The sequence below is a fragment of the Rattus norvegicus genome, chromosome 2 (assembly GCF_021556685.1).
Source record: "Rattus norvegicus strain SHRSP/BbbUtx chromosome 2, alternate assembly SHRSP_T2T, whole genome shotgun sequence".
Taxonomy (NCBI): Eukaryota; Metazoa; Chordata; class Mammalia; order Rodentia; family Muridae; genus Rattus; species Rattus norvegicus.
In genome coordinates, this window is record NC_141535.1 from 84,006,535 (window position 1) to 84,150,713 (window position 144,179).

At 46.9% G+C, this 144,179-nt stretch overlaps 1 protein-coding gene across 1 annotated transcript; it reads right to left on the bottom strand.

Annotated features, from left to right (window-relative positions):
- Window positions 1-9,287: 9,287 nt before the first annotated feature.
- On the bottom strand, window positions 9,288-84,997 carry Ankrd33b (ankyrin repeat domain 33B). Its single transcript, NM_001191565.1, is given in 4 exon segments — window positions 9,288-10,454; window positions 21,176-21,316; window positions 41,998-42,127; window positions 84,644-84,997. Coding segments are annotated over 4 exon segments (1,446 nt in total). The 3' UTR covers window positions 9,288-9,633.
- Window positions 84,998-144,179: the final 59,182 nt, after the last annotated feature.

The following is a 144,179-nucleotide window of genomic DNA, read 5'->3' on the forward strand; positions in this document are numbered from 1 at the left end:
ATGCCTCCACACCACGAGATGCCATGAACAGTAAAACCCAAAACAATTTAAAATCAAACATCAGTAAGAACACTAAAACTGCTGCTTCATAAATGGGTGGAAACCACAAAGGCTTACAACACCATCAAGAAAGGTGCAGACGATGAGACCCAGTGTGTTAGTCACGGGATCTGCAGGCCTTGGGAAGTCTGATGGCAGAGCAAGGCCTCTCCCGCCCTCTCTTGGTGGCTGAGAGTGAGGCAGAGGAAAGGGTCACAGGGCAGGCAAAGGGGACAAAGAGGGCAATGAGAGAGGAGAACGGGGGACAGAAAAGACCGAAGTTCATTACACACTTGTATGAAACTGTCAAGAAATTTTCAAGAATGGAGAAGACCATTACGGCTACATAATTTAAAAAGAGAGAAAGTGGGTTTCCAACTACTAGAAGCCTCCTCGAATACACACATCCATGAGAGGAATTTAAATGGCCTCAGCACATGATTAGAGACACGTGCAACAAACAAAACCCCCGGGCCAGGAATAGGGTGCTTGTTGTCGAATTGCTGGCCGAAAGGGTCCCGTGGAAACTCTCCCAAACATCACAGGCACTGCCAAGCCTAGTGGTTACTCTCCATAACCTGGAGGTCGGGCCCTGTTACTGAAGACACAACTTCCTTTTGTCGTTGACTATAGAGAACTCGAGCAGGTATCCAACGAAAGCTTCCCCCTACTGACTAGCACTCGTGGTGCTGGAATGTGGTGCTGGCCAGAGGAGAAAAATAATCATCAACATCATCCAGCTATAAACCCTGACGACAGAGACCAGCCTGCAAGATACACTGGTGGAACAGTGGCACAGGAGTTATAGAAGCAACCAACCATTTTTTAAAAACTGGATTAACATCCACTCCATGAGATGAACCCTTACCTGACATTGCTAAAGAAGCCAAGAATCTTGAGACTACATAGGTGTGACCCAGGGAGTGACATTATTAGAAGATGTGGCCTTGTTGGAGGAAGTGTGTCACTGTGAGGGTGGGCTTGGAGACCCTCTTCCTAGCTGCCTGAGGATGCTCAGTCTGTTCCTGGTCCTTCAAGTGAAGATGTAGAACTCAGCTCCCCCTGCACCATGCCTGCCTGGATGCTGCCAGGCTCCCACCTTGATGATAATGGACTGAAGCTCTGAACCTGTAAGCCAGCCCCAATTAAATGATGTCCTTTATAAAACTTGCATTGGTCATGGTGTCCGCTCACAGCAGTAAAGCCCTAAGACAATAGGGAATAGGCCCTAAAGGAAAATCTTTGACTGTTACTCTGCTAAAGAAACATAGCAACAAGAAGAATCCCAGTGACTCACTGCTATGCCTGTAGAGCAGGGCACCACTCAACCCTCATCACAGAAGCTTCTTATAGAAGTAGATGAGGGTTAGCAAAAAGATCAATGTGCAAAGAATGAGAAACATTGGAGCATTTGGCCCCAAATGGGATGTCTTCACCAAACTCCTCCCCTCAAGGCTTGGCAAGGATTTATATGCAAGAGGAAGCAGATGGAGTTTAAGTCAGAGGTGATGGATGACTTCAAGGAAACAGCGCCTTGCAGACACAACAGGGGCTGATACACATGACACGTATGAACCCACAGAGACTGTGATAGCACGCAGAGCAATGCACAGGTCCAAACCAGATGAAATCCCAGCACCAAGAAGGGAAAGTGGACACAAAGTCCCACTCCTAGGCAGGAAGCTATTTGCAGTTGATACCTGCTGGGAAAACTGAAATTAGTTCCCTCTAATGGCGGAATGTTATTGAGTAGATCAACCACACTGCAGTGTGTTTTTACTTTGTATTCATTTGGCTTGGGGTTTATCTTCCTTTTTTTATTTGTATTTTGTAAGCTTGCTCTGATTCTCAGGTTTTGGGTTTTGTTGCTTTCTTTAGTTTTTTGAGCGGGAGTAAGAACATGAAGTAGGGAGGGAGGGAGGTGGAAGGAGCTGGGGGAGGGGAGGAATATGATCAAAATACACTGTATGAAAAATTTTAATGAAAAAAGTGAAAGGCAAAGTAAAATGGCTTATTTTCTTCCACCAAATGCCATTTCATTACTCATATATCATCTATAAATGGTAACATCCAAGAGCATTTGACAGCCCCGTCAATGGGGAGATGGTTGACCAATCCATGGTCACTACACTCGGGAATATTACACAGTAAAGAAAATGGAGGGATCTGAATTGTTCCCTGTAAACAGTTTGTTCACAAAATGAGAAGGAGCTTGTTTGTACAACAAAGGAAACCACATTAAAGGCACAGCTCAGGGGCAGGAGAGCTGCTCAGTGGCTAAGAGCGCTGGCTCTTCTTACAGAGGACCAGCATTCACAACCACCTGTAATTCCAGTTCCAAGGGATACCCTGCCATATTCTGACCTTGGAGGGCACCATGCACAAATATACACATAAAGTAAGTAAATCTTCAGGAAATTAAAAGCACAGCTCTATACCAGCCAGTGTCCACATATAAAGAGCACTTGCTTATAATGCATCCATGTACACGCATGCATGCGTGAGTGTGAGGAACAGTGAGTGAAGGAGGGAGTGGGTGCTGAAGGGCGGAGTCCCAGCAAAAGGACGTGCAGATGTGAACGAGGGCAGAAAGCTAAATATTTTCTGGTTTCATGATGGATGGGTGAACTTAACTTTCTGTGCATTGAAGGACCAAGAACCGTTTGCACTTCAAAAGAATCCAACGTGTACTACACCTCTGAGGCAATGAGTGTGGAAACTGGGCTTTAATCCCACAGACCATTCGTGAAATAGGAATTAGACATGATTAGTCACACTGATCCAACTTAGGAAAGTTATTTTTCAAAATTTGTTCTAGGGGAAGGGTTTGATAACCTGAGTTTTTTCTTTTTCTTCTATTTAAAACCATGTCAGATTCTATTATGTTATTTGACATTGTATATTACATTACAATATTATATTATTATGTTATTGTTATTGTATTGCTATACGTAAAATCCAGGTTTTAAAAACAAAGACGTGTGTCTGGAGAGATGGCTCAACCGTCAAGAGTACTGGTGGCTCTTCTAATGGCCTAGGTTTAAGTCCCAGCACCCACTTGGTAGCTGACAGCCATCTATTCTGGAGAATCTGAGGGCCACAGGTACACATGCATACAAAACACTCATACACATAAAGCAAAATAAAATTTTAAGTAAAAGGTATAGCTCTAGACTTTTCCCTCATTATTGTTTTTTTGCCATTAAAACTGATTTTTAAAATATTTTAAACCAATTGTGGTGGCGCATGCACACCTTAGAGGAGGATCACAGCTTTGAGGTCAACCTGAACTACACCTTCAGACTGGCGGGGTGACTCTGCCGGTCAAGGCGCTTGCTGCCAAGTCTGAGGACGTGAGTTTGATCCCTAGTGTGTACATGGCGGAAGGAGAGGACCAATTTCTACAGCTGTCCTCTAATCCACCACACTAACACACCAGCATGTCACACACACACACACACACACACACACACACACACACACACACACACACACAATATAAAAATATACTTCCAAATTATTTTTAAATCTCAAGGACATTGGGGGGGCTGAATGATAACACATACGACGTGTCGCTCAGGTAAAGAGATACACAGGAAAACAGAGGTGCATTTTGTCTGAGGGGTGCTCCCCTCCTGGAAGGGGTGGATCATTGTGAGGTGTAAGGAAGCACTCATAATAAACACATTAAAAACCCTTAGCTTTGAAAAACAAAGTGCAAGTAAAAATGTATAAAACCACTTCCACCCCAACAAATGACAGGACAATGCCGTCTGTTTCATAGCACTTTTAAAATAATTTTATGCACACACGTTTATTCGGATATCACAATTGTATACCATGAGAATGTTTATTTTACAGTTGATCTTTAATTCTTTTACCTCTGTTTTCTTCTAGTGTCTTTTTCTAGACCTTTAAAACAAAAATTGCCAGAAGTTAAAAGAGAGAAACACATTCTTCCTGCTGAGTAATATCACATTTAAAGGTTATGTAACTTGTCTACCCAGAATTGAAGCTGCTGGGAGGGTCACACTTAGTAGTGGGTCCCAAGATAGCCCTGAGGTCTAAATAGGAAAATAGCCTATATAAACTGTAGCAAAACTCTCATCTCAAAATAAAACACTCTGGAATTTATGGTTACATCCATATTCAACAGCATTTGGACATCCAGAAACTGACAGGAGGTTTTAGAAATGACAAAGAACATCGCTTCACATTAGAAAACAGAGCTTGAGCCAGGAGGAGGAACCCCAACCCTGGCGGTGCAGGTCTCCTTCTGTCCCCACTTGCTGGAGACCCTCACACCCTGCAAATGCTGGGCATGGCTCGCCTGCCGTTTACCTTCCAGAACTATATTGGAACCAAGAAGGTTCCAATCATAGTAGACTTAGCTGTCGCTGAATGGAGCTCTGGGTTCTAACTCCACAGCAGGCTCCAGGATCGGGGCAGTGGGATGGGAGGATGGGAACTCTCTGGACATGTAGTGTCCACTCACACTTTCCATCCGGTACACTCAGAGTTGGGCCATTCTGAACCAGTTTCTAGAACTTCCTAACCGGTGTTGATAGGTGCTTGACTACTCAAAGTCCACTGCTCTATATGAGATGGCCAGCTTGATTTTTCCTCCTGTCTTCGTTTCCCTCTAAAACAACAGGAGCCACATCCCTGGCAAGAGAATACTTTCAAAGCCAGCACTGGTCAGCAGCAGAACTAATACTGAGGCAGACTAGAGATTCCAATGACCCCTTAGAGTAAGATGCTGTCCTAGGGTGAGCCTGTGCCAGGTCCCATCCCCAAGCCGTAGGCTGGAGGCTTTCCAGAGGGAATACTCTCAAGTCTGGGCCTCCTGCCATGTCACATATCAAAGCCAGAGCTGACACTGGTGCAGCCATGCTATTTGCTCTCAGCCACCTGGGTCAGCACCGTCTTCTAGTAGAACAGCCTAGGTTATGAAAACTCCAGCCATACCAGGTTTCACATTGTTTGGGGAATCTGAGTAGACCCTCTGACCCTGCAATCTGTCTAAATCGACACCATTCAAACAGGTTATAGAGATGTTCCCTGGGGTCCCTGTGAGCCACCACAGTTAGTACATCTACAAGTACAGTTCTGGTCCTTCAGTTTGCATATTTAAGTGGATGGCACGCAAGGTCCCCATTAATATAACCTAATGCTGAGAGCTGCCAACGTTATGACAGAGGCTTCACCATTCATCACAGTCAGCTTCAGGCTGGGGCAGAGTGTGAGAACTGTAGGAGTTGCACCTGGCATTCGACAGCAACACCTGAAAAACAGCCGAATCCAGGTAGCATTCCTGATAGCATCATTGCTTCAATAATAATAATAATAATAATAATAATAATAATAATAATAATAATAATAATTTCTTCCACAGTCATTTCCAGCCACTTATCTAAAATGTTCAGAAATAAACTTATGAGTCCAAGGGTGAAGAAAAGAGTCTCTGGTTCCAGTTACACCAATGTGCAGAACTGGCAGTGAGTAACTAAGGAGTGACTTTTTCATTCTTTGTGGTTAACTCTACCTTTGCTCTGATGGTCCCAGTTCTTCTCCTTTTGTTATCTATGTGACATTGTTGGTTTTTAAGGATTCATCATGGCCAGGTTCCTTCCTTCATTTTCCACACAGTGACCCAGTTTGAAGGGGCCAAGGGCTGGCAGTGCAAACCACAATCTAGGCAGTGGCCAACAGGAGAACAGTTGGGGAACTGCTGGAATTTCCCAGAGAGTAGAAAGAGGAGGGAGTGTACGGTAATATGCTGCCACTTGAGCAGCATGCGGGATAACTGATGATGCTTCCAGACTCCCAGGGATGGCAGGCTTTCCCTCATTTGGGGACTGAAGCCAGCCCCCTCCCCACAAGCCTCTCTCTCACCTATAACTGCCTTATCTCTGCTCCAGAGACCTGATCCCAGTTGCCAACGGGGAAGGAATGGACAGAGACCACTTGGCACACTTTCTCTGAGTCTATAAAGCCATTTTCTAGCCAAATCATGAGTCCTCTTTTCCTGATGTGCAGGATGAGCCCCCAGAGTCAGGGAAACCCAAAATTGAAAAGAGACCACCTTGCTGCCCTTGAGGCATCAAGTGTGGCCAGGAGCCTGGTAGGAGCTGGAAAAGAGTCACAAAGTCCCTCCTGTCACCTGCTGTCTTCCTCTAGTTCAGCAAACACACTGCCCATCAAGGACATGATGAACCAAGTGTGTAGAACTTTCCCCGATCCTTCCTGATGAGCTTTGTGAGTTTCTGCAGAAATGAGTGTGAACATTTTATTCTTGAAAGCAAGGAGAAAAGACCAGGGGAGCAGGGAACAGCTCTGGGGGTGGGGGGCAGTTATGGAGGGTTCATCTGGGGACCCAGCTGTCTCTGCTTACCTGGAGGCAATTGTTTACACAAGAGTCACAGCCAGAAAGAAGCAAGTGCCATGGAACTCTGGCTTCATATGCACAGCCATTCCCATAGCCATGGTCCCCATAAATCTCCACGAGGAGACAAGTCCCAAGATCTCACTTAGAAACAGAAGCACGGACACTACCCTCGGAAATATTTCTTCTGTTCAGTTTAATCCTAATTGACTCAAACATCAAAAAGATTTAAAACATACTTCAACTTTAAAGATTTAAAATACACTTTAACTTTTCCCTAACTATATTTATGTATAAATCCCTGAGAAGACACCTGTCAGCTTGGAGTTCACTATTTACAGTTAATAAACACAGTGCAAACCTAGCCCCGAGCCTGCTCCTCTGCCCTTCCAGGTCGGGAGAACGGACTGGACCTTCCTTCCGAGAGCAGAGGGCAGAAGCCACAGCCCTGCCCTCCATCCACTTCTGGAGATTTAGAGGTCCCAGCCTGGTAATGCAGAGAGACTACCTCAAGAGCCTTTGTACTTCTGCCTTATTAGACCCCAAGGCATCTGGTGCAAGGATGATCAAACTGGGAAAGGAAGCAAGTGGAAGAAAACGTGGAGGCAGGGAGCGGGTGTGCCAACCAAGTCATGGGGAACTTGCTGGAGACAGCAGAGAAAGGGGCTAGCCATCACATATATATCTCTGGGGTTTTCATGTAGTCAGACACCAGGACCAACATCATCCTAGTGCCTGGATAGGGGTGGCACACTTCCAAATACTCGGGAAACAAGGAAACCCTGTGAGTCCTTTGCTGCAACATCACGGATAGTCACTCATGCTTAACTGGAAATTCTGAGAATGGATCATGAAAAGGTAAGGATTTGGAGGAATCGAAACTGTACATCTCTAATTGGCCTGCAGCAGGGACCCGGGCTTGGTGGGGTAATATGTCATTTCTAATGTGGCATTAACACAGTGAAAACGGGTTGTATGATTGGCGGTGCACGGATGCCAGACACCAAGTCATCCTCTGCAGGAGCTGCCTCAAACTGCCTATTCGTGTGACAACCAGGCAACATACAGACATGGAGCCTTTTATGGAGTTCAAGCTGGGTGTCCAGAAGAGCGCCCTGAAAGGAAATGAGGGTTACCCACAGCCCCCGCTGAGAAGCCTCAGTTTCAATACCAAGGCAGCGGTCGCCTTGGTGCTTGGTCCAGTACTGGGGTGCAGCTCCCCTCTGCAGCAGGGAAATGGATGAAATCTGTGGACAGCCAGCATGCGAAATGTGGCTTGGAAGCACTGTGGCACTGCCTTGGTTCCTAGTGGTGGGGCTTGTGACAAGCTAGGTGGTGCCAGGAGAGACAGGAAAGATGAGCCCAAAAGACAACAGCCCCCAAGGAGATGTAGCTAAACCAAAGTCCTAGGTCCCAAGGGCGAACCCAGATATCAGTAGTTTTAGAGGAGGGTCTGAGGCCCCAGCCTCCCCTTGGTATTTTTCTAGGGTTAAAGAGAAACTTACTAAATTGAGATTTTTTTTTCTTTTTTAAACACTGAATGGTGGCACCAGTTTCAAATCCACCTGGGAGCAGCCTAAGGTCCCGTTTTAGGGCATTTGGGGGAAGGCTGGTGTAAGATAATGTTATTCACTACCTAGTGGTACCAACTAGAAGAATAAGCTTAAGCCAGTTCGCTTACCCCCTCCCCACCCCAGTGTAAGACAGACCTCAGCAAAGGGCTTCCAAATCAGTCTGTAATATTCTGACTCTATCGCTTCCAAGCCATTTACATTAAATATTCAAATAAAGTGCATGTGTGACAGATACTCTATGGCCCAGTTGGGATTTCCCAGTGCTTTGGAGACAGAAGGGAACTTTCACAGACGTGTTGGCACCCAGGATAAATCCCATCTCTGCCCTGCCAAAGTCCCCACATGTTGGAAGTTCTACAGAGTTGGCGTGGGGATGAGCCTAACACCAGGGTCAGTCATCAAGGGGAACTCTCAGTAGAAAAACACACAAGGGGTTCTCTGGACTTGAATCTGGAGGAGACTATCAGAGTGTAGCCTACTCCAGGAAAACCTTCCCCAAACTACTCCGTCTAGTATCCAGCATGTAGCACCTGTTCCAAAAGTTACCTGTCTGCCCTCAGCAGTTGACAGCATTCTGAATTCCCTACTCTGTGCACCTTTGACAGTTTTTTTTTTCCTTTTTTTTTTTTTTGGAGCTGGGGACCAAACCCAGGGCCTTGCACTTGCTAGGCAAGTGCTCTACCACTGAGCTAAATCCCCAACCCCACCTTTGACAGTTTTAAGGATCCACATGGGCTGTTTGTAAGCACATATTACTTTGTTCCTACCACTCATTCATTAAAACCTGCCTTCATTAAATCACCTGAAGATGGTCTATTCAAGCCCCTTGCTTGAAATGAGTTTGGCCCTAGCAGCATCGTATTTCTGCAATGTCCCACAACCCACTTTCATGAAATGACTGATTGACAGGGGCTGGGGATAGTAGGAAGGAAAGAGTGTTAAAGAATGAAAGGAAGTTAAGACTTCATCTCACTTGATCGCTTTGGATAGAAGTCGGTGCCTTTCTCAAGTAAAAACAGGCATTTGGCATCACTCAAGTTAACAAGAAAAGCCAGTGCACGGGTGTGTCCATAGGACACGAGAAGGCAGAGGCCAGAACCAAGTGGCGAGAGGAGAATCCCTTCTGTGTAACTCACACACTCATTACAAGTATTTATTGCTAGAGACAGGATTTTAAACAGAGGGTCTGCAAATACAAGTATTAAAATGGACTTAATTATAAAGAGCCTGTCACTGGTAAAATGCTGCAATCTTTCATAAGTAACAAAATACAAAACTATGCGAAAATGCCCTGTGATATGTTGGGTTGTTTTTTTTTTTTTTTTAATTCTTAATTGGGGTTCTTTAAGGGCGACTTCTAGGTAAACTGACCTCTTAGTGTACAGAATGCTCAAGGAACTGGTTTTAAACAAAATCACTTGTACTTTTCCCAGTTCTGTCTTGGGAGCAATGTGGACCGTCCTTTGTGGATCTAGAAGATGTGAATGGCCCGGAGGCTGTGTGACGCAGCACGCACCCCGTAGCAGACAGGAGCATCCCTCTCCACGGTGCTGTCTCCAGCACTTGCAGCCTCCCAGCAGGATTCCTGCGCTGCTTCCCCACACCAGGCACAGGCCTATGAGAGTCGTAGCCCCTTCACGTCCTTTTCCTCCAGCGTGGCGCCCGCCTTTCTTTCTGTGCCTCTGCCTGGCGCTTCTTCTCTGCCTCCTCCGCCTTCCTCTTCTCCTCCTTGGCCTCTTTGTACCGCCACTTGGGGATCTGCAGATAGATGCTGTCCTTGGTGTTGCCCTTGGACGCTGCGCGCTCTGGCTGGAAGGTGGGGGCAGGGGCCTTGCTGATGCGCACTCGAGGGACCACCACGCCCGGCCGCACACTGCTCCTCCGTAGCAACTGCAAAGGCAGGAGGCTGGCCTTCCGAGTAACAGGAGCAGGAGTGGAACCCGAGCCGAGCGACTGGGGAGACCGGGAGCTAGCTCTGGGAGTCTCCAAAATCTGGGATTGCAGCTCTACGTTGTTGCTGTCCTGCGCTTGGGCGTCCAGGTTGCCCCTAGCTGCTAGGATTTCCTGTACCGCCAAGCGTCGTTTCCCCACACAGGGTGGGTTCTCCGGGCACACGGTCTGACAGACTACAGCAACAGCGGGGCTGTAGAGACTTGTGGTCATCCTGACCATGTGATCAAGGACGCCTCCATCCTCCAGGCTCTGGCCGGAGCGGGAGGTCAAAGTAGATCGCAGGAATGCGGTGAATCTCTGCAAGCAGTTTTTGGAACCTGCCTTCTTTAAGATCGTCTCAGCGGGAAGTGGCAATTCCAGCTTATACTTGTCCCCAAACTGTTCTGGGCAGGGTCGCTCCATCAGCCTCTGCATGACTCGAACAGCCTCCGCTCGGCCTGTGTATGCAGCCCACTCCTGAGGTGACAGCCCACGTCGGGGATCCCTTGCTTGAACGTCTGCCCCTGAAAAACAAAAGCACACAATGCAGCAGCCGGATGGGCAGCTAGGATGGTCTTTCAGCGGCAAAGAACAGTGGCAGAATTCAGGACGGTACAGAGAACCTGGCCCAGTCCAGTCACAGTTCCTATGCTCACAAGGCGCTACCCACACAGCCTTGCAAATGCCTCTTAGGTGATTTGTTCTTCCTAGATAAAAACCCGCAAGGAAACCAGGCGAGGTGTCACATGCCTGTAACCCCAGACACTTGGGAGAGAGGGGTGAGAAAATCTCAAGTGGGAAGCTAAGCTGGGCTAAACACTGAGCTCTACACAGCTGAGGCTGCACATAGCAACACTTGGTCTCAAAAAGCCAAAATCGAGCAAACCGGCTTGCTTGCTTGTTTTGTTTTTTTTTTTGGTTTTTTTTTTTTTTAAGTCTCCATGAAGCTGGTGAAATGGCTTAGTACCTGACACCACGCATGACAACCTGGATTTTGATACCAGGAACCCAACATGATCATGACTCCTACATATATGCCACAGTATTTGTGCTACCATCACACACACACACACACACACACACACACACACACACACACACACACACACATGCGTACACATACTGGCATGCACCCAATACACACAAATACACATACATAAATGAATGGATGCAATTTTAAAAAGAATTTTTAACAGGCCCCACCATTCCCTGAACAATAAGAGAAGAACGTTCTAGCAAAGAGGGCTGTCCTAATGCCCTCTCATCTCTGTGCATAGCTACGGTAGAGGTCTCATTCTACTGACGTGCGAATGCCCTGCTTCTCCTGTGGAGCAGACGGCTGCCTCCACAAGCCAGTGGGCACTCCAGGATGGAGGCACAGCATACTGCCTAATGTTTGCTCAGAACATCTTACCTTCTGTGTGAGAAGCATGCACTTAACAAAGACTCCTGATGAAATAGTGTCCCAGCAGCTGAGGCAGCCACCTGAAGCTTCAAAGCCACTGATGGAAGCCAAGTAGTCCCTGCCATGAGTCTCCTATACTGAAATTCGTACACTTCCAACCCAAGCAACACCGTTATGCTGGCTAATTTTGTATTTGCTTGGCTAGGCCATAGCACTCTGGTTTGATCAAGCACAAAGCTAAGCACAAGCCTGAAGAAATTTGACTCTAAGTCAAAAGGATTACTTTCCAAATGTGGTGAGGCCACCCAATCAGGGGTAGACTCTAAGAGAAAGGATGGGTTTCCTGGAGCACACATGCCTACACATGGTCTATGAATTTCAGACTCCTGAATCCCCACAGTTTGCCTAAGACAACCAAGATGAATTGCTTTACTAACTTGCCTTGTGGGCTGTTTTCTCTCTCTCTCTCTCTCTCTCTCTCTCTCTCTCTCTCTCTATCTCTATCTCTATCTCTATCTCTATCTCTATCTCTATCTCTCTCTTTTTTAAAACCTCATTAAAGTTTGGGAAGGAAACACACAAGGAGAGGTTTTCCCTTCTCTTGTACTTTATTGGGATGTCACTAGAAGATGATCTGGTTTTCTGATTCTGCCTTTTTTTTTTTTTTATTAAATTGAGTATTTCTTATTTACATTTCAAATGTTATTCCCTTTACTGGTTTCCTGTCCATCGGCCCCCTAACCCCTCCCACTCCCCTTCTATATGGGTGTTCCCCTCCCCATCCACTCCCCATTACTGCTCCCCAGATGTCCCTATCTTCCTTAGACAGTCACTTCCTCAAAATCGCTCTACCATGGCCCCTTCTGCAAAACACACTGCAGACTTAAACCCCACTTCAGCTCAGATGGGCAACGCATTTCAACTTCTGTCTTTAGAAATGGCTTCCAAATTGCTGTTCAGTTCATCTTGGTCCAATCTCACCACAACATAGTTAAAAATCATTCAGGAGTTCAAGTCCCATTAGCTCTACTGGCGAAGCTTGCAAGAGAACTGGGGCAATTAGCCTGTGAGCTCCTCAGGGACCCAGCCAGCAGCCGCATCTGCATTCATGTCTCACACAGACCCATGTGTCTTGACACATGCTGGCTGCTCGGTTGCTCTGGGCCTAGAGTGTAGGGCTCAGTCACATCCCTGTCATGCAGGCCCATAGCAACCTCAGGGCTGGGAAGATCACCTCACTTAAGCTTACCTGCTAACGGCCTTAGTTCTATGACACATTAAAAAATTGTTGTCTTAGAAAAGTGGCAATTATTTGGAACTGGAATTCAGGAGGAACTCATTAGCCAGAGCACAATTTATAAACTAGCAAAAATGAAAAAGGGGGCAGTAAAAATGCCACTGCAAAAATAGATGACACATTAAACCTTAATTAATTGCATGTCACGTTAAAAGGGAACAAACTGCGAAATTAAAACCGTAATGAACACTTGCATGAAAGAGACATTTTTCAAATGCTAATGAAAAATGAAAGGAATGGCTGTCCAGAGCTTAGCAGTCTGTCTACAACCTTTGAACATGACCAGAAACACACATGCTATAAATCAAGAAGATAGGCCAATCCTACCACAGCAGCCCTGGACTCCAGTCACATGCTCCAAGGTAGTGACCCACTTTTTCAAGAAACCGCTCACTGCTAAGGGTAACAGGAACTGAACTGTAAGAAATGAGTACAACCGCCCCTGGCCTCCACAATGAATCGGACCCAGGATCCTCATTAGACATCAAATTCTGAGGTGGTTCAGGTCCCACATATAAAATGGTACGTTTGCATAGCACCCATGAAGACCATCAGTGGTTCTCAACCTGTGGGTCACAACCCCAACACATATAAAATATTCTGCATATCAGATATTTACATTACGATTCATAAGAGTAGCAAAAGTTACAGTTATGAAGTAGCATTGAAATACTTATATGGTTGGGGGAAGGGCATCACCAAAACATAAGGAGCTATATAAAAAGAGTCGCAGCATTAGGAAGGTTGAGAACCACCGCCATTTACTGATACACTGAAACATGTCCTGATTACCCATTATCCTAAGTCAATTACAATCATTGTGACGCTGTTTAGGGAAAGGCAACAAAAAAGGTCCGTCCACACGGTGTGTATGTGTGTGTTCTGTCAGAGTTAGCTGTACCCATAGACATAGAATCTGAGACACGGGACTGGAAGAACTTGTTGCAGTGCTGGGGATTGAACCCAGGACCCTGCACATGCCCAGCAAGTGCTCTCCCATCCTGGAAGATGATTCGCACTTACATAAATACCTTTCAAGGAGAAACTACAAGAACTTCGGAAGTGCTGCTTACCGTGGCTCACCAGCATCCTTAGTCCCAGCCAGTACTACCGCACCCACAAAACCAGAGACATGTGACTTGGGCTCTCACTGTTGCTGAATTGTGTGCTGTAAGCAGCCTATGCAAAATGTTCTAGTACCCTCAAAACAACTTTATACCCAGCTCTACACAATACATGCGATTGGTTTAACCTAGGGCTTCGAGTCTTTGGCCAGTTAATCCTGTGGGAATTTTAAGAACACCCCCAATCTATAAAAGATGCCAGTCATAACCCATTTGTTGGGACAGTCAAACTCTTGGCCATGTCAAATACCATCTAGGAGAAAACAAACTCCACCTTAGAATCACTGGTCTAACCTAAGGACTACAGCCTTGTTCCCCAGCCAGCCAGCCAACCAGCCTCCTGTGGCCAAGGAGCCAGCCCCTGCTTAGTGAACCCTAATGAGTTGTTTGCCTCCTGTTGCTGCTGCTGCTGCTTCCTACTTGAAACACACATCGCAGGCCCAGATGTCTAGTGATTGCCACAGAATCCACAGGTGTCAGTGTGGGCCTCATGATCATTAGGACCTGAGTTTGGACTCCCGGGCCATGTAGAAAGCCAGGCACTGGGCACAATAGAGTTCCCCTGCAATCCCAGTGCTGAGGAGGCAGAGACAGGAGGGCCTGGAGCTCACTGGTCATACATTGTAGCTGAGTCAGAAAGCTCTGGGTTCAGCATGAAGCCCTGTCTCAGAACACAATACGGAAAGCAAGAGAAGACATCCAACATCAACCTCTGGCCTCCACACATATGCATGTTCACATGCATGCACATGCACACACACACACACACACACACGTACACATACACAAGTCTATGAACATACACACAGACATACACACAGAGAGAGAAAAAGAGAGGGAAGGGGGAGGAAGGAATGGAGAGAGGGATAGAGGGAGGGGGAAAGAGGAGGGAATGAACTGGTAAAAAGGAAGCAGGGTCTATGATGTCATGGAACCAAGGTCAGATCTGGGTGGTATCTGTGGACTTCATGACATCTAATGACACACGAGAAATAGATGTCTGTCTTTTATCTATTTATTTATTTACTTTATATATGAGTACACTGTCGCTGTTTTTAGACACACCAGAAGAGGGCATCAGATCCCATTACAGATAGTTGCGAGCCACCATGTGGTGGTTGCTGGGAGTTGAACTCAAGACCTCCGAAAGAGCAGTCAGTGCTCCTAACTGCTGAGCCATCTCTCCAGCCCAGATGTCTACCTTCTTTAAATCATCCCCAGGATGGGATTTTTGTTACTTGAAACAGAAAGCATCACAAACAAGTGCTGGGGAGAACACTCAGTCTCAGGACTGCTCTCCTCTAGACGGCATAAAGACCCAGGCTCGGCATTCCTGGGATATCATAGCTTACCTAGGTCGTCAGCCGGCATTCCTGGGGTGTCTAAGTCTCATAGAGGTTGGGCTGCAGTGGCCCACAACACAGTCCCTGTCACCTCCCTCCGTCTGCGCCTCTCGCTAAGGTCACATTCTACAGAGACTACAGAGTCCTTTCAGTGCAGAGACCCTGCAGGCATCCTCTGGCTCCTAACTAGGACAGGAAACTCCTGTCCTGCATATAAACTGAAAGCAGCTATGTGCTGACACAAGTCACCTGGCTTTTGAGAAGCATGCCATGCAGCCTCGTCTGAGATGACAGCAAACATACAAGGGATAGTGTCTGCAGTGTGCGCCTCGCTTCCCTCCCAGGCCATTTTCTTCCCAAGAACTACAGGAGAATGGAAGCTAAACTTCAGCTTCGTGCTCTTCCTCCCGGAGGCTGCAACAATTACATCACACTTCAGGAATAAAGCAGGCTCTGTTGAGCAAGTCTGGAACCTGGCAAACTCCATGAAAAATAAAAAAATAAAAAATAAAAAAATAAAAAATCACATCGTTGACACAACTCCTCAGAGCCACTTACGGAAATAGACCTGTCACTTTGGTGCATTAATATTCCACTGGGCTGACAAGGTGCTGCATGTCCCTTTCGATTCTTATCAGAATGGCTGACATTATCAGGAAACCTAATCCAAACAGCCACCAGGTTGGCTCGCAGCGTCGGCTGCATTTGTCATTACATTTGGGTTTCCGATAATTCTAACGTTATTTTATTCTATCTGACAATGCAGATAAGGGCTGACGTGTGCCTGTGTGTTAGACTCTGGGAAAATCTAAAGGGTTTAGATGGTCAGCCAATTCAATCATTCATCATTTCTAGGTGAAGTGGTTCCAATGGAATGTAATAAAATTGCAAGTCAGAAACAAATGTCTGGTGTCAAAAGCACCCAGGAACTGAAGCATACTGAATTCTAACAACAAAACAATATCGGAATGAGACGCATGTGCCCTATTGGCACTATGCAGTATTGTGGGTGCCCTTTGCTTTTAGAACAATTACAGGAAGATCATTCTGCAGTCTGCTACTGAATCACTGCCCTCCACCATACATAAACACACTTTGTGCTGAGGGGCCAACTTAAAGAAAGGCACAGGCAACTGGTACCTATGAATACCTCCAGTTGCTCAATACTGGTATGTGTAAATGGAAATTAGAATCAAAGCAGGGATGCAAACTTTTAAGATGTGTCAACAGGCATCCTTGCTGATGGCTGACAAACCTGGGGAGGCTATTCACTTGCACACTGGTTTCTCTTCAAATATACACAGTTACACCAAAAGGAAAGTAAACTTCAGATTCCTGAAAAGAATTGTAAGCTAACGAGACAGATGTGTGCGACAATGTTCCTGAGGTTAAGTCAAGAACAGTCAAGGTGTGATGGTCTGCATATGCTTGGCCCAGGGAGTGGCACTATTAGAAGGTGTAGCTTGTTGGAGGAAGTGTGTCACTGTGGGGGTGGGCTTGGAGACCCTCCTCCCAGCTGCCTGTGGATGCTCAGTCTGTTCCTGGCTTCCTTTGGGTGAAGATGTAGAACTCAGCTTCTCCTGCACCATGCCTGCCTGGATGCTACCAAGCTCCAGCCTTGATGATAATGGATTAAACCTCTGAACCTATAAGCCAGCCCCAATTAAATGTTGTCCTTTATAAAACTTGCATTGGTCATGGTGTCTGTTCACAGCAATAAGACCCTAATTAAGACACAAGACTTCTGGGGGAGCTCAAATGCACCCTAAAGGAGCTACCATGCCAGTGTGGTCTGGAACAGAACAGGCTGGGAAGGAGGATTGTGTCTGAGGATACAGATCTCTTTTTACTTTTTAAAATCCTATCCCACTTTAATTAGTTGCATCTGTGACCCTTGATGGGAAACAACAACATATATAGAGGTCATCAGGTAATATCTGCAGGCATTTTGGGGTGTCCCGACTGGAGAGTGCTCCAGTTATCTGCTAAGTGGAAGCCACAGATGCTACTAACATCCCACATTGGCAGAAAGGCTCTGTAAGGATTGAGCAAACCCCACATGCCAGGGTGGCAAGAAATTATGTGCTTATTAACACAAATATCTCACCACAAGGGTAACTTTTAAAAAGAAAAATGCACTCTATTTTTCATTCATTCGCAAATAACCCCTGATGGTGTAAACGGATCAACAGTGAAAGCTGAGAGTAACCAGCTTTTACCGACAGCTCCCTCCAAGGTGGGTACCTTGGCCTTACATGAACAAAATCCAATCTGTGACTTCCTGTGATGACATTGTCATCAGCCCAGAGAGGCATGTGACACACAGGAAGCTGCCCTCCTGACTTGGGGGCATTTCTGCTGTATTCTAAAGAACACAGCAGACAGGAACCTGAATGCCTGAGGATTATTCTAGACTTCAGCAGAGGGGAGACACTCACACAGTGTTGTAGGGGGTCAACAGAGAAGAGTGAGTTCAGAGACTGCATGTCAAATCTGTAAGCAGGGGCAGAAGGAGCAGCAGCAAAGTCACCACCATGCCCAAGCTGCCGCAGCCTTCCCTGGGCTGTGGAAGGCATTTCTGAGAAACTTTAGATGCTATAGATGATGCCTGAAACCCCAGGAGACCTAAGAAAAAAAATGACAGGAGGACTCATTTCCCCCTGCCGAAAAAGAGTTGAGAGTTCAAATTAATTAACTGTGGAAAACTCACTTGATATGATTGACACGTTCACTTTTGGGTTAAAGAACAGAAATCATTAAAAGATCTATATTCAGTTAGAACTAGATCTTGACACAGTGAAAACGGACGAAGATTTTACCCAACACCAAGCTTCAGGTAATCACCATTTAATTATTTCTCATCGAAATGGGACAGGAGGGCCTTACCTCTGCTGAAACTGATTAACTTCTAAAAGTTAAATTCAGTTGAATTGAACGTACAATCGGTGGAACTAATTCCAAAATACACTTTACACACATGTACTGATTGAATGTGTGTATACACACATAGGCACACATGCCATCGCTTGTGTGTGAAGGTCAGAGGACAAATTGCAGGAATCAGTTCTCTTCCTAAGGTCTAGGCAGACCCAGGAGTCTATTTTAATTATTTACACACACACACACACACACACACACACACACACACACACACACACACACACATACACACACACTCTCTCTCTCACTTATACCATCCTCTAAGCTGTGTAGATTAAAGCAGGAGGAAAGCCAATCCAAGGCTGTAATCCCCTAAATCCAGACTAATCACAAGGACAAGGTTAAAAGATGCTGTACAATGTACAGCGCCAAGTCACAGACAATCAGTAAAGACAGAGCGACTGTCAGGAGTCAGAGGGGATGGGGCACACGTGGGAACTGCACGTGGGGCCAGCTGGGATGATAGAACACAGATAAGCCACTCATGGAAAGACCAACGTCTAGAACAACGTTGCCACCCCTGGGTAACTAGGATGGGAGGGGGCCCTGTGCTCTGACTTTGGTGTCCTCAAAACCTCATCTGCCGGAGTTTTGTACCCACTGTGAGGACATGTTCTGTCCCGAGAGCGAGGCCCCACAAAGGGCCCCTTGTGTCCTATATGAAGACACAAGGAAGCTTGACTCCTCATCAGACATCAACTCTGCTGATGCATTGATGAGGGGCTTCCCGTGCCCTAGAACTGAGGACAGCACGCAGATACTGATTATAAGCACCAGCTCCTCAGGATTGGCCGCGCCCCGTGCCAAGAACAAAGATAACTTAAAAGAACCACATTTAGCAACAGCAACACCCTCTGAGGTGTCGGACGCGAACTGTGAACCCGGTGTTGTGTGCAGGTTACATTTGTTTTCTCAATTAATTCCTGAAGACACTGCTCAGGTTACCCTAGCAATGATCCTTTCAGTTTTGTGTCAGGAAAAGAACAAGAGATCAGTCACAGGGACCTTTACGTGCTGTGGAACCGTGAAAGGTAGCCCAATTCCCAGCTGAGCTAAGTCCTGAAACCCCGGATACCCTGAAGGGACAGTAGATGCTTCTCTCACCTGTTCCCAAGCAGTCACTAGCATAAGTCTACCATAGGTTTGTGGCCATCAGTCACATAAGGGCTACGCCCCAAGCCCCACTACACCCCCATGCAAAGGATGTGACCTGTAGTCACATAGGCTCGAGACCAATCTCCATTTTGATGAGGCCTGAAGAGCTTAACCACTAGGCTTTTCTTCCCAGACACTCCTCCCTGCAAAAGGTATTTAATTGGGCTGGAGAGATGGCTCAATGGTTAAGAGCAACAGCTGCTCTTCCAGAGGTCCTGAGTTCAAATCCCAACAACCACATGGTGGCTCACAACCATCTGTAATGAGATCTGATGCCTTCTTCTGAAGACAGCTATGGTGTACTTCTTACATCTTTAAAAGAGAAAAATAAAGTATTTAATCTCGGGCCCACACTGAGAAGGGAGGTATGGTTTTACTCATCTCCTTTCTGCCATGACAATAAATGCCTTAAAACCATGGACTGCCTCTTTCTCCTGGGGATCCACCATGAGGAGCCATGGAGAAGGCCTTCACCTACAGAGCTGCTGTCTAATCTCCCATAGAAAGCCTCTCTGTGCTCCCAGCCACACTATGACCAAGCCAAGCTCAAGCCCATTGCAGTCAAGCCAAGAACTCTCCTCACAGGACCAGCTGGACGCCCCCAGCCCTGACCCAGGCTAGATCCAGTCTGCGAGCCCCCACTCTGTTCTCAGCTCTCCCGCAGCATCCGGTGGCACCTGGGTGTCCGAGAGCCTGAGAACCAGAGTCCTGGTCTCATCCTCACTGGAGGCCTGAGGACCCCTGAGCCAGCTCCAGCTGTCTCCTCCAGACTGCACTTCCCCACCCCCAGAGCTGTGTCCTGCAGCTCAACACCTGCCCCAGTGCCTGGTGACAGCATGGGGTAAGTGGAGTCAACTCCCTCATCCTGCCTGCAGTGGGTCCCTGCCCTGTGGCAGAGCAGATCCAGGAACCCCACAGTCCTACAACATGGGGTTCATCAAACTTTGTAGCAAAGTCATAGCATATTCATCCTCAGGGGGGAGGGAGAGAAAGAAGAACAGGGAAGGATTTCTCCAGATGGAGAACCTATGGAGTAAGTGCATAGTCCTGTTGATCCAGCTTCAACCTAGGGATATCCCCCATGGAGACCCTGCTGGAACAGCCCAGCTCAGCCTCATCCATGTCAACTTCAACACTTCTGTCCTCAGGACAGAGGCAAGGCCAGGAAGCACACTTCCTTTGTTGCATATTATGTGTTCAGGTGCATATGCATATTCACCCAGTGGCCAGGCACATGAATGCCCAAAGCCAATCTGGAATCTTCCTTGATCCCCTTAGTTCATTCAGTGAGCCTACCTAGCCAGCTTGTTCTTGAAAACCCCTTACTGTCCTCATCTTCCAAGTGCAGAATACCCACTGAGCATTTATGTGGCTTCTAGAAATTCCCATCTCAGGCATGTGGGGTAAAGCTCTACCCAGTGAGCAATATGCCCAGCCCCCAGAATACACACTCTTGATGAAGCCAGCTAGAGAGCCAACAGACAGAGAGGTAAAGGGAGATGCCAGCAGGGAGCAATGGGGCTTTCAGGGAATGATCCAGTGCTGTGATCAATCCTTAGCCAGTCCCAGAGTCACTTACTTTGGGCTCCCCCTTCCCTCAAACATAGACAAGAATACTGGAGTCTCCTGTATTCCAGGCTGGCCTTAGACTTGCTATGTGACTCAGGATGCCTTTGAACTCCTTATCCTCATGTATCTGCATGTTAAGTGCTGGGATTACAGATGTGCATCACTACACCCAGTTTATGTTGTGCTAGGATTGAGCTTTGGGGCTCTGTATACTAGGAAAGCATTCTGCTGTCCGAGCCATATATACCCTTGCTTGCTTTTAAATAAAACTCAAATGATGACACTGTACAGCTCAACAACAACCACAACAACAACAACAACAACAACAACAACAATCTATTCCTTACTGCCACTGTGTCTGTGAGAGGCCTGGGTCTAAGGCCTAAAGAGTATGCAGCACAGGAGGGCTTACCTGCTAGCATCAGGGCTCGCACACATTCTGTTCTACCCTGCATGGCTGCCTTCATGAGAGCTGTGAAGCCGAATATGTTCCTCCTTTCTAGGTCCAGACCGGGGAAATAATTCAGCAAGTAGTTGGTGATGGTGGCATGCCCTGAAAGAGAATTATACATTTATGAAGGTCCATGTACCCACAGAGGAGGTCACTTCTATGTGGCAGAAAAAGAGACAGACACTGATCATCATCAGTCACCTGTGTGTGGCTCTGGGAGCAGTGGGATGTGGGAGACACTGCTCCAGCCACACAGGGCAGCTCACTGTGGCCCATCAGTCTCCCTCCCAGGAGGCAGAGGCAGAGGCAGGCTGTGCTGTCACATGAAGTGACTTCACTTCCCCATAGGCAGGATACAGTCAACTCCCAGCAGGAGTCACCAGGGCAAACAGATGCCAGGCTGCAAAGGAGCCTGGGAAACACTTCGTGGAGAAATTCATTAGAGCAAGGGTATACCTTAATTCACATGGGGCACCTCTGGTTACCATTCAAAATATGTTGTATTTCTCCCTCCCTTCCTTTCTCCCTGCTCCCACTCCACATCAACACACACACACACACACACACACACACACACACACACACACACACACACACACAGGGCTATAAAATCTAAGCAGGTGAAGACCTGCATTTCAGAACACAGTTCTTCCTTTTCTCACCTTGTTCCTCCCAAACAGAATCTGGTTTACACTCATTCCTGGGGCTTTGAAATGTCAGGCGCTCACCCTGGGGGCCTCTCTGGCAAGGATCATGAAAAAGGCAGGAAAACAGCTACCTGCAGAGCAGAAATGGCTGCTGGATCTACTGCCCCAGCCACCTGAGGCCAACAGTTTGCCTTTCTAGCCCTGAGATTTATTCCTCCCCAGCCACCCTCAGTGGTCAAAATCAGAACCCTGGATAACCATTCTAAGACTGACTACAATCTGCCTAGCAGGACTCTTGACCTGTAGCCCTAAAACAAGAGCGACAAACACTGGTCCTCCCTAGCCCTAGACAACCAAGAGAGTATCTAAACATGGCCTCATGCTCCCTGAAGGGCTACGGTTCTATTTCATGACCATCCACATCAGACAAGAAGACAGCTTCCTTTGCTCACTGCCCTGTGCTCATGTGCACCCCTCCCCTTAGCTTCCGGGTGCCTAGGTCAGGAGACCAGAATCTCCCTGCACAACCTAACTCTACCCATGCTCCTTTCAACTCCACTATCAGACCCACAGGAACAGGGCCTCAGGCGCATTCCCACGCGCTCTGTACTTGATCCGGTCCCTTTTCGTGTGGGGAAGTCAGGCCCTGTGTTTAAGTCCTGTTCTGAGCAGGATTCCAGGGCATGTTACATGAAACCTAGAACCAGGAGGCACTTTGGGGGCTCTCCTGTTTGCCTGCAGACGGAGAAGCCCGAAGCTGGTGGCAGCTCTGAGAATCTGTTTCTCTGCTGTGACTGAGCTTCCAGTAGAGTGGGTTCCAGGATGAAGTAGAAGCTGGGGAGGGGGAGTAAGAGGGGGTGCACATGTCTCTGGCCTTCAGCCCCTTCCACAGTCTTTCCACTGTGTGAGAACAATATTAAATCTGCCTAATACACTGAACGGCTTCAGTCAACCAAGCCACACCCAAGTGACACAGATATCCAGGTTGGAGCCCTGGTGATCCCTTCTGAAGGACACTGTATACTTTAGCCTTCTGCCCACACCCTCCAAATTCAATACTGGGGATTGGCCTCTCACCAATTTATAGGTTAGGAATAAACAAGTCACATAAACTGGAGATCGGATTCTGAAGAAGCTGGGTTACAGTTTACCACTGAGCTCAGCCACATGAAAAGGTGGGTCAGTACCTTACTGATGTCAGCTCCTTGCTGAGGGTTCCAACGCTAACAAAACCAAGCTGGAGCTGGCAAAGTAACACACAGATTCCAGTTTGTGAGGGTGCTGCTTGGTCTTGCTGACCTCTTGACCTCCTCTGTGTGATGGGCTAGGATGAAGCTGGGGGTCAGAAGCCCATGATAGCTCAGTAGCTCTAAAGTCAGTGGGGTAGAAGAAGACCTTTGATCTGAAGTTAGCTAGTATCTGCTTGAACAGTTGCCACACCAGTCAGATGTAGACTGGGTCTCTGTGAAATCAACTGCTGTTTGTTTCCATCTTTTTCTTTAAAAATGTGACACTGCGTGTCAGTCACAATTTGCAGCAGGTATTTGCTGTCACACACACACACACACACACACACACACACACACACACACACACACACAGTAGCTACCCTAGTCTCCACTTGCCCTGACTTTTAAGGAGAACAGTTAATGTTTACACAGTGTTAGAAGCGTCGGGTTCATCTTTAATTTCTATTGAAAATAGTCTGCATGGTAAAGCTGCTGTTCTCCCTTCTGGAAAAAGTCTGGGGCTAGGGAAGGACTTTTAGGTCACCAGATCTCCAGCCTACAATCGGGACACAGGCTCCCCCTATGCTGGATTTTCTGACTTCAACATCATTTATATAAAATATATGTATAATGGGCAGTTTGCTTTATAGATTTCTCTGTTTTCTTCTCTCTGCCCATTCAACTGGCCAAGTGTGTGTGTGCATTTATACTAAATACATAATCTTTTTAGTGCAAAAGTACCCAGATACTCAAGTGAGTCTAACCCAACTTACACATTGCAGGAGTTGGTTCTATCTTAAGGGCAGTTTCACCACAGAGACTCCCTACCTTCCCACTGTGAGCCTTATCCTGCCCAAGGAAAGGGCAAAAGTGGTGCCCAACGTATCCAAGAGGTCACCCACTATACTTTAGAGAGCTTACTCTAAAAATATACAGTCCAGGGCTGGAGAGATGGCTCAGTGGTTAAGAGCACCAACTGCTCTTCCAGAGGTCCTGAGTTCAATCCCCAGCAACCACATGGTGGCTCACAACCATCTGTAATGGGATTCGATGCCCTCTTCTGGTGTACCTGAAGACAACTACAATGTACTCATATAAATAAAATAAATATATCAAAAAATATATATACAGTCCAATTCCCAGACCTGCCCCTCAAAAATCTGAGGTACTCTTGAGAAAGGGACCAAGTTTTCTATGTCTGTAAAATGGAGAGATAATATCAATACACAGTTTCAGAAGGCACAGCAGAGAAAGTATGCAGAAAGTTCCCAGCAAAAAAGACATATAGAAAAGTCCTGGCCGGGGTTGGGGATTTAGCTCAGTGGTAGAGCACTTGCCTAGGAAGTGCAAGGCCCTGGGTTCGGTCCCCAGCTCCGGGGGGGGGGGGGGGGGGGAGAAAAGAAAAGTCCTGGCCACACCTCTACCCCCAGCGTGTGGGAGGCGGAGGCAGGATGATCAAGCTCATCTGAGCTTCGTAACAGGTCTGGAGCTAGTCTGGAATGCGAAGGATTCTGCCTCAAAAAAGCAAACTACACATAGAAACTGAAGAGCTTGAACAGGGGACAACCCCACCGTCCCCAGGGGAAAGTGACTCCTTACTCCTGACTGGAAGGCTGAGCCTGGAGACCTCTCTCCAAAGCATATATAACACAGGAGAGGGGTTGGAGCTCAACTTCACAGTGGAGAAACTGGCCACCACCACGGAGCCAGGGGACCAAAGCTGTGTTTGCAGCACGTGCCCTCTGAAGCAATGATAAGGGGCTGTGTTGTGTGGCTCCAAAGAATTCCTACCTCCAATTCCAAGGCACAGCTCAAATAAGGGACATCCTACAATACACCACATCCTGTATGCAAACCTTAAGACCATCAAACACAAAGGCCATCTGAGAGAGTCGCATAGCCACCAGGAGCCTAGAGACACAGACATGCAACATAGAATCATGAATGGGAATCTAATATGAAAAAGGACATGAGAGGCCAAATGTGGTAGCACCTGCATGTTATCCCAGCACTGAAGTGGCAGAGGCAGGAGGATTGCTGCAAGTTCTAGTCTAACCTAGTCTATATAGCGAGCACCAGGACAGCCAGATTTACATAGCAAAACACTGCCTTGGAAAGAGGGGAAGGAAAATGATACTGGGGAACACGCAAGGAAATCTAAATAAAGAAAGGTTTTATGTTAATCTGACACAGACTGAGTCACTTGGGAAGAGGGACTCGTAATTGAAAAAATGGCTCCGTAAGATTGTCCTGTAGACAAGTCTTGGTTGGTGATCTCTGTGTGAGGGCCCTTCTCACTGTGGGTGGTGCCGTCCCTGAACAAGTGATCCTGGGTGCATAAGCAAGAAGCTGCGTGAGGCATGTGGAGCAAGCGCACAGCTTTTCTCCACAGCTTCTGGGTCAGTCCCTGCTGTCAGGTTCCTGCCCTGAGTTGCGTCCTGGCTTCCCTCTGTAGACTGTGGCCCGCATATGTAAGCTGACTAAATTCTTTAACACGTTTCTTTTGGTCATACTGTGTCTTTTCCCAGCGATAGAAACCTAACCAAGACATTAACAGTGTGTGGATATTCTCTCACTCACTGCGTCTGCCACATTAATGCAAGATCTTCACCGGAAACTGGGTGAGCCATATGCAGGAATTCTGTGAGAGGTCTGATGAGCTTCTATTAAATCCAAACTATTCTGAAATTGAAAGTTTATCTTAAATAAAACAGGAAAACAATCGAGGCAGGAACAGAAATTTGTAGCTGCCGAGTGTGGATCCTCCTCCACTACAGGGGGAGCTGTGCTGTTTATGCGACACCGAGGGGGCAGGAGAGGAGCAGAGATCAGAGGATGGCAGAGAGCAAGCCTGAGAATCAAGTGGGAAGGTCTCTGTGAAACACAAGGATACATGTCACCCCCACCCCCTTCACCATCCCACCAGTAGGCTCAGGGTCCACGAGTTGGGGATCGGTTCTAACGTTTTGATTTAATCAGGAATCTGCATGTCCTTGTCCCCAATTGGTTTTTGATTGTACAATAAAGATGCCAGGGAGGCCTGGGCAAAGGGAGATGGGGCAGGACCTTTAGTTTGCATGGGCTAGGAAGTGGGAAAAAGGAGACAGAGAATCACCATGACTCAAGGGAAAAGAATGGGACAGGAGCTACAGGAGTGATAGCCAACCAGACATGTGAGAATTCCAGTGGATGAGTGACCACTGGTCACTTCCCTGATTAGGCCTGGGGTAGCAGGGGAAGGTTTAGGAGTGCCCAGTCTTCAAGCTAGCCAAGGCATTTTAAAATTAATTGGGGTGCGTGTGCGTGTGTGTGTGTAGTATGTCTGCCTGTGTGTGTCTGTCTATCTGTCTTCTATTCGAGGATCCAGAGTTCCTTGGCAGGTGGCTGGAAGAGCACAAAGCAGTATAGCCACACTCACCAGTACACACATGCACAGTAATGCCATCTCCACATGAGCAGGTAGATTAATGGTTCTCAGCCTGGCTGAAGTCTGTATGTCCTGACCAACTACTCCCTCAAGCTACATTTGGGGAAAAATTTCTACCTTGTGGTTTGTTTTGGTTTTGGCGTGTGGATGTGCGTGCATGTACAGGCGCAGGTGCACAGAATTTTCACTTGAGAAGGCAAGAAGGCAACACCGAGTCTCTTCCCCAATCATCTACACCGTAGTCTTTGAGACAGGGTCTCTTCAGAACCTGGCAACTGTCAGTTTAGCTAGACAAATTGGCCAACCTCCTGTCTCCAAGTCCCCAGAACTAGGGTTGCAGACATGCACTGCCACACCTGAATTTTTTTTAACATGAGTTCTGGGGTCTAAATGCAGGTCTTCACGATTGTGTGGAGCACTTTGCAGACTGAGTATCTCTGGAGTTCAAAACCATTAACTGTTAAAGCACCTGCCTTGAGCAAATTGCTGTCAGAAGACGATTCACCTCCCACCTCACAGGGGACAAGAACCACAGAAAGGGAACTCCTCCATCCTCCCACATCATCCCCACAACATCACCACATTCACAAGGAGTCCCTGCTCCCTCTCTCCCATTGAAAACCTAGGAGACCCTGCACCCATTAAAGTTACTAGTCCGCCAACACTTCAATAATAGTAACAATAATATTTTCTCTTGTATGTATTTGTGCATGGTGCATGTGTATATGCAGATGTGCATATGGTGGTGTGGCGGTGTGGAAATGCAGATGTGCGCATGTGTGGGCATACATGTAGACAGCCAAGGTTGACACTGGAAGTCCCCCCTCCATCATCACTCTTTACCTTATTTCTGGAGACAGGATTTCTCAGTTGATCTAAAGCTCACTGGTCCTGTTAGCTGATTGCTCTAGGGACTCCATCCTCTGCCTTCTGAGTGGGATTTACAGGTGAATCCCCACATCTACTCACCATTTACATGCACTTTGGGAATTCGAACTCTTACTCAAGGATGCCAACTCCCGGCTCTATAGTAGTTAATGGCTGCAGCAACACCCATAACATCATAAGCAAAGCTACCAGTCCGCCACCTTACACCTCCTGGCTTTCCTGGAATAGCCACCGTTTGCCTCTGCTCACCAGTCTCGGCATCCTTGCAGACACACTCCCACTAGATCACATGAAAGGCCCATAGCTCCTCAGCCTGCCCCTTGCTATGTGACATCATGGTTCTGTCACAGGGAACCCTTTCCCAAGGAATATCTGCAGGTAGGAAACCAGCAGAGGTTCAAATGTACTAACGCAGACTCTCCCCATCCTGGGGCCCCAGCAGGCTCATTACTCCCAAAAGGAGCATGACAAGAAGTGCTAGCAAAACAGCTGCCCTAGATAAAGTGTCTAAGAACAGGGTCCACAGTTTAATCCTGAATGAAAGCAATAAAATTACAACCTCAGCCTGTCTACAGAAGCATGGGCATTAGTAATGTCGGAAAGTCTGCAGAGGCAGGGAGTCACCCAGCAGTAGCTAGCCAGCATGCACGTCTAAGCCTCTCATCTTTCTCAATCAGGGGGGTTTGTGTGTGTGGGGGGGGGGTGGGGGGTGTGTGGCTGAGCTGTAAAGAGTGAGTACTGTTCTTACAGAAGACCTGATTTCAGTTCCGGGTACCTAAGTCAAGTGGCTCACAACCTCTTGTAACTCCTGTTGTACAGGATCTAGTGCCCTCTCCTGGCCTCCTCAGGTACCCACACTCATGTACACAAATAAAAAACATAATTATAAACAGAAAGCTTGTATTTCCAACACTAACCCTGTGGGTCTGCCTTCACACACACAGCCACCTGGCTACCACTAGTCATCCCACTCCTTTTAGTCCTGTGCTCACTGGCTACTGCCTCTTGTCCAGCTGTGACAGAACAGCCTCCCCACAGCACTGACCACTTTCTCCTCCCTCATTCACAGAACTGTCTTCCCATGAGTACTCCAGAAACTCACTCTTCTGACCCTCCACCTCTCTGCTTTTCTTGTTCCTGGGAAGCTGCTACTCCTCGGTTGATGGAAAAGCCCCCTCCTCATCCCACATATCTCCCTTCCATAACCCCACGTGCTCCATGTATTCAATTATTACCTCTAAGTCTCCAACTAACTCACATCTACTTCTGTCTTTTCGTTTCTCATCTACATGTCTACTGTGTGCTTATCCTGGGAGTCCCACAACTAAGCTAAACCCATTGCATCAAACCTCAGACTTCTACCCCTCAGGCCTGTTCCTCTCCCTCAGTACTTTTTTAGTGATGGATACCACCAGACATCTGTGCTCCATCCCAAACCCTCTCCCCATCTCCTGCATGTCACGAGACAGCAAATTCTGCCAATCTCAAATGCCAGGAGCCGTCTAGGAGAAGCTACAAACTAGCAGGTTCTCTTCTTAGAGGATTCCGCCACGACTGTCAAGGTTAATGACAGGATGGCTTCTCTAGGCAAGGCCAAGAAGAATCTCATTTTAGGAAAGATTCTTGCTATTGAATGATTTTCCTGGTGTGTGTGTGTGTGTGTGTGTGTGTGTGTGTGTGTGTGTGTGTGTGTTAGCCCTCTCTCTTGAGCAGATGTCTGCAGAACAACGAAGACATATAGACAAATAGGTGATTTGCTATATAGACAAATAGGTGATTCCTTAATTCTTACTGCTGATTCTATAAGAATTTCTAAAATTATATTCGTAATTATTAAACTCTTTTATAATATGACTGCTATTAAGTCCTTTCTGGCGTCAAAACTGCAAGGCTGACAGTCTTCAAGTGTCACCAGCTAATTGCATCTGAAATAGTAAGCAAGCATCTGCAACCTAGAGCACATTCCAAGAGGTTGTAAAACCATTAACCAAAGGTGATTAAAAAGGGAACTAATTGGGGTTGGGGATTTAGCTCAGTGGTAGAGCGCTTGCCTAGCAAGCCCTGGGTTCAGTCCTCAGCTCCCAAGGGGAAAAAAAAGGGAACTAATGATTTACTCTAGGTGCAAAGACAGAAGATAAAATATTGACTGGGTTTATGTATATAAAACTTCACTAATAACTTAGTCACAAAAGCTATGGTCTTTAACTCTCCATGAACCTATAGAGCTAGTGACAGATGATGAATGTTTAGTCAGATAATTATTCTTAATGGATATGCATGTAAGCATTATCTGTTGTAAACTTCTTCGATTTATGATTGAACTTATGTTTAAACTTCTAGTGAACTTTTAAAAAAAAAGGGAATGCTTGGGAAAACCATGTGATCTATTCTCCTAGAAAAGGTTCAAAAGACTAGGAAAGATGCATTGGCAGGCATAACATTAGAGAGAGAGCATTATGAACATAGCGTTGGGAGTAAGGCATTGTTACATCAGAACAGGAAGAGAGAGCAAGATTAGAAGGAGAACGCAGAGTGAAATAACTTAGAAATTATAAGGCAACATAAAAAAATTAAGAGAGCAATATGCAAAATGCTCTGTCCCCCAACCAGAACCTTTCTCCTTCACCTGGTGAGCTCACAGCTCTCCTTTGTATTATGGTTTGCTTTGGGGGGTTTCTTCAACCTTTTACACACACACACACACACACACACACACACACACTCATACACATATACACACACTCACACATATACACATTCATACAAACATACACACTCACACAAACACTCACACAAACACTCTCACATACACATGTATTCATACACTCATACACTCACACACATTCACACACTTGCACTCATACACACACACTCACACAGTCTCACATTCACACACATTCACACATACACACTCTCACACACTCACACTCACTCACTCACTCACACACAGCACACTGAGCACACTCTCCCTCATGCCTGCACTCTTCTTCACCTACCCATCCCCATTTGTCCCTGTTGTTCCCTAGACCAGAGCTTCTCAACCTTCCCGATGCTACAATCCTTTCATGCACTTCCTCATGTTGTGGTGACCCAGACCATACGTTTATTTCATTGCTACTTCATAACTATAATTTTGCTTATGAATCATAATATAAACATATAATAGACAGGATATCTGATATGCTACCCCTATGAAAGGCTCATGTGATCCCTGTGGGGTCACCACGCATGGGTTAAGGCGGCAGTTGCCTTAGGCAGTTTTACTTCTGATTGGGGTTGTATTTGTGTGATCATGTAGTTGTATACAATAAGGAACCATGAAAAAAAGACCTAGTCTTTCAGAAAACTGTGGTCTCCAGTCATACCCACTTTCCTGTAAATAATGTAACCTACTTCCTTTTTTATGGCTGAACAAAAATCCCTTATGCACATGCACCACATGTTCTCATACATTCTAGCTGCTGGGCACCTAGGTTTGTTCTATAACTTACGTGTTGTGGGTAATGCCACCATCGACACTGATATGTAAGTAACTCTGTGGTGTGTACAGCTCCTCTGTTAACCTGTGGCCCCTGTCCACACCCTACCCAGAACATGTAGCCTCCCTCCGTACTTATCTTCTGGTTTTTACAACAATATTCGAACCCTGACCCACAACACAGTGTGCCAAGGTGAGCCCCAGCCCTCTGACTGGCCGAAGACTCCAGGCTCAGTGAATACCTATCTAATAAAAAGATCAAAAGACGCTGCCTCCAGAGAAGCTCCCCTTATCAGATACTTAATAATCATAAAGCATGACCCCATCATTTAAACTTAAATAGCCACCACAGTAATCAATCACTGACTCGTTCCACATTGCCACAAGCACAGATTAAGGCCAAGAGTCCTCCTGTCACTAAAAACAGGGACAGATGAAAAATGTCCTCCTTCACTTGTGCAAATTTAGAAATAGAAATTGTTGGAGCAGTATTCTCAACCTCTGGGTCTCAACCCTTTCACAAGGATCCCATATCCGACATCCTGCATACCAGATACTTACATTATGATTCATAACAGTAGCAAAATCACAGTTATGAAGTAGCAACAAAAATAATTGCATGGTTGTGGGTCACTGCAACATGAGGAACTATGTAAAAGGGTTTCAGCATTAAGAAGGTTGAGAAGCCCTGTGTTAGAGAATTTGGTTTTCCACAGTCTGGTCTGTTTGACTCAGTGTAGTTCTCCAAATCAGGCCAGCAGAGGGAACTGTTGGCTTTGGAACTGCAGAGCCCCAGGAGGTGTGCTGGGATGTCCAGGGAATCCTACTAGAAGAGGGGGAAAAGCCAGAGTTGGAGCAGCAGAGCTGAAGGAGGGGAGGGGAGGGCAGGGCAGGGAAGGGCAGGGCAGGGGAGGGGAGGGGAGGGGAGGGGAGGGGAGGGGAGGGGAGGGGAGGGGAGGGGAGGGGAGGGGAAGGCAGAGCAGTGGCTGGGGCTACTCTGCCTGACTGCTCTGCTCTGAAGCTCTGAAAGCTGGGATTACTGGAAGAGCAGGCAGAGTTAGGAAATCAAAGGCTTGCCAAATTCTAATCTTTGCTTTAAAACAATAGAAGAGGAAGGAGGAGGGAGAAGGAGGGAGGGTGGGGAGAAAAACAAACCCCTCAGAGGACTCAAAGTCAAACAAGATCCTGATGACTGGAGGTGATAAGAAGATTGGTTTAAAAATGAAGGGCTTGGGTTGTACTCACAAGTGCGTGAACACACACACACACACACACACACACACACACACACACACACACACACAGAGCATTTTAAAATAACAAAAGGAGTCTTTTTTAAATAGGGCTGGAGAGGTGACTGGATGGCTAAGACTGTGTACTGCTCTCATAGAGGACCAAGGTTTAGTTCCAAGCGCCTATATAAAGTGGCTCTCAACCCCCATAACTCTAGAGCCAGGGTAATCTGATGTCTCTGGCCTCCATGGGCACCACATACCCCACCACCCCAATATCCCTATGCACATACACAAAAAACATAGTGAAAATAATTTTGTGTTACAAATGAAGGACTGGGCACAGTGGAAGAAGCTGGTAGTCGTGGTTGCCCAGGAAGCCTTCACAGGAGAGTGTTAGGGCCCTGCCTCAAAAGAAGAGCCAAAGGGCTGTGGAATAGCTTGGTGACCTGGCCACTCCTCAGTCTCCACCTCTTAAGGGGCTGAGAGCGGGAAGGGGAAAGGGGTACAGGGGATGGGGATGAGGGGCTGCAGGGGAGGGGAAGGGAAGGGGAAGGGGATGGGAGGGGAAAGGGAGGGAGCGATGGCTCACTGTTAAGAGCATTCTCCTCTCTTCCAGGGAACCTAAGTTTGGTTCCCAGCATCTGCTGCCCTCACAGTGGGTCCCCACATCAGGGAGTTCACAGCAGACATGGCCCTAACCTGTTTTAGTTCCATTTCTTTTGCTGTAATAAAATGCCCTGGGAAAAGTTAATTTAGGGGAGAAAGGGTTTATTCAGCTTAGAATTCTGGGCCACAGTCCCTCACTGAGTGTTAAGACTGCCCATGAGGCAGGAGTTCAACCAGCTAGTCACACCACATTCACGGTCAAGAAGAGAGAGAATGGATACACACTGGTTACTCAACTCACCTTCTCTACCCCAGGAAGCTGGATTCAGGGCTGGGGGTTGGGGAGTAACGGTGCCACCCACAGTGGACAGGGTCTTCCTGTATCAATGTAATCAAAACACCCCCACCCCCCGCCCCAGACATGCTCAAAGTCAGGCTAATCTAGATATCCTTCATTGAGACTCTCATCTCAGGTGATTGGAGACTGTGTAAAGTTGACAATTAAAACTAGCCACTGCACCAGCTCCACACTGGACATCTAGGTGGGATACGGAAGAGAGCCCAGAGGCCATGAGGGCCAGGCAGAGTCGCAAGAGTCTCACAATAAGAGCTTCTAGCCAGGTGAAGGGGACAAAAAGATTAAAACCACAACCCCAACAGCATTATCCTAGCCATTTATGATAGTTCGAATGAGAACAGCCGCTTCCATTGGCTCATGTATTTGAATGCCAGACTCCAGTTAGTAGAACTGTTTGGGAAGGATTGGGAGGCATAGCCTTGTTGGAGGAGGTGTGGCCTTGCTAGAGGAGGTGTGGCCTTGCTGGAGGAGGTGTGGCCTTGCTGGAGGAGGTGTGGCCTTGCTGGAAGAGGTGTGGCCTTGCTGGAGAAGACCTGTCACTGGGAACAGGCTTTGAGATTGCAAAGGACAGAGAATAAAGAATGGTGGTGTAAAGCCTGACATTGGGTGGCATGGTTACCATGGTTACTTGGAGACCTGCTGAGTGCAGATTAGTAAAACAGCCTTAAAGGAGGGAAGACTTTCACACACAAACTATAGTGACTTTACTGCAAGCAGCAATTTCTAGACAATGGTCGAAATTAAGAAATCAAGCTGAGAAGAGGGCTGTGACCTCCCTGGAAAACCAACAACCTCCCTTTCCTGTTTAACACGTGAACTTACAGTGCCTTTGTGCCCCTCTAAAGGCACCTCATGCAGGTCAGCGGTGCTACTGCCGAAGTGGCTCCTGAGAGGCTCTCCCATGACATCTGCGTGGAGAACCTGAGACCCAGGTCCTCACAGTGGGTCTCCTAATCAGCACACTAGCTTCCGACACTTGGTGACAGGCCCAGACTGTTAGAACACAAACTCCTAGCATAAGGACGGGCGCTCAGTGCTTTAAGCAGCTCTGTGGGTGGATTACACAGGACAGGTTCTACAGATGCAGGAGCCAGGCTGTGAATGCAACTCGTCATGGGGCTAAGGTTGCCTCTGGCATTTCCAAACAAACTAGGAAAAGACCTTAATCAGACTGAGACCATTAAGACAAAAAGGGGGGGGGGGGTGCTGGGCGTGCCAGAGGTAGAGGGCTTGTGTGGTAAGTACATAAGAGAGGCCCTAGGATTGCTCCCAAGCACCAAGGAAAAGCTTCTCAATTTACATTTTAACAGCTGTGCACACCTCCTCCCTACTGCATCCTAAGCAATCTGCAGAACCAGAAGCCTGGGCAGGCAGAATCAGGTTGAAGCCTGGGCTGCTGGCTGTGGGCAGGGGTGAGGCGGGCACAAACAACCCAGCCAAACACAGGGTGGCTGAGCAAAGTGGCAAACAGGGGGCATTAACAGAAGCCAGGGAACGAGGAAAAACAACGTTAGAACAAAAGGTTAAGAACAGAAAAATAGGTTTTCTCTTTTAATCCAAGAAACCCTTACGCAGACATCAGGCACTAATTATGGTTGCCTCTGCAGGGCTGTGTAACAAACCACCAACCACCGGCCATATGTGGCCAAGAACAGCTGCCAATGCAGCCCAACCCAAAACTGTAGCTGTACTGAAAACCTTATGAGGGTTTCCTCGTTGCTTTGTGTGGTTTTGTTTGTTTTCTTGGTGTTTGGTTAGTTTGTTTCTGGTTTTTCTTGGGTGTTTTTGTTGGTAACTGAATCAATTAGTGCCAGGTCCCAGCCCTCCAGTGACAATGTAGACTCAGCTGAGGCTGCCCTCCCACCAGGTAAACACTCAGCGCTCCTCAGAAGCTATGTAGAGTGGGTTTGTTTGCCAGGAGAAGCCTCAGGAGAGGGCACCTAGTTCTCTATTAACTCCAACAGATCAGAGCCCCATGCTAATGCTAGCTCCCAGGCTGTTCCAGCTGACCTGCCCTCCTCCCTCCGCAGCACGCCCCCTTATACCTGGTAGGACTCTCTCCCTCACTTTTGCTGTCCTCTCTGCTCCCATTGCCCTGGCTATTGCCAGTCTGCTCTCTCCCAGCTCCCTTCTCTCTGATCCTCTTAGTCCCTGAAATTAAGCTGCCCCCCACCCCCACCCTGTGCCTTATTCTCTATTTTACCTATAATAAAAAAAAACCTTCCCCTTTAATTATGGAGTGGCCATTTCCATGCAGTATTTTGGTCTGTTTGTTTTTAGCTACCTGCCTTGCACACATCCAGTCTCAAGCTTGAATGCGAACCCTGTAGACAATAGCTTCCTGTAGCAATGTCAGAAGGTTGGACACTCCTTCTGGGAAGGAGAAGCTGGGAGAGGAGAGTCTTTGCTCCTATTCACCCCTTGTTTGCTTGCAGTTCTTTCCAAACACTGGGTACCACATTTAACACAAGCAGCACACAAGACGAGCAACCAGGCCTTGTGTTAGGGGGCCTTGTACAGTCAAGTTGACCACCCTCCAACTGCTCGACCCAGGGCAGGGTCAGTGGATGTGACCATGCCACCCCACAACCCTTTAGTGCAAGGCAGCCACTCTAGCTCACTGACAAATAAACCCAGGGCTGTCTGAAGCGAGCCCCCCAGTTCCCCGGGCCAGCGGATACCAACCACCCCAGGCAAAGTGTCGGCTCAACTTTAGCCCTCACAAACCCCATACCATAGAGTTGTGGCATTGGGAGAGCAAAAGAAGAAAGAGTACAGCCCCAGGCCACTGAGAAAGTCCCATTACATCCACTGACCCTGGACCCAGAGCACAGCTCCAGAGTCTCCGGCTCAGGATCCAGGTCACCAGGAAATTAAACCAGTATATCCCTATATAAAGATATCCCTATATAAAGAGGAGAAGCAGGAAGAAAGTGGAACTCAAAACACAGAGGACTGTGTGACAGAACCTCAGCAATGTCCCCAGGACCTAAGGGTGTGCACAGCTGCAGCAGAAGAATCTGGACATTCCTCTGGCCACCATAGGTCTCCTTCAGGACATCAAGCAGATGGGGTGTGACACCTCACTGATGTCACGTGGTTTAAAGAGCAGCCAAACTATTAGGGATATAGCTCTTGCAGAGCCCTCACCTATAAGGACGTGGTGGGAACAGTGAGGACTTTTCATCTCAGTTTGAGGGTAACGTAATCTGTGTCTATGACATATTTCCTGTGTACAGCACTGACAGGTTGTTATGCACCCATCTTGGAGATGTAGCTGTAGTGTGCAGGGGCCGAGGGGTGTGTGATTGACCTTCAGATGGTATGACAGCTAATCTCTGCTGTCACCTTTATGGAACTTAGATTAACAGGAGACACACCTGACGTGGAAATTTCTGGTTTCTTTGGAGACTCAGTTGTGCCATGTCTTTTTTGGAAACTGTCTTATGAGAGGATGTTATTTTGCTGAGAACAGACACATGGTGTTTTTCTGGAAGCTGCCTACAGAAAGGGCATGTGATATTTTGCTGGAGTGGATGCTTGCGATGACACCTGACGTTTGGAAAGGGTATAAGTATAACCCAGCAGACAGTGGACGATGCTGTGGTATTGGCTCGCCTTGCTGCTTTTTGCTGGTCTTCCTTGGGTTTTGCTAATGTTGTTCTTCGCTGATGATGCTGTGGCATGGGTTTGCCTTGCCTTCTTCAATGATCATCGTATGTTGTGACGTCATAGAGAGAAATGCACCAAAGAACTTCTCATGGTATTCTGAGGACTTGGGCTGATTGGCAGAGCCTTGTGGTTTCTTCTGGATCAAACTGCTATTGCTGATTTGGGAATGGTGTTTGCAAGTGGATCAAGCTACTGCTGCCAATTTGTGTGAACTGAACTGCTGATATCCTGGACAAGGAAAAATCAGAATTTCCCAAAAGAACTATTTCTAAACAGGTCCACTCCCCCGTTGTTCTATTAACCTTTCCTTTCTGTCACCTCTGGTAGGTGATGGGCTAGAAGGTAGGTTAAAGCATCGAAGAACTCTTATTAAAGTCAGTTTTGAAAAATCTAAAACTATACACACCCCCGGCTATGTTGTATGGTTGCTTCCAGAGAATTTAACTGGAAAGAAAAGACCCACCAGAATGTGGGCAGCCTCATACCATTCAGACCCTGACTGAATAAAGAGTGAACTGAACATCAGTATTCATGAATCTGTGCTTCCTGACTGGGGTGCTTCAAGTCTCTGCCCTCACCTCCAGGATGGACTGTACCCCCAGACCACACAGACCAAATAAACCCTCTCTTCCTTAAATTGTTTTAGTCAAGTACTCTGTGACACTGATAAGAAGAATAATTAATCTGGGCAGCCAGCAAAGCGAACAGGTGAAGTCACCAGTTGCCACCTGGTCCTCGCTACTTTTCTTTGAACTCTTGTGGATTTCTCACAATAAAGCTTTGGGGAGAACTCATTGCCCAGCACAGAGCTCTACTCAAAGCTGTGGGGGAGGGCTTAATAGTGAAGGATTCGGGTACGTGAGGCATTTTCCAGCTCGGAAGACAGGGCTGCTCCACCCTAAGAGTGAGAATCGATGCTGGGAGGCTGAGAACAAAACAGGCAGATGGAAATTCTAGGAGCAACTGAAAATTGTTTCCCGAAGGAAACGCACACTGGAGAGGAGCCCAAACAAGCACAGAGAAGTTGAGATGTGACAGCTAGCTTCTGTGGGTTTTTAAAGAAGACTGATTTATCACTTTCATTTTGTGTGTATGTTTTGACTCTGTGTGTGTGTGTGTGTGTGTGTGTGTGTGTGTGTGTGTGTGTGTGTGTGTGTGTGTGTTGCCTACAAAGGCCAGAAGAGGGCGCCAGATGAACTATTATTAAGGACAGTTACAAATGGCACATAGGTGCTGGGAACGGTCTTTGTTTCCACTGTCAAGCATGAAATATAGATGACATTTTCAGGTACCAACAAAATGCAAGGGCTGGAGAGATGGCTCAGTGCTTAAGAGCACTGACTGATTTTCCAGAGGTTCTGAGTTCAATTCCCAGCAACCACATGGTGGCTCACAACCATCTGTAATGGGATCTGATGCCTTCTTCTGGTGTGTCTGAAGACAGCTACAGTGTGTTCTTATAAATAAAAATAAATAAATCTTTGAAAATATTTTAAAAATGCAAAAAGCAGGTGGGACTCCAATAACTCCCAATACCAGAGAGGGAAGTAAGCAGAAAGAAGGGAGAGGGGGAAGGAGGGGCAGTGAGGGAGGGGAAAGCAAGGGGGAGGAGGATGGGCGGGTAAGGCACCCAGTTATTATTTATTATACTCAGTCAAGTTGTTGTTCAGAAGCATTTCAAATAAGCAAGCATTCAGAAAGCACCCTACAGCATCAAACGCTAATGAGCAAATCAATCAGAAAAGAGATCTCTCCTCTGCATTCTCCCACTGTTCATGATCTTGCCTGTGTTCATGGCCCTCACTTTTGCTAATTCCATGTTTCTGGTTCTGTGCCTTTCATTAGCCACTGGGACCTCCTTGCTGACATCTCCCATCATTTCGAATAGAAGCAATGCTTCTGCAACTCCCTGCTTCTTAATTTTCAACTTTTCACAGTCGGTACTGTTCCCTGACCAAACACCCAACAGCCTAGACTCCTACGTCAGCACGACAGCAGCACCACTGACAGCTGTCTTCCTGACACACAGCTCTCAGCCCTTCCTCTGTCCACCCTCCCTACATCATGTCACTTGGAACCACCCTGCAGGACACTGGCCCAGCCCCTATCTCCATCATCGAACTCTCCTCTCGTCTAGATATTGACTAATACCACACAGCATACACCATCCCTACAGCTCCATCCAAAGCCCAGGCTTTGAGACACGTTAGCTAAGAAACCTGGCTCTGAGTTCTCTGTCCTTGGTGTTCTGAGCCCTAGGCAGATGAAATGTTCCTATTGCATACAACAGGGCACCCTCCCCCAATGCCTGAGCCAGGAGCACTGGGTCCTGTGTCTGTTTCTGTGTCCTGTGAGCTGGAGAAAGACTCAAGACAGGATGGGCCATCACTTCTTGGGCCCTTGATCCCTGACAGTGCTGGGACCACAGGATATCCTATATAATGGTTGTGGTCACCAAACACCTACCACTGTTGTGATGGATAGGTGTAGGAAAGTTTAATCATCACCTTGACACAACTATAACTTTCCCGGGGAAGAAGTTGCAATGAGGGATTGTCTTGATTAGGCTGACCTGGGGGCAAATCTGTGGGGGATGTTTTTGATTTTGTTAATTGACATAGGAAGACCCAGTCCACTGCAACTGGTGCTATTCCCTGAATGAGGGTCCCAGGTTGAATAGGGGAAGAAAACAGAACTGAGCAGCATAGAAGCAGGCATCGTTCTATCTGCTCTTGACTGTGGCCATTATGGACTATTTAAGTTCTTGTGTCCTTGACTTCCTCAATATGATGGACGTAACCTGGAACTATGAATTAAAGCAAAGTCTTTCTCATCTAAGCTGCCCCTTTTAGGGGGCATTTTATCACAGCAACAGAAATTAAACTATGGCAGAGATGCTGTCATATACCCACTGCTGGTGGCTGAGATCTGGGCTTCCAAAATCTGGGATCCTACAACAGAGATAAATTCCCCACTCTAGAACTGGAGGAGGGAAGGGGCATGTGCTGACACAGTGACTTAGGGAAACTCTCCAGCAAGAACATCTGGACTGGCCTGTGGGGTGCAAAGACTACCTCTTGCTAAGGAAGATGACATAGATGCTGGTGTTTCTCCTCCCTTATGTCACCTAATGATATCTACCCAGACTGCCCTTGACATGGAGCCTAGTAAGCCAGAGGGAGAGTAGAGGTCTCTTCCCCTTGGGGCAGCTGCAGACACTTCTACCAGTATCACCCACCACACTCGTGCACTTTCTACAGCTTCAGAGCCTTGCGCCCAGTTCCCACCTATGTGGGAGAGTCTTAAATCAACTACACAGCTAAAGTCATCTGAGAGGAGGGCGTCCCAGTTAAGAAAATGTTCCCATGAGATCAGTGGCAGGCAAGTCCGGGGGCATTTTCTTAATTATTGATTGATGTGGGGAGAGCCCAGCCCATTGTGGGTAGTACCATCCCTGGGCTGGTGGTCCTGGGTTCTATAAGAAAGCAGCTGAGCAAGCCATAAGGAGCAAGCCAGTAAGCAGCATCCTTCCATGGCCTCTGCATCAGATCCTACCTTCAGGTTCCTGCCCTGTTTGAGTTCCTGTCCTGACTTACTTCAATGATGTGGAAATGTAAGCCAAATAAACCTTTTCCTCCCCCCAATTTGTTTTGGTCATGGTGTTTCATTGCAGCAATAGAAACCCTAAGCAAGACACCACACAAGCTGCCCACAGTCCTTCAGGACACAAAGGCCTCTTCTCCCTGACACAGCCATGGGCAGCCGTACAAGTTACGTACAAGAACCTGACTGGTGAACTACACTGTCATCCTTGGTATCTTTGGGTACAGGTTCCCTTGTAGGTACCAGAACCCTGAGGTTCTCAAGTATCTTATATAAAATGATACAGTGGGGCTAGAGAGATGTTTCAGAGATTAAGGGCACTTACTGCTCTTACTAAGAACCAGGGATTGTTAATAGCATCACATGGTGGCTCACCACCATCAGGTCACTGCAGGTCCAAGGGATCCAACGTCCTCTTCTAGCCTCCCTGGGAATGGCGTGTGTGTGGTGCACAGACATAGAAGCAGGCAAAACATCCATAAAGTAAAATGATTTTTAATTTTTTAAAATGGTGTAGTATTGGCATATAACCTACACACATTGTATTGTGTGCTTAGACCAGCTCTAGAGTATGTACAGTAACTAATGCAGGGTAGATATAATATGTATTATGCTGTATTTTAAGCAAATACTGATGAGGGAAAATGTATGTGCTTTAGTGCTGACACACTCGTCGTTTGAGTGAGTGCTGTTGATATTTGTTTCACTCAAGATCAAATCTGGGGCCTCACCACTGAGCTGTCTACAACTCCTCTTCCAGATCCGATTACAACGGTGTATTTTTTTTTAATCCATGTTGAATCTGCAGATGGGGAGTCTCAAGATACAAAGGGCTGACTGATGTATAAGGGAAGGATCAGTTATTTAAAACTGTTTGAAAAAAGTGTCAGCATTTATGTTAAACAGACTCAATACAATGTTTCTTTGTTTGCTGGCCTCTAACTCCGGTTGGGTGGTCTTATGATCTGAGCTTCTGGCCCTGCTGCATGCAATCTACCTCCTGAGTGCTGACGTCATGGGTAAGCAGAGACCACGCCTCTTGCACAGTGAACCCAGGGCATTAAGCATCCTAGGTGAGCACTCTGTGGACTGCGCTACATCCCAGCACTCTGAATGGACTGCCAACCCCTGGGCACCCATATGCACTTGGTAATGGCGGAGTATATATTCTCCTCCAGAGGTGACCTGACATGTACTTGGATCCACTTTTGCAGGGTTCTTACTAATTTAGTCTCACTCGGTTACATGAATTCTCTGAAGCTCACAGAGAGCTGTCCCCAGCATTTCTTTATAGGTAAAAAGCAAGGTCACCTTCTCAGTGGATCTAATTACATAACTGTCAGTAAGGCTTGTGACTGTGGCTCCGGCCCACCAGTACCGTGCCGCCCAGTCTTGGGGGATGTCAGTGCTCTGAGAGGCAGGCAAGCCTGCCTTCCGAAGGCAGCTCTACACAAAGACACTAGCTGGTGGCAGTGATTCCTGACCGAATGGGTAAACGTGCTGCTCCAAGAGCACAGAGAGAAATGTGCACTCTCTCCTGCATGCCAGTCAGCCCCTTCCTGGCCCATCTCTGTGGGATGCATTCAGAAGTCGCTGTCCAGCAGCATCGCCCCAGAGGGAGAATGAATGCCAGCTCTTACCTGCTTGGGCAGCAGTGATCAGGGCTGTGTTCCCTTCGCTGTCCTGCCAGTTGACGTCGATGTGGGGACACTCTGCTAAGGCCACCACGGTATCCACAAAGCCATGGTAGCACGCAATAATAAGGCCAGTCTGGAAATGAAGAGGGGAAATGGGTCAGAGGCACACAGCCAAAGCGTCATCAGTGAGCTCTGGGGACCCTGAGGGGACAGCTGTCTTCCAGGAGGCTAAACCAGAGGCAACAGGGACTGTGATGGTTTGTAAATGCAAACAAGGGACTGGCACTATTAGAAGGTGTGGCCCTGTTGGAGTAGGTTTGTCACTGTGGGTGTGGGCATTAAGAACTCCATCGTACCCTGGAAGCCAGTCTTCCACTAGCAGCCTTCAGATGAAGATGTAGAACTCTCAGTTCCTCCTGCACCATGCCTGCCTGGATGCTGCCATGTTCTCACCTTGGTGATAATGGACTGAATCTCTGAACCTGTAAGCCAGCCCCAATTAAATGTTGTCCTTATAAGAGTTGCCTTGGTCATGGTGTCTGTTCTTAGCAGTAAAACCCTAACTAAGACAGGGACTCCAGGTCCCCAGCTTCAACCTTTTCAATTCTTAAGCCAATCAAGTATTTATCTGCTGATAATCAGAGTCCATCCCATGAGGTACAATGTGTAAAGACATCAATGAATGGTTAGATGTCTGCCCTCAGGGCTGTTTCCTCCTGATGGGAGAGAAAGCAAGTGTGCACACACATACATGTATACACACACACACACACACACACACACACACACACACACACACACACAGCCAGTATCATGTCTAGTATTCAGCAGTGTGGGGCGAGTCAGGATGTGAGTGAATGGCAGCAGACAGAGTTAGAAGCCAACTCACAAGGAATGTTTGGACCCTGATTCTAAGGAGGCAAGAAAACACAAGCCAGGGGAGCAAGGACGGGAAACAGCTCAGGCAGAAAAAAAAAAAACAGCAGAAGCAAAGCCAGACCTGGGCTTGTCTGTCAGGGGATTCCCAGAATTCTCAAACTGGGGCAGAGTGAACTGAGAGAGCGGAGCGGTACCCAAGCCCACAGAAGCTGCGAAGAACCCCAGAGCACTTTGAACAGTTGGTGATCAATATTCTGCATTAATTTGGTCTGCGGGGCAGAAATTGGCTCCAGGAGACCAAAGGGGCATGTGCTATGGAAGCTGATCGGGTGACAGTGGCCCAAGGTGGAGCCTTGGGTAGCAGATGTGTGTGGATTCTGGTATCATCTCAGGAAGATGCTTTTCTGTTAGGATGGACCTGGGGTACGTGAGAACAGAAAAACCGAGAAGACCCCAAAGTCGCACCCTAAGAAACTGAGTGGGTTTGTCCACCATCATAGAAGGGGGATGCTCTGGGAAGAGCAGGTATTTTAGAACGTAGCTATGCAGACCAGAGCACACTGCACCTCAGAGGAGGGTGCTCTGTGACAGCAGGGAGAGGTCCACGCAGGGGGATGGCCGATTTTGGAGATTACTAACTAATCAAATATCTGCCCAATTATCACATGCATACAAGGTGGATGGTCATAGCGCATATGTGTAATCCCAGCCCTCCAGAGGCAGCCGGAGGTGGATCTCTGACATTGTAGACAAGCCTGGTCTACACAGCAAGTTCCAGGACAGCCAGGGTTACACAAAGAAATCATGTCGAAAAACAAACAGAAAAACAGCAACAAAAGAATACACAATAGTAACAACCTTCTCCATTGCCAGTGGGGATGTAAACTAGTACAGCCATTATGAAAGTGGGGCGGAAGTTCCTCACAAAAACTAAAAGCTGAAATAGCATCTGACCCAGCTGTACTGAGACATGCCCAAAGGATTTAAAGACAGTACATGACAAAAGTATCTGCATGTCCTGCCATTCAGTGTTAGTCACAGTAACTAAGACAAGTACCTAGTTCACGTACGCATCAACCCACGAATGGATGAGAGAATGTGGTCCAGGGGCCAGAGAGATGGCTGAGTAGTTTTGTTTTTTTAGCACACTTATCGGAGCCGGAGGAGGAGGGGAAAGAGGAGGAGAAAATGTTAAAACCCAACAATGAGTTCCTCATAATGTGCCAGAGAGGCAGACAAGGCCTTTGTAGATGTGACTAGTCAGGATGAAGTCAAATCCACTGTGGTGGATGGCCTTATAGGCAGAGGAAGGAGACAGCAGGGAGAGGATCATATGAAAACACAGGCAAACTGGAGTGATGGGTCTTCCAACCAAGAACACCATGGACTCCCAGGAGCCACAAGGACTGGAAGAGACAGGAAGGACTCAAAGAGTAGAGCTTCAACCTACAGAGTATCAGAGTACTCGGTCATCCAGCATGCTCTCCCTCCCAGCATGCTCTTCCTCTCAGAATGCTCTCCCTCCCAAAGTGTGCTATTGCCCAGAGTGCTGTGCCCCCAGACTGCAGGACAATATCTCCCTGTTGCTTGAAGCTAATATAAGGCCAAAATTAAACTGGGAAAGATGAGGTGTACCTCAGTAATTGCTCTCTTCTAGGGCTGTGGTAGTGACCACCATGATGTAGGAGAATGTCCACCTCTGAGTGGCTTTGATCACTTCGTCACAGGAAAAATTTGGACAAGAGTTTTAGTAGGGATGCTTGCAGCCTCCAGAACTTGTCCTTTCAAGTCTACTTAGCACAGTTATTCTCCAGGGAATTTATGTACCTGGCCACCCCAGTGCGTTTCCATAAGAGTAAGCTGTTCCCGATCTCTAGCTTCTAGGCTAATCACCTCGCCCAGATGCAGTGATTAGTTCCAGAAAAGTCATGTGACCTAACAGGCCCAGTGAGAAACAAGAGAGGTTGAGAAGATGCTGCATGAAGACTGCTTTTGGCTTGGGCTAATGGTGGCATTAGGAGAGCCAGGGTCTAACCAGCCATTGTGAGCTGTGGAGGGGAAAGGCTGTTGCTGAAGCCTGAGGAGGCAGCTTCCACCAAGAAAGGTGAAGACACAGAGCCCAAGCTGTGCATCCAGCCCCACTTACCAGTTGTGGTGGTTCTAGACTTTCCACTTTAGTTGTTTCTAGGATTCGTTGTTGCTGCTGCTTATGGAAGCAATGGCTAATGTGAATTCAATGTGGGCTTTGTGGCAGTTACAAAGAAAGGTCTTTAACTTGTTCATATACTTGTTCCATCCACTGGACCACCAGGATTCTACTCACCATCAAGTCTATGCTAAGCCCTGCAGACCTGTGAGTCCCAAGAAGACTCCTTTTTGGGACTTAGTGATACTCTCTCGTGTGTCTGAGGAATTACAAAACCGAGGCCTGATAGATTAGGTCAGAAATAGAAGAGAGTGGGAATTCTATGCTGTTCACTGGAAATGCACAAGTGAAACATCCAGGCATGACATCCTAATACATACATACATACATACACACACACACACACACACACACACACACACACAAAACCAGTTTTTAGAAATGTATTAATTAAGTAGATGACACTAAACACAAATATGAGATCCAAGGCAAGAAGTTACCTTTTTGTCCCCAGAGGCTTTACTGGGAGGACCTGCTGCTATAGACAGATTTCTGTGTACTCCTGCAAGTCACCCTTGAACTCCTGACCCACAGAGTGCTGGCATTAGAAGGTGGAACCTTTGAGAGGTGACATATCATGAGGCTGAAACTACCATGAATGAGATTGGTGCCTACAGAATAGAGACCTCAGATAACTTTCCAGATCCCTTCCCAGCATTCAAAGACAGAGAGAGACACAGTGGCCATCTGAAACCTGAAGAGGACCTCAATAGGACCAAGCACCACTAGAACCCTGACCTCTGACTTCCATAGGTTACAAAACTGCAAGAAAGAAACTCCCCTAGTTCATAAGCCACACAGTCCACAGGGTTTAGTAACCCAGCAACTTCAGCTGGCCAAAGCACTTAATATATAGCCAAGGGTATGTCAGGGTTACCTTCTCTGACACACACATCAAGGAGATGTTAATGGTCTGCTAACACGGGCTCTTTCAGCACAGCCAGTGCATGCTCTGCTACACGGAGGGTGCCAAGTTTAAATTCAGAGTACTCCCACAGTGGCCCCACCAGATTTTCAATGAAAGTGTCACTTATGAGTTGGGCATGGTGGCATACGGCTATAATCTCAGCACTCAGGGGGCAGAGGCAGCAGGATCTCAAACACAAAGCCATCTTGAACTACAGGACAAAACTGACTCAAAGGTACAGAAAAAGAATGATTTTTTCCATATGGCACCTTTCCTGTTACCATAATTAATGGCCCTGCCAAAAGAATACGTGTTGAGGCTTCGTCTTTTGCTGTGTATAATTCTAATGCTGGCCCCCAAGATCTGGTTGTCACAGGGACAAGTGAATCCTTGTGTACACCAAATGATGCTTTGTGACTTTGCTCCTTAATTTGAAACTAAATAAAGATGCTGACAGCCTATAGCTGGGCAGAAGAGAGGTTGGTGGGGTTTCAATTCTCAGGCTTGGGGTTGAAGGACCACGTGGGAGAGAAGAGTGGGGGCGGAGAGAGGAGAAGACACCATGGGGTAACCGATCCTGAGAACTGGCCACGAGGACTGGCCAGCCGGAGCAAGAGCATCCCAGACGGAACATGGCAGACAGAACATGGCAAGTCGTAGCTCGGGGTTATTGGTAGGGAAAGAGATATGCTAGCCTAGATGGTAGATATCTGCCCAGGTCTAAGGCTTTATTATAAATAAAAATAGTTCTGTGTCGGGGCTGGGGATTTAGCTCAGTGGTAGAGTGCTTACCTAGGAAGCGCAAGGCCCTGGGTTCAGTCCCCAGCTCCGAAAAAAAGAACCAAAAAAAAAAAAAAAAAAAAAGTTCTGTGTCTTTTATCTGAGAACTGAATGATCTAAGGTAGGGTAGAACCCCCTGACTGAGATTAATCATTACCACAACAAATACTAGATCATGTGCTCACGTGATCACTAAGGAATGATATCGGTGTCTTAAACTAACATCTACAAGACAGCACAATCAGCTCCATAAAGGCTGCCTTGTACTCTCCAGCTGATGGGGTTTTTTGAAAAAGGTCATCCATATATAAGGTAAAGCTTTTTTCAGTTCTTGAATTTTAAGGGGAAAGAGCACAGAGCAGTTGCTGGAAGGATAGATCAGCAAGCTGCTGGAATTGGCAGTTTTTCTGCTGACCCGGTCACTGCACCAACTTCTCCATCCTCCCGGCTCAACTGTCAGCTCACGGTTGCACAAACAAGACAGAATGCTCTCAGCTCACTGCGAGAGCACCCAAAGTCCTCCTGAACATCACTGGGTGGAAGCCTTGCTCTAACATTTGACTGAACACATTGTAACATCCCCTTGTGCGATTACAGGCATTAACGCTCGGGCATACACATGCATGCACACGGTGTTTTTTACATCAGCAAAAGTACCTCTGAAAGCGACTCTTAGATCTAGAGGAGTCCCTCACAGTCACCAAACAAAGCCCTTCTGTTCCTCTCTTAACAGTGTATAAAGCCTAGGCGCCTAAGGCTTTCTGCACTTGGGTCCTGATGATCTTGGGTCCTGCACTTGGGGAGATACAGCGTGTCTGGATTTAAGAACAAATAGAGACTGAAAACGTACACACAGTCCTTGGCAGAAGTCCTAGGCAGTAGCTACCGTTGCCACTCGACAGGACCCTCCTCCTATAAATATTCCAGTTCCACAGGCGGTTATATGACTCTTGGGGTCCCTGGGACTTGACCAGCCCTTCTCTTGGGACCACCGGCACTGCGATCCTGCTCCCTACTACTAAGGAGTCTGTCCCGCCCACCACCTGACAAAGAGTTCCCAGAACAGGAATCAGGCTTCAGATGACGGCACCCTGTTGGCGTGAGCAAGACATCTGGTCAGAAATGAAGACTGCAAGAGAGAAAAAGATGACTAAACCTGGGGACTCTGGATGAGACAGCAGGAGACAGGAAGCGGTGATGCTCGCTCATTGGTGGTCCCCCTCCCCCACCCTCCACCCCCAGGGGCCTTGGTGACTTTGCAAAATCAAGTCCCCCTATCTTCCTGAGGACTAGTCCAAATGAGCAGCAGGTCCACATTTAAGTTCTAGTCCACGTTTCCAGAATGGAGAGTTGCTCACGAGTTTCCTCGTCAGCTGAGGAGCTACTTACAGTTGAAGGCTGGGGGAGGTTCGGGTTTCTCCACGGGCTGCCTATGCCCTATAGATGGCCCCACATCCAAGCACATGAGGCAGCTCAGTGGGTTACATGAAAGAAGAGGACAGGAAGTTAGGATGGGCGTAGAGCAGGGAAGGTGGGAGGTACTACAGGGGTGGGTACAATAATATACATTGTAAACATGTCTGAAATTCTCAAAGAATAAAAAGTAATTTAAAAAAGAATCATCTTTAACTGATTTAGATCCTGTCTTGGCTGAAGGGACTCGGGGCTCCCACGTTACTGTGACTTTAGTTGCAATGCCAGTGTATTTATATCCTCTGTCCATTTCCTTCTGGCGTCTTGGCTTTTTCCTCATCGATCAGACTAAGTTCTTTGTGTATTCAAAGTCAGCACTGTCCAAGAGATATAGAATGGGTGTCATGAATGGACATCATATAAAATGTTCTAATGGCCCTGTTAACAAAAGCAACTCTCCTAACAGTGTCTTTTATTATTTAACCCAAAATACCCAAAATATTTCCATTTCAACAGCAATTAGTGTGACAGGAGGGAGATACCCTACCTTCCTTCCTTCCTTCCTTCCTTCCTGCCTTCCTTCCTACTTTCTATTTTGCCATCAAATTTTTGATTTTGATATAATAAAATAATTAATGCTTTCTGTTATGGTAATGCTTTCTTGTGAAATCCTGCCTGGGTTGGAGAAATGGATCAGGGAGTAAAAGCACTTGCCATGAAAGCCCGCCGACCTGAGTTTGATCCTCAGAACCCACACACAGGTGGAAGGAGAGAACTGACTCCACAATGTTGTCCCGACTGCCACATATGTGCCATGTCACTTATGCACCACACACACACACACACACACACACACACACACACACACACACACATGTATGCATGCGCAAGAATAATAACTTTTTTCAACACAAAAATGAGAAATCCCTTCCGGGTAAGCATGGTGTTATTTTCCTCGAATTCTAGTACTCAGAAGGGAGAAGTAGGAGAATCAGAGGTTCAAGGTCAGCCTCAGTTCTATGAGAACCTAACAGAAAATAAAATTAAAACACATCAGGTCAGGGCTAGAGAGATGGCTCAACAGTTAAAAGCATTGGCTGCTCTTCCAGAGGTCCTGAGTTCAATTCCCAGAAGCCACATGCTGGCTCACAGCCATCTGATGCCCTCTTCTGGCTTGCAGACATACAGAGCACTCATACATTTAAGAAAAGACATAAACAAACAAACAAACAAACGAATCACCTCTTTCTTTTAAAGCATCACGAAGATACTCATATTTTATTTGGGAAGTTTCCCGATTTCCTTTTCCATTGTTAGGTCTTTAATTCACTATTGCCTTAATTTCTATAGCTGGCAGATACTTTGTAGAGGTCTAGTTTTTCCATTTTCCACATGGTAAGCCAACTTTGTTACCACAACTTGTAGACAAATTCTATCTCCACTGGTCAGAAACACTGCGCTCAGACATTTCAGAGCGCCCTTTGGAGCTTGGTCCCATCAACCACTGAGCTCTCCTGGTTCCTGGATGATCCTGACTTCACACTGTAGCGTTCAATCTCCTTGCTCTTACACTACTACAGAATTGCTACTGCAAGTGTGCTAAGGTTCGGCCATGTTGCAAAGTTAATGTCCAAAGTGGTGGCGTGCAGTGAGTCACCCTCATGTGTGGATTAACGCTAGTATATAAAGAGCCTTAGACAGCAAGTTCAATTCTTGCCTGCTCAAGCATGTAGGCTCTTTAGCACTTCTTCATTCTGCCACAGAATCACAGCAAGAAAGGTTCTGCTGGACATAGCTCCTTGATCTAGACCTTCTGGTTTCCCAAAGCCAACCACACCTCCATTGTTTACATGTTACTCAATGTACACTAAATTTATTACAATTAAAGACTAAGACAGTAACCAGGTTTTGGGTTTTGTTTTTTAAATCAAATCACATTAGGAGTGAAAAGAGTAAACTTTACAAAACACCAAGCCATAGGCCCTGACAGGACAGCCCAGAATGATGCTCAGGCCGCCAGCAATGGGAATTTCTGTATCTCCTAGGGAAGGACAAAAGAAGCCGTTGTTCAGAGTCACTGACTTAATACTGTCACACTATAAACAAGAGGAATTCACTGAATCTGCAGCAAAAGAAGCAGCTAGAAGTAAAACATTGTCCAGTGTTTCTCTCTGACCCAAGTAACACTCAATACAGTAGTCTCAGGAGTGTCTAGAAGTTACAGTGGATACCCCAATATATCGAAGATATCTAGGATACCAGATAACATGGGACATTCATGAGGCAAGACAGACAAAGACTAGAGTGCCTAAAGAGAGAGAGGCTCCATGTGATACAAGCAACAGAGTTGGAGAGATAGGGCTACCCAAGCCCACTGGAACCCACATGATGCCACCATGACAATGGTGTTTGACATTGTCAAACATGGAGCTGCACACTCAGTGGTCTTGCCTTTCTGGAACGGGAATGCTTACCCTGTACCTTTGCATCCTGGACGTATGTGAATGAGTCACTTCTCTTTTCACTGTAACTAAATACCTGACAATAATCAACTTCAGAGGAAAGCTTTATTTCCCCTTACAGTTGAATAAGGGGTACAATCAGCTCTGCCGGGGGAATTCCTGATGTCAGCAAGAGACATCTGGTCACTCTGTACCTTCAGTAAGAAAGCAGAAAGAAGACAGGAAGTAGAACAAAGCTCTAAAACCTCAAAACCTGCCCCCAGAAACCCATTTCTTCCAGCAAGGCCATACCTTAAGGTACCATAGAGTGACCCTGAGCTAAAACAAGAGCCTACAAACCAAACACACATTTCACCCCAACACTCAGGAGACAGAGGCAGGCAGATGAGTTCCAGGTTAGCCTGGTCTACGTAGTGAGTCCCAGGCCAGCCAGAACTACAGAGTAAGACTCCATCTCAAACAAAGAGCCTATAGCAGCAATTCTTAACCTGTGGGTCATGACCCCTTTGTGTGGGACAGGGAGATGTTGGGGGGAAGTGGGGGAGTGGGGAAAGGGTGAAATGACTCTTTTACAGGGATTGCCTAGGACCACAGAAAACCAGATATTTACAATGCGATTCATAACAGTAGGAAAATTACAGTTATGAAATATCAATAAAAATAATTTTTTGGTTGGGGGATCAGGAAAACATGAGGAACTGTATTAAAGGGTCGCAGTGTTAGGAAGGTTGGGAACCAGTGGCCTATGGAGACATTTCCCATTGTAAACATAGCAGTATCTAACTCATTCTTGATGTTTACTTGAGATGACAGCTAAGAGACTACTTTGAGTCTTTGGGATGACTTTGAACTTTGAGTTTTGGACAAGTTAGGACACTAGGATTGTGGGGACTCTAGAGATAGACTAATGCACACTTCACTGGGATCAACAGAAGAGTCTGGAGCTCTAGGGTTGATGGTTATGACTTGAGGTGACTGATACACTTGGGTATCAAGTTGACCAAAGGTAGAGTTGTGATGATTAACGTTATTGTCAACCTGACTGGATTAAGAAATGTCTAGGGCGGTGGTTCTCAACCTTCCAATGCTGCTATCCTTTAACACAATTCCTCATGTTGTGGTGATTCCCAACCATAAAATTCTTTCCATTGGTTCTTCATAACTGTAATTTGCTACTGTTACTGTCATAATGTAAATATCTGTGTTTTTCCAATGGATTTAGGAGACCCCTGTGAAAGAGTCCTTCAATCCCCCAAAAGAAATACTGACCCCAGGTTGAGAACCACTGGCCTAAGGCATTAATAGCATCTACTTTGGGGTTCTGTATGTGAGGATGTTTCCAGGGAGGTTTAACTGAGAGTGAAGGTCTACCCTAAGTGGTACCCTCCCATGAACTAGGGTTCTAGGATGAATAAGAAAGGTAAAATCCAGCTGAACTCCAGCAATCCCTTCTCTGATTCTTCATCTGCCCAGATGTGAACGAGCAGCCCCCAATACTAGGCATGACTCGGTCAGCCCATCCCTGACTAGATGGGTGGTGTCTCCCAAACTATGAACCAAAAGTCTTTCACCTTAAGTTGCTTCTTGTTGGGTACTTGGTAGCACTAATAAGAAAAGGTAATCAACATAATGAAATACAGGATGATTGTTATCATGTAATGATTGTAATCATGAAAAGTTACTGCATGTAATATTAATTGTGGCTAAATACATATACTTAATGCCACTTATCAGCTCAGAAACTTCTCTCTAGGCTTCAACCAGGATTTGTTATATGCTTAGAAGACATGAGATCAATGCTGGTCCCCAACCCTTCTCAAACAAACTTCTTTTGAAATTGGAACAAAGCGTTAAAGAACAATTTTTCTATTGTATGATCTCATTAAATATTTAAAATTATATATATATAGGAAGAAATTTAATCATGAGGGAAGTAGTAAATAGTAAAATAAAGTAAAAACAAGTAAATTTTTCAGATGTTTTTCTAAAAAGTTAACTATTAACAATACAAGGGGAAAAAAAACAGCAGGATTTTAACATGGCTGGTCTAAATGATGGCTTTTTTTCTTCAATAGTAGTAACCCTCATTCTTATGTAATGAATGGTTTGTCCAATTTAATAATCAAAATTTTAATTTTTTTAAGAAAATAAAAACTTCAGCAAAGCCTCTCATCTCATGCCTTTAACAAGTTCACAGACAAGTTCATGGGTTGTGAAGACACACTACAGAGTCTGAGAAAAGGCTGCCTTTTGATCCACAGAAAGCAGAGGGAGGGTACCCATGAGCTTACTACACCAGCCATCAACCAAAAAAGGAACAACAAACTGAACCTTTCAAGGGCTACAGCTTATCATCAACTTTACAGATTTCTTAAGAAAAAAATCTCCATAAAACTCAATATAGGAACCTAAATTGCCCACTAGTGTCAGACTCAAAAGAATTAAACCCCTTTGAACATATAGAACACATTAGGTTATCTGCAAACATTTCCCATTTCTTTATCTTCAGGCTCTCAGACCTCAACCCGGTCTCCTTAGTGTGTCGGTGTATGGTTGTCTCCATGTGTACAGTCGTTCATGAGTCTATGTGTGTACACAAGATGTGCACGCACACACGTATGTACATGTGGAGACTAGAGACTGATGTCACATGTCTAATTCGGCCTCTCTCCAACTGTTTTAAGTACCGTGCCTTTCCACTGCAACAAACACTCACTGATTAGCTAAACCATCTCATCGGCAAACCCCTGGGCCGATTTGTTACTTGCCCCATACTCCTGAGCTTCTGACATTTTGAGGCGAGTGCTGGAGAGCCTACCTCAGGTCCTCATGCTTGCCCGGCAAACGCGTTATACCTTAAGCCATCTCCCAGTCTCCCTACTCCCCACAGCTTTTTAAAGACAATAGTTTCACAAATACTGAACTGGCTGTACCAAGGCTAGTTTATAGCATGTTAAGGGTGGCAGGATTCAACACCACCAATGCAAAGGGTGGAGAATGAACAAGATGGCTGATGATTCCCTCAAACAGACCTGGTTGGATTCACCGTCTACCCCAGCCACTCCAGGGAGGTCTCTGGACCGATAGTGTTGCCAGGAGCTGGAGAGAAATGCACACCTCAGGCCCCAGCCCCGGCCCCCCGAGTCAGAGCCTACATTTTTTAATAAGCTCCCAAGTGGCCTGTGAGACATGCGGCAGGAGGATGTGGGGCACGGCTGTGGAGTGAAGGAGACTCTCAGCGGAGCGGTGAAGATGCTCGCACCGCTTGGAACCCGAGTCCATACACCTCTTCTCCTTCAGCAGGGCCAGGCAAGGTCTTGCCCAGTCCCATCTTTTTCATGGTATATCCTAATAAACTCTTACCTATCCCCAGCCTACATACCCAGAGTCACTCCCACATGGTACTACCAGCAGGCTGCCTCACTGAGAACAACTGATAGCCTTGTGACCAGCCTGGCTGCAAAGATCATGAAGAAAGGCAGGAAATGGCGACTTGTATTTTGTCTTCTAGATTTAAGATATATAGGCATAGTTATATCTGCTAGGAATGGGTAAGTAGACAAATATCCACAGAAAGTCAGATCCCAAGAGGGGAGTCATGTTGCCTCTAGATCCGTCTCCACCCACTGCCGGCAGCACTGGTAGCCGGCCAGGGCCTGACAGGGTGTAGAAATAGGAAGAGGAACCAAGAAGATGAGTTCATAAGGTCCTTCCTCTGGGGAAACTGGGTCTAGGGAAAGAGCCCAGGAAGTAAACAATGCAATGTGAGCTGACCCAGGGGACAGCGGGCAGCACACAGCAGGTGGAAACTGGCCCAAGCTATAGAGGGGTTGGCACAGTGCAGGCAGAGACTTCTTAGTCAGCCGCCAAAGGAGCCTGGGAAGACAGGACCATGACACAAATTCGGAGAAGCCTCCAGATCAAGGTGGTTCACAATCAGGGCTGAGGCTAAGTTAGAACCACAGCAGGGGCTTCCCAACACGGAGTACAATCAGACCCCCCCCCCAAAGCGTGGCTTTCCAGTAGGAGGTGAGGAGGAAAGACGGCCTTCCATTTTCTTTCCTTTTTAAGATAGTCTTTGAATGCATGCCCCTCTCTGCTTTTCTGCTTTTTTAAAACCAGGCTGCAGCCTCATTTGTGATTTCAGACGTAACTGAAACTGACATCTGTCTGTCTGACTCATAGCTGTTAAGGCAGATGACTTCAACAGGACATTCTGGGCTTTGGAATGTCTGTGCTTACAGGTGTTCGTTAATGTCTCCTAATGCGATCTCTTTATGTAAAAGGATTTAAATTATAACCTTTCCCAAATGTGAAGGTGCTCGATATCATTAGTCACCAGGGAAATGCAAATCGAACCCACAAAGAGACAGCACCGCACACCCACTGGAGCGGCTAAAATTAAAAAGACTGACAATACCAAATGTTGGCGAGGGTGTGGAGCGCTCGTGTTCCCAGCAGATGGGGGCTGAGAACACCACTGGGGAGCCAGTCTCTGTTAAAGCTTAGCATGTGTCTGCCTCATGATACAGCAGTGCCACTCACAGACACGCTCCCAAATTAAGACCAATACAAGAACATCGGGAGCCTGATTCATAACACACAGCCCCAAATGGCAAACACTGTAGCTGTTCATCATCAAGGAACCTAATGAAACTGAGGGTGGCAGCTCGAGTTCTCTCCCCTATTTCTAAGGCTGGGGGAGGGGGAGGAAGAAAAGTGAAAGGGGATTGAGTGGGTAAACCTGGAAATACACAAATGCAGGAAACACCCTTAACAATAAAAAAAGAAAGTCTTGCTTCATGCAACAACACAGAGGGATCTCAAATATTCCACCGAACCAAACAGTCAGACCCCCCAGAGTGCTTGCTGCCACCAAACTTAGTAATTCCAGTGCAAGGCACTCATCTGAGGAGGTCCAAAGCAAGGATTCCAGGAGAGACCTGTGCACCCATGCTCACAGCTGCATTGCTCAAATAACTAAAACACCCAAGGCAACGTGGATAAGCCACATGAGGTGTACACACACAAGACTATTTCTCTGCTCTATGGGGAAATGGAATTCCAATACATGCCACAGCATACATGAACCTGGAGGATAACCCAAGTAACGTAATGGTGCAAGTCACGGAAGCCAGACACAAAGGGGCTCATATATCCCCACATGTAGTCATTATTTTTCACTGCTGGGATAAAATAACTGGGGATCAAAAAACAAAGCAAGACAAAAACCCAAGCCAAGAAACAAAACAGCAGCAACAAAAAACTCACAAAGTTAGGGTTTCTGTTGGTTTATGGTTCCAAAGAGGAAGTCCATAATGGCCGGACAAACATGGCACTGGGCACCAGGTGCAAGATGGCTGGTCACGTTTTGTCACACAGGAAGCTTGGGAGAGCTAACTGCAAACTGGGTGAGCAATAAACCCTCAAAGCTCACCCTCCAGCAAAACTGCACGTCCTAACAGTCAGGTGACCTCCTCAAACAGCATTATGAACTAGTGACAAGTGTTCAAACTCCTGACCCGAGGCACGTGGTCGGGTTGCTCATTCAAACCACTACAGTCTGCCTATGTGAAACACGGAGTAGGCTAGAGAGCATGGACATCAGGAAGACAGACCTGGCGAAGACTTCACAGTTATGGGTGTGTGTGTGTGTGTGTGTGTTTGTGTGTGTGTCTGTGTGTGTGTAGCGCGCATTGCTAAAGCTTTGGAAACACCAGTAATAGTTACGTAGCATTGTGAAAGTCATCAATGTCACTAAACTGCACTCTTGCAACAGAGGTTAAAGGAGACAGTTTTGTTACATACATTTACCACAATGTTTAAAAACAATGAGATATGAAGCACACACACATACAGAGAGCTATTTCTTTCAAACAGGGGAACCAACAGGTAAACCACTTCTTCCTGCAGCTGTTAAAAAAGAAAAGGGCTGGCGAAGTGACCAGTAGACTGGAACTATTGCTCTTGCAAGAACAGAAGCTGAGTTCCCAGTACCCATGTCAGGTACAGCACAGCTGCCTCCAACAGATTCCCTCCTCTGGACTTGGTGGGCTCCTGCACTCAGACAAGTACAGATACACATACATACATACATACATACATACACACACACACACACACACACACACACACACACACACACACACACACACCTTAAAAAGTAATAAAATAAATGCAAAGAAAAGACAACCTAAGAGGTACGAGGTACACAGAAAACAGATAAATCTCAAAACCCTTTACAATGAATGAAGAAAACCAGGCCTGGGGCGAGGCTGTGTGAGTCCACTGAGGCTCTGCCTTGGTTCTACTGATTCATGGATTTAAAGCAACCTGCATAGTGGCCATCTCAGATGGATGAGGGCTTACTAGAAAGGGGGCACACTGGAGATGGAGACCTGAATCTTGGAGTGGGAGATGACCACACAGGTGCAGATAGAGCCACATGCCATGCATGGCATCTGGTTGATACTGTGCCACACGTGTCAGATGACCATGGAACTCCCTGCTGCCCACAGACCTCACAGCCATCATGATGTCCTATGGAGGATGACTTGCTTGGGAGTGATTTACTATGCTGACAGTCATGTGAGAGCACAGCACATACGTGATGTTCAGCCCAGTGAATCTGATAATAACATGTGAGTATGTATGCTCCTAGGTTATGCACTTCCTATCTTACACCCTTCATAATTTTTATTTTTGTATACAGGTACATATGAGTACACATGTGCGCATGTTCATGTATGTGAAACTGCATAGGTGTCCAGCCACATATTGTGCAGGCTTATAGTGGACCGGTAGCAACCTCAGGGTTATTCCTCAGACACCAACGACCCTGTCTTTTGAGACAGGGTCTCTCATCGGCCTGTAATTCGCTGAGTAGACGATGTTGAGTGAGTGATGTTTGAGAACCAGAGAACTATCCATCTCTACCCCACAATGCCAGGATTACAAGTGCCCTCTACCACCCCTGGCTTTTCCTAATGTGGGTTCTGGAGATCGAACTCAGAGACACGGCTACCTCTAAAGCTCTATCCACTGTTTTTCATATATTGTTTTACTAGCAAAAAGAATCTTAAAGTACAACAGGATGTTCTGTTATGGTCAGAACAACATCATGTGGGCCCCCATCGAGCTTGTGTTTACTACACCACAAGGCCACCGAGGGCCTGGCCCAGCTCGGCTTTCCGGAGCACAATCTATGACTTCAGTACCCCTCCTGACAACTCATTTTCAGAGGGTGTACTCGGAGTGGACTGCTGAACCTGTTGAAAAGCATCCAGCTGCTAGAACACACATGCTCTGTAGTATGTAAGTAACACCTCCTCAGTAAGGCACTGTTAATATAACACAGGGTAAGAAAGGCCAAGCACTGTGTGCTAGAGGGCAGGGCCACAAGCAGGAGCTAACAGCACTGTAGCCACTGCATGAGAAAGCAGCATCTCCTTAGGGTGGAGAGAAAGCCAACTACAGGAAGAGAAGCATGGGAGAGTGAGCAAGGCAGAGCAAGGCAGAGGAGAGGCAGAGAGATCTACCTCTGACTGGGCGCCTGAAGAAGGAAACATTGGAGGGAGGAGCAGTCTAGGACTCTCTGTAAATATAGCAAGATGCAGAAATCCAAAACCACTTAGAACACCACCCATGTACACACCCAGCATATGTCAGTTTGAAGTATAGGTTCCTATCAGCACCAAGCAGAACTACGGGTTCATAATCGGTAAGTGTAATCATTTGCAAAGGATGCTGGGATTACAACTGCACTCATAACAAAGGCACCCTATTGCTTTGGTGTGTTTTCTTCCTTGCCTGGAACAGATTGTCCAGCTATTCCAGGAACAATAGATGCCAGGGGGACAACCAAGCCGGAGCCACCAACTGCTGACTCCTGAGCCCGCCACAGCAGCTCTACCATGCCCTGGATTTAATTCTCTAAGAAAGCACTTCCCCCTCCAAGAAGGTAACCCCTCCCCGCCTCTCAGTTATTCAGCTTCAGACTGGCATCATTCATTCAAGAGGACTTCCAGAGTCAGAATCATCCAGAAGGCTATGACCAGAAAAGATAGGGAAGCATCAGGGTGGGGACTCACAAGCAACGGCCCATCCTCGGGAAAGCATGCAGATCCCTGAGGGGTGTGCAGCACCCCTGCCACACAGGATTCTGAGCCTTGCTCCCGTCTCCTGAGATTACTACTGTCTGAAACAGACTGCATTGCACACCCCAGAAAGACATGTGCATTGGGGTGTAATGGCACAAATGGTGGTCTTAGGCCTGGAGAAGCAAATGCGGGTGGATTCCAAGTTTAATACTAACATGGGCTTCCTGATGAGATGCCGTTTCAAAATATAGATTCATAAAGGGTGGAGGTTCATCTTAATTCTTGGTTTATATGAATGTGATCTGATTTGGAAACAGTACCTTTGTGGATAAGAATCTGAAGATCTTAGGGGGTTGTCCAGGAGACAGAGAAGAGTACATGAAAATGAGGGTGATGTTTAGAGCAATACCACTATACACTATAGCCAGGAGTGCCTGGCTAGGCAAGGGAAAGACAAGGCACAAGGGCTCTGTTGTCTTCTGGATACCTGACTTCCAGACTTCAGAACTGTGGCAGTGGGGCCCATCCAGGCTGAGGTCAACAAGCACCCCTCCCCCACCCAGCACGAGGTCAGTACTGCCTTCGTACTTCTTCCCCTGACTCCCATCATGCTCAGGGCTATCACCCTTGCCCCATTTCCCACCTCAGACCCCCCCCCCACCCATATCCAGACAACCCTCAGCTCCTGCTGCTGGGTTCCAGAACTCCACTGTAGCTTACACCTCCTCTATAGCCCTTCTCATTCAAGGCCTGGGACTTGGGTCTCAGGAAACTGACTCATTGGTGATAAGCAGCTCTCACGTGGTTCACTGGGGTCACAGCTGGGTGATGACGACAGTTAATTTGTCTAGAAGTCCCCTCTAAGAATAAAACTGTCAGCCCAAATGGTGAGCAAGTGACTGCCTCAGAACTATGGCGGGTTCCCTTTTCACTGGGGGCAGTAGTTCCCTGTGGCCTGCAAACTCTGTTTCTCATGACTCTGTGAGGGAGGGCATGTCTAAAGACAGCAGCTTTTAAAAGCGTTCTCAATCCTCTGCTTATTAGTCCCCGCAGTGAAGGAACTCATCACCGTGCGCTCTGGAAGACCACAAGGGATGTGGGGGCTCCTGAAGTCCCTAGAGATGGTTCTTCTATTGGGCAGCATAAGACAGGAAGCTAAGAATGACTTCTTGGCAGAAAGTGAGGAGACGGGAAGGAGTTCACACAGACAGATGCCAGGAACCCAGAGCTGCTAAGGCTGGGTGAGATCAGCAGAGGGAGGACACAGAGTGGGCACAGAGAGAGGGTGGAAAGGCGGCTTCATAGGGTGGGTGGCACAATTGCAGGTGTTCTCTCAGGGTCAGGTGTGTGCCAGGCTAGAGGGCGACTGGAGGAGGTAGCAGGGAACAGAATATGGGGTGAGCAAGATGGGGAGTCTGAGCTGAGAAAAGGGAGTGAGAGGCTGGCCCAGAGAGAAGCAGGATTCCTGGGATCCCTGGATTTTATTCTTTTCTTTTTTTTCTTTTTTTTGGAGCCAGGGACCGAACCCAGGGCCTTGCGCTTGCTAGGCAAGTGCTCTACCACTGAGCTAAATCCCCAAACCCCTGGATTTTATTCTTAACACCAGAAAATTTATCACAGAGATGAATATGGTTATGAGACAAAGAGGAAGTAGAAAGGGGAAAGAGAAGTTGGCTGGTTGTCTTATAAACTTTAGCATTTTAAGAGGCAAGAAGAAATCTAAGTTGGGGCCAATCTGGGCTAAACAGTGGGTCCTACATATTCCTCAAAGAAACGTAGAAACTGTGCCTACTGGCACAACTCTTTCAAGGGCGTTAACGGAGTGGCCACACCTCCTCTTCCAGGAAGTCTGCAGCTGTGTATCCTAGGTGCCTTTACAACTCTCAGGGAGTAACTCTCCTGCCTGCACACCAGAGGGCAGGTGCGTTTGCTTTGTTCCGCTGGCTCACCGGGCTGCCTCTGACAGCTGCTTTTGCTCTTTCTTTGCAGCAATATGCAGAACCCAAGCTTTGTACAAGAGCTTGTGAGAAAAAAAGTGATTTAGGCACCCAAAACATTGTACCCCATTCCTTTAATCAAAGACATTTTTTCCTTCGTGGGTAACATAACCCACATAGATATAAATTAAACCCAAGTAGATATAAATTAATCAGCTCAGATATATAGAAAGATATCAGTTATACATAAAATAAACCTAAAAAGATGAAAACAGTTATTAAAAAACAAAAACAAAAACAGCAATTTACTTGAGAGGTACAAAGAAAGGGGACATCTCTGGGCTCCCAGCCCTGGTGGGAAGTAGGGTCCTGTCAGCCTCAGTTGCACCCTGTCAGTGGCACCTGTTGTAAAAGCAGGCATTTGTTTGGCCCATTTGCAAAAAATAAAATAAAGTCTGACCATCCCATGCAGCCGAGTACTCAGAACCCTGGTCATTTGCGTACCTTTTCTTCTTCCAGGGACTGACCGGAAGGCTGGGTGGGCTCCTACCAAGAGGGACAATGCAGCTGAGTGAGCTGAGCACAGAGCAAACACTTTGCAAATGTTTGCTGCCGCTTTAAAAACGACCAAAGGAAAATGGAGAGGAGGCCATCAGGGCAGCCCTCACCGACAGGGATTTCAGGGTTCAGCAGCTTAAAGTGCTTGCTGCCAAATCTGCCAAATCTGATGACCTGAGTTGTCCTCTGACCTTCACCCATACACACACACACACACACACACACACACACACACACACGTAAACAAACAAATCTTTAAAGAGACACCACCAGATCAGGAAGAAGCCCTGCCAGAGCTTATCATTCTAGGAGATGTAGCTCTGGGGGGGGACTCCTGGGGCTCAGAAGTTCCAGGCCAGTCCTTTAATCTAAGATCCTCACCAGGTAGAGAATTGTATGCAAGCAATCCTTTACCCACAAGCAGACAGTAGAAGGATGATTGCTGCCTGTGACTCACTGGGGGACCCTAGTCACTTCTGGCTGCTCAAAGTCACCATGGCTGCAGCTTTAGTGCATGTGCCCCTTGCATCACTCTGGACTCAGGTGCAGGGAGGTTGATCACATGCCTCAGACACTTGCTCTCTAATACCTGGAGCAGTGCCTAAAGGAAGTTGCCGGGATGGAAGTATGAAACACCAGTTTTGCTTTATATTTTGTAAAGAATAATGGGTTAATAGCTAAGGCTTCACCCCCCAAAAAGGAAAAAGACCGAGTAAAAGATAAGCCAAGGTAGCGTGAAACTTACCACACCAAAAAGGAGAGGTGACCCTGTCTCACCAGGTGGCACTTCACCAAAGCAATGCTGTATTACAACAATACAAATTTTACTTGTTTCCAGTTTGTGAAATCAAACTAGAAAGTTGATGTCTTGGCACAGTTACAAAGTCAAGAAAATGCCATTAATCTTGTCTGCAGAAAGGTACTGAAGACAGAAGAAGCAGACATGGAAGGGTGTGGGGCAATTCCTTTATCTACCAGAGAAGCTAGAAGTGAAGGGTGTGGTGCTGACGTCAAAATAAAACAGGTAAGGTTGGGCTTGGTGGTAGATATCTACATCTATGATCCCAATAGCCTGCAGGCCAAGGACAGACGGAGCTCAAGTTTGAGGCCACCCTGGGCTACAGAGTCAAAACCTGTTCTAAATACAAGCACGCACGAACACACGCACGGACGCACGCACGCACGGACGCACGCACGCACGGACGCATGAACTAACGAACGCACGCACGGACGCATGAACTAACGAACGCACGCACGCACGCACCCACGTAGCAACCCACCCACGCACGCATGCACGCACGCACGCAAGCCCGCCCTACAATAATACATATGAAATGATGCAGATGGCTGGCCCAGTCTGACTCAAGAGGGGGAAAATGAGGGGTAGGAACAAAACACTCCATCTGCCACAACAGAGAGTCGTGAACGCCACCCTGAACTGATAAATCAAGACTCATCATGAGTGAGCAGGTTCCCTGCCAGAAATGCGGCCAGTCCCGACCAGATGGAATGAAAGTGGAAGCGAATATGGTGGAAAGAGATCCATCACTCTGGGCAGCAGCCAGGCAAGCGGTCTGGGGGGGAAAACCACCACAATTCGCTGCAAGCTCAGGGGCTTCTAAATAAGTTTTCTAAATGTGTGTCTGATACTTCAGCAAAATAAGAGAGAGGAAAATAAAACACAGGAGTGAGAATACAAAGTGATGGGGGTATAGGTAGATCAGACGGCCCAGAAACAGCCCTTTGTCTGTAAAGGTTAAGTGTTAGGGAAATACCTGGACGATGGAAAAAAATACACAAACAACTTTGTTTGAGCAAGTTAATAACTGAACAATAAAAACACATGCCTAAAGCCAGGTGTGGTGGTGGCACATGCCTGCGATCCCACAACTCAAAAGGAAGCAGCAGGATTGCGATCTCCAGGGTAGCCGGAGACTAAATTGACGTGTCTCAACACACCCACTCACCACACACACACACACCCCACCGAGCATGAGAACACATGCCTCAAATCCTAATATTGACAGGCCTTACTATGCTTTAAAGACCAGGCTGGCTACACAGTAATTTCTGAACCAGCAGGGACTACAGAGTTAAAAATCCGTGTCCCAGAACACAAAGCGGGGGGGGGGGGGGGGGGGGGGGCCTCAAAGAGAGTTTTTGCTGCTGTCCACTTAAGTTCTGCCTGATAGGAAAAATAGAATGGAGTCCCTACACATTGTCTTCTGATCTACACAAACACACATACCGTGGCATGCATCCCGGCCCTTCCCACAAAAACAAACAAATGATACTTTAGCCCTAAAACGGATCAGTAGGCATACGGCCATAAAGACCCTGGGAAGAAACTCAGATGACTCCTTCTATAAACTTGACTTAGAAAGGGTGGCTTGAAGCTCAATGGCAAACCACAAACCATAAGCAAATGGGTTGGCTCTGGCTGTGTGAAAATGTAATACTCCTTAGTAAAACTATGTGGGGAAAAAAAAAAACAGAGACTGCCGGTTTCAATGGCAAGACAGGGCACCCTACACACCATCTCCTCCTGAAATCAATAAAATCACTAAATATTTCCTAAACTTTACACAGTTGAGTATGGTAGCCAATTGGGAGGAGGATGTAGGCACATCAGCCCGGTCTACACAGGGAGTTCCAGGCCAGCCAGTGCTACATCGTGAAATGCTGCCTCAACAGAACAAAAATTTAGTGGACACAACCCCCTTCCAGCCAAGCAGGCATGGCAAGCCCAGTCCCCAGAAAGGTGAAAGCTCTGAAACCAGCTTCAGCTCCCCTGGTGACAGTGCAGCCAGGCTGCAGAGAACCAAGCTGGCAGCAAGCAAAGGAGGAACTCGCAAAGCAGTCACAACAGGGAGTTAATGGTTGGGAAGACATAAGGACACAGCCAGCCAATGACAGCAAGCCTGTGACGCGTGTCATTACTATAAGGACACCCAGAGCTAGCCCTAAGGGAAAGGTAACCCAGAAGAATGGACTTGCACTGACCACAAGCCAGCCTGCAACAGTCTGCCTTGTGCCTGTGGCAACTCTCCAGAGGGAGGTCAGCCATCCGGGGCTACTTGTCATATAACAACACAGAAAAAAAGTGACCAGACATACCAGAAGACAAGACCAAGAGAAACGTCTCTAGGAGACCCAAATATGGAAACTCTGTCTTCAACATAACCTCTTCAAATGGAGAAAAGCATTTTTCTAGCAAAGACTCAAAGTGAAAGAAAGAAAATGAAGGAAGGAAAGAAGGAAAGAAAAAAAGAACAGAAAAGAAGAGAAGAAACAAATAAGAGCTAGGAAGACACCTTAACATTGAGGGCTTGTCAGCATGCACAAGGTTCTAGAAGGTTCAGTACCCAGGACCAGGAGAAGGGGAAATAAAAGAAGAAGAGAACTATTTCTAAACAGGTCCACATCCTCCTTTGCCCTATTAACCTTTCCTTTCCACTACCTCTGACCGGTGTTGGGCTAGAAGTGGGGTTAAAGCATTTCACAACATTAAACCAATTATTAAAGTAGGTTTTGAAAAATATAAGCCTATAAAGAGGCAATGGAGGAAGATGCTGTAAATAAAACATTAAGTGAGGGTCAGAATTTCAGAGCAGGTGGGAGGGCTGGGGAGAAGTGGGTCAGTGGGTCAGTGGGTCAGTGGGTCCTGAGATAGCAGGATCAAGCAGTTCAGGGCCTGTGGCTCAGTGGGGTGACTACAGCTACCGTCAGGTGGTGTGCACTTCAAAAAGCCAGAAGAAAATAACTTGACAGTATTTGTCATAAAAGGTGTGACATCTACTTGAGGAGACATTAACTTATCCAGTCTTGAATATCACATCACGCACTACATACGGGTAGTCAAAACATGCCTTTTAATATGCATAATTTAGATGTTTCCTGTATCAGTCAAAAACAAGTTTTAAAAGGAGAATTTAAAAACCAATCGAAGATTAGGCCAAGGGGAAAAGTAGCAAAAGGCTGATTGGCTAAATAAAAAAATTGTCAGATAAGAAAAAAATTAAGTGGAAACAGGAGCTAAGAGACATTCAGATTACTCTGTGATCCCTTAAGTAAAATCTTGAACAAATTTGATGCAATTAGGAGAGGGAATGGAAGGGATTCCAGCTGGGACGTTGGGCACCCTCACAGACCCTGAGGGTGGCACTTCCTTGCAGAGTCAATGAGGAGGAAGGAGCCACCCTAGGAAAAAACTCATGTAACATTCCAAACAATCTGGGACCCAGAGTGTTACTAGATGGTTTGCCTGAACTGAGCTGGATCATTTGGGGCAAGCACAAGGCAAATCTTGGACTCTGTGGCTGTACGCGGGCTCGCCAGGTTTAAAGATGGTGGTGTGGACAGGTGGATGAGAGGACAGGGCTTTCTCTTTCTACAACATGAAAATAGGAGCCTAGTAGACATAGCTTTGAAGTATGTTGGTCAAGGTAATGAGGCAAGAACAGGAGAGAAGGCAGACACTGAGGCAGCCATGAGAGTCGTCATGACACTAAGCAATAAGTCCTGATAAGCATGGTGATCCCTTTTCCTGGGCGGCTGTTTGTCATGTGTACTGTCCTGGTCATGCTAGGTGGCGATGAGCCAGCCCCAGGCCCAATGACTTGGGCAGGCATCTTCTTGTTCACACTCCAGGCCCACTACCTCTTTCCTGTGCTGCTTTCTCTGAGGTTCAGGGTGGTAGGATAGGCTCTGCCTGAAACTGCAGGCCTCCTTGAAGAGGGAAAAGAGGGATAATCTAGAAGGCACTCCCACCAGACCCTGGTAAGGCCTCAGCGGCAGAGGAGCATGGGATTGGTAGGAAGTTCATGTATTCTGCACTTCTGAGGGGAGGGAGAAAGACTACAGGCAAAAGGTAGGGATAATTTTCAATGAAGCTCAGGTGATCCTAAACGGTCCCTCAGGAATCAAGCCCTGAAGAACCTGTAGCACACTAGAAGGTCTTTCAAAGCATTGAAACCAGAAGCATTTTCTTGCAAACGAAGACTTCACATAACCCCAAATGCATGTGAGCAAGGAAAAGTGTTTCCCAGCTCTAGAGAAGGACACACTGATGGTGAGTTAAAGCAGGCAACCACATGAGTAATGTCCTGGTGATGTAAATGTACGGGGAAAGCACACATTTGCACTGAGAAGTCAAACACCAGGGAGCATGAATAACGTCCTGGTGATGTAAATGTATCGGGAAATGCCCATATTTGCCCAGAAAAGATCGACATTTGAATCTGGCTCTGACTACAGGATATGGATAGCAACTTTCTAAATTATGCATTACAGTGCCTCACAGAAAACTTGCTCAGCACTAAAAGACTGATGAGCACAGTTTGTTGATCTAAATGTCGTCTTATGGAGTGTTTGGAATATTATGAGTTGCGCGCACGCGCGCGCGCGCGCGCGCACACACACACACACACACACACACACACACACACACACACGGTGTGATGGAAGCCCTAGGTACACTGTATTTCAATACTGTGTCAAATCCAAACAGCAGTTCTTAAGGACGTAGGGGTCACTGGCTGATGTACCAATGCCATCCTTCTCCTTTCTTTCCCACATGTAGCCATGTTATTCCACTTTCTCACCTGACAGCAAAAACAGAGGAAGCAACCAGCAATGGACACAGATGACAGAAATACCAACATGAATATATCCACATTAACAAAGAGCCCAAGGTCTTCACAGGGACTGGCCAGGAGGAAGACTGATACCTTGTCTTAGTCAGGGTTCCTATTCCTGCACAAATATCACGACTAAGAAGATAGTTGGGGAGGAAAGGGTTTATTCAGCTTACACTTCCACACTGCTGTTCATCACCAAAGGAAGTCAGGACTGGAACTCAAGCAGGTCAGGAGTCAGGAGCTGATGCAGAGGCCATGGAGGGGTGCTGCTTGCTGGTTTGCTTACTCTGGCTTGCTCAGCTTGCTTTTTTTTTTTTTTTCCTCCCTTTATTAACTTGAGTATTTATTATTTACATTTCGATTGTTCTTCCCTTTCCTGGTTTCTGGGCCAACCTCCCCCTAACCCCTCCCCTCCCCTTCTACATTGGCTTCCCCTCCCCATCCTCCCCCCATTACTGCCCTCCCCCCAACAATCACGTTCACTGGGGTTTCAGTCTTGGCAGGATCAAGGGCTTCCCCTTCCACTGGTGCTCTTACTAGGCTATTCATTGCTACCTATGAGGTCAGAGTCCAGGGTCAGTCCATGTATAGTCTTTAGGTAACAGCTTAGTCCCTGGAAGCTCTGGTTGCTTGGCATTGTTGTTCACATGGGGTCTCAAGCCCCTTCAAGCTCTTCCAGTCCTTTCTCTGATTCCTTCAACAAGGGTCCCGTTCTCAGTTCAGTGGATTGCTGCTGGCATTCGCCTATGTGTTTGTTGTATTCTGGGTGTGTCTCTCAGGAAAGATCTACATCCGGTTCCTGTCGGCCTGCACTTCTTTGCTTCATCCATCTTATCTAGTTTGATGGCTGTATATGTATGGGCCACATGTGGGGCAGGCTCTGAATGGGTGCTCCTTCTGCCTCTGTTCTAAATTTTGCCTCCCTATTCCCTGCCAAGGGTATTCTTGTTCCCCTTTTAAAGAAGGAGTGAAGCATTTGCATTTTGGTCATCCTTCTTGAGTTTCATGTGTTCTGTGCATCTAGGGTAATTCAAGCATTTGGACTAATAGCTCAGCTTGCTTTCTTATAGAACCCACCACCACCAGTCCAGGGATGGCACCACCCACAATGGGCCCTCCCACCCTTGATCACTAATGGAGAAAATGCCTTACAGCTGGATCTCATGGAGGCATTTCCTCAAGGGAGGCTCCTTTCTCTGTGATAACTCCAGCTTGTGTCAAGTTAACACACAAAAACATGCCCTGTCTGCTTCAAGGAAGGATGGAGGCAGGGGGACTACACACAGAGGCCATAAGTACAGCTCTGTTTTCTGCTTCCTGGGCCCCATTGGTCACCTACTGCATACCCGGTCACTCATCACAGGTCACAGCTCAGAGTCACTTTGGGAGGACCCAGGACGTTAGTCATCAAACATGCCTGGTGCACTCGGCAGGCAGGTGGGTCTTGGGCAGCAGGCTGGATGTAGGACATAAGAGGTCATGGCACCCATGAAGAGCCCTTTTGTCTCAGGCTTCCAACTCATAAGAGAAACCTACACACACATACACACACACACACACACACACACACACACACACACACACACACACAGAGTCACACCCTGAACCCTCATACGTTCCACAGCAGTGGTCATATAGGCTGATATTGTCACTGCTCAACAGTCACAACTTAAAAGCCATAGTTGAATGTCACCCCTGCCTCTATTCCAGCCACTGCCCTCTCTGCTCTGCCCCAGAGCCTCTGACTTCCTTCCTTATCACTTTAGCACAGTGCAAGCCCTCCTGCCAATTCCTCTTGCCTCAATGTTCTTTCCCTAGACTTGCAAACAGCTCAGGGAGGTCCTTCCATTCCAGTCTTTAATCTACTTCCTCAGCAAAGAGAGAAGTTTCGACAGGAACCAAACACTGCAAGACCCATCACTGCCTGCTTAGCCTTCTTCCTCTGAGCACTCACCGCCCTCCCCCAGGATTAGGCATCTCTGCAGTCACTCCTCTCCCAACAGCACCCCAACCTCACCCCTGCTCAGCATTCTATCGCCAGAACCGCCCAACACAGGTTTACTTGTTTGAAAAGTAAGTAAATACATTAAACCCAAAAGGCAACTTTACGAAGACTCTAGCGTATGTGTGCGTGTCCTTTTTGTCTTGGAGTACTGCTCGTTACTAAAAATCCCTTAGAAAAAGTCAAAAGTGAATGTGTGCCAGGAAGGTGGTACAGGCCTGGAGCCCCAACACTCGGAAGATGGGGAAGAGAAATGGCAACTAGGAGGGTGGTTTGGGTTACATGGTGAGGCTCTCTCTCCCCTCTCCCCCTCCCCAACTCTCCCCCCTCCCCCTCCCCCCCTCCCCTCTCCCCCTCTCCAACTCTTCCCCCCTCCCCCCTCCCCCCTCCCCCCTCCCCCACGCACACACATGTGCACACCAAGGTTGCAGCTTTCTTGGTAAAACAGATAGCACAGTCACAGTAGGATGAAGCAGGCCATCTCCGGCTCCTGGCTAGCTCCATTGTGTCCTCACTGAGCACATGCTGGCTGCCTCCACTTGTCCTCTCAGTGTCCTTTACTGCAAGCACTGGATAAGGTAGGGCGTAGGGCGAAAAGGAAAATCAGAGGAATTCACAGGAGTAGAGGTTTGGCCTGATGGGGCTAAGCGCCTCAGTTTGGAGTTTTGCAAATTCATTTATTCTATTACAATCCTAGAGGAAAATATAGCATAGCATCAATATTCAAACAATAAAAACTCCAAATAAAAAGCTGCCATGTGCCACATGTGGTAGCACACATCTTTAATCCCAGAACTTGGGAGGCAGAGAAAGGCAGATCTCTCTACGTGTTTGAGGGCAACCTGATCTTCATAGAGTTCTGGACCATCCAGGGCTACATGGTGAGGCCTTGTTTGCTTGTTTGCTGGTTTGCTTTAAAAAGAAAAGAAGAAAAGGCAGGCATGTTTATGGGACAAGGAACCCTGATTACAGGACACTGTCCTGAAGGAGCCAGTAGGCAGTTTTCTTCAAAAACATTTACATCCTTCAAATTTCAAAAGAGTGGCCTCTCAGGGCCACCCTGGGCTACACACAACCATGTATTAAGGAACAAAACACACCAAGGAGAATGTCAGAAAAAGAATGGCTGTGTAACTGAGAGCCATCTGACCAGACCGGTGATAAGGAAGAGGCTGAGGAGAGCAAACAACTGCCGTCCAGATGGAGCACATCCTCCAGCAGTTCCACTGCCACCTGCCCTGGCTTAGGGACTTTGACCTCAGGGTAACTATGTCCCAAGAGAGCACATGACAGCGTCCAGACAGTTTTGTCACCACTGCGGGGAGAGTTTATCCTCTCATCTAATAAAGGAACTTCGGGACATTTTCTAAACATCCTACCACGCCAAGGACAGTCTTCACACAGAAGTTGTGGGACCAAACACAGCAGGAGTGCCGAGCCTGGGAAATCTTATTCTATTGTTAAACAATGACAGCCCGTGACTTACAATGATGTGTCTCAGATTTCTGAAGTCCTGGTGATACTGAAGCAATATATGGGCAGAAGAAAGTGCTCTGGGATTTGAGTTTGTCTTTTCCCAGGCTAGTACCATCTTCCCGTTCCACGTGGGGCAGCCGCAGCTGCAGCAGTAGCAGCCTTGAAGGAAGAGGCTGCAAATCCAGTCTGGTTACCCGGGGAGTACATGTGGAGGTGAATCCAGATGTGGAGCAAGGTACGACCAAGCAGCAGAGAAAGAGCACGTATGTAATGAAGCCAATGAACACCGGGAGCCCAGATGCTGAAATCACTTTGAGGAACATGAGGGAAGGTGGGCTATCTTGAGGGATACATCCAGGAACAGGGCCATAAGCAGGGTTGGATGCAAATTTGCTCTCTGGAGCAAACCCCACCAGGCATGGTGGTACATGTCTGTAACCCAGCACATGAGATGCTGAAACAGAAAGATCATGAGTTTGGGGTCAACCTGGACTACACAGTGGAGGTCGGTCTCTAACAAAGAAAGAAGAGGGAAAAAGAAAGGAGGAAAAAGAGGAAGAGGAGGGGGAGGGGAGAGGGAAGAAGATGAAGAGGAAGAAGAGAGAGAAGACAGAGGAGGGAGGAAGAAAAGGAAGGGGAGGAGGGGGAGGAGGAGAAAGAAAAAGAAGAGGGGGAAGAGGAGGAGGAGGAAGCAGCAAGGGTATAAGAGCACAGTATTGGCCCAGGGGCCCTGGTAAATCCAGGCCTAGGTCTGCTCAGGCCACACCCAGCGACAGGGGGAGCAGGAGAAGCTGGGAGGAAACTGTCAGAAGGAATCCGGCTAATATGTCAGTACAAACCCAGGACAGCAGCCAGGCAGCTTCCAGAGGCTAGGCTAGGCTCAACAGAAGCCGAATCAATGTGGGTTCACCAGGGACACAGAACCGATAGGGGGCTCAGACATGGAGATTTATTTTAAGGAACTGGCTCACATGATTGTGAGACAGGCCAAGTCTAAAGTCCACAGGGCCATCCTAAAGGCTTAAGGTGGGCAGGGGTTCACGCTGTGATGCTGCTGGGTTTCTGTTTGTTTACTCTCTGTTGTGCTAGGGGTGGTTTGTGTGCACACTCCAGTAGGAGTGTGTAAATGTGTATAAGAGTATGCGTGGGTGTGTGAGAACATGCAGGTGGAGGTCAGAGGTTGATAGAAGGGGTTCCTCTCTCACTGAACATGCGCTCACTGATTTTGACAGGTCGGCTGGTCAGCTCGGTTCAGGGAGTTGCCAGGGTTACTGACACACACTTGCCATGGCTGGCATTTCCACAGGTGCTGGGACCTCAAGTCACTTTACTCGCTGAACAATCAGTCCCCTAAGCAGTTCTTTGGTTCTGTGTTTGAGACAGGGTCTCACTCTAACACAAGCCGACCCACAGCTCAGTATGAACTTGCCACCATGGTGTGTCCTTATGGAACTATCTTAGAGAATCTTTTTCTTTCCTGGACACCTCAGGAGCTGGAAGCCCTAAATCCCCTTCCCCCAACTCTATCCAGGGCTCTCTACCTCCCAAAAGACACCCCCTGCCCAGAAGAGAGCTCTGCTCTGTGTCCCCCCAGCTGCATGATGGCTAAGTCATGAGTACAGTGTAGGGCTGGAGGGTATCCCAGGAGAACCTGAGTCTGGATGCCCGCACTCAGGTAAAAGTCAGGAGCAGTGTGTGTACATCTGTAACCACAGTGCTAAGAGGTGAAGGAGCGTCTCAGAGGCAGGCAGAAGATCTAGGCTCACTGGTTAGCCTGTTTAGCTGAAATGGGAGCTTCTATTTCAGTGAGAGACCCTGCTTCAAAACCTAAGGTGGAGAGTGGTGAAGGACAGCCTCCCAATAACCACCTCTAGTCTCCACATGTACCTATACAGTAAGTGTACACTCAAACACACACACATACACACACATGCACACATATACACACATACACACACATATACACACATACACACACATACACACACTCACACACACATACACACACACACACACACACACACACACACACACACACACACTAACCAATGTGACTAGAACACCCCATCCAGCTGGTGCCTTGTAAGTGACCTCCCCCCCATCTCAATCAATATGGTTTGGCCCAGGCTACCATTGAGGAGAGGACACACACATGACAAACTGAAATAGAGTCTCTCCTTCCCCTGTTCCACAGTGCCCATAGGTGGCCTTGGGAACTTCTGGAAACAAATACCCATGCTTAGGTATTTGTACTCCAGAGAAAAGAAGGTCACCACAATTCAGTAAGCTGGGTTCAATTATTAACTGGATGAGTGAGTCGACTTCTTCACACCTGGAATTTGCTTCCTAGAAACCCACTCTTGTTCTCACACCTAGGGGGAAGGGGGAATGAGCACCACCAGCCAAAGCGGAGAAAGAGCCAGGTCGTTACCCACTATTTTTAGTAGATGACTCTTGTCCCATGAATTGTCAGACACTGAAGGTTTAGACGGAAGTAGCAGGATGGGAAGGTAGGGTCCTTCAGAGTTGGCTCTGTCCCCGCACTGAAGTTAAAGGAACCTTCTGAAATAAATCTCAGCGGATTGACCCCAGCATCAGACCCATGGAGGGCCGGCACCACTGACTCCAATGCCAGAATCTTTGCTCTGACTTGTATCCAAGAAAGATGAAAGACTGTGGCTATCACTGACAGGACAGCTGCAGTCCCTCCAGGCCCCTCTGCCGCTCCTTCTGCTACCCACAGCAGCACCTCAGTCCCTACTCACTCAGATGCCTCATCTCCCGGCAGCTGGCCTTTCTACCAGGATGAGAGTCCTTGACATGTGGGCATATATAATCAAGGGTGACCTTGGACTTTCAGTTCCGGCTTCTCCCATCTCTCCTTCCAAACAAAGTGCTGGGACTAAAACACAGGCCACCACACCCATAACACCCACAACATCCACAACACGTACCACAATGCCGCACTTTTTTTTCCTTTGTTTTATTTTATTTTATTTTTGAGACAAGGTCTCAAACTATATAGCCTTCAGACTCACAGCAAACAATCCTCCTGTCTCAGCCTCTTGAATTGGAATTACAGATGTAAACCACCACACCCACCTCCATTTCCTTAATCCGCTGCTCTTTGCTTTAAACATTTGCTTCACTTGCGCCTTTTTCCAGTTAAAAAGCAGCCAGCAGCACTGAGAAATGACCTTGGTACGACTCCCTCACAGAAACAATAGCTACCAAATTAACATCTGCCACTGGACAAGTGCTTCCTATTTAAGGAGTTTATGTATTCCCCAGGGAAACACGGGAAGGTGGTGCTAAACTCTTGGGCCTTTCCATTTCAGACCTACAGGAAACACGATGACCAAATGATCAGGCGCTCAGTGGGCAAAGGCGCTTGCTGCAGAGTCCGGCCCCAGTTCAAACTCTGGATCTCACAGAACAGGAGAGAATCGACTCCTGCATGCGGTGCTCAGACTCCCACATAGACGCCCTGGTACACATGTGCCCACACACACACAAGGAAAACAAATAAGTATAAAAATTAGTGTTATGGGCCGGGGAGTTGGCTAAAGGCACGTGTCACTCTTACTTAGGACTGGGCTCATCTCTCAGCGCACTCATGGTGGCTTACGACCATCTGAATGAAACTCCAGTCCCAAGGAATCCAAAGCCCTCTTCTGACCTTGCACATGGTACACAAACATGCATGCAGGCAAAACACTCACACTCACAAAATAGTGAAATAAATCTTTAAAATTCAGTTTAAAAGAGCAGATGGCTTGTGTAGGGTCATATGACCTGACCCATGTACCATGTACTACCTGACTCAGTGTCTACTCCAAGAAGTTCTCCAGAGCTCCTGCCCTTAAGGGCTCATGAGGCTCACCCAGAGGCCTTCCAACAGACAGGGAAGAGAGGCCTGAGACCCTGCATGTGGGAAAGCTTCAGGATCGACAATGCTGCTGGCCCTTCCTACACTGCCACTAGCTCTGCTCTCATTTCCAAAACCAGATCTAACTGTGGCACAAGACCAAAAATAAATGTATGCCTCTTTCATCATTTAAAAAAAAATAGCAAATGGATTTAAGAGCTAAATCACCCACTATGGAGCTGCCTGACCAGATCATTCACTAGAGATCATTCATTAATCTATGCATTAATTTTAATTACTATGAGATAACAAACGTGTAACAAGCACCACGGCAGCTGCCAGCCCGTGAAGCCTGTATGGACCTGAGCTGCTACAAAACTCTCCAGTTATTCCACTACAGTAGAAATCCCAAGGAGAGAGGAGGAACTAAGAATCATGTTTACTAATCTAATACCACAACTGTCTCTGGGCATCGCCTCCCACAAGCAGCCAGAAGGAAGATCTGGAGAGGGGTATGGGAAAAACACCTTGGAAAGATGAAGATTCATGCTCAACTGTGGCTTCACTCCTGCTCTGACCTGGCATAGCGTGTAGCAAAGATACAGTCACTGGAGCTGGCACCCAGAGGTAGAGGGCACCTGAAGTAGCACCATCAGCTGTTCCAGCATCCAGCAGTAAAGGCTAGAGTAGCCCTCAGCACCCAGGACACAGCTTCCTGGATCAGCAACCTCAGGAGGCCTGAGACCCCGCACTTGGGAAGGCTCCTGCTACCCACACTCTTTATAACACACTAATGGGTTTAGCTGTCACACTGCTGAGCCAGGTTCATTCCAACCACATCACCAAAGGTAAATTCAAGCAGAAAGCGGGGGTGACATCACAGGGGAACCCCATTAACCACTTGAAACAGTTAAGTAGCCCACAGGAAGTTAAGTGGCCCACATTTGTTCTTGACACCACTCCCCTGAAAATGGCATAACAGCAATGCCAGAAACTTAACATTGCTGCAAACTACAGATGCATTCAGATGTCACCTGACAGGCAAGTATGTGTGTGTGAGGGTGAGTGCATGTGTGCTCAATGGTGTATGTGTGCATTTGCAGTGTGCATGTGTATGTGTATATACATGCATGTAAAGGTGTCTATACATAATGTACTGGAGTATGTGCATTAATGTATGTGAGATGGTATGTACATGCATGTATGTAATTGTGTGAGCTTGCACTGTGGGAGAATGGGTTGTACATACATGTATATAAGGGTTGTGCTTGCATGTATGTGAAGGGTGTGTACATACATGTGTGAAAGTATGCATACATGTGTGAGAGTCTTACATACATATGTGAGCATGTACATGAATGTGTGTGAGGGCATATGCATGCCTGTGTTTAGTTCCATGTATATTTTGCCCATGTATGTCTTCCCATGGCCACTACAAGCAAGGAGCAGAACTGCTCCCATCCAGTGCTCCTCCATTATCTTCCTGTAGCAGCCCTGACTTCCCCACGCCTGAGTCTCTTTCCATCTCTACAGCCACAGATTCAAGAGTGCTACCATCTTTTTTTTTTTTTTTTTTTTTTTTTTGGTTCTTTTTTTCGGAGCTGGGGACCGAACCCAGGGCCTTGCGCTTCCTAGGCAAGTGCTCTGTCACTGAGCCATATCCCCAACCCCGAGTGCTACCATCTTGAACGGACTCTTTTTCACTCAGTGTAACTTCTTTGTCTTCCTCCCAACTCCCAGAACTGGATACTGAACCCGGGGGCCATCATTCGACGTGAGCTCTTACTGCTGAACTACATCCTTCTTTTTACTTCCTATTTGAGATGGGATCTCAGTAAGTTACCCAGGCTGGCCTTGAACTTTTGATCCTCCTGTCCTAGCCTTACTGAGATTACAGGCTTGCACTATGAAGCCCAACTTCTTTTTTTTTTTTTTTTTATTAACTTGAGTATTTCTTATATACATTTCGAGTGTTATTCCCTTTCCCGGTTTCTGGGCAAACCTCCCCCTCCCCCCTCCCCTTCTTTATGGGTGTTCCCCTCCTCATCCTCCCCCCATTGCCACCCTCCCCCCAACAATCTAGTTCACTGGGGGTTCAGTCTTAGCAGGATCCAGGGCTTCCCCTTCCACTGGTGCTCTTACTAGGATATTCATTGCTACCTATGAGGTCAGAGTCCAGGGTCAGTCCATGTATAGTCTTTAGGTAGTGGCTTAGTCCCTGGAAGCTCTGGTTGCTTAGCATTGTTGTACATATGGGGTCTCGAGCCCCTTCAAGATCTTCCAGTTCTTTCTCTGATTCCTTCAACGGGGGTCCTATTCTCAGTTCAGTGGTTTGCTGCTGGCATTCGCCTCTGTATTTGCTGTATTCTGAAGCCCAACTTCTTTATTCTAACCAACTTCATGGAAGGACATTTTTCCTAGCATGTGTGAGGCCCGTCTTCAGCATCACTAACTAAACAAACACAGCAAATACATATTGTTGAAGAATGTAGTATGAAATGTGTGACACCCTTAAATTCCTACTGCCCACAAGCACAAGGAAAGGACCCTCTCCATCCATCCCTCATCCGCACACCCGTCTATGCCTCTCTCGGCTGAGCCATCCCAGGGCAGCTGTGATCTCCAATTGAAGAACCAGCCGAAGCTGGACAGAAATGCTGCTTCTCCGCTTGTCTAGTGCCTGCTTTGGGCATGAGCTTATCTGGCTCTGACATGAATAGGTCTTTGAAAACCCAAGTTGATTTGTTCTTACTTGGAAACTGCTCTAAAATCCCACCACTCTAATGCAATTTCCCACAAAGTCAAATGTCACATGGGCATTGGATCCTCCAAAGTCAGGGTTATAGGCATTTGTGATCTATCTGATGTTGAGTACTGGGAACCAAACTTAGGTCCTATGGAAGGGTAGGAAGTGCTCTTGACCTCAAGCTATCTCTCCAACCCCAAATTCTTAGTATATTACCTCATCTAAATACAAGCTCCTGAGAGCTACAAGGAGGCTGAGGCCATATTCACAATCCACCTCTTCCCATGTTACCCATGTCTCTGTGGCTTCCGTCCACCACCCTCCCCACCCAGCTCTTTCTCTTACTATTGCTAAGTAACCAGTTAGGTATCAGCAGACATGATAGGCTCTGGGTAAGGTCCCCTCCCTCATAATCAATACCTTGTAAAATCAAGAATGGGAGCAGTAGGATTCAAATGACCAGTCAGAACAATGGGAACTATCTCTGGCCAGGGGAGGAGACATGACATTCTGGACTTCCTGAAAGGTTACCAGTTGATCGGTATCTAGCCCTGGGTCCAGGAATCCTGACTCCTCCAAGATGGCTATCTAACAGGAGACCTTACATATCGTTGCTCCCTCCCATAACCGTCAATCCAAACATGCCTGCCAATCATCTAGCCAGAAAATGACCATTGGGAAGGCTATTCCATAGACTTTTGAAATAGCATAAAACCTCCCTGAAATCTAAGTTGAGGAAATGGCCCCTCTAGGTACTCTTTATGTTCATCCATGGAGAGTTCACTACCCAGCAGTCTCTCAAGCCATTGTCCGTGTTCACCTATGGAGAGCATTCTGCTCTGCAAAGGTCTCTCTGGCCACTGGACAACCTCACTCACTAGGAATGATGCAATCTACTCAGTAATAAGTTCTACTTATTCTCTACACCATACTCTGTGTGTCTCATCTGAATCCTTTCCACCGAGATAAGGAAGCTAAGGGAAGGGTCAGAATGGCATGATTACACATGTTCATGCACGTTCATGTGTGTATGCACATGCATGCACTTGTGTACGCACTCGTACACGTACTCGTGTACACACACACATACACACACACACACGCGCGTGCGCGCGTGCACACACATACCCCAGACCACCTACATGAATTACTTCCCAAACTTTATGAAAGAAAAATATTGCCTTCACTCAATTCAACAACTTCGGTTTTCTTATTCTTTTTAATAAAATAATTACTTAGCCTTGCTTGACATAAGGGATTGTTTTGACTTCTGTCTGCCCCACGGCAATGAAATAGAACTACTACCCCAATAAGCTGAACCACTGGTCCACAAGAAATCAAACAGGAGGGCTAAGAACAATCCAAAGCAAAAAGACTAAGGCCTCAGCATACCTGCTATACCATAGTTACAGTAATAAAAACACCATGGTATTAGCACACAAACAGACATGTAGAGACTTAGAAGACCCAGATTTAATTCTACACAACTATAGCCACCTGATCCTCTACAAAGATGTACGCTGAAGACAACAACTGCAATAAGTGGTGTGGGACACTGGACGTTCACATGTAGCAGAAAGAAACTAGACCCTCAGCTCTCACTGCACAAGAAACAACTTCAAATGAATCAAAAGACCTTGATGTAGAACCTGAAACAGCTTGAAGAGATGGTGGGGAGTGCGCACTAGAGCACACAAGCACAGGTAAGGATTTCTAAATAGGAATCCAATTACTCAGAAAATGAGGCCGACAATTACGGGACCGCAGGAAACTCAAACTTCTGTAGAACAACAGTCGACCAAGTGGAAAAGCAGCCTACGGAATGAGAGAAGACCTTTGCCTGCTAGCCAGCCAACAGAGGGTTAATAGCTAGCATCTCATGTGCTGGTACATGTGTAGCCCAGAGTTTATATGTGGAAGTTAGAGGACAGCTAGCTATAAAATGAGAGGACTCTATACATTATCTTCTCATAAAATGGACATTGAAGGTTCCCCTCTATGCATTGAAGACTTGGTCCTAGCTTGTATCATCACCAGGATGTGATATAATCTTCCAGAGGTAGAGCCTACAGGGAGGTATAATAAATAGGTCCCCAGCCCTTTTTCTCTTTGCTTGCTGACTGCTATGAAGTAAGTAGCCTCCCATTGTATGCTCCCACCATGCTGTATTGTATGTGCAGCCACAGGCCCAATACAACAGGCCTGAATGACTGCGGACTGAAACCTTTGAAACCGTGAGCCAGGCGCACATGCCACAACATGTCACCACATGCCACAACATGCCACAACATGCCACAACATGTCACAACATGCACGTGGGAAGGATCAGAGGACAATGTTTCCCAGTGAGCTCTCTCCTCCCACCCTGACCTCACTTCCTGGATTAAAAATAGATTGTTAGCCTTGTGTAGCAAGTGCCTTTACTTGCTGAGCTAGCTTGTTGGGTCCCCTCGCCTGTTCTGAAACAACCACTCCTTCATCATAGCCTCCTCGGAGCTGACTTCTGAGTCAAAGGCTGTTTCAGTGGCCTGGAAGTCCCAGGAATCTTGCTGACATAGTGGCTAATTGTGCATCCTTAAAACAACAGAGAGCAGCTCCAGCCAGCTCAACTCCAATGATCAAAGAGGGTCACCCTCAGATGGTGACCTCTTTAGACCCCAAGCATTTCCCCATGAACTCAAACAGATAAGTGCACGTACACATATACACACATATTACTGCTAATAGCTACACATACAAAAGTTTATATTAGTCATTGTCCTAGACTCACTCATCTTCCCTCTGGTAGACTGGCATAGCAAGAAGAGATCCCCCCAACCCCCTTCATCCCCCACTTCACAGCTCCTCCACTGAGAAGAAAGTCTATTTTCACCACATGAACCTGGGCTTAATCTGTGACTTGCTTCAGCAGAAGTAGAATTAAACCTGGGCCAAAATGGCTCTCCTGGAACCTGCCATACATAGAAAGCCAGCAGGACCAGCTTGCTGGAAGATGAGAGCAGTTGCAAGGAGCAGAGGCGTCATCAGCAGAGGCATCCTGGTCTACCAGCTGGGTGCAGACAGACAAAAAGGCTAGGCTCTCCTCAGCAGAGAGGTTACTATTGAACCTCTGGGGTTCCCTAAGTCTGAGTTACCTGGTGGTCTGACTTGCATAATGTCCTCAAAAGCCCCTGGGTTAAAAGCTTGGTTCCCAAAGTGGTACTCCTAAGAAACTATCAAACTAGTAGAAGGTGGAGACCTGCGTGAGGTTCTTCGATCACCTGAGGTGCATGTCCTTGAAGGAGTCCTGTAAGACTGAAGGGCCTATCTGCTTTGATGTGAGCAGCTTCCTGTACCCTGGGCTTGAAGCCACTGCCATCTGGCACCCAGTGGCCCAAATAGCCCTGTTCAGCCTGAGCTGGAAGTTGTACAAGTAGGAACCCAAACAAATATCTTCTTATAAATAAATTATTACTGCTGGATGGTGGTAGCACACACATTTGATCCCAGAGCTCAGGAGACAAAAGCAGGCAGATCTCTGTGAGGTTAAGGCCAACCTGGTCTACAGAGCTAGTTCCAGGACATCCAAGGCTGCCCAAAGAAACCTTATCTCAAAAAAACCAAATAAATAATAAATCTTACAGGTATTTTTGCTGTGGACACACAGGGTCGACAAACATACACAACACTACCACTGTCATAGATAGCTGAGAGATCTCCTTAGACCTAGTACACAAGCCCCTCTCCACTGACGTTAGCCTGGACACACCCACGTCAGATAAGAAGAAGAACCTGCTGCTGCTTGCACAAGCCCAGTGTTCCCAGACCCACTTGAGCAGACCCACTTTCAGTGTGGTCTTTCTCTCCTTCCCCACACTGGAGGATGAAAGTAAAAACAGGCCCAGGGAGATGCCTCAGTGGGTAAAGCATTTGCCACACAAGCGTGAGGACCTGGGTTTGGATCCCTAGGTCCCACATCAAGCCAGGTGCTGTACTGTGGGCCTGTATCCCAGTCCTGTGGTCCCAGTGTTCCTACTGCACAGTAGAAGGCAGACATGGGAAAACCTTGGTATATATCACCCTGACATATACAGAAGCAACACAAGAGATCCTCACTCAAAGGTGTAAGGAGAGGACAAGACACCCAAGGCTGTCCTCTGACATCCACACCAGCACTGTGTGAGAATACACACACACACACACACACACACACACACACACACACACACACACACAGGGCGGGGAGGCAGGGAAAGGATGAAGGACAAAGGAAAAATGAGATTAAGGAGGAGAAAAACACATGAGGGAACATATTGTCCCAAATTGCAAAGCAAACCTCTCCCTGTGTACTCTAACCCTTGGCAAGCCCTGGAGGGTCAAGGCCAGAACCCATTGTGCAGAGTAACTAGCAAAAACCTGCGAGTTCAGCTTCTCTGTGAGTCAGCCTAATTCCATGCTCACATAGGCTCCACATACCGAGGCCTGGGAGGACGGTTGGACATGTCTTCCAACACTGTGACCCTTGCTTTAGGAAGTCAAGATTTCTACATTCATAAATCTTTCATTTAAAAAATGTGCGGCGAATGCCTCAATTGTATTTCAAGCAAAGTGTTCACACCCCAGTATCTATAAAAATTGAGATGGAAGCCGTCCGAGGAGGGGGAAGGTACCCCCATAAAATGAATGAACAGTGACTTTGGAAAATTTCCTGAGATTTCAGTACACAGAGGCACTTCAGCTTTACCAGGTGTCAGACATGCAAACTGCCCTTCCATGACAAATTTAGATGCCACAAATGTATCTTCTATTTCACTGTTGACTATGGGAGAGCCACCAAGGCTGCAGGAGTAAACCTGACATGCAAAGAAAAGAATTAGGAAGAGAGTTGCTGGAGGAACCATCCTTCAACGAGCGAAACCATCCCACCTGCATCCAAAAACACAGGGAGAGCATGTGTGCAGAGTTACAGGAAAATGATGTAACAAATATTTAAATGTTGCACAGTAAATCCTGACATCCTTCCAGAACAATGTTTCAGAAGCAAAGACCTGTGGTCCGCTGCTTACCTACTAAGAATTGAGCAATTCAGCATAGCAGCAACATTCCAAAGCCTTTAGATCAGTGGTCTTCAACTTTCCTAATGCTGCAACCCTTCATGTTATGGTGTTCCCCACCATAAAAATTATTTTATTGCTACTTCATAACTGCAACTTTGCTGCTGTTATGAATCTTAATACCAAATATCTGATATGCAGGATATCTGATATGTGACCCCTATGAAAGGATGTCCAACACCCCGCCCCCAATGAGGTCACGGCCCTTTGTACTTTGGCCTCTCTGCCTAAAGACTCTTCCCTGTGCTCTAAGGATGCCTGCTTGCAAATGACCATGCTACTGACAATCTCAGCCTCCACCCAACCGCCCTCCCTTTCCCAAGTCTCCACAGTCTTAGCCAGCTCTGGGCTTAGATGGGGGATGGTAGAAAGGCCTTCAAGAGAAAGTATCCTTAAAACAGAAACCTCCAGGTGGTGAGAAAGCCAGTCCCCGTAACTAACCATCAGAAGAGTACTGGTCACTGGCTAGCTTACATTCCTTTACTCCCAATTCTCAATATGCTGAGCCAACTAGAGACAGCTAGGTCCTCTTCACTTGGCGTGAGTAGGCCTCTCTAGCTCCTACGGCCCCTCCTCTCCACACTCGGCTATGACCAAATCATTCTGCACCTGCCACTGTCCCTTGGTTCCCCACCTGCCTGACCAGAATGTCTTCTGCCACAAACCACCTCACTCCTTAAAGCTCTTGCAGTCTCACCTCAGGGCACACAGAACAAAGGCCTGGTCCTCTGACCCAGAGATAAAAACCAAGGCCGGACTCTTTTTCTCAAGTCCCCAGGCACATCTAATGGATGCAAACGGATGGAAGACTCAAAGCAGAACAACAAAGGCCCTTCAGTCTCTATCTTCAAAATCAAAGGAAGAGAAAAGCACCAAGAGAACGCTCGGGCACAAGACTGGACCATGTTCTCTTCAGAACAGCAGAGAAAAACTAGGGTGAAAGATGGTGAGCAAAGGCTGTGTATGTGGGACTTCTCTGGACTGTGGGCAGGATGGCACTTCGGGATCACAAACCACACAGAAGGGACTGTGGCCGCCGGTGAGCTACACAGGAGACAAACAAGAGCTGAGGAAAGCTGCTACCGGTCCCCTCCTGCCTCAGGGCCTGGGAGGGGCTCTCCAGGGGTTCTGGAATTCAGTCCTGTCAGTCTCAAACCTTCTGTGCAGGGTTTAACTCACTCTCAATTTCCTTTGCTGTTTTCAAACTTTGTTTGGAATTTTTTGCCTCTCTCCAGAAAACATGATAAAGCTGAGAGGCCAGTGACCACTCACAGGTGAAAACTTCCAAGCAAAGACCACCCCCAAGCCGCTGCTATGCTTGTTCAGGAAGGGAAGGTTTCTAACGCCAACACCTGACCCGGAAAACTCGCTTACTTAATCTGAAAGTGGAGCAGAGCAACAGCCCCCTGAGCCTCTCTCCCGCTGTTTGCCAGCTGGAAGAGTCACCACAGACACCAGAGTGGTGCTGACCTCATCAGACCCGTCTCCTGTCATATCACAAGCACAAACCATTCCTCCAAGTTCAAGGTTGTCGGGTTATCAAAAGCAGAAAGGGACACGCTGGCTTCACACTTGCCTAAGCCTGACCCAGACTGCAGTCAGGCACAAAACATTGCGCATATACAGCCCCAGGATAAGCCAAAGGCATCGGGTCTCCAGGTCCCTATATTAAAACGCAAATTTCCTGTCAGCTGGCGACTCCCAAGCAGAAGCACAGGCGTCCCTAATTTGTGCAAGGCTGAGTCTGCAAAAACCACGGGGCCTCTGGGAACATGGAAATCAGGGGAGGTTGTTTGTCCACCCAGCAGAGACTAATGGGGACACGGCCACAGCGGTCACTTTCCCAGCTAGTGTTCAGTGGGAACATCTCTCCCAACTTTTTTTCTTTTCTCAAACTTTCTTGCTATCTCTGAGTCTCGGCGTAATTAATAGAGACCGCCTCCTACTTTCCTGCGTGCCGACCCTGGTGCGTGACCCTACTGAGCTGAGCAGCACCTGTCCTGCCTGAAGCGTGGCTGCGAGGGTTGGTAGGCTTCGACCCGCAGCAGTGACCTCACATAGAGCTGGCTAGTCGCCGCGCGGGTCACTAGGAAAAGCAAGGAAAAGGGGTGGCTTAGGTAATGAAAGGAACTGTAGCTTCCAAATCCTAATTCGAGCACCAACGTGTTAGACAAGGACAACCAACAGGAGAGGCCGGGTGGACAAATGGGGCTGGAGGTAGGAAAATGTCCCCTGAAAGTGAGTAGAGACCATCACCTACCCGGGCCTGGGGAAAGTAGCAGTTAGGGAGGCACTGAGTGGAAGGGGCACCCCCACCCCTAAAGATGTCAACACATTTCCAGCATAAAGAATTATTCCCCTAGTGAGAATTCGGGGATCCTCGGGGCGGTAAAGGGGAATCTGGATGGAGTAGGAAGCCGGGCAGGACTATCATCCGCCCGCTCCGCAAATGGGGTCCCAATATCGCCTCACGCCACACAGGAAGGAAGCCGTGCTCTGAGCGGCAGTAGATCTAGGATTGGGATGACACGGAAATGCGGGCGAGGGAGGAGAGCGGAGGGGACCGAAACCTGTCGGGACTTACCCGGCCGTTGCGGTCAGTCTCCCGTGCCTCCTCGGAACTAGGTCCGCGCCGCACTAGCGCCCGCAGCAGCCCCACGTCGTTGGCGCAGGCGGCGCGCAGGAGGGTCGCCGACTCAGGGACGCCCTCCGGGACGCTCTCCGCGCACACCGAGCCGCACTCCTCCTCGCCTCCCGGAGGGTAGAAGGAATCGTCCGATGCGATGCTGCGGGTGTCCGGCAGACTCGAGAAGTCTTCGTACTCCTCGTAGTCCGCTGGGTCGTCCCCTGTCTGTACGCTCCGGGGTGGCGTCGGCGACTGTGGGGACAAGCAGCGTGTCCCGCCGCCCTCCGGCCCGGGCCCAGCCAGCAGCACCATGCTGGAGGCCAAGGCGCGGGCCGGGGGCTAAGACTCGGGTTAGAGGGACAAGTACACGAGGCGCGCCCCGGGGTCACCGACCCTTGCCCGCTGCGTTCACACAAGAGCAGGAGTCCCACACGCTCCAGCCCGGCGGAAAGCGGCTCCAAGCGGCTGCGCTCCCGGAGCAAAGTCACTGGCGACTGGAGAAAAGCCCCTTGGGTGGGAGGAGCCGCGGGGGCTTTCCCTGCCCCGTCGGGCGGGGTGAAAGCAAGGCAGAGGGCGGGGCGCCTTCCCCGCTGGAGTCCCGGGCGCAGCGGAGGTCCTCTCCAGACCGCGCCACCACCCCCCCACCCCCGCCCGCTTGGTCCGGAGCAGGGGAAAGCAGGAGCGGGAGATCCAGAAGCTGTAACTCCAGAGGCTGAGAGCCAGCCTGAGAGACAGCCCCCCCCTCCAAGGGCCACTCCCTGGGGACCGAAGCGGAGATGGGGTCCCGAGACACCAAAGGCTAAGCAAGTTTCCAGCGTCGGAAAGTACCCGCACCTGGAGACCCGCCCCTTTCCCACTCCCCACTGAGGACGGTAATCAGCCCCGGGGGCCGAAGGGGCAGCCTTAGGACCTGTCACCTCCCAGGCAGTCGAGTTCTGGACCAGTTGCACTTCTGAGACGCCCTGGAAACTTAACTCTCTTGGAGCATGGAAAGGTGTCCACTCTTGGACGGAGGGTGGAGCTGTCCACTCTGGAGGAAATTCCACCTTGGGGAGAACCTGTTCTATCGACCCTGATCCAAATAAGGGCCGGGGGCTGATTTGGGGGACTAACCCGAAAGAGGCAGGGTCTGCAGAGTCTCTAAGTCACCCAAGCTGGCTGTGGCTGGGAGGTTGATAGGAAAGAAATCTTGGGGAGATGGAAGGGTGATAGGAACCTCACGGGAGGATATCTGGGTGAAGAGGGACAGCACCTGGCCAGAGTCGTGAGGGGGCTCCACTCTCCCTCACCTCTGGTCATTTTCAATGACGGGGAGGGGGGGTGGGGAGACGGTAACGCGTCGTGGCAGATGAACCAGAAATGGCCAGAGACCGACCGGCTTTGATCCAGGGCCAGAAACAAACACTTCAAAAACTGAGATTATTGACCATGGAACTGCCTGCTGGGACGTGTGTGGAAGGATTTCTCACCTGTAGCCCCTCACTTTAAAGAGGAGGAGGTGGTGTGACCCTGTTCTAGAGGAAAACCTGTACATCCTAGCTGTGTGTCTCATGAGCCAGCAAAAAGCCACTCACTTCTCTCTCACCCCACTGCCTCCTCTTCATTTCCACCCATCTCCAGGCACGCCAGCCCGTGGGAGGCCCCAAGGGGAACACGACTGAGCTCCTGGAGACAAGACACAAGGAGCCTGGATGTGGGTGGGCAAGTCAAAGGGCGCAGGGCATGTTCATGCCTGCAATGTACTCCAAACAGGCACTGTAGGCTGAAAAACATTCTAGAGTCCTAGAGTGCCTGATGCCCCGCGCTGGGCCAGCCATACTGAGGTTTTCAGAGGAGCTGGGGTGCTGGGGCTTTCTTTCTGAAAACCAAAATCCCCCACTCCCAACCACTGGTCAACTTCTCACTATCTGTAACTCTCTACAGCTGCATAAATTCCCGCAGGGAATTTCCCCTTTCCCGATCAACTTGTGTTACAGGGACTCGGGGGATTTACAAGGGGCAGTTGCCCGGCTAAACCCTGTGTGCTACAGTGAAGTTGGTGCACGGGGTTGCTGGCCTCGCTCTCCTCCCAGTTAGGCAGAGGGTTGCTTTAAATTCTGAATCCACCACCATCATCCCCAACCCCATGGGACAGGTTCGGGGACAGAGCTATTTCTGAGGATGGGGGAGGAACGTCCTGAAGCCAGCTGGAGCTTATCAACACTGATGAGAGGAGAACGGTTACTTATCAACTTCCTCTTTTCTTTCTCAGAAGTTTAAGTCCAACTAGCGCTGAGAATCATTTGCCATTTAAAGATAAACAGGAACAGAACTGGTGTATAACTCAGCGGCATGCCTAGGATATAGGTTTGGTCCCCAGCACTTGAAGGATGGGAAGGATAAATAAAACAGCTCCAAAGGAGTCCTAATAGGGGTTGTCTGTCTGTCTGTCTGTCTGCCTGCCTGCCCGCCTGCCCTACCCCCACCCTACCCCATCTTTAAAAGCATATTTTTCTTCAGCCTGGCAGACACTATGCCTGTTTTTTTTTTTTTTTTTTTTTTTTTTTTTTTTTTTCGGAGCTGGGGACCGAACCCAGGGCCTTGCGCTTCCTAGGCAAGCGCTCTACCACTGAGCTAAATCCCCAACCCCGACACTATGCCTGTTATCCCAGTACTGAGGCACTGAAGAGGGAACATTTTGAGGTAATGTTCAGCTACACAGCAAATTTGAAGCCAGCCTGGGCTACATAAGACTCAACTTCAAAAATAATTATGTGTATGTGCATGACATCCACACACTCCTTTCCCACGATGGCAATAGATCCCTCGCCTTTGAGAAGGTGAAGAAAGTAAACAGAGATCAAAATGAGCCATATGTATATACTATGAGGGAAAGAAAGATTTTATTCCTTTTTATTTTTTGTGGAGCTGCCATTTACATATGTGAACAAAATCTCTGTGACAAAGAGGAACAGCTTATCAAAGCTTCATAAGGACAGAGGCTCATTCTTAAATCAGTAACAGCATTGTGAGAAGTTGTGTTTATTCAATGAATTGTCTATGAGTTTTAAAAGTATGTCTATAATATACACAAGTATATGTATATATTATACATAGATCACTTTGTCCTCATAATTTAATAATTTGCCTTTACAGTATTAAAGTATTTTCAGCACTACCTTAGGTACTGTTCTGTATCAGGCTTTTCTGAGTTTTAGGGCTAGGCTGGTGGGACGACTCTAAGCTTAACAACCTGGGCTTAATTCCTGGAACACACATGGCAGAAGAAAATAACCAACTCCAGAAAGTTGTCCTCTGAGCTCTACATAAGTACATGGGCACACACACACACACACACACACACACACACACACACACACACGTAAACAAATGCAAAAATAAAGTGTAAAGCCAGGCACACCCATGCCTATCGGATTGCTGCAAGTTCAAACTGAAATGGGGGGCTCATGAGGGTTGGGGGGACGACTGGAGAGATGGATCAGTGGCTCAGCAGTTAAGAGCACGCACTTCTCTAGCAGAGGACCCAAGTTTGGTTCTCTGTACCAATACTGAGCAGATCACGATGGTTCGTAACTTCAGTTCCAAAGGATGTGACACCTTCGCTCTGAGGACATTGTTCTCAAACTCGCACACACACACACACACACACACACACACACACACACACACACACACACTTCAAAATAAAAAGAAATCTTTAGGGCCGAGACATGCCCACCGGTTAGGAGCACTTGCTGCTCTTGCAGAGGACTGGGGTTTGGTTCCTAGTGCCCACAGGGTGGTTCACGGTCATCCTGCAATTTCAGTTGTGAATCCGGTGTCCTCTTCTGATCTCGGGCACCAGGCACACACATGCTGCATACATGCACATACGTATAAAATAATAAATCTTTTTAAAAGTAAAAGTAAATCTTTAGGGCTGGAGAGATGGCTCAGGGGTTAAGAGCACTGACTGCTCTTCCAGAGGTCCTGAGTTCAATTCCCAGCAACCACATGGTGGCTCACAACCTTCTGTAATGAGATCTGACGCCCTCTTCTGGTGTGTCTGAAGATAGCTACAGTGTACTCACAGACATAAAATAAATAAAATCTTAAAAAAAAAAAAAAGTAAATCTTTAAAACCAGTGGTGTGTTTATCTTTGAGGATGTTGAGCATGCATATCCATCCTTCTATACTGCCCTTCTCTTCCTTGTTGGACAGGGTGGGTTAGGAAACCCTAACAGTAGAGTAAACCCAAGCCCATCCCAGAGTTCCTGAAATAACATCCTACTGATTGGCCATGGTGGCACACTTGGGAGACTGACGGAGAAGGATTACACCAGCTTGGGCTACAGACTAAGATTCTGCCTCTGAAAATCAAAATGGAAAAATAATGCCCACTTACCACCTGCGAGGGCTGACTTTCCGATCTTTAAACTCTGTTCCTGGTCTGGAATTGAGAATTACCTTCGAGGTTAACTTTGTTATTGTGAACATTAAGATCCATCCTCCGTGATGGCATAAGTCACTCTGCAAAAGCCTTCTCTAAGTTCCTTAGTTCATTTAACAGGAAAACCGCCCGCTTGAGACAATAGATATATTTTTATCTATGGAAGGCAACGTGGCTGGGGCCAAAAGCACATTATGCCGTCAGACGGCCTGGCTCCTAAGTGACACCGACCACTGCTTAAACCTGTGGTAACCGGTCTGGATTCCGTATGTCTGGTACAGTAAGTTCACAGTGTTTGTTTGGCTAAATCTCCTGTTCATTTTCTTGGGGTCTCCGGTAGGTCTGGCTGACCTTGAGGTCAGTTCCTGACCCTCTGCCTTTATTTCTGAAGGACTGGGTGTACAGGTAAGGATCCCCATATCCTACTCCTGATGTTGAAGGTTTGTTTGAGTTTCATTGCTTTCTTTAATTACTTCTTTCAGAATTTTACACAATGTTACTTTGATTATATTCACCAACTCCTCCCAGATCCATTCCCTACTTTCCTCTCTGCCCAACTGTGTCTCCTTCTTGTCGTTGTCATTGTCATTGTTGTTGTTGTTGTTGTCTCCTCGTCCATCACACCCAGTTTGTGAAGCTCACGTAGTCCTGGCTGCGTGATGTTCCACTGGACCACAGTCATTTTAGGATGAGCTAAAGGATGAAAGAAAACCAACTCTCCCTCCCCCAGCAGCTATCAGTTAACCAATAGCTTCTCAGCTAGGGGTGGGACTTCCTGTCTGCCTCTCCTTCCGGGTGCTGGGGCTTGGTTTTGTGCAAGTTTGCACCATCTCATGCGTGCTGTCATTACTGCCATGAGTTCATATATGCAGCTAGCTGCCCTGCCCCATCCTGAGGACAGTATTCCCTTGAATTCATTCACTGCCTGTGGCCTGTCCAGCCTCCATGTCCTGTTCCAAAATGTCCCCAGAGCCTTGGGAGGAGAGAGTGCAGTAGAGATGTTCCGTTTATGGCTGAGCATTCTGAAGACTTTTATTCTCCATTCCTTGGCTGGTTGTGTGTTTCCATGTCGCTCATCTACTGCAAATAAAAGCTTCCCTGATGAGGACTGAGAGGTGCATAATCTATACAGGTATAATGATAAGTCATTGGCAGTCCATTTAATCTTATGTCAATTAGCAGAATAATAGTCATAGGCTTTCTTCTGGGGCAGTGGTTCACAACTTCCCTGTTACTGAGACCCTTTAATTCAGTTCCTCATGTTAGGGTAAACCCCCACACCATAAAATTATTTCCATTGCTACTTCCCAACCGTAATTTTGCTACTGTTATAAATCATAAGGTAACAACTGTGTTTTCCCATGGTCTTAGGTGACCCCTGTGAAAGGGTCAGTTGACCCCTACAAGAGGTTGTGATCTGCAGGCTGAGAACCACTGTCCCAGAGTCTCCAACCTGCTTACCTACAGATTCAATGCCCAACAATAATGTCAAGTATGGGTCCCATTTCGTGAAGCATGACTTAAATCCAAGAAGAAAGCGGTTATCTGTTTCTTTTTTGAGATCAAATCTCACTTTGTAGCCTGGACCTGCCTTGAATTCTTAGCAATCTTCCTGCCTCAGCCTCAGGAACACTGGAATTGCAGACATGCACAACCGAGCCTAGCTTTACCTCTCGTATTTTGCTACATTCAAAATGGCAAGTCAGTGACTAGGGTATTGGGAAGGCTCGGGGCTGTAAACGTCATCACTGCCTTACACTGTTCTAAAGTGATGTAACCAAATTCCAGGGAAGACTCTCTGAGGAAGCGTGACAAAAGAAATCCTAAGCAGATCTCTCGAGATAGTGCACAGCTGACATGCTCCTTCGTTGTTAAGTTTTGCAGAGTTGAGTTGCTTTTCCATTGCTAGCCATGATTTTTTTAATGGGATTTAAACAAAAACAAAAACAAAAACAAAAACAAAAACAAAACAAAACAAAGCAATAGTTGGAAAGACATTCCTTGTGCTGTGTTAGCTGGAGATGGTTCAGCCGCAGGGGAATGGCTTGTGGATCAAGAGAAAGCTGAATGTGTTTATTCATTCTATTAACCCTGACATCTCCAGGTAAGTGGGGATTAAACGAAAAGGACCAAGCCTAGGAGGATCACACATAACAAAATCATCCAAGATTCTGATCTGGGAGTCTGACACAGGAGGATTGCCATGAGTTCAGGCCCAGCTTGGTGTATAATAATGAGTTATCATGAAGAAGAGGGGGTAGGGGAGCTGGGAGGTTGGCTCAGGAGTTAAGAGCACTTGCTACTCTTGTACAGGACTGGAGTTTGGCTCCTAGCACCCACAAACCCATCATCTAGCTCACAACCAACTGTAATTCCAGCCCCAGGGAACTTGATAGCCTCTTTTAGCCTTTGTAAGCACCCACATCCATATTGGTTCGCATGTGCATGCAAGCACACACACTCACACACACACACACACACACACACACTCACACACACACACAAGTAATTTTTTAGTTAATAACTGAATTTTAATGACATGAAGAAGACCTTTGGAGGCTGATAGCTAAACATGTAGAGAGGACTACCCTGCTCTTAGAGGAACTAACTGAGCAGTGGTCTAAGTTAAAAGAAAGGGAAAGGAGACAGTCTATGAATCGGGGCCTCAGGACTTCTCTGAGGAGGGGACCTGGAGCCAGGTTTCAGAGGGGTGGCTGTCTTAGGGTTTTACTTCTGTAAACAGACACCATGACCAAGGCAACTTACAAAGGACAGCATTAATTGGGGCTGGCTTACAGGTGCAGAGGTTCAGTCCATTGGAAAAATACATAAGAAGAACAATCACAGAGCTTGTACAGAGACACTAGGATAGGGAAGGGTGGATACCCTTCCCCCAAGACAGGAAGCATGGCAGCATCCAGGCAGGCATGGCTCTGGAGGAGCTGAGAGTTCTACAACTTGTTCAGAAGGCAAACTGGAGAAGACTAGCTTCCAAGCTGCTAAGAGGAGGGTCTTAAACCACCCCCACAGTGACACACTTCCTCCTACAAGGCCACACCTCCTAACAGAGCCACTCCCTGGCCTACCACTGAGGCCATCCAGTTTCTCACACTTTGCTTCCTCTCAGCTTAAGAAGATGAGACTGGAGTTCCCCCACATCCCCTCCAGGGGTTTCCCTGCACCATCCCCAGGTGCCATAATCTTCCCAGCTCTGGCTGCCCGCAAAGAAGCAACAGGGGCAGGGCACCTGAGTCACCCATGGTTTAACTGGAGAACCCACTTGCTTTTGAGACAGATGATTTGGTCCCTATCTGAATCAAAAGGATGGATTTTAAAAATGAGTTTAGGCTGAGGAGCAAAGTGGAACCTTGTTAAAATCAGCAGGAGATTCTCCATGACCCACTTCCTCCAAGAACAGGGATTGGGGGGGCATCCATCCTTCCCTATCCTAGCGTCTCTGTACAAGCTCTGAGACTGTTCTTTTTATGTATGTTTTCCAATGGTTTTGTGCAGATCTATCTTCTCCCTTGTAAGTGAGTACAGTGACCAGGTCTGTTCTCTTAATTTCATTATTCAGAGAGAAGGCTCACCATCTTGATGGATAATCAACAACCCAATTGAGTGACAAGATGACGCCCCCTGAATTCTCTCACTTCCTGCCCTGCATCTCATCTAGTGACCTATGGAGTCACATAGCATGCCGCACAGAGCAGCTGATTGGGAGGGAACCCAGCCTTTCTTTGTCCATTTATATCTCAAAGTCAGGAATATTTTTGAAATGTAATTCATAATTAGGAAGAGGGGGTGCCCTGGGGTTACCCCAGATTGTGGAACTAGTTCTAAAATCCCGCAGTTCCCTATAAAGTCAGGTTTATATCTTGCCAGTGTCTGTAGCTTACTAGAGACACAAACCAAAAGGCTTTGGGCATCACCCAGTACTGATGCTTATACCCAAGAGGGAAGAGATCCAAAATCGCCCCCTGGTTTTTCTCCTAACAGAGTCAGTAATCAAAGTCAGGCTGCGTCAGGACTAGACAGTCAACTGCACTACTGTCTTGCACAACTAACCATTGTCAACTGCAATTTGGCTCGTTCTTTCTTGATACGTTTCCAATCAAAATGTTTCTATGGAGACTAAACTCAAGATGGGAGAAATTTGGCTGAGTGTGCAGTGCATGTTGGGAAGGCTGTAGTCTCCACTCCTAACCTTTCAAAGACCTCTCCATGACCTAAATGTGTGCTGTCTAGAATAAATTAAATACAATTTAAATTCTCTGCAGTATTCTCTGCCTAGGATTTCCCTAATGAAACACCACACACTTGGTTCCTTAAACTACAGATATTCACAGAGTCTCAAAGCTCAAAGTTAGGGTATCCCCAGTTTGTTCCTTCTGAGGACTTTGAGGGTGACTCTGTACCATATCTCTTCACAGCAGTTTACTGGCCACCTATAGTGCTCCTTGGCTGTGTGGGAACATTACCCAAATTTCTCCCTTCTTCCCAATGTGGCCTCTGGTGTGTCTATGTCCAACCTCCCCTTTCTATAGGGATACATTCAGACTGATGGGCCCACTCCAGTGATCCTATTTCCCAGTAAAACCTCAGTATATATCCTCAGCTATAACAGGCGGAACCCCAGGGCCTCAGAACATTGGGTATAATGTGACTTTGAGAAGTTTACAGTTGAACCCACAGCACCTGCTTTTGGAATCCTCCGTTCCATTGGTTTTTAATGAAGAAACTGAGAGTCCCTTTCATATTCTTGGCCTTATTAAGAAGAATTTAGGGGGCTAGAGAGATGGCTCAGTGGTTAAAAGTACTCAATGTTCTCCTAGAATCTGGGTTCTATTTCCAGAACCCATATGGCACTCACAACTGTCTGTAACTCCAGTTCCAGGGGATCCAATGCCCTCATCTGGCCTCTGTGGGCCCTGAGCACACACAAGATGCATAGACATACATGCAAGCAAAATAACCAGAAAACATAAAAGTGTTTTAAAGACATTTATTTATTTATTTATTTATTTATTTATTTATTTATTTATTTATTTATTATAAGTACACTGTAGCTGTCTTCAGACACACCACAAGAGGGTATCAGATCTCATTACAGATGTTGTGTAGTTGCTGGGATTTGATCTCAGGACCACTGGAAGAGCAGTTGGTGCTCTTAACCATTGAGCCATCTCGCCAGCCCACAAAATATTTTTAGAGTAAAAAAAAAGAAGTAGAAAGAAGGTTGAGGCCAATTTTATTAGAATTCTAGAGAAAAAAAAACAGCAGTATAAGTGAACTGAAAATTCTGGCAGCCTCTATGAAGAGGGAGATGGAAAGTTCTACTTTTTAAGTTAGTTGTGGACACCAGAGAAACAGTGAGGAGGCCCATTGTGTCAGGGAAAGCATGTTTGGCACCAAACCAGAACAAAGGAAACAGCAATGAGAGAGAAAGGAAGGAAAAACACCCCCAAGATGGGCACGCACTAATGAGCTGGCATTGAGTCCAAAGCTCTCTGGCCACTCAGGGAATAGCCCCTTATAGGACCCCAAGAGTCCTTGCCTTCTCCATTTGTATGCTCTGTTCATTAGATGAAGCTCAGGTAAGAAAAGGCTTCCAGTCTTCCTCAGCAAATCAGTTTCTTCGAAATGTTAATTTTTTAAAAGATAATATTTGTGTGTGTTTGTATTGTTGTTCTTGTTCTTGTTCTTGTTGTATAACAGTTTCATCCTGCAGGGAAATTCTTTAAGCAGGAAGGTAAACAAATCACAACACCTTCAGGAAGTCCCTGAAACTGGCCAGATTCACTAGGCCCCGCCCTGCCAGAGTAAGCACTATAAACTGAGCTTCAAGAAGACTACTAGACCAGGTCATTTGCATTCTAGGAGCAACAGAAACCAGCAGAGAAAACTGGAAGAGGTTTAGACCAACTGAGGTACCTGGAAAGGACACTCTTCAACCTGTTGAGCTGCCTGCAAGCTGTGTAGGTTGTTCCAAGTTCCCAGCTTTTGAGAGCTGTCACCCATGCTGTGGTGGGCCTTGCTAATAACAGCTGTCTTTGAGTCATGTCTGCTCCTGTAAGAACTCCAGTAAAACTTGTTGATTCACCACGTTAGACTTTGGTGGGATCTGAATGTTGTTCTATCATGGGTGCCCTATCAAGGGTGAGTTCACATGTAAGTTTTGTCTCCCCAGGAAGTTTTGTCACACAACATGTGTGTTTTACATTTATATGTGCACACATGTACACTGCTACCCCCTGAAGCACAAAGAGAAAGCATCTGATCCCCGGGAGTTGGAGTTACAGTCTGTTGTGAGTCACCTGATGGGGGTGGTAAAAATCAAACATGGGTCCTCTGATAAGCAGCAAACTCTCTTAACCACTGAGCCATCCCTCTAGACCCCAGTGTGTTAATATTGTTATTTCCATTCAGTCCCTATTTTCTGCCACATTGGTGAGATCTGTAAGTAAAAATATATTAATCATTGTTGGTTTTTGAGCCAGAGCCTAGTTTGATGCCTCATACTAGTGAAAGATGAGGGAGAAACGTAGAAGAAAGGCAGGCCTGCAGGGTTTAATCAAAAAGGACCTCTGCAGTTCCCTCTGGCCAGGATGGGGACTTAAAGTGAGCATTTGAGGCAGCCAGGCATGGTGTTATAGGCCTTTAATCCCAGAACTCGGGGAGCTGAGGTCAGATCTCTGAGTCTGAGGCCAGCATGGTCTCATTCCAGCTAGAGTGAGTTCCAAGATAGCCAGGGCTATACAGAGAAACTATATCTCAAACAAATAACACACACACACACACACACACACACACACACACACACACACCCCAAAATCAACATTTGGTTGTTGTTGCCTTTTCTTTGGGTGGGTCGGCTTTTGGGTATTGGCTTTAAGTACATTCTTAAAGTATGTTTCGAATGACCATGGCTCAGGTCATATGTAAATATGAACTTGATCTTCTCTGGTTAATGTGAATGTACATGGAGAACACTGGTTGTGTGTTGGCTCTGGTGGATGTACACAGACTCAAGGAAGACTGGGAAATCTTTCCAATAAGGAGGAAGAACCAGGCAGTAAAAAAAAGCAAAGACCAAGAGAGGGTGACATGACACTGAGTCTGAGCGGTTGGCATGGTTGGTATTTCAGTGCTGAGTTCATGGTAAACCTGGTCTTCTGGTCCCACGAGGAGGTAGACACAACATTTTCTTTTGTGCCTATTACCATGGCTGCCTACAAAGGAGGTGGCCTTGCTCCTAACTCCAATCAGTTGGAATACACAGTATGTTGAGTAGTGCCACATGCTAAAGGACAAATTGAGCATCAAAAGAAAGCACGAGGGTCCATGGCAATGTTTTGGATGAGAAAGCCAGGGAAGGTCCCACGAGAAGATCGTGATCTAGAATGACGACCCTATGGATGTGAGGAGCAAGGCATGCTGGTCCAGGAGCCCCAGCCCATCTCCATTCTGTCTTCATGTCCATCTTTGGAAGTGGGAAGAGTTGTTCCAGATCAGTCACTCTCTAGCCCCAGGGACTGTTGGCCTCCTCCCCAGATAACCTCAGCTCCTGTGGTACATACAGGTTTCCACACCCTGTCCTCACTGCTAGTCCCCAAGGTGGCCTTCCCACCCCTTCCACCTAAGTCTTCCTTCTTTCTCCGTAGAGAGGGTAGAGGCTGACCTGGAGCATCTAGAGTTGCCTCAGGTCTACCACAGTCCCCTGAAGCTCTGCCCTTTGTCCCTTCTTGGACTCCAAACCTGGAGCCCTCAGGACTCTGGATGGCTTCACTCACCCCTCCTCAGGGTCCTTTCACCTCAGCCACTCACTGAGAGTGAGACAGACTCTACTTCCCCTTCCTGCCCACCCCCTATATTTCTCAGAGTGACATATAAACAAGCCTGAGATTCTGTCTCCCTAATCTTGTTTATCCGTAAGGACAGAATGCCTGTAGACCTGAAGGCTCTCTTCAGATAGGCTGGCTGAAACTGGTTGGGTCTTGGGTGCCTTGCCAGTGTGATACCAGACAGACTCTGAACTTCATAATAATCCCATCTGCATGCTAAACAACCTATGCCAAGATAGTAGACAATGGCCAAGATAGCAGACAAAATTAAAAGAAGAAAGAAGCAGAGCCTTAATCCCTGGAAATCCCTGTATTCCCAGAAAAGACAGGAGTATTCCTCACTTTTATTAGCCTACCCCTTCCCTATACTAGCCTCCTAACTCATGGCAATCCTCCTGCCTCAGCCCACCCAAGTGTTGAGATTGCCAGACTGAGCCACCACGTCTGGTTCCCCTCATTTCTTTTTTCACCCTGTATCTGTAACTACCATTTCCTATGCCTGCTCCTCCTCTTCCCTTCCCTCCTCTCCCTCCTCCCTTACTGTTCAGTTGGTGCTCCACTTCATTATTGGTTCTGAGAAGAGAAAAAAGGTCCAGCTTGAAGGCAAAAACCGATAGCAGACGTGCAGAACACATCTGCCCCACAAGCTACACCCCTTCCTTTTGTTTACTTACTTTAAAATATATTTGTAAATTACAAAAGGACTCCACGCTTCTAGGGGACCCTAAAACTTCGTCTTCTGGTCAGTTCTGTGCACGTTTCCAGCTCTGAGCCTTGTGGACGCTTCCCCCTTGTCTGTCTAAGCAGTGAGGAAATGCAGACTCAGTCACCTGGACGCACTCTGAAGAGTCCACACTGTGGTCACCCAGGTCCTGGGGACTCCCATAGGCCTGTTGTCCTAAGGTTGCCAGAAGAGAAGGGGATTAGTCCAGTTCCCTCCCATGGGGCAGCGGGAGAGCACAGCTGCCCACGTTAGACTGTAACTCCTCAGATTCCTAAGTATCTACATCTCTGTGGCCCCGACTTGGGAACCAAAGAACGAGAAATGAAGGGACAGCCGAGCAGTCCCAGCCTCCTCAAGCAACCTGCTCTCCTACCCACCAGGCCCTCGGAACCTGGACAGAGCTCTCAGGAACCAGTGACCTAGCCTGAGACAGCCCGGCTGACACACAGTTCCAACTCCAGCTTGTTCCTTCATACAGTTGCTTCTCATTTTATGCCTATAACATCGCTCGGACAATTCACCAGAACATTTCGGCATTTTATTTTCAGTACCAAAAATATCCCTTCAATGAAGATAAATATGCCCACGTTCTATATGCTTCCATCTCCTACTCCGCAAGCACTCAGTCAAGCAAGCGGCACAGCAGATGCACACTCCTCTCTCTCAGGCACATTCCATAACTGATTTCCCTACTCTCCCTCCCTTAGTGACTCATGCCCACATTCCCTGCAGGCAGCTGGCTCCCTGGCCCTCCAGCCCTCAGGGTGCCCCAGGGGCTGGCTCCCCTTGAGACCTGGCTCTGCTTTGCTTAGACCTTTCTCACTCCTTTTGCTCCCATGCAGTCACCTCCCGACTGTGATTAATTAAGCACTGATTTACTGCTTATGTATTTCTTCCAGTGTCCACGGCAGGCAGGGAAGGACAGAGGAAGGTCCCAGTATGGCTGTGCTTGCAGATGCACGGGATGAAAACTATCTGAGCCTGCAGCCTTCTCCCAGGGTATGTAGCTAGAATCCCGAGAAGACCAGCTGAGGTGCCTTCATAGCCCTAAGATTGGAAACGCTGACAGATATTCCTCAAGAGAGAGAATACTCCTGAAAAGAGCAGGGCCTCAGCAGAGTCCTGGCTGGAGAGAGCTGGTGTTGCTGAGATCTCTAGGTCCAGACAAGCCAGGCAGGGAGGGACTTTATGACTCCAGCAGTAGGTGTGGTAGATGGACAGTGGCTGACTGTAGCTGACTGGTTTGATCGGCCACCATCAGAACCAGAAGAACATATACAAGTCAGTCCTGTGCCTTCTTATCTCAGGGTTTCACTGCTGTGAACAGACACCATGAGCAAGGCAACTCTTATACCGACACTTAATTGGGGCTAGCTTATAGGTTCAGAGGTTCAGTCCATTATCATCAAGGTGGGAGCCTGGCAGCATCCAGGCAGGCATGGTGCAGGAGGAGCTGAGAGTTCTACAGCTTCCTCTGAAGGTGGCTAGGAGAAGACTGGCTCCCATGTGATTAGCAGGAGGGTCTCATTGCCCACCCCTCCCCCACAGTGACACACCCACTCCAACAAGGCCACACCTCCTAAAAGTTCACTCCATGAACCAACCATACTCAAACTACCATACCCCTCTGCCTTCACTGAGGCCTAACATACTGCTGGTGCTGAGGTTGCCTAAGAAGACAGCTACTGTTGTTACAGCCAGCCAGCAGGCTGTCCTTCCCCATCTCCCACCAGTCTCAAAGGAACTCAGTGAAGTTCTCCTACCAGTCTGACAGGAATATGTCACACACATGGACACACACATGTGTACGAAAACACGCACGTACACAGACATGCACGCACGCACACTCTGTGTAAGGACTTCAGATGTTATATGCCTGCCATCCCTGTACCTCTCTGGCCTCGGCGAATATCTGCCTCCCAAAGAGTCCAGCGCCTGAAGATAAAATCAGAAGCGTGGATCGGAAAGACAAACTAGAGAGGGTGGCTTCCACAGTGTCAGCATTTTCCTAGGAGTGGGGGAAAGACAGGGTTCAGTTTGATCTAGCCACTGAGGTTTGCAGAGACACATGGCAGACTTTCCACCCCCGTCTGCTGGTGTGCAGAGGATGTGTGCTTCAGCCGACCTCTACCTCCCCTCACGGTCTTGCTAAGCTCTGCAATCTCCACTCAGCTCCTCGATCTTCTTCTTGTCTTTTCCTCCTCCTGCCTCAGCTTACCTCTTTGAGGTGTCTTTGAAGTCCTCTTATCAAACTCCAGTCTCCTACCCTCATCCTTGACCCTCCCCTCCTTCAGCGAGCTCACCCCTCCTGGGACTCACACTGACCAGCCTGCGCCGCTCTCACCTGCACTGTGCTTGGTCTGTGCTGGGGCCTCATCCTGCACTCCTGATCCTGGCTCTTCTCTCTATGCCCCTCACTTCTTGGGAGACCTCATCTCCACTGAGGTGCACACCCATGGTTCCAGAGTCGAGCTTCGACAGTGGAGCTAGTTACGGTGTGGAGACAAGTAACCCTGGACGAATTCTGGGAATAGGCAGCTTTAGACCAGGTCTCATATAGCCCAGGCTGCCCACAAACTCCTTGTATAGCCAAAATGACCTTGAACTCCTGGTCCTCCTGCCTACACCCCCAAGCACTGAGATTACAAATGCATACTACCATACTCAGCTCTCACAGACATCTTGACACTCCCTAGGGCCAGGCCAAAGTCCTGTTTGCTCCACAATGGCTCCTTCTGCCCTGTATGTCATGATTAGGGATCCCACCATCTACCCAGGAACTTCATGCTTCTGAGCTACCCCTTACTGCCTCATCAGGTGTCCTCTTCCTAGGCCTCCATTGTTGTCAGGGTTTGAGACACCATGGTACATAGTGGCATCTGGCTTAGCTCTTGAGTTTAGAGTGGGCACATCAAGGTTCAAAACCCTATGTGGTCTCATCCATGGGCCGCAGAGTTCCTACTGCAACCTACACCCAGCGGTAAGATGCTTGCGTGTCCCATAAAAGAAAGAAACCGGAATAGCCGTGAAATGTTCATCGTGTCATGGTGATGGGGTGAGGAATGTGGTTGTGGGGGAGAAAGCAAATGTTTACTAAGCACTGGCTACAGTGGGTAGCTGTGGCCTATTCATTTAGTGGAGTCCTCTGCAACCATGCAATGGACAAGCCCTGCTGCCCATGACCTGACTTCTCTGGATGCCGGACTACAAGCTGTAAAATGAAAGGAATCTTTTCCTCCCCGAGTTGCTTTTGGTGGTGTCCTTCATCACAGCAACAGAAACCCATACTGAGAGAGCCCTGCAAACAAACACAGCCAGGAAATACAGCCTTGCAAACACAGCCGGGATAAGTGATGCTTCCCAGCCAGAGTTTGCCAGGAGCTGGAGGAGTAAGGAAGGTCCTCCCTAGAGCTTTCAGAAACTGTGTGGTCTCTGAAGCTGGGAGATGGCTAATTTCTGGGATCTCACGTCATTCCTGGCACTGTGGTGTGGTAACCTGGGAAACTGACAATTACCTACTATTCTCTGAGATCTGAAATAGCTCAGAGATGATGCTGAGGGCCTGGAGTCAGGTGACCAAATGTTTCTGGTGTGGGTAAGGATGCACACAAGTGATCCCCAAAACTGAGCCTTAACCTTCCCCTGCAAAAAAACATAGTTTTACTGAGCCCCAGCACAGTAGGGTTACCTGTCCCCTGCATTCAAACAGCTGGTATTTCTCTACAAAAGTGCATACACATCCTGAGCCCACTGACTGCTGCATCTCAGCTCACATGTATGTAGGAGGTTGGTGAGCCATCGCCTATAACTGTTTAATGAGACACGATTCCACATTCCAAGTAAATACCTCAGACATAAGCACCTTCGTTCATAACCTGAGATATTTTCAAATTTTGTTTTCACATTCTTCGTGAGAAAAACAGCAACACAGATTCACAGAATAATCCTCGTTCCTGACATGCTGCCAGGCTGTTACACGCTATGTGCCTTCCTATGCCCTGTGTGGAGTGGACATGTTAGGACGTGAACAAGTGAAATTCGATAAAGGTAGTCAGTATCCGACATACACAGATGCCCCTCTGTTTATGATGGGGTCGTACTCCTCCACACCCATGGTAAGAAGAATACAGTGAAGTGCCCTTTACCCTTTAACTCGCCAGCACCCTAGCTTAACAACGCACCCAATGTGCATGCGTCAGAGTTCTGGTTTGCTGCAGTGTGAGGGAGTGTCCTATTCATCTTTCCTAGCCCTGAGAGATGTCAATTCCAAGTGGTTTCCAGGGAACGAATCACATCGTTTTACATAACTGTTGTGCTGGCACTAGGCTGTCACCATTCCACAGCTGTGGGACCATCTTCATGATCTTCTCAAGGAGGACTACCAGAGAGCAGGGATGTTCATGGGATTTGAGCATCCCACAAAGTCTCTGCCCCGGAAACTTGGTTCCGATTGTGGAGATGTTGAAAGGTGGGGTCCAGGAGAGTCATGGGAACATCTCTCTTGGAGGGAGTTAAGTAGCTGTTCTCACAGGACCCCAGTTAGTTCTCCTGCTCTTTTGTGATAAAGAACTGCCCTTCTGACCAGCAGCTGGATGGCTTCTTGCCTGTGGTGTAACCTCTTCCCCTCAAGTGAGCCCCATCGCCGTGATGCCATCCACCGCACAGTTTCTAAAAGAGCCACAGTGATATTCATGTGTTTGCCGTGAACTTTTGTTCATGAAGGTGTGCATGCGTGCATGCATTCGTGCGTGTTTCTGGGAGCCAACCCAGGTATCACATCTATGCACTCTACAACCAAGTTGTACCCTCTGCCTAAACCTTCTTTCTCTTTTGTTTCTTTTGTGCTGTTTTCTTGTTGTGATTTTTAGTGTTGTTGGCTATCCCAGGCTGACTACAAACTTCCGGTGTAACAGAGAACAACCTTACACTTGATCTTCGCAACCTCCTACTCCTCACTAGAATTGCTCATGTGACCACCACACCCAATTTATGTAGTACCAGGCCCTGCAATGCCAGATAAGCACTCTACCAGCAGCTACGTCCCCAGCCCCAAACTCTTTTCTTGATAAGTACTCAGCTAGAGGTGTTTTGTCACAGTAGTGGGAAAATTGACATAAGGAGGATATTAAAGATAGCGTCAAAGATTTTTTGACACTGTTTCTTGTCATATACGGATTCATGCAAAAGGATGGATTATTTTAGTATATGTTGTTGTAATTATGCCAGAAATTCTTGATTTAAATAATACTCGAGTCAAAATATTTTAAGAAGAATTTTTTGGTCTGTTTATAATTTGCGTTTCCTGAAGAGGCACAACCTCTGTTGCATCTGCGATCGGACGGAACAAGAATAAAACATCGGACACCTTCAAAGCAAAGAAGGTTCTGCTTGACTCAGCTTTTCCCAGCACCAAGTTTACAACAATAAAGACCACTGTTGTGGTAGAAAAACTCTGGGAAAATCTGTTCTGACCACCATCAAAGCTCTTTGGAAAGGGATCAGATGGGAAACTGAAATGGTTATTTAAGCGAGTTCAGACTTTAAATCAAATGATTCAATTAATTAACTCACCATAGGAAGCTTTGAGTTTTGCTAAAGATTGAATCAACCCCTCTTCTCTTTCTGTTATTTAGGATAAAACAAATAATAAAGGAAATTAACCCATGAATTTGTTTATGCACCAAAGCCCAGAAGTTTTTTGGAAAAGAAGTTTGGGATAGTACTTAGAGAAGGACTTGCTGGGAATAGAGGGGCATAGGTGTGAACCCCAGCACCACCACTACCATGTCCGGCCCACACAGACATACACAAACATAAGCAGAAAGAAACAGAGATAGAGAAACGGGGAGACAGAGGGAGTCAGAAGCAGAAAGAAACAGATTCAGAGACACAAAGACAGAAATAGCAAGATAGAAAGACAGAGGCACAAAGAGAGATTGTGGATGCTCATCAAGAAGGACAAAGCTAGAAGCCAGAGAGCATGTGACTTAGGGCAACTCAGACCTTTATATAGGGGAACCTTGCTGAGAGGGTCTCTGTAAAGATCAGAGCCCACATTCTGCTCATAAGCTGGGGTGTGCATAGGCAGAACCAGGAAAGGGGCTGAAGTTTCCCTTTTTGCCCCAAGTTTTGACATTGCTAGGGCCAACCAGTGAACAGCTATTTGAAGACACTAGATGACCTATAAGCATCTTTCCTGGTTGGCCATTGTTGGGGCCCATGGGGCTAGGAGGCAGAGACTAGACATACAAGTCACTTCCATCCTGGGGAGCAAATTGCTATAGTTATAGGAATGATTACTGTTAATGGAGGAGTTCTATGGCCCCTGGATAATGCATTATGGAAGAAAGTGTGGTTTTCTTGGGTCTTGAAGATTATCACAAAAACTCGTGCTTTTTTAAGTGGTATGAACATTTTTCAAATAAATCTGACCAAATAGGAAGAGGAGGAAAGAAAGGAGGGAAGGGAGAACAGGAAAGGGAAGGAGGGAAGGGAAAGAAGGAAGAAGGAAGAAAGAAGGAAAAAGGATATACACACACAATCTCACACATACCAAGCACACACACACACACACACACACACACACACACACATTTCTACATCAGAAATGTCGGCCTTTTCAGAGACAGAATGGTAAACCAAAAGACATACTCCTCTCCGATCCACCCTGCATCAGGCTACCACTAAAAATTTCCCAGCAATCGATACAGAACGTGGATTGTGGTCACTAATTACACGAGCGTCTATCGCTCCTCCTACACCAGCCTTTCTGAGCAGGGTTCTCAAAGCCAGAGAGCCCTGGTGCACGGACAGTTGTTAAAGGGCAATGAACATCTTTACCTGCTGTAGGAGGCAGGTGCCCTATTGGGGGAATATTGGGGGAAAAGCCCGCTTTTCCGGCAAACCTTATCACATCAGACAATGACATTTGGAAGTCTGAATACAAACTTCCCCTTGCTGAAATATTCAGATCCCACAGTGAGCCACGAGTATTGGGCATTGTTACTAAAATTATCTTTTATGTATGTTTTTTAGCCTCAAAACTTAAAAGACAATGTTCTTTAAATACATTTTGTGGGAGGAAAAGAACCCTTTCGTTGAATGAGTGTGTGAGTAGGCTGAATCTGGAGGAGCATTTTCAGCTCTAATGGCTGAAGAGTGAGTCTTACTTTGAAGCTCATCAACTGACTCCCCCCACTTTCCCTGATACTCCATCTGCGCTAGGAAAGATCTCCAAGGAGCATTTCTGAAGAGAACTTGGCCTCTTGCCAAAGATAACTTCTAGAAGGTCATGGGGAAGGCGCCTTTTGTAGCCTGCTGAGAATCTCTATAGACCTTTGCCCTCCTCGGTGTTCACTCCCCCGTCCCTGGGGAGCCCAGTCAGGGCTGGGGCAGTAGATGTTCCTTGCCAATCAACACAGTGCCCAAGCCAGCAGTTGTCATTCTTTCTACGCAGACCTTGCAAACAGCTCCACCCGTTCCCAATGCTTGAGGAGGGTGTAGGGGAGGAGGCTGTGACTGTATCCGGCCTCAGAGTGAGAGGGGCTCTGGATAAAATTGTCTGTGCAAAAGGAATATCGGAGTGATGGATGGGATCTACAGGTGACTGCACTGGCCTGCCTGGGGATCTGATGGCCTCTGGGCTTCTGCTCCCTGAGTTAGTGAGTCCTTTGTCACTCCTGCCAGATTAGGTTTAGAATGTTTTGTCACTTAAAGAATCCATGAGGAGCTAAAATAAAACTTTTTTAAAAATGATGAATCCTATGGAATCTGAATTTGGTGCCAGAAGGTGGGTGCGTCCCAATCATAACACTAAAAGGCTAAAATCCCTTGACAAACATCGAGGCACCATTGTCTCCTGTTCTTTTCAAATAGCAATGAGCATTGAACTTGAGTCTTATGAACTAGTCAAGTCCACTGAGGACACTGAGTACAAAACAAAAAGATCAGTAGCTCCTTTTTATTCTGAGACACTGCTCACTAAGTTGTACAGTCTTGCCCAAGCTATGTAGCCTAGACAGGACTTACATCCCCTATCCTCCTGCCTCAGCTTCCAGAATAGCTAGAATTACATGTGTATGCCATCAGGCCTGGCTCTACCTCAGAAACTGGCAACTTTGGTTATGTTCTTGCAACACAGTTAATTAAGCTCCCTTCAGTTATAGCATAGGAAACAGGCCATATGCCTACTGTGATATCTTTATAGGATTTGGTAAGAAATGTTCTAGAATATGCTGGGTAATTCTTGAGGGTTTTTTTTTTTTTGAGCTAAAAGAAAAACAAAGAAGAACCAGCTTGGGATGAAGGTGGTCCAGCTGACGAGCCAGCTGATGACATTCTCCTGGCCATAACTGATATACATTACTGTATCAGCCCCATGGAAGATTGCTGGGTCAAATATCCCAAGTGAGAACTCATTGTGATCAAACAGGATTGGAAACTTAACTGTTTCTTTTAAGACTTAGATAAATGTGTTTCAATCCAAATAACCACAGAGGTTCAGTAGTTAGTAAGAACTTGTGAGGAAGGGGGAATTTCCAGGAAGGAGAAATCGACTAAGGCATTATAAAGACATAAAGGGGAAACTAGGAGGCTTAAATAGGGAGGGATAGGAGGGAGGATAAAAGAAGAGATATGAGGAAGGACAGCTAACACTTACGGACATTAGAAAAACCAAGTGGAAATCTACCTCTATACAAACCTCCTTAAAATATATGAAAGGATTTGAATGAGACAATCCCCCAAACTAGACATCTTATACCACCAGTAAATCATTCAGTACGAGAAACAGTTTTTATCTTTTGAGCCATTGGCCAAAAGGGTCTTTTCAACACATCCCCAAGCCCCACCAAACAGCACAGGATATAAACAGGGCTATTGGCTATCCTGTACAACCAGGGGGTGAGACCCTATCGCTGAAGATTCCATTGATGCCATTAAACACGGAGAAACTGAGTGGTGCCCATCCAGAAGTACCACCCCTACTGAGTAGCATGCATGGTGCTTGAAGGCTCATTGCATGCATCCAGAGGAGAAAAAGAACTGTTGTAATATATATATTATATATTATAAATATATATTTATATATAAAAGGGTTTCTTCCCCCACCCACGATCCATCACCGTAGTGCCCCATGACATCTGGTGGACATCTTCATCTCACTCAGCAAAGCGTCTCACCCGCCCTGCTCCATCCCATTTCACACTGCCCATGGCCACTCTCTGAGCCTGGCAGCAATCTCTCTACCCATCTAGTTCCCAAGGCAGGCTGCCACCATGCCAGACATACACATCCCAATTCTGTGGTGGCCCAGTATCTCCAGCCACCACATACGCTCTCGAATTCAATTAAATCGCCACATGAAAGAACACACAACACAATAACCTCTGATATAATTGATAATATATAATTTCCCACCTAGACATACAAAGCCCTGTACACATTCATCCCTTAAGAGTATTCATAACAACCTGTAAATGTGCGGAGAGGAATCTTAACATCCACCTCCATGTTCTCTCAGCTGCTGCTTCTCCCTAACTCCAGTCTCCTCCTCCTCCCTGCTACTTTTTTCCCGCCCACCCTTCTTTCTCGTCCAATGGCAGGCCTTGTACCTATCTTGTACCTGCTTTCACCTGCATAATGGCATCATCCTGCAAAGAACTAATAATATCAGCCAGCTACCCAGTTACAAACCCTATGACATACAACAGAGACCTGCTTGCAAAATTGATGCAATAGTGGCACAAACATTCTGGGAGTAACCAACTGCGTTTAACAACATGAATTTAAACCCACTCCACATGATGGAACCCATACTTGACTCTGCTAAAGTGGCCAAGAACCTTGGACAACACAGGAAGTCAGCCCTAGAGGAAAACCTACACTATTATTCTGCTAAAGGAACATAGCAATAAAATGAATCCTAATGACATGTTGCTATGACCATAGATCCAAACATCGCTCAACCTCCGTTGGAGAAACTTCATATTGAAGTAGACGGGAACTAACTCGGAGGCCCACAACTGGACGATGTACAGAGAGTGAGAGACTTCGGAGCCCTCAGCCCTCAGTGGAATGTCTTTAACAAATCCCTTCCACTAGCCTCAGGGGTCTATGTGGAAGAGGGGACAGAAAGATTGTAAAAGCCAGAGGTGACAGAAGACTTCAAGTGAATAGCGTCTTCCAGAAACAGCAGGACTGATGCACATATGGCACCCACAGAGACGTGGCAGCAAAAGACCCGCACAGGTTCAAGCCTGACAGGGTCACTATACTGAAAAGGGGAAGCAGACACAGTCCTGTCCCTAAGGAGCTATTTGCTATTGATTCCTGCTGGGGAAGGGAAAATCCGTTTTCTCAGGGGAGTGTCACTGGGTATGTCACCCACTACCTGCTGCCACATTCTTGGGAGTAGCTGGGGAACACAAAACGAACTCCATGGCTTTTTTTTGTGCATGTTTTGTTTAGGTATTTGTTGTAGTTTATCTTTTTGGTTGTGTTTTTGTTAACCTGGTTTTTGTTTCCTTGGGGATTGGGGAGAGATAAAAACCATGAAGTTGGATAAATAGGAAGGTGGGGAGGATCTGAGGGGCTCCGGGGGTGGTGATGGTAGTAAAGAATATGATCAAAATATACTGCACAGGAAAAAAATTTTAACTTAAAAAACTGTCTGCGCTTACCTAGGAAGCGCAAGGCCCTGGGTTCGGTCCCCAGCTCCGAAAAAAAGAACCAAAAAAAAAAAAAAAAAAAAAAACTGTGTCTTCACTGACCATGTAGAAACACTTGCTATGTCCTTGCCCCCAAAGCAATACAGTGCAGGCGCTGTGCATGCAGCACTGACTTGTATTGTGTTTTATAAATTATCTAGAGGCGATTAAAACTCTGTGAGAAAATATGCAGAGGTCACAGTCAATGTAACATGTAAACAATGTAGCAATGTTACTTGGTTACTTTTTCATTTGTTTTTGGAGACAAGAGTCTCACTCATTAGCCCAGACCATTCTATTACTCCTAGCTATCCTTCTGTCACAGCTTCCTAGTGTTTAGTTTTGATTTGAGACAGGGTCTTGCTAAGGTATCTAGGCAGGCCTTGAACTGTCAACCCTCCTACATCAGGCTCCAAAGGCTATAGCTGGGATTAGAGGTCAACACCACAAGGCCCATGTTGTTGATTTTGTCTTTGACCACAATGTGACCAATTTGTCTCACAAATTTAAATAGCATTAAAGGAAAACATGGGGTGGACTGTGTGGTGGTGGGGCCTAAGAGGTGGGCTGTTAAGAAGTCAGAGAATGTCCTAAAGAATCTGGAAGAAACTAAAGTCACTTGTATGCCCTGGGTACTCAACCAAAAATAACCAGAAGCTCATAGATCATTAATGCTTAACAAAGGAAGCAAAGAGGAATTTGATTTGTGGGGAAAGAAAAGTCTCTTTAACTTTTATAGAACTTGTCTACTTGGAAAAGAATCAGTAATTGAACTGATTTTAGTTATCTTCACCTCCCCACAGATGGTTTGTTTCAAAGCATGCTGCTTCTGATGGTGATAATGCACGGGACTCACCTCTTAGCAGCTCCAGGGAGCAGCACACGGGGCAAACCCCATCTCCCTAGTCCAGATCCTATGCCCAAGTGCTGTACCCACCTTAGCTCGCCTTTCAAAGCTGATTGGAACTAACATGACACTGAATCTCCTGCCGTTTGAATTTTAAATGCTATGTATGAATACATAAAGCAAGGATTAATTAGTTCAGGTTCTAGGTTGTAGACAACAAAACTCCCACTGCAGCTGATTGAGTCAGAAAATGGGTCATTACAATGAGACTAAAGAGCTTATAGAATGTCCCAGAGCTCCTGGTTCCTAAGTTGACCACCCCAATGCATATTGCTTGAAGTTTCTTTTTTTTAAAGATTATTTTTAATTGTTTTTGGGGGAGGGTGTGCAAGTGAGTGACAGAGCCTGCAGAAGCCAGAGGCATCACACGCCTTGGAGTTGGTGTTACAGGCAGTCATGAGCCACCTGATGTGGGTGCTGGGAACCGAACCCAAGTCCTCTGGAAGAAGAGTCAGTATTCTTACCTGCTGAGCCATCTCTTCAGTATTCTTACCTATTTATTTCAAAATGGAGTTTTAAAAAAGCAAAAACACATAGCAATGAGTGAGTGTGAAGACGGTCAGCGCACACGACGTACTTGAAACAAACTATGTTTATAAACTGAGCACTACATGCAATGAATATACACCAATATAGGACAGAATAAAATAAAAAAGGGAGCTGCAGAGACAGCTCAGCAGTTAAGGGTGTTTGCTGCTCTTACAGAGAACCCAGGTTTGATTCCCATAACCATTGTGGCAGATCACAACTGTCTGTGACTCCACTTCAGGTGATCTGATATTCTCCTCTGACTTCCGTAGGTACCAGGTACACACATAGTGCGTAGCCACACATGTGGGCAAATCATTCGTATGCATAAAAATAAATATTTTTAAAGAAAAATTAAAATAATAAAATAGCACTTCCCAGGCAAGTATGAATCTAGCCTGAGCTATATACAGTCGGTTCCAGGCAAGCCTAGGCTAGAGAATGAGACTTTATCTCAAAACAAAAACAACTGAAAACAAACAACAGACCTTGCTTTAGAAGGTTTGGTTGGTAGAAGTTTTCTGTTTTCTCCAGAAGGGGAGGCTCTCCCAGGATTCCCATGTGAAGGAATGGAGTTTATTGTCACTGGGATAATAAAGGTGGTGGGCTCTCCTGAAGTCAAGGCATCAGGCCACACTGAGACAGGTGTCTCATGGGACCAAGAGATCCCACGATTGGGAAAGAAAAGGCACAGGTTGGGCCAGGTTGGAGAAGGTTCTACCATAGGTCAGGACTCCTCTATCAGTAGTTAAGCATAGTGGGTTGGCTGAATGTTGGTTGTAATCTAATGTTAATTTGGGGCCTCGAGGCTGTTTGCCCCAACACATAGGACACCGAGTGATCTTTCCCCCAGTTGATTATGATTGGTAAATAAAGATGTCAACAGCCAATAGCGGAGGAGAAGAGAAATAGGTGGGGTTGAGTTTTGGAAGGCTCAGGGAAGGGGCAGAGAGGCCGAAGAAGCCACCGTGGGAGAAAGAACATGCAGGAGAAGAGAAAGGAGAGCGGACATGGGTTAGGAGTCAAGAGAACATGGTCCAGAGGGCTGCGTAGTTGAAGTTAAGAGCAACTCAGGTGGCACAAAGAACTTAGTAAGTAGTAACTAGAATTATCAATAAGAAAGTGGGTTCTAACAACATAGAGGGCAGGCAGCTGTCTAGCTATTGTACCCTAAGACATATTTTAAAATTCAAGGCTGTGTGTGTGTGTCTTTCATCCAGAACATAAATGGTCTAAGGCAGGTAGGGTAGAGGATTTTAAAAATTATCTTTTACTACAGTTATGGTTCAGCCACGCCCTCAATCTTAGGATGACGGCTCAGCCCCCCGTGTGTTGGAGCTGGAAGGTGATCAGGTATCCATGGGCTCATGAAGATGAGGCCCCTACATCAGTATTAGTGGCCTGAACTCTCTCTCTGCCATGTGAGGATATTAAAACGCAGCTAAGTGCATGCGAGTAAACGGTCCAGGGACTGAGGCAGCCGGCCCTCAACCCTAGACTTCTCCAGTCTCTGGTGTTTGGTCTTGATAACTCACCTGACCTCCCCTGTCTGTTGTGTTGGGTCAGGCCAGCCCATCTGATGTCCCCAATCTGTGGTGTTTGGGTTATGATAGCCCAGTGACTTCCAAGTCTCTAGTGTTAGGCCATGATAGCCCTGTTTGCTGGTGGCTTCCGACCTCGGAGGTCTCCTTACACTCTAGTTCACAGAGTCTTCCGCACACGGAACTGTGGGGAAACCTGGGCTCTCCCAGCTCCTGGTCTGCCCTTGAATGATGTCTCAGCTTTCATTTCTGTTTCTACCCAATGAGCCTTCAAAACTAAGAGGCTGGCAACAAAGCCCTTCCGAGGCAGGCTGGGGCGCCCTGTGTCAGTGCTTCTTAGATCACCACGAAAGTCTCTAGCTGACAGAACCAAAGGGCAGGGGCCTGGCAGTGGTACAAGTCTGGTGAGATGAGGATATGGCATTGCAGGAAGCAGAGGAACAGGTGACACCTCGTCAGGAATGTTGCAGAACTCACCTAGGGGTGGGAAGATAGGGAGCTCCTCAGCACAGTGGGATGCATCCGATCTCAACTATAATTGCCTCGATTCCAGCCACATCCCCACAAGATTCTGCCCTAGGGAAAAGATTAGCAACATTCAGACTAGTTAAATATATGTATATGTGTGTTAATTTATATACGTATAAATACACACATATACTACTTTATAAAACTAGCCCAAGCTAATGGTCAAAGGTGTCCTGCTCTGGGTTGAATTTTATTGGGCTACTTTTAAATGAATGCTTGTGTGTGTAGGGGTAGGGAGCTCAAACTACAGCGTCGTTTGCGGAGACTCGTTGGAAGGAGACTGACATAAAATAACAAGGAAAAGCATTAATTAAGCCTCAGAGCAGTGAGCCTTGGCTGGGATTGCTCCCACAGCTGCCTAGGACTCAGCCATCAGTCATCCCCCTGCCTGCTGCAGCCTTGTGCGTGGGTGGTGTGGGAGCTTCTATTTGCTCCTATTCTACCTTGCACAGCATGTTCTGCTAGCAAGGAGTTCATTCCTATCTTAGCACCAGGGTGTCCTAGATGATGAGTGTAGTTTGGAGTCACCCTAAGGGTACAAGGCACCTGCAGAGGATGTCACGACCAAGGTCAAAGGCCCCCAAAAATGTTGAGAAAGGAGTCTGGTTCCTTCCAGAGGTCCCCCAAACACTCACAGTTCATCCAAAGGTGTCGGTGCCTGCTGTGTAGTCTAACACTTACACACGCACACACATGTCTTCTCACACCCTCGCTCCACACGTCTCAAACATTCACACTCAAGTCTCACTCACATTCTCTCACACACATTCATGCACACATTGTGCACATCCATACACTGACACACATTGGCCATCTACAGTCCCATGTAGAAGACCCCAGGAGGGAGGGATGTTTGTATGAGAGAGACAGAGAACAGAAACAGAGAGAGAGACACACACACGAAGAGAGTGCATGTCAGAGTATGATTGTATGCATAAGTGTTCCTGGAACTGCGGCCATATGTGTGTGTGAGAGAAAAAGAGTGGGAACGTAGGAGGCTGTGACAGTGAGTGTGGGATGATAGTTAACACAGGGAAGGCTGAGATGGCCCTGTATAGAGCAGGTGCTGGATTACATAAGAATTTATGTAAAAAGAGAAAGGAGAGAAACACTGGCAGAGATGGCTGTGTCCTGCTTTCTGTTCCTTGTGGCATGTGAACCAGGCAGTGATTTCCAAGATTCTGCATTTCTTCAGGATTTTGCAGCACTGGACCCTCCCAGAGTGTCCTGTCAAAAACAATGAAGGCTGTTAAGGCTCAAGAGACCATGCTGAGTGAGTGGCCCATGGGTTTTGCTGGGCACCATCTTATCTGAATTCAGAAGCAGACCTCCTCTTTTCTGTTTAAGAATGCCAGTCACCAGAAGTTCTGGGAAGCACATCCCACGAAGCTGAAGTGAGTGGAAATGAAGATGTCACCTGAGGGAGAGATAGCTCAGAGGTTAAGAACTCATATTTCTCTTGCAGAGGACCCAGCACTCATACCAGGCAGCTCACAACCACAGTAACTCCAGCTTTAGGGGATATGATCCCCTCTTCTAGACTTGCAGGGCGACTGCATTTGTGTGTACATATCCTCACACAAACACACATGCACAGACATTTAAAAAGAAAAGTGTCACCTGTCCGTGGCAATTCATCCAGCTGGAAAGGAGGTAGGCTCAGAAGCAAATGCTCAAATGTTAGGATGGGTAAAGGTCACACAAGTGGATTTAAGTCTAAAAAATAAAAGGTCTGGAGGATGTAAATGACCACAGAGAAAGCTGCACTCTTTTTTGTTGTTGTTGTTGTTGTTTGTTTGTTTGTTTAGAATCAAGAGGTAACACGATCGTTGGAACAGCAGCTAGCATCCTAAATGTAAGCCATTCTAAGTTAAATCCTCCAGTAGCAAATCCCAATAGATCCACCACCTGAACTAGGGGCCTCCCCTACCTATATTTTGGACTCCATGCCATCCACTACCCCCCTGCCCTACCTCTACGCCCCCCCCCAGTCCTTTCCTTGCCTCCTCTGACCCAGATGTACCACCTACTTCTTGCCAATTGATTGGTCCCTTGATATCTTTATTCATTAGGGGAAGGTTCTGCCACATTTCACCCTTTCTGTCTAATTAAAAAAGGAACTTTTCTCTCAAATATAAGCTGAGCACAACTATTACCATTCTGTAAGCTACAAAGTACAAAATACACCTAACACCCAGTCCATCATTTTTGTCAATTACATAGAACACTCTGTTATCTATCCTAACTTAAGAAAGGCTTAAAATGTGGGTTATGTCCTGGTTACCTTGTACACTATCTGAAAACTCTCCTTTAATATATTCTCTCAATGTTAAATAGCCTGAGTTGGCTATGCAACGATAACCCCGTCAGAAACCTGAGAACAACCAATATTATCTGAGAATACAGGAAGCCTAACACAGCTTCTAGAACGGAGACAAGTTGTAGAGACAGCGGCCTCCCGATACAGCCCTAGTATGTCAGGAAGTTGGAGCATCAGTCTTCAGCCTTCTGGCCCAGGAATCTGACAGACCTTAGTGAAACAGGAATTAGTAAGGACTAGCTTATTCTGTCTTGGCAGAACTAGGCTGTCCTAACCTGTAATTTGTGTCCTTTTGGACAGTACAGGTGGCCACCGAGTCACAATGTACCTCATCTGGAGGTGGAGATGCTCAGCTGCTTCTTTGAGTCCTCAGATGGGGAGCTGTGAGGAGAGATACGTCTCAACGGGTGAGTAAATAACACTGAATGTCACATTCTGACGTTTTTTGAAAACTATCTATCTGTGTAAAGTAATCTGGACTGTGGTCCATTAACTACTCTCAGCTATTTCTAATAAAAATATCTTGAAAACACCCTAACAGTACACTCAGAGCCGTGAATTTGCTCTCTGGCCCTTACCTCATGTGCTTAATCATCTCAGCTCAGTCTGTAATGGCATTTACAGAAGGACTGAGTCCAAGACTTGGACTTCTAAAATTTTTGTAACAATAGAGGAAATTTATGCCAATGAAAACCCTGATTCTGCACCAAAACAAATTCTGTACCAATGTGAGAAACTGTAACTTCACTTAGTAACAATTATAAGGATTTCTACCAAATGAGATTAAGTCTGTACAACCAATTTTAGCTAATTCCTCCCTGCAAAATGATGACCGTTTCTAAATTCCTCAGGAAGGCCGCACCAATGATTGTTGTAGTCTCTGATGTCTGTCCTGACTGGATCTGGCTGAAAGCCCCTGAGATCAGGAGTTCAAGCAGGTCAGTTCAGCATGTCCGACCATGAGTCTCAAAACACAATTTTAGTATCATCATGATATCTATTTTGTTTGATTCTCTGGAATGTAGTCTTCCAGGAGTCTCCCTCTTTCAAATCTGATCCACATAACTCTGGAAAATGACCAGAGCCTAGCAAGTAGTACTCTTGAGGTGCAGAGATAGGCCCTGGGATCAGAGTTAGAGGCGTCAGGAACAGGACCCTCGGGAGGGGCATATATAGGAAGGTATTTAAAACCTTCATTAGCATGGCAGCAACATGATTGTATTGGTTGAAAGTCAGTTATTGGCTCCCTGAAAAGCACCAGGTGGGAAGTAATATTTAACTTTAGAGGCTTCCTTCTGTAGCCCTGCTGTTTCTCCACATCTCATTCCTGCTTGGTCCTGAGGAACAATGCTTGGAGGAAGGACATGTTTTCTCATCTCTGGCTGAAAAGGGACTTTGAGTCATTCGCCTCACAGAGGTCAAGGGTCAGAGGCATCAGTGCCGTGCTTACAGAATGGCAGCCACTTACCATGTAAAATCACCCAGAATGTCGCTGTCCTAAGTAGAGAGGTGCTGGAAGCCGAACATGCAGAATCTTTAAGATTTAGAAACAAAAATATGTATACTTCAGTAATAAGTTTATGTTGGTTATGTGTTGAAATGATAATCCTTTCAATGTTTTGGATTAAATAAATTGTTATAACCAACAGAAAGTCAATGACTAGTATAGCATACAGTCACATTGTTGTTTATTGTCAACTTGACAGTATTTAGAACCTGGTATGTCTGTAGAGGGTTATCTTGATTATGTGAACTGAGGTAGGAAGAATTGCCCACTGTGAATGGCACCATTTCCTAGACCGGGATTCTGGGCTGTGTACAGTGGAGAAATGGAGCTGAATGCTACCATGTGTGCATTCACGGCTCTCCACTCTTGATTGTGGATGTCAGGTGACCAGCTTCCTCAGCCTCTTGACACTGAAATTTCCCTACCACGATGCTCTGAACCAGAAACTTTTCTCCCTCAAGTTGCCTTCATCAAGCTATTTTATCAGAGCAATAAGAAAAGAAATGAAAATACATACATATATAATACATAAATAATCATGCTATCTATACAAATTAAACCATTTTACCCTAACACTGTATATAATATGTATGTACACATCATACTATTTTATTCTTATCCTATATGTGCTTTTTTTTGTCTTTTAAGATGCTGGGAATTGAATCCGTAGCTCCATACATGCCAGGGAAGTGTTCCGTTACCAAGCCATATCTCTGCCCATATTCTACTGTTACAGTATAGTATTGTGTGCCACCACAGACTATGGGAAGCTTACAAGTAATTTTACTTCACCTAAGAGACCAGGTGGGTAGGCTGTCACAGAGCCTGGCATCGCATGCCGGTCATGTCCACCATTCCCCATGAAGACTGGGTTAAGGATGCTTTCCCTAATGGACAGCCTGACACTACCTTTGGTCCCTAAGACAAAATATCATAAGGTAGGGACACCCCATAAAGCATGACCTAGAGTGTGCCTGGCTTACCACTTCCTAACCCCACCCTGTAGCCAGGATTCTTCTGGGCCTATATCTGAGAGGAAAGAAGCAGTCTGAGGCCATCAGAGGCTGTTGGTCCTACCACATTGAGGGCCCCAGTCCAGGGGTTCTCTGCTAAATCAAGTGGTGATATAATGATCAGAGTCGTGGCTCTTCTGAGCTCTGCCCTCCTCCACTCCTGGCTGTTCTTTCTGCCATCCTGGGCTGTTTCATAATTGCTCTCAGTAGCTACACAGCAGATGTTAGGTCCCAAACAACATCCTGGGATTTATTACTGAGCACACAGGAGCCCCTTCACAGCTATAGAGGAATGTTTTTCTCAAATGCCAAGTAGCCTGTGATGGGCCGGGAAAGAGGAAACACAGGTTGGGGTTACTCTCAAAAGTACAAAACAATAACAAACAAAATCTGTTACACACTTCCCTCAGAGGGAACTGGCTTAGTCAAGACCAGGGCCCAAGCAACCTGCTGGCCTTGGAGCAGAAACAGTATCTTTGCAAAGTCCGATGTTCAGGTCCCTACGAAGTCCATGTGATGCTCTGATGGACAGAGAGAAGTTTCCTTCACATCAACACTGAACTATCCCAGGTTCTCTCTCTCTCTCTCTCTCTCTCTCTCTCTCTCTCTCACACACACACACACACACACACACACACACACACACACACACAGAGAGAGAGAGAATGGGACGGGGGTGGGGTGGGGATGGTGGAGCAGGTGAAAGTCACAGATTGGTAAAATGCCCCTGGCAAGAATTCAGAGTGATTTTCTCGGGATCCCCCTAGAGAGCCCCTCGCACTACAATCATTTTCTGGCATGCCAATGTTCCTGGTGGGGACTCTGCACTAAGGCCAGCCTTCCACTTTCTTGATACCTTCATTCAGGCCCTTCCTGTTTCTGGGTCCCTAGATTCCCAGAAGGACACATAAAAGTGTTGGCCTTGGACTGAAAGACCTGAGTGTGTCACCTCTGACCTTGACAGTGACATCAGCGAAGGCATGAAAGATTCAGGGAAGGTTCTGGGAGAATCTTTAAAAGAGAAAGGGTGAGGAGAGAGAGAGAGAGAGAGAGAGAGAGAGAGAGAGAGAGAGAGAGAGACAAATCCCACTGACTTCATCTTTTCTGTGTGTGGGATGCATTTCTAAAATGGCTTGCAGATCCCAAAGCCTCCTTGCTTTTTATAGCACATCAGTCCTGGTCCCAAATTAGCAACCCCTAATCTCCCTCTGCTCTAGTTCTGGGGGGACACTAAGCTGCCAGAGAGGAGGCCCCTCCTCTGTCACACAGATCACCCAGCCAGGATGGGAGTCTGAGAAGCAAGTGGGACTGGGAGGTACCACCAGGAGGGCTAGGCTCTACACGTGGGCCCTGGAACTAACCATGCTGTGGCTCTGTGGTCTTTGCCCCCACTGCTCCAGAGACAGGCCGCTGACTGGCCTGGACCCTTCAGCATGGTTTCCGTTCTTGGTCTCTGTGTGGTGAGTTGGGGGGCTCACACACTGAATATGTTGATGCCCTTCTCTGGAGCCATTAACTATCCATATCAATCAGGCTTGTCCAGGGCAGAGAAAGGGCTGGGAATGTGGATCATGCTAGGAATGCCCTTGCCTAGCATGTTTGAAGCCCTGGGTCCCACCACTGGCACTATGGTCTTGTATACAAGTAATTCCAACACTGGGAGGGTAGAGGCAAGAAGATCAGATGTTCAAGGTCATCATCACCCAGCCTGGGGTACATGAGACCCTGTTTTAAAACAAACAGCCAGACCCTGTTTTAACAAAAAACCAGCCAGAGGAGAAGCATTTTGCAAATGCTAAGGCACCTGTCCCTGTCCTGCTCTGTGGCAGGTGTTTGCTTTCAGGTGGCATCCCCCTGATCCCGCAGCTCCTTGGAACATCCTTGTCTAGACAATTAATTTGAGCTAGGGTCACCAAGCAGAGGTTCCTGGCCTTGGCTCAGTCTGACCATGTCCTGCAGGTACCAAAATAAAACATCAAAAGTCTATGACTTAGAAACAGTCAACCCACATTCTCTGGGATTCGGATACCAGAATTTCAAGTGTCCATGACTGTACCCTGCAGAACCCATCCCTGGCATCCCTCTGCCAGGCTGGCCTCAGTGGCACACCTCTGTGTTCCCTGCGCACACACCAACCAAGTCATTGCCGTCCCTGCCTCTGTCATCACAGTCTCTCTCTCTCTTTATTCATTTGTGGCTTCACCAGGATGTCTTAAAAACATGTCTTAAGGCCACTAGTCATACTATGTTAGTGGCCACCATAGCCCAGTGCAATCTCATCTCAGCCAAAGACCCAAATGAAGACCTTCTCAGTTACAAGTGGCCAGGAAGTTGAGGGATGCTATTCAATGCCATGCACACGATGACAATCACACCTATGCCCAGACAAGGAATTTGCCAGATTTTGCCTCCCTGTGTCTGGGCAACATAAGCTGAGATAGCACCTCCCTTTCTGATAGCAAGAAGAGACCAGGTAGTGTGATGGTTAGTGTATGCTTGGCCCAGGGAGTGGGCCTGTTAGAAGGTGTGGCCCTGTTAGAGTGGGCATGGCCTTTTGGAGTGTGTGTGGCCTTGTTGGAGTAGGTATGGCTCTGTTGGAGTGGGTGTGGCCCTGCTGGAGTAGGTCTGTCACTATGGATGTGGGCTTTAAGACCCTCATCCTAGCTGTCTGGAAGCCAGTATTCTGCTAGCAGCCTTCACATGAAGATGTAGAACTCTCAGCTCCTCCTGCACCACGCCTGCCTGGATGCTGCCAGGCTCCCACCTTGATGATAATGGACTGAACCTCTGAACCTATAAGCCAGCCCTAATTAAATGGTATCCTTGTAAGAGTTGCCTTGGTCTTGGTGTCTGCTCAGAGCAGTAAAAGCTAACTAAGACAGGTAGGGGAAAGTGAACCATGGAAAGATGAAGACAACCAGGCCCTTCCTTCACAGCATCCTCTGGGGTGCACTGCCTGGGGCTTCCTTCCTGGGGCGTCTCCTGCCTCTGCCTACCCAAAAGACAGTTTTCCCTTTGAGACATTGTCTTTGTTTATCACTTTCATCTATTTCCTTAATAAGGATCTCACTATGTAGTCCCAGCTGCTCTTGGCTCACCATCCTCCTGCTTCAGCCTCTTAGATGCTGGGACTACAAACGTACACACTGGGTACTTGGAGAAAGAAGCAGCCACCAGGCTGGGTATGTGTTTCATGATCTGACACACTGCACCACCATCTTCATGGGTGCCCAGGATTCCAGCATCAAGTTCCAGCCACAGCGCATCTTCAGGGCCATCCTCAAATGGCAGCCGATGTGCAGTGTCTGACCAAGGATGTGCAAGGATGTGCAAGGATGTCCTTGATGACGGAAAGACTCTAGGGGGAAGTGAGACTTCACCAGGCAGACAAGGCAGTCACAGCAGACCTGGTGGGCCCAGCCTCTGAGTAGACGATGCCTTCATAGACAATGCCTTCAAAGCCCTTCTCCAGCACCCCCAGCTTTCAAATGTGATGAAAACAGGATTTGGAGAATGAATGAGCTGTGCAGTGAGGGCTTCAGACCCACCCCATAGAAACCCACTCCCCTAAAAAAAAATAAGATGTGGCTGTCCCAACAAACCCAGGTGCCATCCTGACCAACCGCCACCTTTAAACTGATGATAATATCATGGAATGCACAGCACACCACCTCATGAGGGGACATCATCTGACACTGTACAAAAAATATTTTTCAGGACAGTATTTCTGTGTGGGTAGCCCCAGCTGTCCTGGAGCATGCTCTGTAGACCTGACTGACCTCGAACTCACAGACATCCACCTGCCTCTGCCTCCTGAGTGCTGGGATTAAAGGTATGCACCACCATTACCTGGCTGATACTTTTATTTTTTTTTAGAAAGGGAAGTTGACACGGGGTCCCTCTATTGTGACCCTGGCTGTCCTACAACTTGCTCTGTAGATCAGGCTGGCTTCGAATTCAGAGGTCCCTTTGCCTCTGCCCCCCAAGTGCTGGGATTAAAGGTGTGTGCTACCACTGCCCAGCTTCCGTATGCAAATCTTAAATCTATTTTTTCAAACCTCAAACTGGATTAATTCCACTGTCATCCTTCACATATTGAGATTCGAACAGTGTTGTTTTTTCACTTGATTTCACTGTTTTTCCACTCCAAACTCTGCCTTTATGTATACTCAGCATTGTGTGTGTGTGTGTGTGTGTGTGTGTGTGTGTGTGTGTGTGTGTGTGTGTATGCAAGTGTGCAAGCATCTCCTCTCTAAAGGGCAGCAAACATATACTGCATCAGGGCCACTGTATTCTAATACTCTCATGTTAATTTCCTACAGATCAGCCGTTTTGCCATCTAATGGGGTGAATCGTGCTTTAGTGGTGGTGAGGTGTGGGAACAAGTCACCTATAACACGGAGTGATCTAGCCTCTGCCGCTGCAGGCCTGTGGGTGCCACGTGAGATGGTGACATAAGAGCTGCAGGTTTGGACCTACGAAGCTCTGGTGTGTTCCTACACACAGCGACAGCCATCCTACACACATCCTAAGACTCATTCACTTGGCCACAGCACAGTCTTTGGGATGCTTTGGGTGGAAATGAAACTAATTAAAGTGCCTTTCAGGTTGAGAAAACGTTCACTCCTCTGCCACATCTGAAACTCTACCTTGAAATGGTTCTCTGCACATTTCCTATGAGAAAGGCAATCCCGTGACTGTCCTCAAAGCTTGATCATAACTTAATTCCCTTCTGAGGAGAAAATAGGACAGATGGCCCTGGGTGGGTTTCTCATGAACACGGCATTAGTGGGATCATGGCGGCTTCACATCTATTACTGTCTCTTTCAATAGCCCTTAACCGGCTGGTTCTCTATATGGTTCAGAGCAGGGCCCTAAACTCACAGAGCAAAGGCGAGGTTTTATAGTCAACTCCATAGGGAAGGAAGAATGAAGAAAGAGAGGTTGAAGGCAGAGACAGAGGAGAGGGAAAACAGGTTCGGGGATCAACCTCCCTTAGGACCCGAAGCTCTTCACTGATGTGTTTGTTAATAACGTGTGGGTTGAGTACAGTCATGCCAGCCATAGAGCTAGAAAAATCACTCACGCACTCTGAAATTTGAGGTTCAGCTGTATGAAAGAGTGAGATTAAGGCCTTGCTGCCAAGTTGGCCATGGTAATGGGATGGGGAGATGCAGGCAGAGCCTCTTGCACCATAACAAACGTGAGACTTCTCAGTCCCTGACCTTGATCAGCTCCTGCCTCCAGCACATGAGGCCTGAGAAAACTCCAAGCTGGCTTCAAACTGGAGTTTCTCCTCCTGCCTCAGCTTCCTGAGTGCTGGGGTTGCAGGTGTCATCAATACCATGGTCACCTCAACGCTATGATGTGAAGTTGCTTGGGTGTGGGGTTTTTTTTTCAGGATTTATTTATTTATAATATATAAGTACACTATAGCTGTCTTCAGACATACCAGGAAAGGGCATCAGATCTCATTCCAGATGGTTGTGAACCACGATATGGTTGCTGGGATTTGAACTCAGGACCTCTGGAAGAGCAGTCAGTGCTCTTGGCCACAGAGCCATCTCTCCAGCCCATGGGTGTGTTTTTAAGTCAGAGATAACATTACATGATAGAGCCTATGTTTCCAAAATTCTTTAACAAGATCTGTTAACCTTACAATCTCTGATTCTTCTAACCCATCCCCATTTTGGGGTGTCTTTGCCTGCCCCAAGGCTTCACTTAGCATTTACTGAGTGTAGGAATAGTCTGTGCTAATTCCTTGTGAGTCTGATGCTAAAAGAAGAGGCTAGCACAGGTTCTCCTGATCTTGTGCTCTCATAAAGGACCCAGGTTTGTGTCCATCTTTGTCAATTGGACTCCTGGTTTTAAGTCTTGTTTCTTGTTTTCATAGGACTTCTGGAGCTCCAGACATTACATGTGCCTTTGAAAGAGCAAGAAGTGAAAGCCAGCCACCAGGAGTGACTACACTCCTGAGAGCAGAGGTAAGGCCAAATTTTCTGCTCCAAGTGACCTGCCTGGTGGACTTAGGACACACAAAGGCAGAAGTTCTCTGGGACCCGGCACTTCCGGTTTCTGGCTGTGGCCATAATTTCTCTGATCCAGGCCCACAACTCCCTGCTCCCAAATCCCGTGGGAGAGAGAGCTGAACACCCAGAAGTGCGGGCAATCCTGAGACTGTAGGACAGGACAGACTGCCACTTCTTTTTTTTTTCTTTTCTTTTCTTTTTTTTTTTTTTTCGGAGCTGGGGACCGAACCCAGGGCCTTGTGCTTCCTAGGCAAGCGCTCTACCACTGAGCTAAATCCCCAACCCCAGACTGCCACTTCTGCCCACCTGTGCCCACATCCCTGGCCCAAGAGGAAACTGCATAGTGCCTCTGGACACAGGAATATAGGAGCAGTCAGCTGCAGGAGCCCCATGGCCCAGATCTGCACCTGGATATGAACTGAACCAGTCAAACAGCTCCCTGCACCCAAATCCCATGGATGGGAGAGCTAGACCCTCAGAGTTGCAGACACTCCTGAAAACTCAGAGGAGACTACTCTCTGCTCACAGACCCAACTCAAGAGGAAAATGGCTAGTGCCATCTGTGCCCCCTGCACACAGGGACCTAGGAGCAGTAGGAGCAGGACCCTTTCGGTTGTTACGCTCACCAAGAGCTGAAAACCAGCCTCCAGGAGCAACTACACACCTGAGAACAGAATGCTCTGTTCCCATAACTGACTGAAAGAAAATTGGAAAACAGGTCTACAGGAGTGCTGACACACAGTCCCACAGGAGGGTCAAGCCACTATCAGAAACAGCAAGGCATGCTAACACCAAAGACAACCTGATGTCAAGAGGCAAGCACAGGAACCCAAGCAACAGAAACCAAGACTACTTGGTATCATCAGAGCCCAGTTCTCCCACCAAAGCAAACACTGGATATCCAAACACATCAGAAAAGCAAGATTTGGATTTAAAATCACATTTTATCATAATGATGGAGAACTTTAAGAAGGTCATAAATAGGGGTTGGGGATTTAGCTCAGTGGTAGAGCGCTTGCCTAGGAAGTGCAAGGCCCTAGGTTCGGTCCCCAGCTCTGAAAAAAAGAACTAAAAAAAAAAAAAAAAAAAAAAAAAAAAAAAAGAAGAAGGTCATAAATAACTCCCTTAAATAAATACAGGACAACACAAGTAAATAAGTAGAAGCGCTTAAAGAGGAAACACAAAAATCCCTAAAGAACTACAGGAAAACACAACCAAACAGGAGAAGGAAATGAACAAAACCATCCAGAAGTTAAAAATGGAAATAGAAACGATAAAGAAAGCACAAAGGGAGACAACCCTGGAGATAGATCTCTTCTAGGGAAGAGATCAGGAGTCATAGATGTGAGCATTACCAACAGAATACAAGAGATAGAAAAGAGAATCTCAGGAGCAGAAGATACCATAGAAAACATCGCCACAACTGTCAAAGATAATGTAAAATGGAAAAAGATCCTAGCCCAATACATACAGGAAATCCAGGACACAATGACAAGATCAAACCTAAGGATAATAGGCATAGAAGAGAGTGAAGACTCCCAGCTCAAAGGACCAGTAAATATCTTGAAAAAAATCATAGAAGAAAACATCCCTAACCTAAAGAAAGAGATGCCCATAAACATACAAGAAGCCTACAGAACTCCAAATATATTGGGCCAGAAAACAAATTCCTCCCATCACATAATAGTCAAAACACCAAATGCACAAAACAAAGAAAGAATATTAAAAGCAGTAAGGGAAAAAGGTCAAGTAACATACAAAGGCAGACCTATCAGAATTACACCAGGCTTCTCACCAGAGACTATGAAAGCCAGAAGATCCTGGACAGATGTCATACAGACCCTAAGAGAACACAAATGCCAGCCCAGGTTACTGTATCCAGCAAAATTATCAATTAACAAGATGGAGAAACCAAGATATTCCATGACAAAACCAAATTTACACAATATCTTTCTACAAATCCAGCCCTACAAAGGATAATAAATGGAAAAGCCCAACACAAGGAGGGAAACCTACAACCTAGAAAAAGCAAGAAAGTAATCTTGCAACAAAACCAAAAGAAGAGAAGCACACAAACATAATCCCACCTCTAAATACGAAAATAACAGGAAGCAACAATCACTATTCCTTAATATCTCTCAACATCAATGGACTCAATTCCCCCAATAAAAAGACACAGATTAACAGACTGAATGCGTAAAGAGGACACACCATTTTGCTGCATAGAGGAAACACACCTCAGAGACAAAGACAGACATTACCTCAGAAAGGCTGGAAAAACACTTTTCATCAAATGGTCTGAAGAAGAAAGCTGGAGTAGCCATTCTAATATCAAATAAAATTGACTTTCAACCAAAAGTCATCAAAAAAATAAGGAAGGACACTTCATATTCATCAAAGGAAAAATCCATCAAGATGAACTCTCAATCCTAAATATCTATGCTCCATATACGAGGGCACCTACATACATAAAAGAAACTTTAATAAAGCTCAAAGCACACACTGCACCTCACACAATAATAGTAGGAGATTTCAACACCCCAATCTCTTCAATGGACAGATCAGGGAAACAGAAATTAAACAGAGACATAGACAAACAGAAGTTATGAACCCAGTGAATTTAACAGATACTTATAGAACATTCCATCCTAAAACAAAAGGATATACTTTCTTCTCACCACCTCATGGTATCTTCTCCAAAATTAACCATATAATTGGTCATAAAACAGAAAGATAGAAATAATCCCATGCATCCTATCAGATCACCATGGACTAAGGCTGGATCCAATAACAACAATAAGGGAAGACGCCCCCATATACATGGAAGTTGAACAATGCTCTACTCAACGATAACCTGGTCAAGGAAAAAATAAAGAAAAAAATTAAAGACTTCTTAGAATTTAATGAAAATGAAGGTACAACACACCCAAACATACGGGACACAATGAAAGCTATGCTAAGAGGAAAACTCACAGCTCTGAGTGCCTGCAGAAAAAAACAGGAGAGAGCATACATTAGCAGCTTGAGAGAACACCTAAAAGCTCTAGAACAAAAAGGAGCAAATACACCCAAGAGGAGTAGAAGGCAGGAAATGATCAAACTCAGAGCTGAAAATCAACCAAGTAGAAACAAAAGGGACCATAGAAAGAATCAACAGAACCAAAAGCTTTGAGAAAATCACCAAGATAGATAAACCCTTAGCCAGACTAACCAGAGGACACAGAGAGTGTATCCAAATTAACAAAATCAGAAATGAAAATGGAGAGATAACAACAGAATCTGAGGAAATTAAAAAAAATCATCAGATCCTACTACAAAAGCCTATATTCAACAAACTGGAAAATCTGGAGGAAATGGACAATTTCCTAGACAAATATCAGGTACCAAAGTTAAGTCAGGAAGAGATAAACCATCTAAACAACCCCATAACTCCTAAAGAAATAGAAGCAGTCATTAAAAGTCTCCTAACCAAAAAGAGCCCAGGACCAGATGTGTTTAGTGCAGAATTCTATCAGACCTTCATAGAAGACCTCATACCAATACTGTCCAAACTATTCCACAAAATAGAAACAGGCAGAGCATGACCAAATTCCTTCTGGGAAGCCACAATTACTCTTATACCTAAACTACACAAGGACCCAACAAAGAAAGAGAACTTCAGACCAATTTTCCTTATGAATATCGATGCAAAAATACTCAATAAAATTCTTGCAAACAAATCCAAGAGCACATCAAAACGATCAACCATCATGATCAAGTAGGTTTCATCCCAAGTATGCAGGGATGGTTCAATATACAGAAATCCATCAACGTAATCCACAATATAAATAAACTCAAAGATAAGAACCACATGGTCATTTCATTAGATGATGAGAAAGCATTTGACAGAATTCAAAACCCCTTCATGATAAAAGTCCTGGAAAGAACAGGAATTCAAGGCCCATACCTAAACATAGTAAAAGTCATATACAGCAAACCAGTTGCTAACATTAAACTAAATGGAGAGAAACTTGAAACAATCCCACTAAAATCAGGGACTAGACAAGGCTGCCCACTCTTGCCCTACTTATTCAGTATAATACCTGAAGTCCTAGCCAGAGCAATCAGACAATAGGAGGTCGAATGGATACAAATTGGAAAGAGAGAAGTCAAAACATCACTATAAGCAGATGATATGATAGTATACTTAAGTGACCCCAAAAGTTCCACCAGAGAACTACTAAGCCTGATAAACAACTTCAGCAAAGTGGCTGTGTATAAAATTAGCTCAAACAAATCAGTAGCCTTCTTCTACACAAAAGATAAACAGGCTGAGAAAGAAATTAGGGAAACGACACCCTTCATAATAGTCCCAAATAATATAAAATACTTTGGTGTGACTTTAACCAAGCAAGTGAAAGATCTGTATGATAAGAACTTCAAGCCTCTGAAGAAAGAAATTGAAGAAGATCTCAAAAGATAGAAAGATCTCACATGCTCATGGATTGACAGGATTAATATAGTAAAAATGGCCAATTTATCAAAAGCGAGCTACAAATTCAATGCAATCCCCATCAAAATACCAATCCAATTCTTCAAAGAGTTAGACAGAACAATTTGCAAATTCATCTGGAATAACAAAAAACCCAGGATAGCTAAAACTATCCTCAACAATAAAAGGACTTCAGGGGGAATCACTATCCCTGAACTCAAGCAGTATTACAGAGCAATAGTGATAAAAACTGCATGGTATTGGTACAGAGACAGACAGATAGACCAGTGGAATAGAATTGAAGACCCAGAAATGAACCCACACACCTATGGTCACTTGATTTTTGACAAAGGAGCCAAAACCATCCAATGGAAAAAAGATAGCATTTTCAGCAAATGGTGCTGATTCAACTGGAGGTTAGCATGTAGAAGAATGCAGATTGATCCATGCTTATCACCTTGTACAAACCTTAAGTTCAAGTGGACCAAGGACCTCCACATCAAACCACATTCACTCAAAATAATAGAAGAAAAAGTGGGGAAGAGTCTCGAACACATGGGCATTGGGGAAAATTTCCTGAACAAAACACCAACGGCTTATCCTCTAAGATCAAGAATCAACAAATGGGACCTCATAAAACTGCAAAGCTTCTGTAAGGCAAAGGACACTGTCATTAGGCAACCAACAGATCTTTAAGAAAAGAAAATATCTTTACCAATCCTACATACAATAGAGGGCTAATATCCAAAATACACAAAGAACTCATGAAGTTAGACTCCAGAGAGCCAAAAAACCCTATTAAGAAATGGGGTACAGAGCTAAACAAAGAATTCACAACTGAGGAATATCGAATAGTTGAGAAGCGCCTAAAGAAATGTTCAACATCCGTAGTCATCAGGGAAATGCTTATCAAAACAACCCTGAGATTCTACCTCACACCAGTCAGAATGGCTAAGATCAAAAACTCAGGTGACAGCAGATGCTGGTGAGGATGTGGAGAAAGAGGAACACTCCTCCATTGTTGGTGGGATTGCAAACTGGTATAACCTCTCTGGAAATCAGTCTGGAGGTTCCTCAGAAAATTGGACATTGAACTGCCTGAGGACCCAGCTATACCTCTCTTGGGCATATACCCAAAAGATGCCCCAACATATAAAAAAGACACATGTTCATAGCAGCCTTATTTATAATAGTCAGAAGCTGGAAAGAACCCAGATGCCCTTAAACAGAGGAATGGATACAGAAAATGTGTACATCTACACAATGGAATATTACTCAGCTATCAAAAACAATGACTTTATGAAATTCATAGGCAAATGGATGGAACTAGAAAATATCATCCTGAGTGAGGTAACCCAATCACAGAAAAACACACATGGTATGCACTCATTGATAAGTGGATATTAGCCCAAATGCTCGAATTTCCCAAGATGCAGTGCACAGATCACATGAAACTCAAGAAGGATGACCAAAATGCGAATGCTTCGCTCCTTCTTTAAAAGGGGAACAAAAATATCCATAGGAGGGGATATAGAGGCAAAGTTTAGAGCAGAGACTAACGGAACGGCCGGCCATTCAGAGCCTGCTCCACATGTGACCCATAAATATACAGCCACCAAAACTAGATAAGATGGATGAAGCTAAGAAGTGCCGGCTGACAGGAACTGGATATAGCTTTCTCCTGAGAGACACAGCCAGAACATGTCAAATACAGAGGTGAATGCTAGCAGCAAACCACTGAACTTAGAACGGGACCCCCGCTGGAGGAATTAGAGAAAGAACTGAAAGAGCTAAAGAGGCTTGAGACCCCATAAGAACAACAATGCCAACCAACCAGAGCTTCCAAGGACGAAGCCACTACCCAAAGACTATGCATGGACTGACCCTGGACTCCAACTACATAGGTAGCAGTGAATAGCCTTGTTGGGGCACCAGTGGAAGGGGAAGACCTTGGTCCTGCCAAGGTTGGACCTCCAGTGTAGGGGATTATTGGGGGGAGTGGTAATGGGGGGTGAATGGGGAGGGGAACAGCCTTATAGAAGGGAAGGGGGAGGGGTTAGTAGGCTGATGGGCAGGAAACCAGGAAAGGGAATAACATTTGAAATGTAAATAATTAAATACCCAATTTTTAAAAAATGGGAAAAAAGGAAGAAAGAAAGAAAGAAAGAAAGAAAGAAAGAAAGAAAGAAAGAAAGAAAGAGCGAGCAAGAAGTGAGAGGAAGGTGCACCCGTTTTAGTGCCTCCTATCAGGAAACTCAAGTTTTGCAGAAATCTGTTGGCTTCTGCTTCCACTTAGTATGCCTCTGGCTGCAAGGGGAATAAATTGCAGCAGAATGCTGCAGGCCTCCTCGGAAGGAAGACGTGGACAGGGGGTGGACTGATCATGAGTTTGCCACAAAAACTCAAGGTGACCTGAACATCACTATTTAGGAGAAAGTCTAGGATATAAATCACAACTTTAATGTAGCAAATGTTTCATTGCAGTAAATAAATTTCACCTTTGTCGTGTGGCAGGACCGGGGCTGATGGCTCAGCAGGAACTCCCTCTGAAGACACAGAGAGTAGGGAGTGGTACCTGTCAGTGGATACCAAAGCTTATTCCCTTATGAAACTAACAGAGAATTTCCCACATAGGTAGATGCTGTCCCAGCTATCTGGAGAAATATACTTTAAAAACATATGTATGTATGTATGTATGTATGTATGTATGTATGTATGTATGTATGTATGTGGGCTTTATACCACAGAGTGTTTTTGGAGGTCAGAGGGCAACTTGTGAGAGCTGGTTCTCTCCTTCTGTTATGAAGATGTTGGGGACTTAGGGTCCTAGGGAGGGTTTTAATGCTGTGAAGAGACACGGTGACCACAGCAACTCTCATCAAGAAAAGAAAAAAAATTTCATGGGGGCTAGCGTACAGTTTCAGAGGTCCAGCCATTACCATCATGGCAGGAAGCATGGCAGCGTGCAGCAGACATGGTGCTGGGGAAGGAGTTGAGAGTTCTACATCTTGATCTGAACCAGGAGCTTGAGCATAGGAAACCTCAAAGCCCACCCCTCTGTGACACACTTCCTCTAATAAGGCCACACCTCCTCCAACAAGACCACACCTCCTAACAGTGTCCCTCCCTGTGGGCCAAGCATTCAAACCCATGAGTCTATGGGTGCCATTCCTATTCAAACCACCACAAGGGCCTTTACCCACTGAGCCATCTCTGAGAGACGCGCTTTAAATCAGCACGCTGCTTCTATTGAGGGAATCAGCATTAGACTTAGAATATCATCAGGTCGGGAGTCGCTTAGGAAAACGAGTTTGACTGTTGTGAAAGCATTCCTCAGTTCCCACTTAAAAAGTGTATGTTTCAAAGTTGACCAACAACCTGGCTCCCCAGACTCAGCTTTTCTAGAATTCAACTCGAACATCAGAGAATGACATCTGGGGCTGTTGTTGTTGTTGTTGTTGTTGTTGTTGTTGTTGTTGTTGCTGTGGGGAGGATGGTTTTTTAATGGAAAAATACTGGAAATAGTATGCCACGAGGTTTGAAAGCAGCTCACAGACTGGGACCCCTGAGACACGCATGCTCTCAGTTCTGGGTCCTTGAGGCAGGTCCAGTCACAGGCCTGGGCCACAGAGACCCATCCCATGGGGACATGCAGCAGACTCACATGTCAAGTTTACAGTCCCACAACTGTAAACTGACAAGGGGCCGGTGCTTTAGGGCTGAAGAGAATTCCCAAATGAAAGCAGCGTAAACCAGCACCCCCTCGGCAGGCCAGAGCCTCAGGACGCCCCCAAGGGTCAGAAGTGAGTCAAAGTGCTTGACTGCACCGGCAATGCAGTAGGCTAGAAGGAAAGGTACCTGCTACATCCAGGACCGTTTCAAATGGGGTCAGCAACCAGCAAGGTCAACAGTGGCGGCATTCCCAGGACAGGCTGCCCCAAGGGACTGAGGCTACCAAGGACGCAAGGCTGCCCTGCAGGACACAGTTGTTCTGTAATGTCAGACTCCAATTCCAAGAGCTTCAAGGTCCCCACCAGGTGTGACAGCTCCCACTCATGTCACCAAGGCTCTTCGGGGAGGGGTCCTGAGGGCAGGTGTCATCCTGATGCCACAGTACAAAGGCTGAAGGGGCCGGGCAGCTGTCGCTCTGGTCCTCACTGCCTTCCCCTCCAATCTACCAAAGCAGGGAGTGAGCCAGCACAGCCATGCAGGGGTGGTGGTTGGAATCCCAGCTGCCTCCAGCTGCGAGCTCTAAATTGCAAAGATTTTAATTAGGTCCTCATAACTGCCAGTGCCTTTATCCAGTTATTCATTCTCCCCTTATTAAGAACCCACCACGAGCAATGATGAGCACAATGAGGCTTAACCACTCAGGAACCCAGAGCGATTATAATATAATCTCCTTTCTGGTGGAGTAGTGGCCGTGGCAGGCGTCTATTATGGGACAGCCATCAAATCATGGTCTTTAATAAAGGCAGATGGCTCACACAGATTTACTGCACAATAGGAGTTTATCCTAAGTAGGCTTCCATCAAAGTAATTTCTAGGTCCTTATAGAACTCTGCTCCCAGCCTCCCTTGGCACAGCTGTTTTGCATGGCTGAGGCTCACCTCTCCCAGTCTCCCCTGGTACAGCTGTTTTGCACGGCTGAGGTTCACCTCTCCAGGTTTTGTTGCTGAAGGAAGCCTAGCCATGCAGAGAACTGTTACTATTTGGGAACCAAGAAAAATAAAAGCTAGATGCCACTCATCTGCCCGGGACATGCAAGATCAACCAAGAGAAAGTTATCACACACACACACACACACACACACACACACACACACACACACATGCACGTCTGTACTGAAGGCATGAGATAGGGGACAAGGAGAGGGTCCCTGCCCTAGCACCTGATCTGAGGGTCACCAGGCCCCTGAGAACAGTCTAGAATGTCCATGATCCACAGATGTTCCCACCCACTGTTGAGGACAAGCCTTTGATCAGAGCCTGATAGTCACCGATGTATATATTCTGACACCTAGATTGCAAACTCTCAGAAGTCTACCAGAGGTGCCACCATGTTTTCCTGGGGTGACACATCTCTCTAATCACATGTGTGTGCACACATGGCATGAATAACTAAATGAATGTGCACCAAGCCGACCTCTCTGTCTTCTCAATTCTTGACTTCCCTCCCTCTGGCTAGGTACTGTACTCTTACACCAGGCCTCCTGGCAGAAACCCTTTAACGCTTTCCGGTGGAACGTGACTTTTGTGTCCCAGATTCTAAACACTGAGTCAGTGAGAAACAGAGGAACACACCCTGCCTCTCTCAGGTTTGTCACTGTGAGACAAGGACACCAATGAGCACCCTGAAGCCTGCATTACTAAATCCTCCTGTGGTCAGTCCCTGGCTGCTCTGTGCTGCTGGCCAGTGACAGAAAACACTGACCACCCTGACCTGCTCCTGTTGCCCATACTGCACAGAGGAGACCATCCCAGGCTCAGAAGGCTTCATGGGGCCATGGAGCTGGGGTCTGAAGCCGACTAGTGAGTCTCTACAGAAGACCTCACGGAGGTCCTATTCCCAGGGTCCCCTCAGCCAACGATGCCCCATGCTGTATTGTGCCCTCACTGCCTCTGCTGCATCCTAACTGAATACCAGCAGGAAGAATGGGTTCATCAACTTCATGGGTTCCAGGAATTATGGGTGCAGCCTTTGCATGAGGCACAGTGAGGTTACCCGGGTCCCAGTAGAAAATATGAGGGTGGCAGGGCCCGGAGCAGAGCAGGCTCCCTTTACTCTTGACACCTGAACTACCTGGCATGACCCAAAGGTGGGGTTTGACTGGGCCCCTGTGTGAAACACTGTGCCTGCTTTCCTCTCATAACTGTGGTTTCCACAGCTCGGAAGGTAGAAGGGCAGAAGCATGCTGACGGAGCACTTCGAGGGGAACACAACCCTCAGAACTGCTCTCCACGTGGCCTTGGGAGCCACATAATGTCACTTCAGCTACATTGCCAGCTCGGCTCCAGGAAAAGAGAGGAAATGCTACCCTTCCTTCCTCCCTTTGATACACAAAGTCTCATGTAGCCCAGGCTGGCTTCAAATTAGCCAATGATGACCCTGACCACCTGATCTTCTTGCCTCCACTAATCAAGTACTAATTACAGATGGGGACCGTAGTAAACGGCTAATGAAATGCTAGGGCCTGAACTCATGGCCTTGTGCATGCTCGGGAAACATGTCACCAACCGAGCTACATTTTATTTATTTACTTCACACACACCACTACCCAAGTCTCCCTGTGTTTGAGCTTTCGGTGCCTTATCTCAGAAGCCAAATGCAATATCATAAATTTTACATTTAGATCTTCGATCCAACTTAATTTTTTATAGAGGGGAACCAAAATTGATGTATTTGTCGAAAAGCCATCCCTCCCCTATGGCTGCACCTGGCATTGATGACCCTCCAGACAGACCACAGGCAGGCGGCACTTGTTGCAGACCTTCAACTCTATTCCACCGGTCTGCACGTCCATCTGACACCTCCCTCATTCCATGACTGTGGAGCAAGACCAGAATCCAGGAATGAAGATCCACTCTTATATGGGGAGAGGGTGGTGTATGTTTGTGTTGTAAGTGGAGAGAGAGAGAGAGAGAGAGAGAGAGAGAGAGAGAGAGAGAGAGAGAGTGTTGTCCTGTGTGTGCACATGAGGAGGCCAGGAAAAGACCTCCTGGGTGTCTTTTTCCCCTTCAGAGAGGCTTTCACTGAACCTAGGGCTTTCGATTTCCTGGTATGCTGGCTGGCCAACAAATTCAAGCAATCCTCCTGCCTTTGCGCTGCCTCCTGTCTTTGATCCGATACTCGGGTCGAAGTTGTACTTGGCCACACTCAGCTTTTCACATGGGTGCTAGGGATTTGAACTCAGGTACTTAAGCTAACACAGCAAACCGTCTTACCACTGAGCCATCTTCCCGGCCTCCATTGGCTTTTTATATGAAGTAGATACTGACGGTCAGTCTGAATTGCCGCGTGTTAAATTCACTGTCGAGTCTTGACTGTTCAGACAGATTACTTTTTGGTTTGGTTTGGTCTGGTTGTTTGGCTTCTTGTTGTTTGTTTTTCAAGACAGGGTTTCTTTGTGTGGTCTTGGGTGTCCAGGAACCAGCTCTGTAGACCAGGATGGCAAAACAGATTACTTATGAAATTTGCCACAACGTGGGGTTTGTTTCGGCCTCCTGCTTCATGACCATTTTATTTACATTTCTGCTCGTGGTTATGTTCCACTATTTATACATGTAAAAAAAATACTGAAGACAGTGAAAAGGAAGACAGAGAGAGGGGTTTAAGATGTGCCTCTGGACTGTGCCTCTGGACTACAGAACAGACTCTGCCTGCCTATGGCAGACTTCAAAACTGGAGTGGACTCTGACCAGGCAGTTGGATGACCAACCACCCAATAAGTAACAGAAGCCCAGGGAGGCCCTCATCCCAGAGATTCCGAAGAGCAACCAGCCCTGAGATCCATTCCCCTCCCTCTCACAGCCACCCTAGCCTTCACCATGCTTGCTGCCAGATTCTCCAGGAGGGCCAGCGGAGGTCAGCAATAAAGGGTCCAAGAGCAGCAAGGGCTGGACCACAGGGGTGGCAGCATCCAGGAGCAGAAAGCCGAGCCAGGTGTCCCTACTGATCGTGTGTTAGGATCCTGAGCTCAGTGAGTCTCTAGAAAGACTAACCAGACATTTGTGCAATGTATCTGAAGCAAGCAGGAAGTAGGCTGTGCTCCAGGCACTGTGCTCAACTCAACCAGTTTGGCTCAGTATAGTAGCACAAAACTTCTCTTAGGCCTTGGGCCAAGCTATAAATCCAGTTTGTCCTATGTATTGGCAATATTGGTAGTATTGACAGCAGTTAGACACTCACTGATAAGGGGCGTTTGTTCAGCAAATATCTATTGGATAATATGTCCAACTAGGTGTTAAATATGAACAAGAAGGCAAAGAGGACCAGGCAGGCATTACTCTTTGTCCACTTCCATGTGTCTGCTGGGGTGGGAGTCCACCCGTCCTGCCATACTGGGAGCATAGAGATGTATGTATGGGAGTTTCAGGACTGAAACTAATCTTGGGCAGACTAAACAAGTGGGTAGCTCTTTTCTTTTCCCGAAACTTCGAAAAGCAAGGCCTTGCAAAAAACCTTGGCTTTGGGTTTCTGGGCTCCAAAACTAAAGGAATATGCTTGTGTCACATCAAGCCACCCTTGGTCTCAGCCCTTTGTCACAACAGCCTCAAGAAATGTTTGCACTTCCAGGAGGCTAGCCTGCAGCTCCAGAAGTCAGAGGCTGTGCAAGACCCAGCTCCAGTTCCCAGGAAGCTAGCCTGTAGCTCCAGGAGGAACAGAGAGGCTGTGGAGGACCCAGGTCAGGTTCCCAGAGCAAAGCCGCAGGCCCAGTCCCCACAGGGACAGATGTGAGCACTGCCTATGACCACATGCTTCTGCTGCCACGGCTCTCCTCACTCTGGGCTGCTTCCATGGAAGGTGGGCAGGCTTCATAATCGGAAGGAAAGGTATAAATAAGCAGAGTCGCTTTCAGCAAAATGTACGCCTGGCCCTAGCTCTGCTCCCGCATAGGAGAGACACAGAGCACATGGCATCATGCTGTTACCCAGACAACTCGACTCATTTGGTCTGGAATCATCATAATTTTAGATGCTAACAAATAAAACAATCTCCCCTCCCTTCTTTTTCCCTTCCCTCCCTTCCTTCTTCTACCCTGCCTTTCCTTCCTGCTCTTCCTTCTCTCCTTTCTCTCCCTCCCTTCTCTCCTCCTTCTCTTCCTCCCTCCCTTTCCTCCTGCTACTGGGACTGCCTCCTGACTGCAGCTGAGCTCCACTGAGCCCATCTGCTCCCTGGTGGCCTCCACAGCTGTGCTGACCTGTGCCCCGCTGACCCAGATTCCCCCTTAATCTCAGACTTGAGCGTGTAGACGGGCTGTTCTGATTTCACAAGGATGGCAGGTGGTTTTTGCTAATCACATAGAGTCTCTGAAGATGCCCATTAAAATAAACATCATTCAACCTATTTGAAATGAGGAGCAAATGTTCCGCAGGCCCAGCTATGGGAACAGGAAGTCAGAGGCAGCCCAGGGTAAGTGCAGGTGTCACGTGACATGGTGCTTTTATTATTTTACTCATGTGATAATCAGGTAACCCAGGCTGGCCTCGAACTCATGATCCTCCTGCCTGTGTATGTTTTTTGTTGTTGATGTTGTTGTTGTTGTTATTGTTGTTGTTTTTTGTTTCTTTTTTTTTTCCGGAGCTGAGGACTGAACCCAGGGCCTTGCTCTTGCTAGGCAAGCACTCTACCACTGAGCTAAATCCCCAACCCCTCCTCCTGCCTCTGTCTCCTTCAACAAATCCTACCATCATACACCAGGGCAGGAGCCCAGTCTGTTGTCACTCATAAGGAGCCCAAAAAGAATGAATATGGTTGCTTCAGCTTGTTGGAATAAACACAGTGACGAAAAGCAGCATGGGAGGAAGAGGTTTATTTGGCTCACAGGTCATAGTCTATCTTGAAGGGAAGGCAGGGCAAGAACTAGAGGCAGCAAACATAGGCCACAGATGAACACTGCTTACTGGTTGTTCATTTTGGCTTGCCCAGTCTTTCTTCCACACCTCAAGACTACCCACCCAGGGTGGCACTGCCCATGGCGGGCTGGGTCCTTCAAAATTCAATCACTCATTAAGGAAGTCTCCCTTAGGCTGGTCTACAGGCCAATCTAGTGGGGGCATTTTCAGTTGAGGTCTCCTCTTTCTAGATGATCCTGGTGTGTGTCAAATTAACAAAAAGCTCCCCAGCGTCAGGGTCTTCATCCTAGTGAGGACTTCAGGATAAAATAATCAAAACTCTGGGGAAGACAGCAAAAAAAGAATTTAATATTAGATAAATATGGATTTTTGTTAAAGATTTATTTTATTTTTATTGATGCATGTGCATGTACATGAGTGTGTGAGTGTGTGTGTGAATGTGTGAGTTGTGTGAATGTGTGTGTGTGAATGTGTGAGTTGTGTGAATGTGTGTGTGTGTGGTGTGTGTGTGTATATGTGTGTGTGTGGTGTGTGTTTATGTGTGTGTGTGTGTGAGTGTATGTGTGTGTGTGAGTGTGTGTGTATGGTGTGTGTGTATGTGTGTGTATGGTGTGTGTGTATGTGTGAGTGTGAATGTGTGAGTGTGTGTGTGAGTGTGTGTGTGTATATGTGTGTGGTGTGTGTGTGTGTGTGTGTGTGTGTGTGTGTGTGTGTATTGTAAAGTAAGTTGGGAGGTCCAGTCTACTGGATCAGTTCATGAAAGGCCAGATGCAGGCAGGAATCTCCCAGCCTCATCAGGGCTGTGTCTAGAACCCAGCCCAGTGAGGATGCCTGTGATGAGCCTAGGCCCTCACTTGCCCCAGGAGTGGGGAATGATGACAGAGGGCTGGCTGGCCACCACCACCAAGCTCTTTACTGTCATCTGAGTCATGTTTACCTACCCTGCCTTCGTTTAGAAGATGACAAACTGTGCTGGAGACAGCTTCCTGGATGAGATTAAAAGGAAACCTCCAGAAAGCACAATGCCTAACCAGGCTCCCTCAAGCCTGCTGGAAGAAGCATGTAGATAAGAGACAGCTCTGCAGGAATAGTCACCCTGAGCACTGGCTCACAGGGCTGCCCTTGCTCAGTGGCATGGCATGCAATGAAGGTAGAGCCCTGGGTATCTGTCCCAGACCTTTCTGTGGGCTTCAGGTGCCTCCGAGATAAGTTTTGACATCCATTCACTTGTAGCGGCACGGCATAGTTTGCATTTTGTGTAGCTATCTGACCTTTCCTTGTCCCTGGGCCTGGCATGTCAACAGGTAAGTTTGGAGGGGACACCGCTCAACCCATAAAATCTATGGTGGCACAAATCCAGCACAGAAGCTCAAGGCAGAGGGATCAGGAGCTCAAGGCCAGTCTGAGCTACTCTACATTATCTCAAGCAGGGGGTGCTGGCTGGGTCACAACAACCACAAAGACACGCCCCTCCCTTCTCACAACTCTACCGCCTTAAGCTAGCACTATCCACAGTAGTGAATAAAGAAGGGGCATACCTAGACACAGGTCAGTTCAGATCTGTTTTGTCCCCAAGTGGGCCGGTCTTGGTTTCAAATTCCCCCTTAAATGTTTTGCCTCCAAGTGACTCTTCTGTCCAAATTCCCCCTTAACCTTTGCCTGGGCTACTTGGCTTATAGAATGGTGGTTACAGGATTGGCTGCCAGATTTTCGTCTTCCTGACATAGATGATATAATGTGTTTTGGTGATGGCAATTTTTTTTCTGTTGTTTTTCCAGGGGACTCTTTGGTCTCGGAGTTCCATTGTATAGTCCTGGCTGGCTTGGAAATTTGCTACATAAATCAGGCTGGCCTCAGATTTGTGGTCATCCTCACCTCAGCATCCCAAGGGGTAGATGACAGTCATGGCTGACTTAATGTGTTTGTGCAGCTGGAAGCCAGATCATTCTGGATGCTCAGAGAATCCCTTTCAGTATCACAGTTTCCCATCTGACAGAGACTTGAGAGAGACTTGAGGAGAGAGCAGAAGGTGCCTTCTAAAGACTCCCTTATCAGATTTTCTGACCTCCACTTAGCCACAGGCAACCCCACCTTAAGTATCTCAACGGCTTCAGAGACTGGTGTGACAGCCCTTGAGCGCCTCCCGGATCCCAGGTGGCCTCTAGTTCCCAATTCTTCCCTTTTCCTTGTGTCTGTCCAGTACCTACACAGAAGAGTGAGGAAGCTCGTGTGGCAGTGAGGCTCCATTCAACAGCCAAGGACATGGGACACTGGTCAGATGCAAATCGTAGACCACCAACCAAATTTCTTGTGTGTGTGTGTCAGTATATTGATATTTAAAATACACAAGAAACGTATTTATTTGGAACTCAGATTTAACCACATGGATGGTGTTTTATCTGGCAACCCTTCCACACATCTCTTACTACAGCTGGTGGTGGGGAGGAACTGTAACCCGAACTACACTGCTGCAGGAGGTACCGTGTCCAAGGCCTGGGACCTCACAGCATGACTAGATCAGAAGATAGCACCTTCAAGGGAGATAGTTATTCTAAAATGTGGGGTTGGGCAGGGATTGGGGTGGGTTCTAATCCAATATGGCTGCTGTCCTGAGAGGACACCCCAGGTGAGGACACAGCTAACGTCAGACATCTGCAAGTCATCAAGGAGAGGTGACCCAGGAACCTTACAACTGCTGACAGCTAACCATTTGAGCCATCAGCCCCTGGAACCGCAAGTAAATGTGCTTCTGTTGCCTGAGGTGCCCAGCCTATGAGCTGGTTATGGTGGTCCAAGTGGCCTATACACAGCTCCTGTGCTTGGACAAAGAAAGGAGAAACATTCTGGAGAAAGCATGGAGAAGTGAGGACATGGGTGGATAGACCAGGAGACAGGCCCACAACAACAATGCCAACTTCCTCCTTCCCTCCTCCACCCTTCCTGTCTTCTTCCTCCTCCTCCTCCCTTTCCCCTCCAACATCCTGCTTCTTGGCCAGATACCTTGTCTCTGGGCAACTCCTCCCTCCTGCCAGTGGCAATGGGAGGGGAGGCATCTGAGCTCCAGACTCCCTTCTGCAGCTGCTAATTCTTGACAGAGGTGAATTCACCCATGAGGCTGAATTCCTGACTTTTTCCACAAGGCATTATGGTGAAGCAGACTGGGGTTTATTGAGTAAAGTTTTTAAGCTGGGAATGGTGTCTCCTGTCACCCCAGGAGGTGCAGGCAGGAGGGCCCAGAGATCAGGGTAGTTCCAGCTACATGGTTTGAGGCTAATCCAAGACTCAAGGTTGTCAAAAAATAAAAAAGCAAAGAAAAATAAAAAAGTTTTAAGATTTCTTTTTATTATCTGTGTCTAGTTACCTGTCGGCATGTCTGTGTGTGTTTGAATCTGTGTGTACATATGTCTGTGTGTTAATGTATGTATGTGTCTGTGTGTTAATGTGTGTCTGTGTTGTGTCTATGTCTGTGTGTGTCTATGTGTCAGTGTGTGTCTGTGTGTGTATGTCTGTGTTATGTCTGTGTGTGTCTCTGTGTGTATGTCTATGTGAGTGTCACTGTGTGTCTATGTGACTGTCTGTGTGTGTGTGTGTCTGTGTGTTTGCGTGTGTGTGTGTGTGTGTGTGTGTGTGTGTGTGTGTGTGTGTGTGTGTGTGTATGTATGTGTATGCATGTGCTCCTGAATGCAGTGCCTTTGGAGGAAAGGGTAAACTGAGCTGCCCAACGTGATTGCTGGGATCTGAACTCAAGTCCTCTGTGAGAGCAGTTCATGCTCTTAACCACTGAGACATCTCTCTATCCTCAAGGAAAAGGTTTTAATGTCAATCAATTAAGTAGAACCATGAGGTGGGTGAGGGTGGAGCCAAAGTGTGAGTGCTGCTTCTTAGGGTCACATTTGAGTGTCTTAGCAGCGTGGTGGTTTTTGAAGTTATATAGTTCGGGAGTCTTTCTCACATTCTCTCTCTCCCCCTCTCCCTCTCTCCCTCTCTCCCTCTCTCCCCCTCTCCCTCTCTCCCTCTCTCCCTCTCTCCCTCTCTCCCTCTCTCCCTCTCTCCCTCTCTCCCTCTCTCCCTTTTGTTTGTAGATCAGATACAAGCTTTCAGCTACTGCTCCAGCACCATGCTATCTGCCATGTTGAACATGGACTCACCCTCTGATACATGAGTCCCAGTAAACCTTTCTTCTCTAAGTTGCCTTGGACATGTCTTTGAAAATCACCTCAATAAAGTCAAGTGTCAGATTAGGGCCTGAGGCTCTAGTAGCCCCTAGTCTCTCTGCACTGGAACAACCTAGGGCACCAAGACTGTTTCCAGGGTCTAGGTCATTCTTTGCTGACTAAGGTAGGATTTCCAGCATGGCTTAGTCTTTAGCCATTTAGAATGCTTCCTAGGGGATATCTGGGTGCATTTGGACCCCAGTGGGTAACCCCACTGACAGTCTTCCACATTCCAACACACTAAAACAACCCAAAGACCCACGTAAAAGCAAGTCCTGGCTTAGAAGGTAGGCTGCCCTGAGGTTCTTGAAACTGGACAAAGTAGGGTTCTCGTGTGATTGTCACCTGGACCTGGGAGTTTGTGAGATGCCTAGACTCTCACTCCCCACCCTGGACCTGAGAATCAAAGCTGCATTTCAACAAGGCATAGGCAGGATGGACACACAGGCAAGCTAGAGCAACCTGCTGCAGCCCAAAGCCTTGAGAGAACAGAACAGGGCCACCCAGACTCCAGCTTCAGCTGCTACTTAATTCAAAGGTGTGTGTCTATGTGAGTGTCACTGTGTGTCTGTGTGTCAGTGTGTGTCTATCTGTGTTGTGTCTCTGTGTTAATGTGTGTCTGTCTGTGTTGTGTCTATATGTCTGTGTGTGTGTCTGTGTTATGTCTGTGTGTGTCTGTGTGTATGTCTGTGTGTGCTGACAGCCACCCAGATGCACTCTCGCCCTGCTTGCTTGTCCTCCTGAGGACTCCTTGTTTCTCTGAAAACTGATGATTTCAGGTGGTGAACAAAGGTTCCTCATCCTGCTACAAGGAATCCAGGCACAAAGTCCAGAAACCATGGAAAGGAAAGAGCAGACGCAGGGATAAAGAGGCTACAAGATACAACCAAATGATGCTCCCCTTCATCTCTTCAGTTAAACAATAGCTATATGGGGGGGGGGGGGCAGTGACTCAGTGGGAGAGCACTTACTCAGCTTTTGCTCAGAGCTCCTGGGTTCAGTGCCTAGGCTTGGAGAGAGAGAGAGAGAGAGAGAGAGAGAGAGAGAGAGAGAGAGAGAGAATTGTGAACTCAAGGGCAGCATTGAGACCTGGGTTGCAGCATAATGATACACAACTTGCCCACCCTATGCAAGGCCCTGTGTTCAATCCCCAGCACTTGGGGGAGGGTGACAGGGAGAAGTATGGGGGAGGGGTGTAAAGAGATACTCTGTGGGAAGATGGATCACTTGCTGTCAGCCTCGAGTGGGAGAAAATTGAGCTTCCTTCAACCCGTTCAGTGTCGGCTGCTTTCAGCCTATTGTGAGACCACAAATAGGAAAAGGCCTCAGCCAATAGTCATGCCCAGCTCTTCCTGTTTCCGAAGACTGCAGGACTGGAATGACAGTGTTAACCAGAAGCTAATGGCCCCAAGGGCATCCACCAAAGGATGAAACTTATTCCTCCATTTCAAGACACAACAGTGAGCCTTTACTTGTCTAGCTCAGACCCCAGTTTTTTGGAAACGGCCAAGAGTTACTTAGAATCTTGTTAGCTGATTCAGGAGGGTGACCACACGAAACGCCATGCTCAGAGACAAATCTGAAATGTAGCATCAACATAACATCTCTGGGGTCTTTTTACGTATTGCCATCTGCCTAAGTGAGGTCAGCTGAAGATCCCCTGTTGTCACATTCCTAAGGCCTCCTAACTCCACTCCAGTTCCTGCTCACACACAAGGCAGGGGCTTATTATGGGTATCACGGAAGAAAAGATGGTCTTTTCTTAAAACATGGCTTTAGGAGCAGGGACTGGTCAGGTGGCAGCAACAGAGCCAAGGGAAAGGGCAGGCCTACCTAGAGTGTCCTGGACTGCCGTGACAAAATAGCACACATGGTGCATTAAACAGAGGAGCTTGCACTCCTGAAGCAGAAACTGTCCACAGGATTGCAGACTGGTACAACCATTCTGGAAATCAGTCTGGAGGTTCCTCAGAAAATTGGACATTGAACTGCCTGAGGATCCAGCTATACCTCTCTTGGGCATATACCCAAAAGATGCCCCAACATATAAAAAAGACATGTTCTCCACTATGTTCATCGCAGCCTTATTTATAATAGCCAGAAGCTGGAAAGAACCCAGATGCCCTTCAACAGAGGAATGGATACAGAAAATGTGGTACATCTACACAATGGAATATTACTCAGCTATCAAAAACAACGAGTTTATGAAATTCGTAGGCAAATGGTTGGAATTGGAAAATATCATCCTGAGTGAGGTAACCCAATCACAGAAAAACACACATGGTATGCACTCATTGATAAGTGGCTATTAGCCCAAATGCTTGAATTACCCTAGATGCCTAGAACAAATGAAACTCAAGACGGATGATCAAAATGTGAATGCTTCACTCCTTCTTTAAAAGGGGAACAAGAATACCCTTGGCAGGGAATAGAGAGGCAAAGATTAAAACAGAGACTGAAGGAACACCCATTCACAGCCTGCCCCACATGTGGCCCATACATATACAGCCATCCAATTAGACAAGATGGATGAAGCAAAGAAGTGCAGGCCGACAGGAGCCGGATGTAGATCGCTCCTGAGAGACACAGCCAGAATACAGCAAATACAGAGGCGAATGCCAGCAGCAAACCACTGAACTGAGAATGGGACCCCCGTTGAAGGAATCAGAGAAAGAACTGGAAGATCTTGAAGGAGCTCGAGACCCCTTATGAACAACAATGCCAAGCAACCAGAGCTTCCAGGAACTAAGCCACTACCTAAAGACTATACATGGACTGACCCTGGACTCTGACCTCATAGGTAGCAATGAATATTCTAGTAAGATCACCAGTGGAAGGGGAAGCCCTTGGTCCTGCTAAGACTGAACCCCCAGTGAACGTGATTGTTGGGAGGAGGTCATCAATGGGGGGAGGATGGGGAGGGGAACACCCATAAAGAAGGGGAGGGGGAGGGATTAGGGGGATGTTTGCCCGGAAACCAGGAAAGGGAATAACACTCGAAATGTAAATAAGAAATACTGAAGTTAATAAAAAAAAAAAAAGAAAGAAAGAAAGAAACTGTCCACAGGGTGAGCCCTCTTGAAACCTGAAAGGAAGGATTCTCTGTTGTGGTCTCTGTGAAGCATCCCTCATAGGCTCTGGCATTTGTCTGCATGGC